General features: G+C 44.6%; 1 protein-coding gene across 3 annotated transcripts; it reads left to right on the forward strand.

Moving 5' to 3' along the window:
* The first annotated feature begins 14,969 nt into the window (after positions 1 to 14,969).
* On the forward strand, positions 14,970 to 116,774 carry ANKRD10 (ankyrin repeat domain 10). Of its 3 annotated transcripts, XR_015299318.1 has the most exons (7): positions 15,010 to 15,358; positions 21,656 to 21,808; positions 23,379 to 23,470; positions 110,783 to 111,018; positions 112,426 to 112,521; positions 115,160 to 115,753; positions 115,791 to 116,774. XR_015299318.1 is itself a non-coding variant. In XM_086934742.1 (6 exons), exons 1-6 carry the CDS (start codon positions 15,146 to 15,148, stop codon positions 115,654 to 115,656), a joined length of 1,287 nt encoding a protein of 428 aa, XP_086790868.1. In that variant the 5' UTR covers positions 14,970 to 15,145; the 3' UTR covers positions 115,657 to 116,774. The 3 variants fall into 3 exon arrangements, 2 of the variants coding, with proteins under 2 accessions (XP_086790868.1, XP_086790869.1); XM_086934742.1 differs by having other exon boundaries at positions 14,970 to 15,358; positions 115,160 to 116,774; XM_086934743.1 differs by having other exon boundaries at positions 115,178 to 116,774.
* The last annotated feature ends 27,405 nt before the right edge of the window (positions 116,775 to 144,179 follow it).

Genomic DNA, 144,179 nt, shown 5'->3' on the forward strand with positions numbered 1-144,179 from the left:
ACCTGGATTCGATATTTTTTTTTTTTTTTTTTTAAACTTTATTGTTAGGAAGGAATAGTGGTCAACCAATTGCATACATTCAATTTGTAATATTGCATTTCGTACATCTTTTCTGTGCAATAAATCGCGGGCTACATTTTCGTAATTAAGACATAGTTCCTGCCGTGTCAAGGGTCTCGTCTAAGCATTCAACATGTGACATCTGTTCACAACGTGCATTTCCTCGATAACCCCTCCTCCCAATTTCAGTGATGACTATGTCTCCTTCCATTTAACTACTAAGAACAAACTCCCCAACATATCCCCCCAACCCTGTGTCATCATATCCCCCGAACTCACCCCACAGCTCGTAGTCACCTGCGCCGCTGATCGTGTCGCAAGAAATGTCCAGGCCAGTGCCACCTATGTACCCGTGTTATATGCCTGAGGCCACCCCCTCGCAGTTGTTCATTCACTCCTCCTCCCCCTCGGAGTCTGATTCCTCTCCCTCTGGTAAGGGCTCACAAAGCTCCCCTCTGTACAAGTTCCATGCCGCCCAGACTTTATTCCATTTCCGGGGCGCCGCTCGAATCACATAAACCGCTCTCTCTGTCACCATTAGGATGTCCATGTTTTTAGCCCACCTATTGGCGGTGGGTACTTCCGGCGCCCCCCATTTCTGTGCTATATCCCGCTTAGCTACGGTCAATGCCAGTGTCGCCCAAATCAGTTCATATCTACCCAGGTCGTTCGGGTCCCAGATGTTTAGAAGGCATTTACGCGGTTCAGGCAAGACTGAAAGTTTGAGGGCCTGGGAGATGGATCGGAGCACCTGTCTCCAGAATTTGCGTATCTGCGGGCAGTCCCATAGTGTGTGGAACAATGTCCCTTCCTCCCCGCAGCCTCGCAAACAGTAGGGGTGTGTTGCTCTTTGTATTTTGTGCAGCAGTGTTCTGGTGTAATAGATGCGATGTAAGATTTTAAGCTGTACCAGTCTGAGCCTACTAGAGATTCCCACCTCTTTCGGGGAGGCCAGGGCCTCATTCCATTCAAATTCGTCTGTCTCGCCTAGTTCCCCCTCCCATTTCTCCTTAAGTTTTAGCGTCGGGTCTTTGAGATTGTTGATCAGCTTCTTGTATGTAAGGGAGGTGGCGCTCTGGAGCATGAAGTCTGTTAGTAATCTATCTTCCAAAGGAGAGGAGTCTGGTAGTGTGGTGCCGGCAGGGATGGCCTGTAGTAATGCATGCCTAATCTGGACATACCTAAACGTTTCTGTGGGTCCGAGGTTGTATTGCTGTTGCAACTGTGGAAATGGTAATACTGAGTCACTTTCCCAGAGGTCTCCTATCGTAGAAATACCTATTGAGTCCCACCGGTCAAACCCCTTACAGCCTCTCAGGTTCCCCAGCGCTTTCGTGTCCCACAAGGGTGTCATTTTAGTGAGTCGGCCTGCCCACCCCAGACGGGCCTGTGTCACGTGCCATAGTGCCGCCGTGTGTTTGGTCGGACCGATCAGGGCCTTCAGTTGCGACTTGTTGTAAAGTACGGACAGCATACAGTCCGTCCCCAGTTGCGACCAGTCTGCCCGATAGGCCGGGTCGTTCTTCGGGGCGTGGATCCAGTAATTTATAATCTTGAGTTGGGCCGCCCAGTAATAGAGCTGAATGTTGGGGAGCGCTATGCCACCTTCGTACCAGCTCTTTACCAGTTTGTCATATGCTATGCGCGCCGGGCCCGTGTTCCAGAGCAGGACCGTGACCAGTGCCACTATCTGTTGAAAATAACGCTGTGGTACCAGGTGCGGAGTATTTTCCAGTACGTAAAGGAGTCTTGGGAGGGCCATCATCTTGTACAATGCCGCCCTGCCCAGTAGGGTCAGGGGGAGGGCCGCCCAGTGCTTAACATCCGCTCGCAGGCGGTCTATAGGTGGTTTTAGATTGTTTATGAAAAAGTCTGTTTCCCCGCTCGCGATGATGATACCCAGGTACTTGAAAGAGGCCGACGTCTTAAGCATAGGACAGTTCCTCTGTAGTCTCGGCTCTGGGCCTTTTAATGTGTATATGGTGGATTTCGACCAATTGAGAGTGTAACCCGATGTGCGCCCATGTGTGTCGCAAAGATCCAGTAGGGCTGGGATGCCGGCCTCGGGTGTGGTCATGTATATGAGCATATCGTCTGCGTATAGCGAGACTTTGTCCTCCCATCCCTCCTCCCATTTGATGCCCGCGAATAGTGGCGTTGATCTGATTTGGATGGCCAAGGGTTCAAGTACCAGCGCAAAGAGCAGGGGGGACAGGGGGCAGCCCTGTCTGGTCCCCCTGCCCAGTGGGAATCTAGGCGACGTGTGGCCGTTGGCCACCACTTGTGCCACGGGTTTTGTGTAGAGCAGCCGTATCCACCTAATGTATTTTGGGCCAAAACCCATGCGTTCCAGCACCACAAAGAGGTATTCCCATTCTACTAGGTCGAACGCCATTTTGGCGTCGAGGGAGAGGATTACCGCTTGTTCCGTGAGGAGGTGCGCACGGGCCAACACTCCGTGGACTCTCCGGAGATTCAGCGCCGTACTCCGGTGGGGCATGAAGCCCGACTGGTCAGGGTGGATTAGGGTACTAAGATGGGGCATCAACCGGGTAGCCAGAAGTTTAGCTAGTATTTTGGCCTCGATGTTCAGTAATGATATCGGGCGGTATGAGGTGCATTCTGTCGGCGGTTTTCCGGGCTTGGGTATTGCTACAATCGTCGCTGTGCGTTGGTCCAGCGGTAGCTCTAGTTTGTCTCTACTCTCTAAATACATAGCTAGTAATGGGGCACTGAGGTCTACAGCCATGGACTTGTACCATTCTACCGGTATTCCATTAGGGCCCAGTGCTTTACCCGACTGTAACGCTTGGATCGCCAGCTGGATTTCTTCCCCCGTCGGGTCTAGTTCTAGGGCGTCGCTATCCTCCTGTGTAATGCTGGGGATGGTAGTGTCTGCAAGTGTTGCTATCGCCATTTGTCGTGTGACCCTCCGTCCCGGTGTATAGATGCCCTGATAATGACGAGCTAGTTCGCCCACTATTGCTTCCGGGTGTACCAGTGTCCGCCCATCCTCCGTATTGAGTCTATGGATACCTCTTACTCCATTCCCTCTCTTGTCCAGCCACGCCAGCATACGCCCCGCTTTGTCGCCCACATCATAGATTCTATGTCTAGTGTTCGCGATGTATCCCTTCTCTGTCGTTTTGAGGTGGGCTAGGTATTGTTGCTGCCGGAGCATGAGTGTGTGTGTCGTGGTCGGGGAGGGGTCTGTCCTATGAGCGTTATTGGCCGTATCTAGTGCAAGTTCTAGGTCCGTAAGTTCCTTCCGTGAGTCCCGTTTGTGTCCCGTAATCGCCGCAATGGCCGCCCCCCTGAGGACAGTTTTGTACGCCTCCCATAGGATGGAGGGTGACTCCACTGTGCCCGTGTTTTCAGTAAAATACAGTGACGTTGCCAGTTTGAGTTTCTTTCGGATCTTGGGGATTTTCAGGAAGTTGGGGTAAATTGGGTATGGTCGTGCATTTCGTTTCCCTCCGTTGGTCAGTGATAGGACGATCGGAGAGTGATCTGAAACCCCCCCTGGGTAGTGTGTCTAATTTTTCTACCATATCCAGTCCCAAACCCAATGTCATGAAGTAGTCTATGCGAGATAAGCTGTTATGTACCGCTGAGTAGTAAGTGTAGTAAGTGGTCTCTGTGTATATTTGCCGCCCGAGGTCTACAAGGCCCAGGGCTTCCACAAAGTCCGACAGTGGTGCAGTACCTCGCGGTCGGGTTCTGGAGGGAAAAGTGCCCTTGAGTGGATCCATGACTGCGTTAAAGTCTCCCCCAACAATCATGTCGCCATCAGGGAGATCAAGAAGGAATTTGCCCAGTGCTGGTAAGGCCACCGAGTGTAGGGCTGGGGGAATGTATACTGAAATCACATTTAGGGCCCTGCCCTCCCATTGTCCGTGGATTGCTGCAAAGCGACCCTGGTCGTCTGCCACACGGTTGGATACCATAAGGGGAGAAGATCTTCTCACCAGTATGCCCGTTCCCCTGGAGCCAGTAGTGAAGTCGGCGTGGATCGCCATTGTGTACCCACGTCTGTCTAAGGCTTTGCAGGTGGATCCCGTGAGATGGGTTTCCTGTAGGAGGACCACATCTGGGTTCTGCCGTTTTATGGCCTGGAGGACCAAGCCTCTCTTGATTTTGTCACCCAGGCCCCGGACATTCCACGTCAGTATGCGCAGTGGGGGAATCGTTCCGGTTGTGGAGGGGCCCTCCGCGGGCGTGTGATTAAGTGGCCTGGCCATTGGGTTGATGAGGGAGTCTGGCACACAACGTGTGCTGCGGCTTAGCCCAGGCGACGACTAGTGTCGTGTCGTGTAGGAGGCATGCTGATGCCAGGGTGATACTACTGTGTAGGTGGTGAATGATGACTACAAACAAAAGTAAACATTTCAACAAATAAACTTCAAACCCATCCCCCCTCCCTGCTACCCTGCTCCACGGACAAACTCCCGCCCGCATCCCCAACTTCGCAGAGTGCTTCAGCCCTCCCCTAAACATCTTACTTGCTCGTAGGGTTGGTGAGTCCCCTCTGGGCACTGCCTGTGCCCACCCTACTCAGCTACGTCCGAGCCACGGTTCCGCGGCCCACACAGTCTCAAGAAACAATACAGGTAAATGTTACACCGGAGCCGATTGTCCAGAGTCCAATGGATCCCTCTCGAGGTCGGAGTCAAGTTCTGTCTCGCCTCCCTGGTGTGGTCGGTGGGAGGACTGACTGGGCGATGTCCGTTCAGTTTGGTGTCGCGGCTGGTCTCGCTGTGGGCGGTGTCGTCGCCCTGCTGGCCGCCAGCCCTCCAGCCATTCTTGAGCCACCTCCGGCGTGTCAAAAAACCAGGTCTTCCCCTCGGCCACTATCCGAAGTTTAGCCGGGAACATCATGGAGTACGGCAGTTCTCTGTCGCGCAGTGCTTTCTTAACCTCCGTGAAGGACTTACGTCGCCTGGCCACCTCTGCCGTGTAGTCCGGGAAGAACGCTAAGGTTGCATTTTGAATCCGTACTGGTGGTGAGTTCCTCGCCGCCTGTAATATTGCGTCTCTGTCCCTGAAGTTGAAGAGCCGGGCTAGCACCGGTCTTGGAGTCGCCCCCGTCTTAGGTGGGCCCCCCGGGACCCTGTGCGCTCTCTCTACCGAAAAGAAGTGCGACAGGCCCTTGGGCTGGAGCTTGTTCTTGATGAGGTCTTCTACATAGAGGTCCATGGCCCCCTTCCCCTCTGTCTCTGGAAGTCCAAGGATACGCACGTTGTTACGGCGTGAACGCCCTTCCTGGTCGTCCAGCTTGTCGTGCAGGAGTTTGGTGACTTTTTGCATCCTTTCCATGGCCAATTGGAGCTCTGAGGTGTCTTCTACGAGTGATTTCGTGACCACTTCCACCTGCGACACCCTCTCCGCCATTTTGTGAAAGTCCGCTCGCAGCAGAGATACTTCTGAGGAGATAGCACCCACCGTGGTTTTTACTTCTGTGAGCGTTTTCATGATGTCTTCCAGCGTTATTGTCGTCGTCTTTTCCGCTACCTGGGCATGGCCCGTGGAGGATCGCCCTGCAGTTTGCTGCTGCCCTTGGTGTCCATAGGCGAATTTATCCAATTTGGCTTGTGTGGATCCGCTCCTGAGGCCTTTTCCCGCCATGGTGCTGGGGCCTGTGGGTGCCAGAGATATGTCCCAGGTGACCGCGGCTTGTGGGCCGATGGAGGTCACCGATAAGCGTTATCAGCCAGCCAGGAGTAGGTCTCACTGGACGGTAGCGCGGGAGTCTAGGAGCCGCCGATGCGTACCGCGTCGTTGTCCTCGATAGTCTCTCTCCGGGACGGAGCTGTCACTGCGATCCCCCCCCCTGCTGTTCTGCACTGCACCTTAATCCGTGCACTGGACTGGCCGCCGTGCGATGGGTCACTGCTGTTGTGTCGACGCTGCTGATGGCGGGCCCGGGGGTTCCCCTTGCGTTCCTCGTTGCTGCCCGGTGTTGCGTCGTCCCCCCGGGGCACCTTCCAACTGTCTTCTGTTCTGGCTCGTTGTGCGGGCCCTCCGTCTCCCCGTTTGCATGCGGTGTCTGAGATTGCCCCCCGTAGCGTCGCGGCGCCAGGTATGTCTGTTTTCGGGGGGGGGTTGCTGCAAGGTAATGTCCCCGTTCCGCGTGGCCCAGGCTGGGGTTACACTGACCTCTGCACCGGTCTGGTCCTGCTTGGCGTTAGCGGCAGCCTGCTTGTCACCGGAGGATTCCGCCAGTAGTTGTAGGCTGGGTCTGAAGGTAGCGCTATGCACCGGGGTGCGATCACTGTTTCCGGCCGGCTCCGCCGCACTTCCGCCGGGGTCCAGACTCTACGCAAGGCCGGTGCTTCGCCTCCCGCTGCAGGCCCCAACCCGCCTCTCGATGCTGCTCGGGCTCCGGTGCTCCGATTTCTTCGAGACTTGGACCGGTGACACCGCTTGGGTCCCGGACTCGAACGCCGCCGCTTCAGGCGTGCTTGATGGCGGATAAATGTGACGGATTTATGAAAAGGCTGCAGTGCCCTCGGGAGCTCTCACGCTATGCGGCCGCCATGCTTGGCTGCTAGCCACGCCCCCCCTGGATTCGATATTTTAACACCCAATTGGATTGGGTGTTAAAATACCGAATCAAAAGGGCCAGTGGGACAGAAAGTAGTCCCACCTACATCCCAAATTTAAAAATTGGTAAAATTACCGATTCGATATTTTTGCGATTCGGTAATTTTACCGAATCGGTAAAATACCGAATCGGACAAAAAAAGGTCCCCTACATCTCAGTAGGCCAAGTACCGGTCGGAAACGGCCGAAATCGGCCGTTTCCGACCGGTATTTGGTACCTACATCGGGCCCTTTATGTAAAACACCTAGGGCCAGATGTAGGTAAATCACATTTACCGATTTTGAAATACCGAATATTACCGGTATTTCAAAATCGGTAAATGGGATGTAGGTACCAACATCTGATTTATTACCGATTCCTTAAAAATTCGGTATTTACCGATTCGGTAAATACCGAATCGATATTTGCTATTGAATCCTATGGGCCTTGAAGCCCATAGGATTCAATTCAAATACCGATTCAGTATTTACCGAATCGGTAAATACCGAATTTGTCATGGGTGCAGGGGGTATCACTTTGACAACATCTAGCATCCTCAAAACGGGCATGTCTGCAATGTGGCCACCTATATCTGGCCCCTACATTCATGGGGAACTGACTTAAAATGCCCTAATACACATGAAAACGTTTTTTTAAGGAACTTGCACCTTTTTTTCAATAACTTTTAACATGGCTATGTAACTCAAACAATCAAAATGAAAATTTGCCAGGCACACATGGGGGCGTATTTACAAGGGCCTTACACTACAAGGAAAATGACTTCAAATGACCAGACACACATGGGGACGTATTTACAAGGCCCTTGAACCCGGGGGAAGTGACTTGAAATTGCTAAGCACACATAAGAGAGTATCTACAATGCCCGTGCAACACTTATGCATCATTTTTTACATGTACACCGTAACATTAACAACACAATTACATCATATATCTGTTCCGCAAAAGCGACGCATTGCAGGAGTCACATCATTTTACCATCAAAAACAATTTCTCCGATTCTGTAAATGTAAATTTACCTACATGTGACCCTGGATTTAGGCGCATACATACCTTTTCGCCATTTACAGGTCGGAAACAACCGAAATCGGCCGTAACCGGTCGGTAAATGGCCTAAACGACCACCTACATCGGGCCCTAAGTGTGCATGCATTTGATTTCAAACAAAGTTTTAATACCTTTTATGTAAAACAATTATACACCTACAATCATGTAAGGGCAGGTCTGCCTTTCACATGACATACGTGTGCATGCCCACGGGCCATTGTATGCGCTTTACAAATATCAAAAATAAATAAATAAATAAATGTGCATGCACACCGGAATCGGTATTTTACCATGAAGTTTGATTTCATTCTAAAATACCGATTCGTTAAGTCATTTGAGACTCAGAAGACTCCCCCCTACATAGCAAATTTACAGAATCGGTAAAATTACCGATTCGGTATTTTTCTGAACCAAAAATTTTTCCGATTCTATAAATGAAGAATGCAAAACCGCCTTTGAAAGCAGAATGCAGACACTTAACGCAAAACATCATTTTAAATACACAGCTGACTTTCTTATTTACGCAAAAAAGCATACTACTCTTTAACTAAAATATATAAACGATAACTCACCTTTACAAATTCTTTTTGAAATTGAAAACAGTCTCAGAAACACACCAATTATTCTGTACCAGAATTAAAGGTATGCACTCCAGAGGCTGGAACCAACAAAGGTACCGAAACGCTGATATTCAACACACATATCTCTCATGTCAGCCAATAAAAACTCTTCCCTCACTTTTTTCAAATCAACACCCTTCCCCCCTCTGCCCTTTCTACCTCTTTTCCATAGCAACTACCGCCTGCCTGACCAGTCATGGCCACAAGTTCACACAACAATGTTTCAAATGAACTCTGAACTCTCAGTACACCTGCTAATCCACTGCAATCTTTCATAACAACATTTTTAAATAACCATTCAAAATACATCTTTCAAAGAACACATCCATGCACCCTAACTTTCGGTTTACAGCAATGAAAATACACCAATCACTAATGAATCATTTACACTTAAACTCCACAGTTTTTTACATTACAAACATCACTATTTCAACTGCCATTTCATTCCCACACTTCATCTGACTGTAGCAAAAACTCCTCTAGCCATTTTTCAGTCTGGATTCTTGGACATAGCTATATCCACTGGGCTCACAGGTATGCTGAAAACAGAAATTTACACAACCTCGATTTACAAAATGTGGAAATCAAATGGATTGGTCGAAGAGGATTGAAATGTCACCAATTGATACCATTGGTGAAAACCTTTTTAAATTTGCCAACCCCTGACCTCATAATAGTGCACTGTGGAGGAAACGATTTGGGCACTTTGACTGGGGTAGGACTGGAAATGCTTTTAAAGGACACCTTTGAACAACTGATGACACTTTTTCCTCAAACTGCCTTGGTATATTCCAATATATGCCAAAGACAAAAATGGAGGTGGTCCAATCAATTTTGTCCACAAATTGAGAAATCGAGGAAGCATGTAAATAAGTCTGTTTCAGCTTACATGAGGGACCATGGAATGGGCTGCATCTACAACAATAACTTACGTTACTACATACAAGATATCTACAGAGGAGATGGCGTGCATTTCTCAGATGAGGGGAACAGAATTTTCATACTAAATTTAAGAATGTGTATTGGTTCCTACTTATAACTTTCTAGAACATACACAAAACCCAAAAGCTCTTTTCAGAGCTACCTTAAATTAGTGTACTCTTTTAAAATTTCGAATAAACCTTTTTTTTCACTTAATTTCACCTACATTCGCTTCCCGGTACGGTACCCAATTCGCGTACCTGCAGCTAACCACACGAAAAAAACTTTTTTTTTTTAATCGACATATATGAGCCTCCTCAGCCACCCTCAGAAAACTTAGGGAAACAGCATACGTCTAAAGTACCCCAATCTACCCATTCTGAACATTATTTACCCTCCATCTTGTATCTCAATTCTACCGAAACACAAAATGGAGGACTCCCGTAACACTGCAAGTTCGCGTACCGGGAAACGCACTGACAAGCACTCGCACAAAAAAGGTGGGAAAGTAATTTACAGAAAAAACACTGGAGACACTTTCACCAATTAAACAGTAGCTCATACTACATACCAATCCCTACCATTTTCACAAATTTAGTTGGAATACCATTTAGCAATTTAGCATGTAGAACTCTCTAAAATCACTGAGGTAAATTACTTCACAAAAAATATCGAAAGTGTTGGAAATGACAACCAATTAAAATATTACTTTCAATTTCTACTACTATATCATGACATTTGATTGGTTATGTACCTGAATATATATAAACAAAGAGAAACACAGCCATTTTGACTACTACTTCGTGAAGTGCAGAACAACAAAAAATCAACTGATAACTTCAAATTATATTTAAAAGGTAAGATATTATTTTTAAAACTGAGGGTGCGCCAAAATGCTGGACAATGGGCCCCCCACAGTGTCTGTGAATGGTCTCCTTGCAATTGAGGGAACGTCTCCTTCTCCCGCCCCTATACCTCCCGACACCATCCATGAGAGGCCCAAGGAGGGGCCCCCGCCAATGGACCTTAATTGCAGGCGACACCTTTCTTTGTGATAGATCTCCAGGAAAACAAAAGGACACATCACCAGTGCGTGGCCCCATGCTGATGGGCTGAGTGCGAAGCCCTGACCGGCAGCCCACGCTGCCCATGCCTAGCACCGGCTCTAAGTAAAGGATAGAGTTACACTTCTCTAGCATAACTCAGAATTGACTAAGAGTTTATTTGATAATTTTCTTCATATTTCTACTTCCAATTTGATACCATACACTGCCCAAAGAAAAAAACACTGTATAAATAACCAAACTGCCTGTCTGTACTGAAACCCAACAGTGCCCTATCTGTACTGATATATTTTTAAAAAATTCATATTTCAGAATTCAAAATGGAAGGAGAAGTAAACAAAAAACAGGAAAAAAAAATGAGACAGAAGTTGACATGGATTTCTACGACGACACAATAAACAATGAACTTGTACAATGTGTAGATGCAGTAGATTTTCTACTGAAAAATGAAGAAAAAAATGATCACGATTTTTTAGATTTTCTTTTAAATTTTGAAAAACAATCTGAAAAATAAATTTTAATTTCTTAATTCAAAAATTGTTTGACACATTATTTATTTTTATATATATATATTGAAAACTAGTAGCAAATTGAATATAACGTGAAGTCAGACTTTAAATATACTGTGCAACTTTTTGGTGTTACATACTAACTTTGTGCATAGTTACTTCCTTTCTCCCACTATATTATCTCCAATGTGTATTTGCAAAAACAATAAGTGACAACATCAACAACATCTCTTTATCATCTCCTACCTCCATGTTGTTTCGGCTTTCCAGACAGACTATGGTATGAATTCCATATACCACAATAACTTCTTTAACAACATATCTACAAAGGAGACGGCGTTTATTAAATTATACACTCTACATTGATACCTACATGTAGCTACCTAAATAAAAAAAACAACAAAAAACAACAAAACGAACAATCATTCAAGTTTCAATATAATATAAGTTTTAAGTCAATCATTCTTGTTTCCTTATACTACGCTCCCCAGACCGCTTTCCGGTACGCGAACCGGGCGCACCCCACGAAAAAAACATTTTTTTTTTTTGGCCCCGCGGGGCACTTTAATATCCCCCTCATCAATCCTAGGGGTCAGAAGGGGTCTACCTTGCCCCTTTCCTTCATTTCCCTCTTCATTTTGGCCTCCTCTTGTCTCTCGATCCTACCGAGAGACAAGATGGCGGCTGCTACAGACTGTTTAGAATGTTGACAGACACCGGGGAGCCAATCAGCTTCGCTTCGAAAAGCTCCGAAACGCGAAAAGTACGCGAACTAGTACGCTATCTAGGACGCTGTCACAGATATATCTGTTTTTTTAAACGTTAATTTCTCAAAATCCACTGGAGCACATATATTGAGACCCAGCAAAGGCACATCGGGCTAACAGTCCCTACAATTTTGCCAAGTTTCGTGTAAATCCATTCAGCCGTTCGAGCTAAAAGTGAGGCCAAACGCCCTATGGAAATTAACATGGGAAAAACGCGTTTTGGGACCCCCCTTTTATCTCCGCCCCCCCTTGACGAAACCCCCCCAAATTTTCAGGGGCTGATCAGAAACAAAATGTGCCATTTTCCTGAAAATTTCAGCCGATTCCGTCCACAAACGCCAAAGTTATTAGACATAGAATTTTCAAAAGTTCCATAGAGAAAAAATCCTAACTATATATACCTACTGGCGACCGCCAGTAGGTAATATATATATACACATACACACAAATATTAAATTTGCAGGACTGAACACAACATAATTGCAAAAAAGACAGAAAACAGGTCATAATGTTACAATGTAGGAACTGGAGCAGTGGAGAAGGGTAATTGAGATTTAGGTTCTGTATAAGAAGTGCAGAGTCTAGAAACTGACAGGAAAGTGCACTCTGGTGCTGATCATGTGTTGTGTAGCTTTCTTTATGTAAAGGAAGGGCAGAATGGTGCCACTGAGTCCATTCTGGTGTTCAGATACTAGACGTAATCACACACATGCAGGTTGTGAGTCAATCTGCCTAACGAAACAAGGGTGTATAGGAGGTGAAGCACCTATAATACAAGAAGGTTTCTCATGTAAACTAAAAAGGCAAAAAGACTACTATTTTTCAGAAGAAAATATTACCATTCCGTAAAAAAAGGGGCACACCGAAGTGCTCATAAAAAGATTTGGCTTTGCCATTTCAGTCTCCTCATACAGATTTGTTGAAGCTACTTAGTACATCTTGGTAGTCCTATAAACCAGCTATAATGCAATTTTAATCAACTAAAAACATGTAAACCAGGTGGGAGTACAGTTCCGACGGCGGACGGGCGCCACATCGATATTTGACGATCTTCACGCATCCACCAACATATAAATCTGGCCCATGGTACTTAACTTCAAATTAAACAACATGCTTATGTTGTTTATAATACAAACAGAAAGAGCTTACATGACATTGTAAGTAGTGAGGCCAGGTGTGCAGTGGTTCCTGCGGGTGTCCTAACTTTACTCATGTGCTTTTCTGCTTCCTCCAGATGTTGCTTATCTTGAAATACATCCCCCTGCTTTCACACACGCATGCGCACACACAGAGACACACACACAAGCGCACATATACAGAGACACCCCCTGCCGCCGCCGCATACATACACACATGCGCGCACGAGCGCACCGAGCCCCCCCCGCCACCCCCCTACAACGCCAGAGTCTTGAAGTAGGCTGTACCACGGCCTGCCACTATTAATGCATACTTTGTAATTATCTGGTGCCATTTCTTACCGCAACGAGCACCTGTCACAAAGAGGTGGAGGGTGAGCAGAGTTACTACCTATCGCGCAGCAGGTGGTAAAGCAAGGATGAGAAGCACGGGGTTCCCTGGACCACGATAGGTCTCGTTTTGCTGCTCTGCGAGGTAAAGCAGTGCTCAGCGCTCACTCACCTGGGTGTGTGATCCTGGCTCTCCCGTCCCAGGAGACCGCTCACCTCCTCCCGGTGCTGCGGCAGTTCAGATGCTCTCAGACCCTTCCTCCCTTGGAACCAGTGCCTCGCACACAGAAGTACCGGGAGCCACCCTGATCCCTGCGGTAGTAAGTCCGGAGGAGCCCCGGGCCGTGTGTCAGGGGCACAGCTCGGTACACCATCGGCACACCACTCTTGGTGGGTCCACGGCGCCTACACCACTTGCGGCTGGCACTCGGCTCACCTCGCTCTGTTCGCTACACACACAGACAGCGTGTGTGTGTTTCTGAGAGGAGCCGCCTCCCACCTGCCCTCTCCCTCCCCAGCACCTCCCCCACAGCCGCCCCTCTGCAGTGACCGCACCTGCTTCCCGACCTTGCCCCTCCGCGCAGCGCTGCACCTAAATATGGCCATTTGTTATGAGTTCCCGAAAGACTCTCCCTGTCCACTTCATTCCCATAAGAAAGTTATAACCAGCCTCCGAAAGAAATGTGGCCAGCCCAAACCTTCCGGTGTACGCATGGACGATTGCATTTCAGGGTTGTCACTTGTAGCAGTTCTAGAGGGTAGCTTTAACACAAGGCTGGCCTAGCTTAAACTTTACACTGACATCAGAGCTGTGTGAATAATGACAGCTGTGAGCCCCGTGCCTGAGGTGCATCATCAGAGCTGTGTAAATAATAACTGTGTCAGCCCTGTGCGTGAGGTGCATCATCAGAGCTGTGTGAATAATAACAGCTGTGAGCCCGTGCCTGAGGTGCATCATCAGAGCTGTGTGAATAATAACTGCGTCAGCCCCGTGCGTGAGGTGCATCATCAGAGCTGTGTGAATAATAACAGCTGTGAGCCCGTGCCTACGGTGCATCATCAGAGATGTGTGAATAATAACTGCGTCAGCCCCGTGCATGAGGTGCATCATCAGAGCTGTGTGAATAATAACAGCTGTGAGCCCGTGCGTGAGGTGCATTATCAGAGCTGTGTGAATAATAACAGCTGTGAGCCCCGTGCCTGAGGTGCATCATCAGAGCTGTGTGAATAATAACAGCTGTGAGCCCCCGTGCTGAGGTGCATCATCAGAGCTGTGTGAATAATAACTGCGTCAGCCCCGTGCCTGAGGTGCATCATAAGAGCTGTGTGAATAATAACAGTTGTGAGCCCCGTGCCTGAGGTGCATAATCAGAGCTGTGTGAATAATAACTGCGTCAGCCCCGTGCTGAGGTACATCAGCCTGAGGTGCATAATCAGAGCTGTGTGAATAATAACTGCGTCAGCCCCGTGCTGAGGTGCATCATCAGAGCTGTGTGAATAATAACAGCTGTGAGCCCATGCCTGAGGTGCATCATCAGAGCTGTGTGAATAATAACTGCGTCAGCCCCGTGCGTGAGGTGCATCATCAGAGCTGTGTGAATAATAACAGCTGTGAGCAACAGCATACTCTTGCACACACTCTCACTGCTCACCAATTCAAAGTTTGCTAAAAATGTTATGCAACGCATTGTCATACACAATGCCAATAACTCAAACTTTAATGCTGACAGACCTATTGCATTGTAAATGTTTGTTCTACTTAGCTGGTCGGACCCACCCGAATTCGACCGCGGTAGTGGGGTTGAGGTAAAAGGTTGAGCGCGAGTTGCATGACAGAAGGGCAGAGGTACGTCTTTTTCTTGGTTCCAGGCCGTGCTTTGCGACCTTCCTCTGGGCTTAGTTTAACTGACTGCCAGGAGGAGGCGGAGCTGCTCCGTCTTGCGTATCGGGCAAGGAGGTCTGGCCTATCATTTTCTTTGTCCCGGCTGTCGGAGAAGACTGTGCTAGTTTCAGCTGGAGGGTAGAGAGGAAAATAACGCCTCACTGCATCCTTCACCACCTGCTACGAGAACCTACGGGCCTTGGTAGCTATGTCAGGCCAGCTCTGCTTCGACGCCGGCTTTTCCAGCGAGGAGGTGCTGAGCAGCCGATTCCCGCTCCACCGAGCCTGCAGGGACGGCGACCTCCGCGAGTTGTGCTCCCTATTGCAGCCGCCACGCGCCCCCAATGGCGCCGCCGACCTGGCTGCGGAGGACTCCTTCTACGGCTGGACCCCGATTCACTGGGCCGCGCATTTCGGCAAGGTACCGGGCAAAGGCGGGGGCGCGTTTCTTCTTTATTGTGGCGCGCTTCTTCTTTATTGTGGCGCGCAGCGAGTGAAAGTACTGCTGTGTCCCCTGGGCCATTGAATTTGGTGGGGTGTAACCCCTTCCCGGGAAAGGGCACATCACGCAAATATAATAGTTTGTTAGTGTATTTGGTTTAATGGCTCAGTCTCCTCATTTTGAATTCCTCCCCTCTTCTCTCTCCAATGGAACGTTCCTTATGTATTTTTCTGAGCATGGCTGGGATGGGCCGCACCATTTTCGAACGAGTGCAGGGGGCGGAGTTTTCCCACAGATAAAACATTCATTTTTCGCGGGCAGATGTTGACGGCTAGATTTTGCCAGTGGTTTTCTTCCGCCTTGAATGTTTTTTTTTATTCTTTCGGGTGAGATACGGCACCTTTTATACGCCAAAGCAAGGCGTATCCTACGAACTGCCGTTCTTCCACAGTAACTTCTAGTTTGTTTTACACGGTGTAACTGCCGATTGCGAGTTATCTCCGTTCGTGCAGTCACTGAAACGAATTATTTTATGAACTGTAACAGATTTCTAACCCTGTCGCGACTTCTCTTCGTGAGTTATATGAATGAAAACCCACTACACTGTATACACAGTTATGCCTTAAAGAATAGTTCATAAACACTTTTGCATGCCACTTATTTTTGGATCAGGCATGCAGAATAACTCCTTTAGGGAAAAATATATATTTTGTGCTACTTCGCATTTATAGCTGCTGCTGCTGTCGGCACGTTCCAGAATCTCGTGAATTGCTGTATTGAGCTTGTTTTTGTTGAGGATGTTTTTTGTTTATTTTTTCACGTGGCCCAACGCATCAATCACTTTGGCTTGAAAACTTCAGTCAAATCCTTTTGATACAGTGTTCATTCAGAGCCGAGCACGAAATATGCCTAGACGTTGTAAGGGCTACAATGCCACACACGTGGTACCAGTCACTACACACATATTGTTACCATATATAACATGCTTCAATTTAATAATCTGTGTAAGCAAATCCCAGAAATCTTTGTTCACTTTTGTAAGCTGTAGCGTTACTCTGGTCTAGTCGAAATGAACAGGGGAAAAATCATCTTGTAGCGCAAGTAACAATTTTGTGTCACTTTTAACTGGGCCGAAACAAAGTTAGTGTAGTTTTCCCGAGGCTCTGTCTTTCCAGGCGGTCCGCTGGTTTTGTTTTTGAGTACATTCGTTTTTGCATTGTCCCTACTTGTCACCAGTCCTAGTCGGTATTTTTCCCAGTGCTCAGCCGACTTGGTTCCCAGCTGCTTACTGCACAGATGGTTTTTCTTTATGCATACTTGGTACATTATTTATTGGCGTATAAATAGTGCCACTGTGATGTTTTCCAGAAGCCAAGCCTTCCTCTTAGTCACGTAACTTCTACTGGACTGCTTAGCTGCATCAGTTCCTGATTTAAAGCAAAGTATCATCTTCCCCAGTTATTGGACTCAGGCCAACGTGTAACTAGAGCAAAGAAAAGGAGCTGTAGTAGTGTAAAGCAAACTATTATTTACAGCCCACTGTGTATATATATATTTTTATTTGTTTGGACTAAGCATTAAGACAGCCTAAATGTAGTCTGAGGGAGACTAAGTATCTCATAGCTTTTGAATCAAGGGGCTATTTAGGAAGCTGGCACTTTGTGATCTACCCTCGTCTAGAGGGTCCAGCGATTTCCCACAGAAGTGCACAGGACTCAATGTAAATCCAAAGTGTTTATTTGTGGTAGTGTGATCTAGCAGCCATAGGCCTAGCACAGAGGAGTGTAATATATTTGTTGTGCACACAGTGACCAATAAATGACACACAACTCAAAAATGAGATCACCATTTTTTTTACTCAATTAGCTGCTTTCATGGTTTATTTTAAGACCAAGATGCCTAACAAAACAATGTGTGCTCGCCCGTAACACATCTGGTGCTTATGTAAAGTGTTATGACACCTTCGGGTCTAGTTCACGCAATATAAAACTCACTCATCCCCCCCAACATTTTTTACGTGTTCAGGAAGAATACTTTTCACTTTAAAACAGTAAACACTTGCGCAAATTTTTCAGTTCAGCCATGTTTTTTATTTTCACATAGTTTTATTTATCGCAAACTTGACCCAAAGGTATCTGGTATCAGATTGCTTTACATGATCGCCAGTTGCTTACGCAAAAACACATTCGTTTTTGTTAGACACAGGGAGATTAAGTGATTTGCCAAGAATCGCTGGATTTTGAGCGTCACTGCAGAGACTTGAACCCGAATCCCCAGATTTGAGATTGACCGCCCTAGTTGTTAGGCAAATCCTCGCTGCTAATGTTAACCTATGGGAAGAAAACAAGAATGGCATTTTTGAAGATAAGCACACAACTTACAGATCCAGTCTTGGGGGGTGTCAGATCAACACTAGTGAGGGTTCAAATTAGTACCAGGACTGCGCTACCTACGGCACAGTGGAGGCCAATGTTAATGAATGGAAGAATGGGCGTGTTTTGAGTATGCACTGCTCACGAGCTAGTAAAGTGATGTGAGGGGTCGATATCATAGAGTTAAGGTAAAGCGCAGGGGGCAAGGCACCATCAAACTTGCACCCCCAGCAGCATAAGGGCAGCAGAGTGCTAACACAGAGTCTGGTGCCCAGTGTAAATCAATAGAGGATATCTGTTTTGGAGAGAGGCTGCAGGCTCAAATCAGGAAGATGGTCAAAGGAAACTCACAGCTGCCCTGGAAAATTTTGATGCTATGGGACGTAGAGGCACCGTTGGTCAAGCCCCCCAAAGCCCATGGGCTTCGGGTGCAGGGTTTGTCCTTTGGCATCGGGAGCAGCATACCGGGCAGGTCGGGTTCAGAGGGTCTTCGTATTGAGGGTGTAGGCATCTAGGTGGAGTCCGGAAGGGCTCAGCCCATGGTGGACTCTGGCTTTGAATCGCTGAAGAACCTGCGCATGACCGATGGGCTGCTTGGGCACAGGTATTGGGTGTTTGGTACAGAGGTGGATGCGGAGGCGGTTTCGCCATTCCTCAGGGCACAGTTAAATTTTATCTAGAGTTTGTTTCTTCTGGACAGGTCCGCTGTCCACATGAGATTGAGTCTTTGTTGAAGGCAGGCAGTCCTCCCAGAATTTTGGAGGTCGCTGGGCCTGTAGGACAAGTCGACTTTTACAATAAGGGCAAATAGCAGCAGACAGGCCAGCCACTGGTCCTTTTCATTCTTTTTTTGTGCAGCTCTTCTGTGTCTGGGCTTTGCAGGTCATCAGGAATCTAATTTCAGTGTCGGGGGGGGGGGGCACCTAAACACTAGATTTCGGGGCGTAACAGGTAGAGGGACAAATGGGTTCCTTACCTGGGATGTGTGCACCAACTATTTTGCCTCCTTCCTTTGGGAGGGAGGCATAGCCCTAGCACCAATGGTGGGCACTGAAAAATGTTCTTCACTTCTCCTCCAGCACCTGAGGGGTGGAGTTGGCGAAGGGAGAAGCCCACCTCTTTTTCTCATGAAGTTTTTCCTCCGTCTGTTCTCCCTCCAAGAGTGGAGGTTTGAACTGGGGGCTGACATCTGCTGCTAGGCTGGGGTTGCATTACAAAGGTCTTTGAAACTTCCCTCTTGAGCACTGTGCTCCTCCTGAGGGATAAGGTGTGCTCCCCCCTCCTAGGATGGGTTTTGGTTCTGTCCTCCGAGAGCAGGGGTTCTCTACCCAAAGGTCCAGAAACATGTCTGGTGGTTGCAGGCTTACTAAAGCCAGTGAAATACTGCACTAGGGTTGGTAGGTTTTCATGGAGCACCTCTGAGGTGCCCTTTGGGTACATGTTTTAATAAATCAAACACTGGCATCAGTGTGGGTTTAATTAAGAGGAATCTTTGGTACCAAACACTTCTGAGTTTAGTTAAGCCATCAAGGTGCTGGGGAACTAGAGTTGAGTTCCCAGCCCATGTACACTCTATGGCTTCCCTGGCACTGACAATATTTAAGTCTGTTCTTAATATTGTAATGGCATATCTGCTCATGCAGATATGCCCACACCTGGGAAATAGTGCATCCTGCCTTGGGGCTTGTAAGGCCTGCTAGAGAGGTGACTTATTAATACTTTAGGCAGTGCTGCCTTGACATGGCACTCAGGCAGTGTGCAATGTCGACTTTGTTGTTTTTGTCTGCACCAAGGCATGCAGGCTGCAGTGGCAGTGTTGCTCTGGGGAGGGACGCCTAGGGGACCCTCTACAGTCCCCATGCCCTAGGTACCAGGGTACCATTTACTAGGGACTTACATGGGGTCTGAAGTTGTGCCAATCATGGTGTGGTTTTAGAGGGAGGAGCACTGACGCAGGGAACTTGGTTGGCAGGGACCCTGTGTACTTTCATTCGAAAACGCATCATTTTCCAGGCAAAAAAGTGGGACTAGCCATGTCAAGAGGCACTTTATCACAGGCTGTCTTTTGTTATGAATCATCCCAATATTGCAAATGTTGTTCAAGTAACAGCCCCCTTTCGGCTTTATTTTAATTGAAATGTATGTGTTACAAAAACACTATTTCTGAACAAACTTTATCTGATTCCAGTAGAATAGTGTAAACGTGTTGCGTAATCTGGCGGCACTTAAAATTCAGTCCTCCGTTGGAGTCTATATTTTTAGGTCGCGACCTACCGGACTGCACAACTGTTTGTTTTGCTAAATACATTTTGTAGACATTCAGAAAGCTGACCTAGGAATGCGTTTGGCCTGTTTCTTGCCATTGGCTTTGTGGTTTGTAACTAACATTATTTAGCTTTCCAGTTGGTGGCTTTATTTGTTTTACGCTGTCCAGCTTGAGTTTGTAACTGCCTGTTATCTTATTTACAGTATCCTTCCAAGTTCTCCCTTTCTGTAAACAGGCCTATAAATCTCGTCACATTTGTTGTGCATTCAAAGACCGAGGCCATATGTAAGGCGTTGTCTTCCTACGGCTTTTGTTTACTTTTCTTTCTCTGAGTTCAAAGTGAGATGATTTATGTGATAATCGTGCTGGATACTGGGGGTAGGAAAGAGTCGTTTTCTGGCACATGACTGCTTTTAAATGAACTGTAAGTATCTCAGAATAGATCAAAATTAGGAACACAAATTAAGCATATTTTTTTATTTCTAAAGCACATTGGAAATACTTTAATATGATTAAAAACACTTTACTCTAGGTGATGCAATTGTCACATGTTTTCATCTGTGCACTGCATAGTTTTATTACTAAAACTGTGTGCGCAAATGTAATGGTCATTTTAGTTGAAAATGTGTAGTCTGTGATGGCAATGTGTTACATACCATGAATACTCCACTCTACTGTTATCCGCAACACTCAACACAATTGCATTATTTTCTGCACAACTTCACTCTACACCATGCCACAGCGCTTTGCATCACTCCACGCCCCTGTAATCTACTATGCACCACTCATCTACGACCCTGCATTCCACGACGTTGCCCTGTACATTGCTTAATTCAGCGCCACTGCACTCTAGGCCACTCAACTCTGGCCTCAATGCCACTCTACGCCACTGCCTCACTCAACTCTACACCACTACATTGCACCACTCTATGCCTTTTCACTTTGCGCCCTTCTACTCTGCGGCTCTTCACTCTACCATGCAGTACACTAATCTACGCCACTACATTCTACAACCCTGCATTGTACACTGCGGCATTCACTGCCACTGCGGGATTCACTCTGCGCAACTCCACACTATGCCACTCTGCGCAACTCCACACTATGCCACTCCAATACAAAACACTCTGCCGCTCCACTCTACAACCTTCTACTCCCATCTTCGCCATTCCACTCTGACGCTCTACGCGGCTCTCCTCTGCGCCACTAGGTTTTAGCCATGCTGAACAGCAGCCGCACTGGTGTACTGTATTGGCTAAAACACATTGACAAAGCGAATGGCTCATGCATAAGTGATGCCAGTCCTTGTTTCTTTTTAAGGTCAAAAGCAATCTGATTGGTTGCTTGCGAGTCTTGTATGCCTCATACATTAATAATTCCTGTGCCTATATCTGTCTGCCCTACCCCTGCATTGTCCAGGGGGGCTCACTTTACATGGTACAAAGGAGGTGGCTGGCTTCCGGCCATTCTCAGTAGTTTCATGCACTGAGGAGCATTTGGTGGCACAAGTCTAATACGATATCTTTATCATGTTCTTCTCATGAAAGGGTGCAGAGAATGGGGTTTGCGACCATACTGTAAAACGTTTTAAATGGTGTTTTTTCCATTCTCTAATTTGTTTCTCTGTTTTGTATTTTGAAGTTGGAGTGTTTAATGCAGGTGGTAAGAGCTGGATCCAGTGTCAACACCAGTACAACACGATTTGCTCAGACTCCTGTCCACATTGCAGCTTTTGGAGGACACCCCCAATGCCTGATCTGGTTGATTCAATCAGGCGCTAATGTTAATACACAGGTAAAATGCATGCCTATTTCTGCGGCCGAGTTACATGTGCTGGACGTGATTGGATTTCGTACGCATTAAGTCTTCTTCCTGAAGCACTGCTAGTAATAAGTGGGATACCTGTTATAATGTACAATCTGTAGTGTATTTTAAGGCCAGCTCATAAAAGAAGGTTACAAGGAATTTTTAAAGTCTGGCTTAAAGTTAAACCCATATCACCTGGAAATTTATGGCACTTCAGTACTACATACAGGCCATGGGTACGGCTGTTTTAGAAGGACAGAATGCTAAGTGAAGATCTTGTCCAGTTACGTCTGTTTTGGTATAAGAGGTAACGATTTGGCTTTATGGTGGGCATTAATAGACCCCTATGCTTGGTGGATGACAATTATTCACTAGTTGAACACTGTACTCAAAGGCCCCTTGCACTAGAGCCACGCCAGAGATGAAGTTGTGAGATAAAAATAAAAACCTTGAATTATGGCCAGGTCTGCTGCACGTGATTATTGCAGTGGTCAGAGATTAGTCCAATTTAATGTAGTCTTTAGTTGATCTGCTTTAGTATACTCCATTTTAAGGGAATTCTTGAGATTTTAAAACATTTAGGTGTAGATATCAGGCACAGTAAAATGTTGCCTGGCATTGTGCTCGAACGGTACCAGACATTAATATGTAATTCTGTTCTTTTACCAGAATTTCTCTGAAGATTGCAGTTAGGTTTACTTTTGCCGTTAATGGTGCATATTGTTAGATTTATTGCATGATGTGACCAAATAATTAAAGTATTTTCTGTCGGAATGGGAATTTCCAGTTTTCCTTTGGTGCAAGAAGTGGTTGGTTATTACATGATTGATTTTAAATAATTGCAATACTTGTTAAATGGTTGCAGTGGTAGGTTGATTACCTGGGTCTTGTGTATAGCGGTGGGATTAATTTGTGTGTGTTATAGTAAACATCCAGGTCTCTTCCCAGTCTATGTAACTTTAACTTACTGTGGAGTCTGTCGAGGAACGAGTAGCAGACTGGGTGCTTTGAAACGTCCTGATTAGAGATGAGTTATGGACTTTTCACGCATTTCCATCGGTTTCTATACTTGTTGAGGCTAAATCAACGAGGTGAAAAGCACTGTTGTCATAATGCATTATTTAAATTACCGGTGTCTCCTGGCCAGAACAGTTTTTAAAGCCAAATGAAACCATTAACAGAGGTGCTTTGATGATTAAAAGCCATGTTTGCTGCAGTGTGAATGGGGCATGTTCCTTGTCGTGCGTGTGAGGTTGTTCTGCTGAAAGGGGTTAGTCCGAGTTGAGGGCTGTCTCCTGGATGAAGAAAGACGTGCATTCAAATGTAGAACTAAAACTTGGAGGATAATAGTTAAATTAAGCTCTGGCTAACTCCTTCCATTTCTGTTTTTCACAGTCAAACTAGTGATTTCAGGAACACTTTTAGTGTGTGTGGTGTAAGGAATTCTTTTTTTTATTTTTTATTGGGCATTGGTTTTTTTTCTTCTAAAATTACAGTCTATTTTGGGGAGGGAGGGGTGGGATTTGTGCTTGACAAAAACTGTTGTTTGTCATTTCAGGACTATGTAGGTGAATCGCCTATACATAAAGCAGCCCGGTCTGGTAGTATGGAATGCATAAGTGCTCTTGTGACGCATGGAGCGCAAATCGAGTAAGTTGCCCTTATGATTGACCAAAACCGAAGATAAAATGAACAGTAATAGCATTACACAGAATCTGCCCGATAAATGTAACTGGGACATTTCTGGGGACGTTCTATAATTTTAGTCCTTTTCAATTTCCTCTCCCACCCCCTCCTACATGGAAATTTATTAGAGTGTAGCAGACTCCATTTGATAGCTGCAACGTTTCAGAAGCAGAAAACATTTCTTTGTACACTGTAGTAGAAACAAATAAGGTGTTTAGCTAAAAAATTAAAAACTGTAGTGTAACTGTAAGACTTCAGAAGTTTGGTTCTGCTTATCAAATTGCCCATTGTTCTGCCAGGTAGTAGTCAAAGAAAGACTAGGCAGAGCTAAGTGGTACTTAAGTGGGGGCAGGGTGGTGGTCTTTTTATTGGTCAAATTGCTGCTAAATGTCCACATTTTGGCAAACCAACTTCTTCAAAATAGCAATTTAAATTTTCAATTCTCGTTTGGTCTTCAATCTTCCTCTGCAACTCACTGCCTCACATGCCACCAACCTCCCCTTGACCCTCTCACAATAACTGTTGTGGGGAAAAGCTTTCATTTTCCATCTGCTTCCATGCAACTTGTTCTCAGTTGTATTGTCTTTACAGTCTCCATGACCAGCATCTTGTTACCGACTACCTTCTCTGTTCTACCAAATGTATTAATTCTTGCTTATATGGTGGTTTATTTTTTACTTCCAGTAGGCATATGCATTTTGTTTCTGCATAAAGTTTCCCAGTCAAAACCGCGTTGATACTGCCGCACTTTGTAGAATGAAGTATAGTGTTGAGTACATGTGCTCTTTTTAATAAAAAATTTTTTTTTACTGAGATTTATATAGCACAAACTTGACCCGAATCGGGTATCGGAGTGCTTTACATAGCACTAGTTGCTTTTGAATGCTAGCCTACACCCATAGATGCAGGCCAGTCCTGCTGTTACTCTGGTGTGATGCATGTGAACCTATGAGCATCAGTTTTTTTTCCTCATGTGTATAAGCACAGTTCTGTTTTTTTTCTTTGTATAACTGACTCCACAAAAGGCTTTTTATGTTTTATCTACCCATTATCCACTGATTACAGGATATATGGTGAGGTTGGTGCTGCGTATGCATTGTCCCTCATGGTTTCACTCGTGTCAAAAGGCATAATGTGCATGTTGTACATGTAGTGTACAATGTTAGCACTATTCTCAGCATTTCTCTCTTTTTTGTTGTAAATGTCATCCACTTGACTTCCTCATATCAGTTTTGACTATTGTTTCTGATTGTAATTAACAGTAAATGGCTTTTTGGACAGATATGTGCCAGATAGCCAGGAAGTGGTATATAGATGTGAAGATGCATGCAGCTTGAATTGATGGTTGTGCTGCGTGTTTTAATGTTCATCTTTTGTTGGTGTTTTACTTTTTTGTGGTCTGTGATACATGACGACTCTGGCTTACTACCTCTGCAAACCTTTGAGCGACTGCAGAGGTAGTTAATGGTGGCTTTGTTGGCATAAAGGGACTAGTTAATTCATGGACTTGTAGAGGATTGGTCTACTAATAGATGTCTAGGCAGTTGATACTGGTTTGCTTAAAAAACTTCCTGCATTTGAAAGATGTTTCTAGTGGCTAAGTTTTCTGTTCCTTCGCACCAGTTAATAGTTGTCTTCTGACTTCCTTAAAAGAGCAGAATAATTTGAATTTGTGTGTGGGTTGCTTTCTTTTTACTATGTTTTCGTGATGTTTGCAAGCCAATGATAATCATTTTGGAGTTTCTTTTGAAAATGTGCTGCTTTATTGGATTGATTGCGACACCTGTCTTTAAGTGTTTGGCTTAACAGCCATGTTGAGTTTTTCTTTCTTTCTTTAGAGATTGAAACCAGTTTCAACTATTCACTGTTAATGAAGTCTTTTCGGTCGTCACTTTTTTTGCTAGGGGGTTAACAAATGTATTTCCACCCGCAGCGGGCCCACGGTTTATTCTTGTACTGCATTAGGTTTTTATCTTTGTTTTTTTCTTCTAACCAGTTTTGAAATATCATAGAAATCAAGTACCCAGTTATCTGGATGACTTCTCCTAGACGTTCACATTCGACCTTATGGTTGGTGCTTTTGTCAGCTTGTTCGAGCTTTTGTTCGACTTAGTTAATTGTTTTTGAAATGCTTCATGTTAACGTGTGAAGTTCCTCAGATGGTTATTTATGTTTATTGCAGTTTTACCTTTGTGTCATACTTTTTGGATCTGAAGTCATTTTTCTTCTGGCTAAAACGAGTGGCAATGAGATTTCATCCTGTGGCAGATGTTTAGTGCAGAGTTAAATTCAATTAGCTAGGATTTAGTAGTGCATGTTGGCAAGTCCTGAGTAGTACCTTGTGGCACTGGTTGGGAGAGAGGGGAGGTTTCAGGTTCAGATTTATTGGCCAAATCTGGTAAACCTGTATTTCACCCATATTATTTTGTCAATGGACTGGAATGTATGGGATTGTGCGTATTCTTTTCAGTAAATCAGTGATATCTAGATATCTATTAAGAGGGCTACCCACTTTGTCTAGAAACCTAATGCTAAGTGTTGTGGTTTATTTTCCTCCAGCCTTCCCCATCTTGTAGACACGTACTACTCGGTCCTCCCACCTAAGACATTTAAAACCCACTGTCTTATCGACCTCGCTTTGAAGTCTGAATGTGTTAATTGCTTTTATCTTTAGCTTTGCCATTCTGAAGTCTTCCCCGCTCTTAAGTCCTGCTATGACATTTGCACATTACAATGATCACCTTTTCCCATTAATCAGTTACAGAAGTGAAATAATTTGATCTACAGAAAATTGGTCTAACCTTGTGGCAGAAAATCTTTAAAAAAAAATTACGTTTAGAAGTGTGGATGCATTTCTTTTGGTCATCTAGCAGCAATTCTCCAAATTGGGATCCTGCTTTGTTTATTTTTTAGTACCCTAAACAGTATAAACTATTAATTCTCCTCTATTGGTAGTTACCATGCATGGTGTCATTAAACGGCAAGACTATTTAGAAGAAAAGTGCATTTGCAAACAAGCGTTTCACATCCCATGTAAAAGGGGTAACGTAGTTCAGGGTTACCAAAATGTTGCATATCCTGCTGTGTTGGACAGTTCAGCTGTTGGTGTCAAGATAATTCCATTTGTATAAATGACTGCTTTCAATGGCTGTATGCACGCATGGAAAAAGTCGTCCTACTTGATTTTTCAGGCGATCATTTTGGATTAAAGACTAGTAGGATCCTATATCCTTGATGTTCTGCTCTTAACTAGGGAGAGTGGAGCGGGGACAATCTTTAGTGTTCTTGTTATCGGTATGAAGTATGAACTCCAAACTTCATTTGGTGAATATCTTTCACAGATTATTAATAAATGGGTCTTATCCCAATTTAATCGCTATATGCATGAGCTGTCAGTAGTCGGTCATACACTATGGATTTGAGGATTCATCCTTATTCTGCAGAGGTCTGTACTGACCGTTTCGAAATATTTAGAAATTTTGTAAGCCCTTTGAATGAACATGGCAAATAAACCTATGAACCATATTATGTTGTAAGGTTTGGATTTGCACTAAGACTGCCCTGCCTCCAAGTAATTGAGGTCATCATAGTGCTGCATTCAGAAGCAACTCATAATAGCAAAATATACATGTAAAATGCACATCTGCATGACCTCTGCTCTACATTTTTCCTTGGTGTCAGCTCTGACAACAGGCGCCATAACTCTGTGGTTTCAAGACTCAATTTAGTGATATAAGCAGCAGCAAGAGGATGTACGTTTGCTCTGGAACATCGCAGTATTGATCCCCTCTTCAGGTAGTAAGGTAATGTATAAAAAGGCTTAACTAATCCCACCCACTAACATGGAGGGGACCCACACTTACCAGGTGACTAACGCCTGAAAAGAAGAGTCAAAAAGCTTGTTCCCCTTTATTAGATTGTCACAGGCCCCCTCCTCTACTCTTCAGACTCCATTGCACCATAGTGTGTAGTTTATCTTCCTATTTGGGCTTGTGGTCACTGGTCATTTGTGGGAGAGAGCATGCCTCTCTTGGACTCAGTAGTGTTAGAATGTTGCCACAGAAATTAGACTTCTCCTCCCTCCCTAGTACTAAGGAATTACTTTTGTGTCTTGTAGCTGGCGGGGTGCACTGGTTAGTAGAACTAGTCTCCTCCTGTAGATAGTGTAGGTCGGTTACTTGGTCTTAATCCTCAGGTATTCTTATTCCTGTTGGATGTGGTTGGTGGGGGGGGGGGGTGAGGGGGGAGAATGGTGCCAAGTCAGAGCAAAGACCTACACCTCAAAAACATTCTTCTGCTTTGCCAACATTCATAACTGTGCAACTAATACAGGTAGGAGCACGTGCTTAGAACATTTTGGTACCGACCAAGGTCGCTCTTCCAGCTCTCCTTTTATCTCTGTAGTTCACTATCCAAGCTTCAGCCCAAGACTCTAGAATTTGTAAGCCGTGCTTTTCTCTCAGCAAATCATGTATGGTGTACATTTGCTTAGTTCTTCTCCTGGCTCCTCATTCCAGCATTTCTGTAGTACCCCTTTAGTATTGTGGTTTGTCAGCAATCGGCCTAAACAGTTCATGTGGTCTAATTGCTCCAAATAAGGTTAACTTCATGGAATAGCTCAGTTGCTTTTGCCCCAGGCCTCGGGGTAGTTTACTTTTTAATGAGGTTTCCACCACTCCGTCTAAGGAAAGTTATTTCAGAGGGAAATCAAACTGGTCATCTAGTCAAAGTCCATCTCAATGTACCTATCTCGTATTCAAAAACTGAGATTGTGTCCCCATCACCACTGCCTTTTAGTGGAATGTCTTTCTACTGTTACAGTCCCTAAACTCCTCTGAGTTCAGTTGATGGCACAATAGAGAACCATTACCACAGCCCTCTTGGAATGTATCGGAGTCCTACTCCCCGAGAAACCTATTGCAACAGAAGGTGCTTTTCTATCGTTCCTGCACCTCATTGTAGGAATTGGGAACATATTTGAAAGGAAGGTGGATCCCATTGACCTCAAACTCTACCAACTAGCTGTAGACTTAAGTGGGGTGTATCCACAGAGCTGACAACCTAGGTAAATAACATGCAGGAATTTCCCACACTTTATTCCAGGGCTGTGAACATCGGAGTAGGACCTCTTTGCTACTTAGCAGAACAAAAAATGGTAGAACTTAACCTGTTGGATTCTCAGAAGTCTTAAGATGTGTAAAAGAGGGGCTTTGCTTGATTCTATGAAAATGTTTATTTGATTACCCCTCCTGTCAGTCTTAGGAAAGATCAAGGAGAGCCCTAGTTGCTCCATTGTCTTTTTAGCCTCAGAATGAGCTCAGCTAGTTCTGGTTCTTGAACGTTTTGCAGCTCTTTTCTGCTGATGTACTTGACAGTGGGAGGGTTCCGCTCCCATACTGGTATTGAGAGCTTGATTCCTGAGGAGTATGCCTTTGCCATTTGAAACGTCACCTCTAACAACCTGGAGATTATTGGCTATCTTCAAAAAGTCCATAACTAGTTCCCAATAAAACAGCAGAAATGCAGGGCTCTGCAAATGGACCTTGCTGAAGAGCTTTAATCCACTCAGCTGTTGTACTTGCCAAATATATGCCCCTTTCCAAATACTTGGTTGCCATGGGAGACCAGAATATATCTCACTGAGGACCCATTTGGCAGCTAGAGCCAAGAGAAGTGGGTTGGAGAAGTACATTTCAAACGATACTGAAGTCAGCAAACCTCTTTCCTCCTCTGAGGCCTACAGTAAAATGGGACATGCCCATTGCCATCTAGTCTCATGCACGAGCATTATGAGCCAGTGGCGTCTTTTTATTGTCATTACTTGCACAAGGCGCATTAGCAAGCTCAAGGTCCAGTTTTGTTTTAACAAGGAGTCTAGGTCGTACTACAGACTTTTTCATTCCTTTTGTTCCAAACTTTTTCTTTGACTTCTGGATAATATGATTTATCTCACACTCTTGTTTAAGCACCTCATGTCCTCCTTGACCGAACAGATGTCTGGCGTGCCTAAGATTTATATCTGCATACAATAAATAACCTTATCTGCTGTTGTTCTCACTATTACATGTTGGATCTTCACCTGAATGCACTGTGCAAAAAAAATATGTATTGTAGGTCACTTTCCCTTCCACATAATGAAAAAGCAAGAACTGCGGAAGTGACTTTCTCCAGAGCATTTAATAACCTCCCCATATATTTTGCAAGCATTAAAATATTGACAGTAAAGCAATTATAATTATTGTGGACCAAAACGTTTGAGTTCCGGTCTATCTCCCAAATGCTGCCTTTCCTCTGGGATGGAATCTAACGCACAGTTTAGATGTAAGAAAAAGCCAGGATTTTGTAGAAATTGAGTCACCATAAAGGTAACTGTCCTGCTCCTAAGCCTGTTGGAGTTTGACGAAATCCTTCTGCATCCCTTCTTACACCTGCAGAAGAAATACAGAAGAAATACATCAAGAGTGAGCTGGTGAAGAATTGTAACTGTCCTGGGCTAGTAGGATGTGCATTGCCATGTATTCAACAATTCATTATTGGTTACTCATTGCACATGCTTCGTAATAAACTGCTTTGAGAAGCAGTTTCCAGGCCTGTAACCAAGTGGAAGGTTGCCCACAATATGAGACCCTATAGATGAAGAGTGATGGAGCCATGTTTAAATATGAATGGATCATTTTAGATGCAGACAATAGTGAAATTAGAGCTTTTTGCATAACAAAGAACTGGCATGAACCATTCTACGAGCTTACTGGAAACCTAGGAGCCTGTTTAATTGCCACCAATTCCTGATAACCAGTAACCTGCTGCCTCCTATCCCCACTCCATCACCTGTTTGTCTTGGACATCACCTCTCATCCCGCACTGTTCCTCTGGATTTATGAAATATTACACTGCCACTTGCGTGTCAGTTTTTTTCTTTTGTCTGAAATTAAGCAATTATTACCTGACCATATATCTGCAGCATAATTTGTTTAAATGCTTTACATGGTTTATCTTGTGAAAGACGTCACATCAGGTCCTGAAACCCAAACGGTTGTTATTGAATGTAACTTCTGAGATCTTTCTTGTTGGTGATGCAGGATGGGATAAAGAGAATTCAATTCAGATTATTGCTTTTCAAACATAGATTTAGAATTGCCCATGTGAATCCATTCCCAGAAAAAAGAAGCATACCCTACTGTACTCCCTATTTATGAGTCCATCTCTTTTCTTATGGCTGCTGCTAAACAGCCCGAGGACACCGTAAACATTTTTTTGCTGCTTTTTAGAGTCCACTTGATCAACCAGTCTGTGCTCCTTTTGGCATCCAAATACTTCTAGATTGAAGCTGAGGCAGTTTGGACTGTGCACCTGGTTGTTTACCTGCCAGGATGGAGTATTGGAAGGTCGGTAAAAGAGGGTAGGTCCCGGGCAAATAAGTTGCAAGGTCCACTCTTTCCATGTCCGCAGCTAGGCGCAGTCCTCTGCCTTTACTAAGGGGCATTTCACTCTTGATTGCAGAGTGGACTCCCACCTTTCTGTATTACAGCAGGTGCAGTATTTATCTTTTCGACTGGATATCCAACACCTATCTTTTGGGCTTCCCTCTCTTGTCTAATAGAGTAGGTATCAGCCAGGTCCTGATAAAATGCCATTGACCCTTCTGGCATCCTGGGCATGAAACCTCACTCTACACACATTTTAGTTATCAGGGTACATTACTACCTTAGATAGCCTTCCTGTTTAGTGTGTCATGCAACTGCCATTCTATTAAAGTTCTTTTGGATCCCTTAGACTCTTAAATCACTGTTTGCACCTTCCTGTACCCTCTGTTCACTTGCATTCATGATATGGTTTTAAGATCAAAAGATCTCTGCTAAAGAACCCGCTCTGAGGAGCCCATCGGGCATTGCTGCACTGCCCCAGTCCTGCTTCATCATCTGGGGCTCCGCCAGATGATGAAGCAGGACTCCCTACAACATGTGTTAGGGTACTTTGATATCATCACTCGGATCTTCCAGGATCCAGTTGATAGGGCATCTTGATCCACCTATTACGGTCCACCTTTTCCTTTGTTTGAGGAACTGCCCCCTCTGTGTTTATGTATTTAGGAGTCTGGGGACTGCTAGCGTCACTGTCTATTCATACATAACAGTTCCACTCTGGTCTCATTAACTAACTTCAATGTGAAATGCTTCCTCCTTTTTTGTCTTATTCAACTGGAGAGTCCCTTGGGATTTTGCCTTGTCACCCTAACTTTTCAATGATCTTGTTGAGGCTGTGGCAAAACAAATCTGCTCCCAGGGTTTCGCTTTCTACGTGAATGTTGACAGCCCCTGGTTTATTATTTGGTTAGGAGTAGACAGGTCATCTGCAGCTTCTGTGTTTCCTTGCATGATACAATTGTGTTTAGTAGGGTACACCTCTTCCGGGACACCTATTGGAGATGGGTTCTTGTCCCTTCCCATTGTCTTTAGTATACAATTTAGGAGTCTTTCCAGCAGCTTTACCTCCTGTTTTAGACACGGTCTCCAGGTGTACCTTCCATTTTAAACATTTATTGAAAATCTTTCAGTTTCTTAACAGCAGTAGCAAGCATCCAGCTGCTGCAGTCATCATTGGCTTCTAGTAGGAGGTTTAGACATTACCCAAACCCTTCTTTCTTTCTTCTTTGCATTGGGTTAACATTGCGATTCTCCATTATTTATTCAATATCACATTCACCCCTGTATCTCTCCCAGAGGTCAGATCTTCCACTGCCTACTTCTTGGATTTTCGTAAATTCAAGAGTGTTGTGTGGTGGCTCTATCTTGTCTCTCTTGGCCCAACTCCATTGAGTTCTTTGTTCACTCATACACCTTCTCTTTCCTTCTTTGCATGATGGCTTGTTTAAAATAAGACCCTCTAAAACAATAGAGGCCCCCTTAATTACTAAGCAAAAAAAAGCAGAAACCTGTTTGACCATAAACAATTTTGCTGTTCAGATTCTATCCCAGTAGTTCAGATCGATTTCTGTGGACCAGTATCTATTTGACCAGAACTGAACTAGCTTCATTTGTCCCCAGTCCACTCTCCTTTCCCTTTGAAGCATTTGTTTTTGATGGGGTTTCTTATGATTTCTTTCATTGTGAAAATAAACCAGGGAAGACTCTGGGGTGTCTGAGCTTGTAATAATAATAAAATCAAGCTAGCCACACTGAATAAACGTACCTTCAAGCATGTTGAAATATGCTATTGTCTTCCTGAACAAATGTACCCCTACCTCGCATTAAGATTGTGTTTTAAATCAATGTGCACTGACTCTTATTTTTTTTTTCTTGTTGACCTAGGTTATATCTCTTTTATTGCTATACTGTGTATTGACTTCTGCCTTTGTACGCAATTCTGTTAATTTCCCTAGCTTTGGTCAGACTTGCTACATTGTAACTTTTAAACCTTTTTAGGTCTCGGCCTGACGTAAGCAGCGCATGCGCTGCTCTCGTCATACGAGGGCTTCATGGAATCAATACCATTCCCGAAGCTGTGTCCCAGCTCTGTCTTCAGTTTTTATTTGTGCGCGTCATTTGGCATCAGAAATTATTCCAAAGGCAGTGCAATGATTGCACCAAAGGCATGTCAATCCCTCCTTGTTGCCACCCTGTCTCCTTTTAGCCACGCCCAGCAGGATTGGATCTCTCACTTGCGGCGTGATACTGTCTCTTGCATTAGCTAGAACGCACTATGTTCTTCATACGTTTTCTCACACCACGTCGACAGCTTGTTAAATTGAAGCAGGTCACCCCAAAAATTAGCATGAGCACAGATCAATATTTCAAAAACTGAAAACTCTTCAATAAAATACACTGCCATTGGAAACTCTTGGTTTTGAAACATCTGGCACTAAACGTACTTTGGCGAGGACGGGGTCGCTCAAAATTATGAGACTGGTATTGTTAATCTGATTAAGAGACTGCTTTGTGCAGTTTGTTTCATAAAGGGTTTAATACGTTCCATCCGTTTTCCAGGATCCGTGACGCCAAGCAATCCCCCTAGGGCGCTAAAACACAATAAATGTAAATTCCAAAATCACATTAGATTAACCATGGCTACGCCAAACCTCAAAAATTCAGAGGGAAATTACTGCTTAATAATGGTTTCAGAAATACTCTTAAAGGTGCACTGCGTACTCTTGGACACATTTTTGTTTGCAGTTTTATATAGGCTGAATTCTACCTAAAGGTACTGGAACTCTGTACCTGAGCGCCAGTTACAATACAGACATTCATTTTGTGTACGCACAGGTAGATTAAGTGTTTTTCCCCGAATCACAGGATGATGCAGACGCCGAGACTCGAACCCGGTATTTCCAAAGTAGACAGCTCTGACCGTCACGCCACACCGCTTGTGCTTTTCCTTTTGGTGGCTAGGCTCTGATCAAATACACACCAATGGGGCTTTCAGGTCTCCAAACACGAGAGCCCATCTGCTGCTCCAACCTAATGGCCTGCAAACAGTATACCCACACCTCCGGCACACCCATTGGAAATCCTTTCCATGCACCGAATTAGGGACGTTTTTTTCTGGGAGATGAGGGGAATAAAAAACACTATCTTAGCAGCGTACTGGCAAGTGTGTGCTTGTCACCCAGTCCCCAAGTATCCTATAAGAATACCTATATTCTGTCTGGATTCTTTTTGGGGGGGGGGGGGGCAGATTACTTTCTAATAAACAAAATGCCCTACTTCTAGCATGCTCCGCCCCTTTCCGGCCATCTCTCCAGGTTGCAACATACTCTTATGAGTTCTCTTGTCACTTGCTTTGTTTACGCTCTGCATCTATCTCCCTCTATTGTACGTCGCTATTACCCTGCGGGCAGGCTTCAAGATCAATAAACAGGGAAGAGGTACCCCTATTAATCCACATATTGCCTTAGTTTGCCCACCTCCCCCGCATTTATAGGCACCTCCCAGATTGCCATGGCGCATTAAAGCGACCGGAGGTTGCCTGAAGGGCAATTGGTATAGCTGTCACAAATAGACTAAATGTAGATTACAACTTGAGTCAATTACGGGCTGTCCGCTAAAAACATCTGCAGTGTATATGGATTGCTCCATTTAATCAAACAGCCTTTTTTTTGGAGGATCCTATCCTTTCACCCCCCCCCCCCCCCCCCCCCCCCCCCCAAAAGCATAATTGCAGTTACCTTCCAGTAGAATATATCATGTACGAAGACCTGTGATAAAGATTAAACGACCTCAAAAAGAGACTGATGCAGTATTTGGAAAATGCACTTTAAATTGTATTGGCAACAAGCAATCAAACTTCCAGTTAAGGAAATAAAGAACGATAAATAGATTGAGTTCACAAATAATAATCGATCTAATGCATCAGGGAAGTTCACTAGTGTCTATAACAAGCATTGAAAATGCAATAGGTCTCGCCTTTGATTAAGTTAAAGCCATTTGCTTTGCTAATGGTATTGTATAGCAAAGCAAAGGGCTTTAACTTAATGAAAGGCGAGACCTATTGCATTTTTAATGCTTGTTCAGCTAGCTTTCATCATCATGGTCTTCCTGCTTAAACTTTGGAGTAATTTGTGGACCATTTGATGTCTTCCACACAGCTTGCGTTATTACAGTCAGGTGGTAGAACATTCTCATATTTTATGTTTAGGATCGTTGTTGCAAATGATGTTGATCCTGCAATATGTGAATGTTGCACAGTTAAACATTACTGTAAACTTATCAAGCTGAAGGCTGTTTAGTTAACTTTTGGTTTGCGTACGTTTTTCTTAATTGTTAATATTATGGCCATAAAATGGCGCATTCCCAGGTTTTATTTTCCCTGCTGTAAACAGCATTGTAATAACTATCTGATAGTCAAATTTAAATCAGTTTGCTTGGATGGGTGAAAACTATCCGATCCCTTTTCTTTAGCATAATTTGGAGTAAAGTTCAGCAATTGGTAGCAGTGAGAATAATGCAAGAAAGGTAGTTGTGAAAATCTAATTTGTTCGTTTTGGCAGAAACTGGAGACCATGAAGAACCCAATTTAATCTTGTTTTTTCGTGGCTTACTTAGCTGGTATGTATCTTTAGAGGAAAATGTCCTCTTTGTTCAGTTGAAATGCCGATCAATTTCCATCCCTCACTATAATCTTCTGTTTTCATGTGCCCTTTTTTTTGTCTGAGTTCTCTACTGTGGTTTAGATGTTTATTGTAATAATAGGGTTTGCACTTGCAGGCTTAGTGGGCAAACTGCTGCTCTGACAGTAATAAGATGTGCCGCCTGCACCAAAAACACAAATCAAAATAATTATTGATTATTTTGATGCACTGTTGCACAAGCTAGGCAATTTTCACCAGCACCAGTGCTGTTCTTTTGTAGGTTTGGTAACACTTTAAGAAGCCTGTCAAGTTCTTTGATCAAGTGATCATATTGAGTAATTGGGGATCTTGTACAACAAATGGCTGAGTCTTCCAACACAGTGGATATGCTAACAGAATCAAAAGTATGCAGTTCTTCTCTTACATGCTTATGGTATTTGTGGTTGTATTTTTATTCTGTTTGTAAAACTGATTAGTGCCCAATTCCTTTGTGTTGTACGAAAAGAACTGCTAAGGTAGCCCTGATGGTCTTATAGAGGACAATATGTAGCACCACCTAGTTCCTTGAGAGCAGTGTGATGTATGTTTGCTTTTTCCATCTGGCAAGAACTTGAAACATAGTTTCTGTTAGAAGGTGCAAACATACATTGCTTTAATACCGTTTGAGGCCTTACTCTTAACGCATGGGCTTTATACTGCGCTAGATTCATTCCGCTTATTTAACTCTTGATGATGCCCTTACTTGAAGAATACGTGGTAGATGCGCAGATAAGGATAGGAAAGATGGATAATTTCAAGTCACTTAATAATTAATGCAATTTCCCTTAAATTGTCAGGTAATATTTGGTAGTGTATAATGGGCAAACTGAACGGGCTCGAGGCAGTCAGACCGGTTTATAGAAAATTATGGTCCATGTGGTTCCTGGTTGAAAAGTTTTAGATTGTAAAAATGTATTAAATTGAACACCTTTTTAAAAATGAAATGTGTGTTACTTTTCTCTGTATTCACATTATTAACTTTTTTCTTTTAAGGTTTTTGTAAAAATGCAAGGATATTACAAAATCCACAAAAATGGATGCAGTTTTCACCTAGGAATGTTGAGTACGAGCTCCTTAGCTTATAATGATAAATAATTTGTTTTTTTGTTCATCAAATATATGTACTTGTTTTGATATTTTTGATGTAAGTATGAGATTTTTTTCGCAATCTGAAATGTCAAGTTGTGAGCCCCAGTAAAATGAAAACTTAAACATGATGGTTATTGCTTAACCCTTTGGTGTCCATGTTTGTTTCATTTGCAAAATAAATGTGCCTTTTAAGCAAAGCTACTGAACTCTGTTGTATTGAAGATGTTTATTATTGCCAATATGTTCTGCGGTATGTAGATTTTAGGTTTACTTTAAATTTACTGCAAAATCTGTCTTTCGTGGTAAGCCAAGCACTGATGGGAGATGTAACTACCATTAAGGATTCGCTTTGGGTTTTAAACAATTTCTAGTCTAAGTTCATAGCTAAATTGCTTAGTAACTGATGCCGAAAAAAATTGTACTTTAACATTCAAATCTTTTCAATGGTATTGAGCTCCACTCTTCTAATCAACACAAGTGTGTCTTATTGCTAATAAATTTGACTTTGTAGTAATGTAGATGTAAGAGTCCAAGACAACTAACAGTTTGCGATATAGATCCAAAGTATCACCAGGCTTCACTTCCCAGAAATATCCACAATTTAATGCAGGCTGTCTGAAAATAGGAGACCTGCATTATCTTAACTCTGATTTGAGGAGCAGTTTGTTTTTCATTGGTGTCCATTTTACATTAATTTTTTGAAACTACATGCAGCTTTGAAGAAAAATGGGAGCTGAGTCCACATCTCTATCGTATGGCATTGACTCTACTGATTTCCCCTCAACCTGTCTGTGTACTGCTTATAGTTTTCCCAACCTGTTATTGAATTATAAACATTCCTAATTATTCTATTCATTTCTTAGATGGTTATCCTGTTTTGTGATCATGACTACTTCTCTAGGTCTTCAGAAAGCTTGTGTATACTTTAGTAAGCTAAATCTTCTTGCACACCATTTGAAGACCCTTAAATATCTGATTCAGCTAATATCCAACCTGCGTGTCTTCCAACAATGTGATGGGTTAAATGGTGGTTCCTTTTATAAGCCACTCCATGCAGTGTTAAACTGGTATATAGACCATAACTTTGGAAAGGTTGAGCCGGACGTACGAGTTGGACATTTTCATTGCCCACCATTCTCCTCTACACCGTCTAATTCTCTGTCATTAGTCTCCCCTGCTGGCCAGTCATGCTTGCCTAAGGTTTTTGCATAATGACACTCTCCCAGTTGGATCTGAAGGATCATACTAGAGTTCTGTTCATTCAGAATTTTGGTCTGTAATCTTTCACCTTGGGTGGTTTTGCAGTATCCAGCAAACCTGAGGATGATGCTTTAGCTGAGCCCCTTCAGATTATCTTTGATAGTGGAACTTCTGTAGGGTAATGGCAGTGGTTTTCAAATTCCAAAAAAGAATGATCTCTAAAATACGTAGTGATTAGTGAGTGGTTGAGTAGGCACTGGCAATATTCGTTTACAGTGCTTTTCTTGCTGTGTCCCTAAAAAGTCTACAGAAAGAGCAAAGGGGGGGAAAAAGATGTATCCCGGGCATCATTGTTTTACCAAATGGGTTGTGCGGTTGTAAAGATGGGCACAATCTACATCTTTGGTGATAGTGTAGTCTTTTCAGGTATCAGGCGTTTGTACCATCATTCAGATATCATACAGATCTTTAGAGCAAAGTCTGAAGAGATGGGTCAAGGAATTAAGCTGTATCTAGCTGCCTTTTCTCCTCTCAATCGGACTATGAAGACTCTATGCAGAAAAAACAGCCTCTTGGGCCCTAGTCACCAGCAAGTTGGAATATGGGAGCACCCTCTACGCCTGGATCACATACCACCTCATCAGAAGCCTACAAACAACCCAGACTCAACCTTCCACACAGACTTTACATTTCACCACATGTCCGGAATCACCATTGGCTCCTGACACACAAACACGCTCATTTCAAACTCTTCTCCCACACATTAGGCACTACACAGCTTAGGTCCCACCTCCCTGAACACTCTGCTCTCCTTCCACCAACCACCCAGACATCTCTGCTATTCAGGACTCCTACATGCGCTCATCCCATGCATGCACATACCCAGAATAAGTGGATGGGTGTTCTTACAACTCTCCTAAAGCATGGAATGACCACCCACTCCACATCGGAGCCTCCTCTTCTCCTTTAATTCTACAAAAAGAGGAAGACTAGGCTTTTCAACTAACTAACTTCCCCTTGACAGCACTAGAGAAATACACCTGTTCAGAGCTAGGATACTTTCACGTGTGATAGTGCACTTTACAAATACACATAGCATAACAGAAGGAATCTATTCTGATGGGTCAGTCTCACATTTACTGTTGGCACATTTATTGTGTGTTAGCTCATTACTGGCCCTTCTGTTTTACCACATGAACCTCCTGCTCATCTGTCAAGGCTCCTGAGCCGTAAGCACCACTTGGGTGAGTTAGACAGTCCTTCCAATGCATTTTCCTTCTTAGATCGGCAAAAAACAAATTAATTGGTAATGGCATTGATAGCAAAGTTTATGCAATGAGGGTACCTCTTGTTAAGGTTTTCAGGTTTCCTCTCCAAAATAGTTGAGGGTTTTAACCTTTGTACCGAAGCCAGAGCTGTTGATTAAGTACTGCGTGCTTTTAGTGTAAGGGTTGATATTAGTATAAAAAATCTTTGAGCAGCACTTACGCCTATCTATGTCCAACTACTTGGTCCAGTTATGTGGGTTTTTGTGTCGACTCATTACCTCCAAATTGGTTTATTATCTCCTCACCAAGCAGGTTTTGTAGTTGCTTCAGAAGCTGTTGAATGGGGAATTTTTTTGTTCTGCTTGTGCTCCACCTGGCAAGGTACTGTAATCCACCTAGCAAAAAGGTCTTGCCATAACCATGATAAGGCTTCCTCTGTCCCAATCCAGAGCCTAGGGTTGATTTCCAGATGCCAATAGGCTTATTTACGAAGACATTATGGCATATATACAGTGGTACTCCCAACTGTATTCTTAGGTACTCATGCATGCCTTTGCCTATTGATCCCAAAACCTCTATAATGGTAATGTTCATAAATAAGTAGTATTAAGAGAAAATGATGTGCCCTCTTTGCACTTTTACTAATATGGAGGTTAATAAACATCTGTCTAACTTCCTGGAACAATCTGGAAGCCTGGATCCCTCTCAGTCCGGTTTTAGGCCGAAATATAGTACAGAATCGGCCTTGCTGTCGGTCACAGATGACCTAGGTATATACCAGGACAAAGGTATTTCAGCTGTCCTGGTATTAATAGATTTATCGGCAGCGTTCGATACTATATCACACAAAAATCTTGAACGACTGGCTGAGAGTGGACTGGAGGACATGGCATTGGCTTGGCTAAAGAGCTTTCTCTCCGACCGTACTCAATGTGTCACCATGGGCGAGTTTCGGTCGGATGAGGTTAAGATAACCAAGGGGCTGCCACAGGGCTTATGTTTGAGCCCGACCCTTTTTAACATCTGTGGCCCCCCCTGGCAAATATTATGAGAGCCTTTGGTTTTTGTCCAGTGTCCTATGCTGACGATACCCAGCTGCTTTTCCCATTTAAATCTCTAACTCCGGAGGTCAAGTGATCTTTCTCCGAAGGGATGAAAGCAGTATCCCAGTGGATGTCTTCCAACTTTCTTCAGTGTAACGTTGGTAAGACTGAGGTGATGCTTTTCGGTGAGGCCAAGATACTATGGTCCCCGGACTGGTGGCCACTAGATCTGGGCCCAGTTCCTGAACCAAAGCAAGTTATCAAGAACCTGGGGATCCGCCTTGAACAGGAGTTGACATTTAAACAACATGGAAATTACACAGTGGGGTCATGTTTTCATGTGATAGGACTCCTCCGTAAGGTATCCCCACTCCTCCCTGACTAAACTAGAAAGACTCTGGTCCAGGCTTTAGTGCTCAGTCGGCTCGACTACTGCAATGGGCTTCTGGCATCTGCAAACAAAGAAGTATTAGACCGACTCCAGGTGATACAGAACACTGCGGCTAGGTTGGTCCTTAATGCTCCCCCCAGATCTCCGTCTAAACCACTGCTAGCAAAACTCCATTGGCTATCGGTTCGCCAAAGAGTGAATTTTAAGATATGCTGCATAGTGCATAAGGGACTACATGACTTAGGACCCTCTTATTTGGCAGAGAAATGTGTCCCATATGTTCCCACACGTACCCTAAGGTCAAGTAATCAGTTCCTTTTGAGGGTGCCCACGATCAAAAAGGCCAGCCAGGGAGGTAAAGCTCTGTCTGGTGGGCCCAACATTATGGAATAATCTTCCTCTTCTGCTGAGACAATGTGTGGATCATTCTGTTTTTAGAAAAAAACTGAAAACTTTTTTGTTTCAGACCTAATTGGCTAGCCTGACTTTATCCTACATGAATCTCTGCTTAAGACTCATGCCCTCACTTTATATCACTGTTGTTTCTGGAGTGCGGAGATACTCCTTCGGGAGTTTATTCAAGCGCGTTATAAACCCGCAAATAAATAAATAAATAAATAAGATGTTTCAGAACAATTGGCAAAGGCATGCAAACGTATGTTAAACAGTTTGTCTGCAGTACTGCTTCTCATACTGATAGAAGTGCTGAATCACAGAAGCATTTGTTTGTGGGAGAGAATGGATAGGAACACAACTAGAACTGAAAAAAGGGTTTTGTTGCAGTTCTTGAGAACAGTCTGTTTGTTAGCTTGTAGTAGTTATTATTAAACCACTGTTTGACTCGCACACAGTCCTTAAACTAGACCTTGTGGAACCCCTTTCTTTCCTACAGGCCTTCTGACATCAAGGTCTCCATCACAATTTGTCTGAATGTGATCCAGATTGAGAAACCAAGAAAATTAGCATCGTTGCTGGGATTTAAGTGTTTGAAATGTTAAGAACACCCACAATAGTATTGTAACGGACCGTGACAAAAGCTTTGTGACAAAAGATCCACTCTGTTGTACCATAGCCCGTAGGTTGCAAAAACCTGGAATGACTCAATTTGGAGAGGTGCGCTACATGATAGACTGGAAAAAATGCTATGAATAATGTTTTCCTCCTAACTTATGCCTCCACGTGAGAGACTTCCTTAAACCAGTGTCTGCGCAAAGAATGCCAGTGTTTTTACTTTTTTGAGAACACTGACATTGTGTACATTGAATGCTTTATTATTGGTTTTTAGAAACACCTGTGAAGAGGTATTGCCAATCCAACGAAGAGCCGTGGGATAGGTACTTTTGAAATTAATCTAGAGTGATCTGAGTTATTCACTAGAGTTCACATTGTGGCTGTTAACAATAGGTTCCACTGAACAATCTGGTTCTCTTGTCCGCATTAAACCTACTGCTGTTTCAATGATTTAAGTATACAGGCGTAGGCACTACGTTTTTTTTGTCATTTCCTCTTCAGCTGGGGAAGTGGAACCCTTATGAAAAGTTCAGTTTGCTTAGTGGAGCCATAGGAGCTTTAAGCGGATGGCCTTCTATGCATTTTCTTTTTCCTGCAGACATGTAGGTGCAGCCCTCTTCTTGGGACGAACTAGTTCCAGAGCTGTGTTGATTATTATTATTTTTTTTTTTGATGGGCCTTGTACTTCTACTTCCTGATTGGATGCCTTTATAACTTTCACCTGTTTAGACCTCTCTTAAAAGTCAGTTTCGAATCTTAGATTATGAAATGCATCCGATTTAAGTGAGGAAAACCACCCCACGATCCCGTCACCATGCCAAGGAAAATCTTAGACGAGTTCTTAAGTTATATCCGACTATTTGCTGGTCACTGATTATCCTGGTTGACTACATACGCCTACATGCACTAGGCTATCTTAACCACATGGTGCATAGAAAACGCTCTAATCTCAGTGGATCTTTAACTAAAGCAGACCTTTATTAATTCTTTCACACCAAATATGCACAGTGTTGCAGCTTTCTGGATGAGTCTCCCAGCTAATTCCCACCTTTTTATTTTAACACTGTTAGCTGTGTAGTTCCTTGATGCTCCTAACTTTAGGTTGGCTGATCACTGGTGGCCTCAGCAGTTTGCTAGTTGCAGAATCCTCTTTCTTCAAGTGCCTCTTCAACTAAACCCAAATGAGGCGCCAATGTGCTTCATACTCTTTAATAGAAATTTCCCATTGTGGCGTATGAGGCTGCCTTTTGACCTTTAAACCACTTTATATTACCTCGGTGGAGATCTCAGTTCAAAATAGCTTGGTATTGTTACTTGTTTTTGGAAATAGATCTTTATCTTGCCCTGTTGTGCATGAAGGTGTAGGTCATTTCTTAAAAACTGATTACTATTGAACAAATGACCCTACAATCTGAATTTTTCGATACTCATGTTAACTGTTCTATTGAGCATGATGTTTAAGTGAAGGATTTGGGTGTTTTCTCTTGGGCCTGTGTATGCTTTAGCTGAGGAAACGTTGCACAGTGTGGACATGCTGATGCATGTTCAACAGTGTGGCCCTGAAGAGAGGTTGTACTCTTGTTCAAATAGGTTAACATAATACAATTTAATTGAATATTAGACTGTTACATCTCTCACTATTATTAAAGGTATCGCCTTTACTCAGCCGGTCTGTGCTCATGATACCAGAGGTAAGGAAACGCCCCGACTATGCAAAGTCATGAATGCTTGAGAGACAGCCACACCCAATGCATTCTTTAGGCATGACTGAACCGCCTGGAAACTTGGAAACTTCAGTGTCCTGGCTTAAGTAACTAAAACCTGAAACGTTATCCAAGTTGTGGCTGTTTTATGTTAATACTTGCAGTTTTGCAATAGCACCCTTTCCTCTTGTTGACTTTGACAATTGTGGTGATTGTGACCAGTTACCACTTAATCTTGTTTTGGCCCATGCTGTTTACCCCCCCCCCCCCCCCCCTCCCCCCCCCCCCCCCCCCCCCCCCCAAGTCCTAGTGTTTGCTCTTGCTAGGTGGCGAGAGACAGGTATGTGGCGATAGGTATAGCAAGTAATGTTGGGCTTTCCTTATTTTGGCAATGTCCACCTTTCATCTTGGCCTGCCTGCTCCAAATTTTAAAGTGGTTTATGGTTGGTTTGTACCCATGCTTCTCTTTAAACTAGAGAACTTCTGTTCCCCTATTAAGATTTTGCAGCTATAGAACAAAAAATGATAAATAAAAAAAAGGGATAATTTTTGTCTGAAAAGAAGTGACACCCCCATCCTTCAGAGAAGCACTGAACTGAGCAGCAACCAGAGTTGGTTAATTGCCTTAAACCAAAGATCACATCGATTTTTAAGATTTTTGTCTGCATTTGCATGTGCCACAGGGACTTGGTTAAAATGTGAAGAAACCTTGTGAAATCCCTGGACAGGAATAATTATTTTATTTAATTGTTTTTGTTGAAAAGGTCCATGATAGAACTTGTTATTTAAACAACCAATTAATACACAATACTTAAATGGGCCGGTGAGCATTTTGTAAATGTATTTAAATAGTGATAGGCAGTACCCTGGGCTGCTACTTCAAATGTCATGTACATCGTGTTCTAAGTGCATAATGATATGATTGATCAGCCTGTTTTTTAAGCCTGTTTCAGAAGTATTAAAGGGCCCCTTTAGTTTTATAACACCTAAAACCGAATCTTAAATAGGTAAGTCTGTGTTTCAGAGAAGCAGAGGGTATAGAATCTGAACACACTGCTGTGGTTGCTTCACTTTTTGGTCAATTCTGTCTAAGACATCACTGTCTGTTGCGGGATGGTTACAGAAATCTCCCTGGGGCTTTGTCTGTTTTTGTGAAAGATCAATCATCTGACTTAGTTTCAAAGTCCTATTTGTGCCATCTGTATGAACTCCAGCATTGTCAGTAATGCAAATATTATTTTTAAGCTTCCCTCTCACCCTTGAAGATGAAAAATGGTCTAATGAAAAAACTCCAGCATTGTCAGTAATGCAAATATTATTTTTAAGCTTCCCTCACCCTTTTATTTATTTTTTTATCTTCAAAAGATGTAATTATTTTAATTTTGATGGTGGATCCAAAAAACAAAACTGCCAACACGTGTTTCGTCTTCCCTTAGACTTTGTCAAGGCTGTAATACAAGATGTACACCACTATTGTAGTCACAGAGTAAGAGAAGTAAATTCAAACAAAGTTTCGGTTTTTTTTATATAAAAACTATTTTACCGTCTGTCTTAAGTTATCCAAGATGACTTTCGTGCACGTGATACAATTCTCAATTGATCTGCAGAAAATGTCCCAAGAAGAATCCTCATATAGATAAAAAGAAGAATAGTCAAAAATAATTATTCATGCTGGTGTGTGCATTCAGCAAAAGCCCGAAAAGTTCACCGAAAAGAAGATACTTCAAAAGTTCATGAAAACACCCGAAATTGTAGAAAAGAAACCCTGTGAAAAACAGCCTGATGCTTCTAGCTGTCAGTGTTAAAACCACTCAATCCCAAGGATTATGGTAATAAAGATATTGCTTAAATATAGTCCACCTACCAAACTGCAAACTGATTGTGGACCAGATAGTACATCCAATTTCCTAGTTGACCAGGTTCCTGATAATATTGCCTTAAAAACGACCGCAACTCTGTATATAAAAAGCAAACATTCGTAGCAAATTTAAAATACTCCTGTTTAGTGGTTTGTTAGATTATAAAACTAAACTGTTACAGCACTACCAATTTAGAAGGTGATCCACTTTGAGTTCCATTATTGTTGTGGCCATGTAACCATCACAAGAAATCGCTTGTGCGGCCTATTTCAGTCATATTTTTGGTTCTGGACCTGTAAGACCATTCCATACCACAAGCCTGATTCAAATCTTTACCAACAAAATAGTTATTTCCAAAGGGGAAGATAATACATCCATAGAGCGTTTAATGTTATGCGCTGATCGAGGTTACTTGCATGCAGAGATTAGATCGCCAAATATATTTTGGCTTGAGAGCACTAATATCTTCATACCGGAGTTCTATTGAAAACGATCTAAGAAAACGAGCAACCAAAACATGCCTGTTACTATATCTGGCTTCAAGCGAGTAAAAACATATTAAATATTACGAGAGGAAAACCCAAATAATTGTTATTCCAGGGGTTTAGTGCATCCATCATAGGTGCCTAAAAATAAGACCCTGTAAATGGCCCGACTCAACTTATATTATTATCGAGTAAACTTACTTGCCCTTAGCCTCACCACCTTTTTGTTTGAAATCCGTTTTATTTTCTAAATCAAAAAGCATAGCCCCCAAACCCCTATTGGGGCCGGCCGCGTTATTTTCAGGTGTTTTCCAATGGAAAGAAGAGCAATTGCAGACTGATCATAACACAGCGTTTCGCCTACAACCCTTATTGGGCCGGCCGCGTAAGCTAATACCTATACCATTAGTAGTGCGCTGTGGGATAGTTCAGGACTCGTGTAGAACCAATAACATAAGAAGCATGTGCTAGAGGCCCCTACAAAGAGCATAGTGGTAGATGGACCGAAAAAGTATTGGAAAGGAAAGTAGATAGAGGAGAGTCAGAGCTATGTGGGTAAGCGGGTGTACTGACAGGGAGTAGCTTACAGTGGCGATGGTATCCGGAGTGGGTAGCGAAAGTGGTCTTACTGATCATTGGAGGAGCAGGCGGGCATGGCCAATCGAGCTACACAAGCTGCCTATCCGGGTCTGGCGGGAGTGAGGCATCCTGAAAAAGTCGCAGTGCTCCAAGTTTGGGGGGGCAAGTATCGCGCATGTTCTATTTTACAGAGATATTGAACAAGGGGGCGCCATATAGCGTTAAAGCGGGTGTACCGCGACTGCAATCACGCTGTGAAACGTTCCATAGTGATTACATGCCACAAGCGCACAAACCAAGCAGCAATCAGGGGTGTCTGCCTTTTTCCAATAAAGCGCCGCCCCGCCTGTGAAACGCTACAGCCCAGTCGCTGCGGGTGAGTGCCTTTAAATGATCAAGTTTAATGCCCAGAAGAATCGTGGCCGTAGATTCAAGCAAGGGGAAGCCCAGCACCTCCTTGATATGACTAAGGACCTTCTTCCAGAGCAAGGTCAGAAGCGGGCAAGCCCACCAAATGTGAATGAAGTCGCCAGATGCATTCGAACACCTTGAACACAAGGAGGACGTGGCAGGAAACATTTTGTGCAGCTGGACGGGTGTGTAGTACCACTGTGTCATAATTTTGTAAGCATTTTCCCTCTGCAGGATGCTACAATATACCCTAGGAATGTATCGCCATAGTCTGCTCCACTGTGTGGGCGTGATTTCCATGTTGGACGTCAGTTGCCATTGACGCTGATAGGAGTGCGTGGCCAGCACCGGTGGGTGTTGTAGAATCTGATATGTCCAGGAAATGAGGCCTTTCGAGTCATCAAAGGAGCGTACCAGCCGCACAAAAGGGGTGTATGGCTGTGTAGCAGCCTGCTGCATCTCGGGTGAGGATACCCAGTGGCGTAGCTGCGCGTACTGGAAGCCTGCGTCCAGTGAGAGATGGATTCTTCTCTGCACTGGTTGAACGTTTTTATGAGTCCCCCCCCCCCCTCAAATAAATCCCCGATCACTCTGCAACCTCCCTGTGACCATTTGGCAAATGCTGGCGAATGGAGGGCCGGAGGGAATAGTGGATTGCCCATTATAAGAGTATGAGGGGAAGGGAAGGTCGTCAGGCCCCCTTACGTGTTGCTACTTTGTCCGATAAATCTAGAACCGTTTTAGTAGGCACTGCAAGATAAGCGCTGCGGGAGCGCGCCGTACGGTGGAGCCACGTAAGGTCCCAGATAGTACGCCCCGTGACCATCCAATCCATATGGAGCCATACTTTTTTGCTTTCAGTGGTGGTCCATTCCGAGACAATACGGAGATGTGCGGCCCAACAGTATTCCACAAGGTTGGGGCATGCTAGTCCCCCCCCCCCCCCTCCCCCTATCCCATGGCAACTTGAGGATCCTGTGGGAGTACCACAGTCTGCGTCTACCCCATATAAAGTTAGTGATATCCTTTTGAAGGCCCTGTATCTGTTGTTGCGGTATAGGGGTGGGATGACATTGAAAAAGGTATAAGATTTTAGGGAGTATCCAACATTTTGACAGCATTAAGCCTGCCGAGCCAAGAGACAGTGAGGGCTTTCCACCTTCGCAGATCCTCCAGTACAGTTTTCTTGCATTCTCGCCAATTTACTTGGGACCAAGTGTCCAAAGGAGGCGTCAGTTGAAGTCCTAAATATCTAATATGGTCTATAGTCCATTGATAGGGAACAAGTGCTTTCAAAACTAGCACCTCCTCCGGAATCGTGAGGTTCAAGGCCCAAGATTTGTTATGATTGATTTTGAGGCCCGGTGCCCTTTCAAAGTTCTGCAATAGGGCGTGGAGCGCCGGGAGAGAAGTCTGTGGACGCGTCAGCGTGAGTATAAGGTAATCTGAGAATAGTGCCGATCCCCAAGAGTGATGCCGTGGATGTTAGCATTCAGTCTTATCAGCTCTGCCAAGGGCTCTATTACCAGGGCGAATAGCAGAGGCGACAGAGGACAGCCCTGCCGTGTACCCCTATGTATCAAAAAAGGCTCAGTGAGCTGCCCATTAACTCCGACCCTCGCCTGCGGGGAGAGATAGGGGGCCATGATCATAGAGATCATGTTGCGTCCCAAGCCGATCTTGTGTAACACCGCGCGGAGAAAGCCCCAGTCCACCTGGTCAAACGCCTTTTCCTCATCAAGCGACAGAAGGCAAGCCAGTATGTCCCAATCATGTGCCTTCCCTACCAAATGCGCAATTCTACGCACGTCGTCCGCCCCCTGTGTGTTGCGAATGAAGCCAACTTGGTCCTGCTCCACAAGGCCAGGCATGTGGGGGTCTAAGCGTTAGCTAACATTTCAGTGTAGATTTTGAAGTCTGGTTCAGCAATGCTATTGGGCAATAGAATGCACGTAGCTTGGGATCTTTACCCAGCTTGGGTATAAGGGCTATTTCTGCCATACCCATGAAGGGAGATGGCCCCTCTGTGTCCGAGAAGGAGTTATATAGGTGAAGCAGGTAGGGCTGGAGCTGTGATATGAACATACGGTAAAAGGCCACCGGCAAGCCGTCCAGGCATGGCGTCTTTCCAAGGGGGAGGTCCTTTAATGTCGCCGTCAGCTCCTCCACCACAAGGGGACTATCCAGTTGCTTAGCCTAGTGTGAGTAAATTGGGGTCCAGGGGCACTGATTTAGTACCTCATCAATATAGGCTTGCGGGGGTGCGTCCGCCTCGTACAGCGTGGTGTAATATGCCCTAAAGGCCTCGCCTTTAGCCCGCTCCGTAGTGACCCGTCCCCATCAGATAGTTGGATATTCGCAATGTGGGCCTTGGCTGCAAATGCTCGCTAGCGTCTGGCCAACAATCTACCCACTTTGTCCCCCCTTCAAAGTACTGGTGTTTTAAAGCGAGCAGGGACCACTCTGCCTTATTAGTTCGGAGGGAGCGAAGTTGACCCCTAAGGTTGGCAAGCTTCCGCCTGTTTGCAAGTGAAGAGCGCTCCTGATCTTATTTCTCCAGCGCCTTAATGTCTTTGGAGAGGCTATCCTCTAGGCGGCGGGCTTCCCGCGCCCGCGATCGCTATGTACGTGATGTGACCACGGATCGTCGCCTTGAAGGCGTCCCACACTACCGGGAATATGGGGTCTCTGGTAGATCATTGCTCTCAAAGTAAGAGTCCATGGCAGTCCGTATCGTCTCCACATTGGCTGGATCCCGCAGGATGTGCGGCGGCAGGCGCCACTGCGGCGAATGAGTGGGGCATGCGGCCAAATCCTGCAGGAGAAGCTCTGTGGGAGCGTGATCGGATAACGAGATGTCGGATAGGGATGCCGCCAACATATCCCGTTTTAGGGCATACTACACAAAAAATCAATGTGCGAGTACGAGCGGTGAACGTGCGAGTAGAAGGAATAGTCCCAGACGCCGGGAAAGTGATATCGCCAGGAATCAATCAAGCCAAGGTCTGTTATCTGCTTCCGGTGTGCCGAGGACATGGCACCCGACCCATTCAGGAAGGCTTCGCTACGGTCCATCGCAGGGTCCCCCACCAGGTTAAAATCCCCCCCTCATCCCCCCCCCCCAAAATCAAGAAGGGGTCGCCCTGCGGCAGATATTCCTGTATTAGCGTGCGGAGGTAGGAGTCCTGCATCTGATTTGGTGTATAAACATTACACAATGTGAGTAGGCGTTTTCCAATCTCCACCCTGGTCCTGACAAAACGCCTGTCTAAACTACGGAAGACTTTGGGGGGTCCCTCGCCTGATACCTTTTTAGCATAAAATAGCCACTCCAGCCGTTTTGGTGTCTGCCTAGGCCCAGAATTGGAGGAGATATTTAGGGTGCGCCATGCGAGGGATGTCTACCTTTAACAGGTGGGTTTCTTGAAGAAAAATGTCAGGGCTATTGTGTAGTATGTAACGCCACACTTGCTGTCGTTTATTAGGTGAGTTAAGCCCCTTAACATTAAGGGAGAGTACCTTCAAGGGATCGGGAGGAGTCCTAAGCACATCAGTTCTCAGACTAAGCCAGCACGCTCCCCCACAAGACATAACAGACCAAAGGATGTAGGGGTAAGCCCTTCCCACGACCTGGGGCCTACAGTAGCCGTGGAGGTCCCCACCCGCCATACCAGAGGAAGAGTGAGAAGGAGAGAGGGAAAGTCAAGTAAATAGTAGGAAGGAAGAGAAAAAGCAAGATTAACAAGCAACATCGGCCAACCGGGCCACATCGTTCTGTTCCAGTCGTGGATCACCCTACACCCTAGGGTTTGGGTGGACCCAGAGACGTCACTCTCTCAGGAACAGAAGGGGGTAGGTCTTCAGCTGTATCCAAAGGCATCCACGTAGGGGGGCTCAGACTCAAGCTGCTCTGGGGAGAGGGAGTTGGGGAGGCGCCTTTAACACTGCTACAAACACTGGAGTAACCAGATGAGGCATGATCCTCAATACACTGGTCAGAGAATAGGGCGGAGTCACGTGTCTGCCATCAAGGGACTGGGATCTAAGCCTGACTCCGAGTTGTCTCCCTCCAGGGACCTAATGTGCTCTGTAAAATATCCTGCTTAGCCTGGGACGACAAACGTTCTTCTAGGGGGGATGAGCCTCTGCGTCGGCGCACAGTGGACCAAGACTGCTTGGCAGGCACCCGCACAGAGTGCGAAGGACGAGTGGGGCTGGCAGATTGCGAGGTGGGGAGGCGGAGCAGTTGAGCTGCTTCTCGATAGGAACGTATTACTCTGTTCTTAGATTCCCATGGAAAGATAAGGCCGAATGGATGGCCCCACTAGTATGCGATGCCCAGGCTCTGCAGCTTGTCAGTGACCGGTTTGAACTCGGCGGCGGCGCAAGGTATTGGGCGCTGGGTCCTGGTAGATTTAAATTTTGTGGCCACCATATGTGAGGTCCTGCTTCGCTCTCGCCGCCCGAAGAATAGCTTATTTCTCTGTGAAAAAATGGGCACTGGTTAAAATGTCTGGGAGGAGACCTGTTCGGCCCGCGGGCCCTGAGATCCGGTGGGCCCGGTCCAAAGCCAGCGGGGAGGCGTTGTCATCCGCCCAACCCCGGACCTAGTGGAGAAGCTGTGCCACATAGGTCATTATGTCCTTGCCTTCCGCCCCAAGAGGAACCCCCCCGGATGCAGAGGTTGTTCCGGCAACTACGGTTGTCCAAATCCTCCTGCTTCAGTTACAGTTCTATATTCTGGTCGTCCAAGCATTGTGAACAATGAGGCGCGAAACCGCTTATTAGAGCCCCCCCACTGCCAAGCAAGCCTCTCCACAACCCCACCGGTCCCAGCCCTAAGAGAGCCCTAATGGGAGGGCGTATGCTTCCTGACCCCTCCTAACACGATTAAGTCACAGCCTTTTCTGTATCTGCACCCCCAGGCAAAACACTCCAGTCGCTGAGAAGGCCCCCCACCCCGAGCCAGGGAGTGCAAGTAGAGTCTCTAGCAATTCAGCAATGCCCTCAGAAACCCCCCCCACCCCCATCCTTTGATATCAGAGGCTCACACCCCCCCTCCACTATGGACCTTGCCGCGCAGCACCTGATCCGTCGTCTCTCCACACCTCGTCTCTTGCTCCTCCTCAGTCAGCCCAGGGCAAATCGCTGGTCCATCCGGGGCAAGGGCAGTCCCCCAGTGTTAGCAGACTTTTACTTACCAATGTCACAGGATAACAGGGTTAGCACAGTACACTAGGTCTCCCTGCCGTGCCTCTCGCCTATTGTAACACAAATGGCACAACAAGTGTTCTGAGCCTCCAGGCTGCCTCGTGTGAAGGTCAAAGAATGGCGGGGTGCCCACCCTGAACCAGGTGTCACCCCCGCCTCTGCCTTGTTGCCAGTGTTCAGCTGTCTTCCTCTATACCCCTCTGTGCCCCTCCAACTGATGTTGCAGGCCTCCCAAGTATAGCAGCACGCCGCCTAATGTTCCCAGAGCTGTCCGGTGGAGGAGTCGCCAAATGGCAGGGGTGCCTATTCCCCGCCGTGCCACTCGCTTGCCGCCCCCAGTCTCAGCGTACCTGTTGTGAGCTCCAGAGAACCAGTGCCCACACTCTGTCTCGCCAGGTCCCACACCGCCGAGGAGTCTCTAGGTGTGCGCCGCGGTGCAGAACCTGTTAGGCCAGCCAGACGTCTCCCGCCTCCGCTAGCCCCGTTGTGAATTCCGGCGACGCTGCCTCTATTATACCACCGGCCCGTCCACTCCAGATACCACCAGTCGCCCAGAAGCAGAAACGCCGCCTCTGCAGGCCACAGGTAGGACTTCGATCGGATCCACACAAAATGGCGGTCATCACCGCCAGGCCACCGGGTCTCAGTCCTCCTACCTCTCTCCACGAACTGTCGTCGAGCAGCGCGCAGGCCCGCACCGGTTCCTCCGGGCACAATGATCTACGTCCACCCTGAGGGCGACCGTCACCACCTCCAGGTGCAAGTTGTTGGGCAGCCTTCACTGGGCCTCGCAAGCGCCACCTGTCTCAGACTGTTGCAAGGGGGGCTCAGTCAGCGTGGTCATCAGAATATCGCCAGCTCGACCCCTGTAGCTGGCGCCGGTTTGTCGGGGGGTCCAGCACCGCTAGTCTTCCCTGTCTTCTCGCTCCTCAACATTCAGGTGCCCTGGTGGGTCGCCAGGACCCAAGAAGGGCTCTGACCGGGACCTCACAAAATGGCGGTCCGCTCCGCCGGGGCCTCCACACCGCTGTCTTCCTTCGCGCCGCAGACCACAGCCGGACAGACTGCAGCCCCTCAGCAGATGGCCCTGGTTGCCACCATCAATGTCCACCCCGTAGGTGGCTTTTGTGACTCCCCAACTCCGCTTTAATTGCTTATACCAGTGGTGGCCAGCCGGAGCTACCCAGAGACACGTCTCACTCCATCGCTGGTTAAGCCACCCCTCCGCCCTTTTAATGCTGTTAGGCACAGGTCAAATGACATGTTGAAATTGCATGGAACTTTACCTTCTATGTATTGTAGGTAGGCTGCTGTTACCACTTTCCTCTAAGCAGTTTGAATGTCTCTGTAAAGTTTTTAGCTTTATCGAATACATTTGCCTTTTGCAGACGTTCGATTCTGGGCATTTAGGCTTTTTGCTTTACATTTTTTCTCTTTCAAAAAAATTAAGCTCAGATGGAAAGTTCTCAACCCTGGTGTACGTGAGTTTCCACAGGTTGACCCACAGGGGTTCTGACCCACAAAAGGTTAAGAGAAGGGAATTGACTGCAGAAGAAAGCGCTTTGCCCCCTGTTCCCACCTAAATACTTTTGCAGACTTCAATAGAGTCCTAAGTGTAGAGACATTGAGTTTTATTGTAATCCATGGCAAACAATACTAAGAGTTTGAACTCTTTTGTTTATTCATTAAAGGTACATTCAACATATAAGAGTACACCATACCGGAGGAATCATAAAAACAGCCCAACATGCACAGAATTTGAAGGAGACCTTTTGCTGGTTATACAGAATGTTTAGCAACTAAATCAAGGTTTAGAACCAGTTAACACATATACATGATCTGTAAAGTGATATGTTGTCCAGAAGATGGCTGACTAAGGCGCACGCATCGGACCAGTTTGAAGTTGTACATCTAAAAGTGACATTATTCAGGCTGTGTTGTGGTGGGCCCTTCCTCATACGTTGCTTTCAATTCAAGCTGGGATGCACGGGTGGATTAACTGTTGGGGAAGGTCTGTGTTGCAGAGAAGTTCATTGCAACATCTGGAAAGTTGTTCAATATATCCAGGATCCCAAAAAGACGGCCATAGTCTCAAAATAGTGAAGAAACTTGGAAGTTAAAATGTTCGTAAAAGTCAACGATGTGCAGCACAACTAAATAAAAAAATCACTCTGCTACAGCACACAGATGAATTGGAGAGCCAAGAATAACTTGATAACTACATGCCAGAGTCTATATCACCAGTTGCCTTTGTGAGTTGGAAATCTCCGAAAGTATTGATGACAGAGACATTTAAAGCATTATAGTGTGTAACTCTCCTGTTCGTTAGCTAAATAGCTGCTCTGCATGAGAAAGGAAACAATAGATTTCGCTTCCTTTTTGTTTTTCAATTGAGTTGTTGCAGTCTCTTACTAGGGAAATTACCAGATTTGTCACAACCTAATGAATATAGGTGTTTGGATATCGCTGGCTGCCGTTGTCTTTTTAAATTTACTTGAACTATCACTATGTTCCAAGATGGCCTTTGGTGTATGGAGTGAGTAAGAGAGCTCATGTCTCCCAGACTGTATTCTGAATTCTCAAGGATCATAAACTTGACATTCCGCCTGCAGATTGTATCAAACATTGACCATCATGGACCCTAGTGAAGCGCAGATGGCAAACTACAAATGGATCAATTGCATTTTTAACGTTTCTGCAATCATGAATGTTCAACATTTAAGCAGATGTATCCAATATTCAGGTTTTTCATTTAAATGTTTGCATTCTGCAAAAAGTTAAACCACCGGTGTCCAGGTCAGTAAGGCTGACTGATCGCGTGAGGCAAAGTGAAGACATTTGATTTCCGTATTATGGCTCTATCTTGAAGAGGGGAAGATTGCATGGGATCGCATGCTACATAATACCATCAAAGACACGTGACAGTGAAGGCCTGCAGACAATTCATGTAAGATGATCACAAGCTGTGTTCACTAGTCCTTAATAAGTTATCCACTTGTATTTAAGTTTGTTTAGTGGTTAACGAGTTACTGCACCTCACTTTTGTAGTTGTGAGAATTGATGATCCAAGTATGGTATTGCAGAAACGAGCTGAAGAGACCAATGCAGAATTAAGAGCAACACCTTGGAGTGAGACATTGTATTCCATCAGTGAACAAATGAGTCTGTCTTGGGATTCAAGATGCATTTGTGAATAAGTGGTATGGACCAAAAACCCTACCTAGAAGTGAATGCTTGACTGTGTTAGTTTTCTATTTAGCTGCAAATTTAACGATCATTCAAGCTTTATATGATGTCTGTAAATAGTTTGCTTCTGTCGGCAAGGGCGAGTAACCTGCTGTCTGAATCATTTGATCAGGAATACCTGGCAGGCACCATTTATTCAAACTAGCAGCACAGAATTATTTCAGTACTACCATTTTGAGCTGGTTTAATGCCTTCAGCCTTTGTTTATTGTAACCTTTTGTCAAATTAAATTAATAGCAGAAATCTTACAGCACTTTTATTTTTTCTATCCACCATGTATTTATCACAAAAAATAGATTCTCAAGGTCTTATCTTCAGTCCCTCTCCTTTTATATAGACATGTTGTAGGTCCTGTAGCTGTTTTTTTTACCAGAAGTCTGTAATCTAAATGTTCTAAATCTCTTGGATGTATTGTGGAAAACTGGTTTTATTTTCCCTCTGAGCCAGAAACATTTCATTTGTTTTAGACTGCTAGGATGTTTCAAAATAGTATAGAGCCGTTTAAAGTTGCAACTTAAGACGAAAGGTCTTCCAGGTGGACAGGTAAACTGCTGTAATCGATCAAAATAACGCCATGTGATCTTGCAGTCCTTGTGTCAATTCAGGGAAATATGCTTTCTGAGTTAAATACTCTACAAGTGCATGTGTAGGGACTATCCCTGTTTTTTGTATTTTGTTGAAAAAAGGGTGGAGTGGAGTCTGTGAGCACGCACATCTGTTTTGCAAATGATTTCTAAGGACACCAAAGGGTTAATCTTACAAATTGATCCCATTTGTCTTTTTATTTTTAGGAACATTTCCTCCAGAGCTACTCCCCAGTCCTTCTTTATCCTTGTATGTGGACAAATTGAAATTGCTTTGATAACATTGGCTTCTTTTAGCTGTGCTATTTAAGTACTGCATACCAAATTGGAGATCCAAGTTTTTAAAATGATCTGATTAAAAAAACTTAATAGTTTTATGTGCAAGAATAAAACCACTTGTAAGATGAATATTACAAGGAATCTAAATTCGTATTTGCATATCTTATTTTATGTAGGGGTAACATGATTCCTTAAGCTTCCCCTCTCCCTTAATGAGAGATGGTGCACAAGCACTGCTTTTGAATGTAGATGTATTTTAACTTAATTGTTGCCTGCAAATGTGATCCCTTAATTTAAGCTTTACCTGTTTTTCTTAATGCACCATTGCCCGTTCTAAAATCAAATAGATTCTGAAACTGTGAAAACTACACATGTCAATGTCTTACAGCTACATAATTCGAATTGACTTGATTTTTTCAAGTAATCCTAGAAAGGGGAGCATCCCATATAGAAACTGCTGAATCTGCCACAGGTGCTTCTTCGAAAACCTTTCAGTTGTGGCATTGAATGTTCAGTATCGCTACCTTTCTGCACACCAGGCATACTGTTGAGGTATTTGTTGCGGTGATTGGTTTTAATGCTAATCTAGGTATACAGTTATAGCCTCTTTTAGATGTGCATGCTTTGCTTATGATAATTTACAGCATTGCCTCTATTTATTAAACTAACAGTAGATCAGATGAGATCAGGATATTTGTATGACCATAAATGAATAACTGAAAAGTGTGGTTTATTGCTTTTTTTTTTATACCTTGTCTTATGCCGTTGGGGTTTAACATACACTATAATTAATATGTGATACTGTAATGTGGATCATAGTTAAGAAACTTCACACAGAATTTATATTGTTCATTTCTACATACAGTGTATTGTGATAACAGTAACAACCTAACCTTATTGGCATTTCAAAAGGACTACCATCCCACTTCAGATGTTCTTATGATGTTAAGGAACAAATTATCCCCACACTTGACTTAATGTATGTATTGTTAGCAAACTACTTTTTCCAAAGTTACTGTTCTTTTTGTCAATATAATGAATGTTCACCTGCCTTTTTGTTATTGTCAACACATTCATACTTAACGTTTATATTTATCACTTGTTACTATTCTTTTTAAGTGTATGCCTTGTGCAGCACTTCACATGCCACTTTAAAAGTGATATGTGCATTTAAACATTAGATATCCTAGAAATATTAGGTGATCGAGAGTAATGCTTGGGCTTCTTTACACTTTTTGCTACTGAGCAAGAAAAAGTACATGTTCCAATTGAAATATGAGCGAAGGGAGTGCTGTTTGCCCTATTTTCTCTTTCCTTGCTACACTGCTGTGGACCTAAATTGTTCCTCTTAGGTGGTCAGTTCAAAAGAAACCCCTTCTTAGTTGTGCAGTTTGACTTCATCTCAAATGGGTGCTTGAAAGTGATTGCTTCGCTTTCATGGTCCTCTGGTGTTCCACAGGGTCTGCTCTCAGCCCTATCCTTTTTAGTCTTTATAGCACCCAGGGCATATTTAATTGCATCTTTAAGATTCATACCTACGGTAGTGATACTCTGCTAATCCTTCATTTTGGAAGATGGCCTTTACTCCCTTCAAGGTAGCTTCAAATGCTGTATCGTGGTGGTGGCTGACTTGATGAACATAAACTTACTTTGGCTTAACTCGGATAAAACGGAGGTCTTGGTGTTTGCAAACGTATCTTTCTGTTCCTCATCTTTGCGGCCTCATTCTCTGGGGGCTAGCCCTCCTGCTAAAAAAGTTCTGAATCTAGGAGCCCCTTTTGATGATAAATTCTATTTTGATGTCTGTATCCAGAAACTTATTTCCATTGTGGTCCATCTAATATTTCTGCCCATCTTAAATATCTGCACTGCCCCCACCCCCATACAAAAGAGATTTTTGTTTTTAAGGCACTGTTTTTGCAAAAGGCGGCCCACTCAAGGAATCTTAATTTTGGTTAACTAGGAATTTTCCCTCTAGGCCCCTGGCCTCTTCTGTTTGCTATTTGGTCTCAGTTTCAAAGTTTCTTAGCGCTCGCCGTGGAGGACGTGCTTTCTCAGTGATTACTGTGCAAGCCTGGAACGATCTCCTGCTAACCATGTACTTAAAACCACATCTTCGGTTCTGCAAAGGCCTGAAAACCCATCTGTTTTAATAACTTCTTACCATCTACTTCAATATTTCCAATAAGTCTGCAGTGCCAGAGCACCAATGGGTATTAGTGCGGTTTACAAAACATCAGATCCCTTGTATAACATGCTTTACCTTTCAGTTTATTAAACTTTGTTTGGTTGACAAACAACCATAAAAGCATACCTGCAATAAATGCAAAATAAAAAAATAAAACGGACGCATTTGCAGTACAACTGAAAAACACAACAGGGTAGTTAAGCTATAATAAAACTGGAAAAGTACTGAAGTCCAAAATCAAATAACCCACCAATTACAAAGACCAGAAAGCCCATAGAGTATACACCTTGGATGAAACATGAATTAAACTGATTTGTTTTAAAAGGCATTGATGTGTGAATGGACAGGTGCATTGAGAAATGTGCTTATGGAGAAACGTGTTTCGTTATCCGGCAGTTGAAAGTAATAAGCTGGGACACAGTGCCTGAAATTTCTTGATTTCATAAAAGGGACTGTCTTTGTGGACAGTTTATTAAAATTACAAAAGAATAAAAAAATGCAACAGATTGTTTGGAGGACACGTTACAGGGGCATACTTTCTCTTCAAGGTTGTGTAGATACCCACGAAGAAAGAGAATTTAGTTGTATCAGTCCTAAAACAAAATAACAAGGAGCGCTCCCAATTCCCTTTAGTCTGCCCCAGACAACCAGTGGTAGGGGCCGCAGTGCCAATACTCCAAACAGGCTTCAACAGTGGGTTTCAGGGATTCTACCTTTAGCCTTTCTTCCTGCAGCTTTTTTTTTATCAGCATCCTCGCATAGGATGTTATCTGAGAATACTAGACCCATCCAATGATGTTTTAACGTTTGCCAGCAATGGCACTGATGAAACCTTATCGCAGCCTAAACAGTCCATAATTAGGTCTCTTCCTCTGTCTGCCAGATTGATAGCCATAGCAATGGGTGTCTCGTACATATAAAATCACTCGGATAAGTAAGTTCCAGCTCTTTATGATTGAGGTAATGGGAAGTAAATCTGGGAGCGCCCAATTTTTTTCTAAAAAAAACCTAATTTCCTTCCCTTTGTAAGGCCAGGCATCTGCTATGCAAAAAAATTCCCGCCCCATAAGAAGATTTTGGGGATCATTGTGCAGCTAATATTTCTAACATTGGGGCCAATACTCTACCACAGCGGGGTGGAAGGCTTAACAGAGAACCAGTTGCTCTTGCTAACTTAGCCCTACTTTGGGCAATATGTGAGGCCCAAGAACCTGCTCAGCTAAAAGTCACACCCTGGTAAGAAAATGTATCGGTACTAAGTAGGGAATTTGAACCAACTATAATTCTAGACATTTTAGAACACTATGGCCACAGTGTCATAATTAATGATCTGGAAAAATTGGTCAAATTCAAATTGGCCAGAAACTTCACTAAAGTTTAATCAGCTGGCGTAGGGCGTTCGGTGTCTGAGCCATTAAAATGGCATCGTCAGCATAGAGTAATGCGAAAAGATTTAACATCTTTAAATCTAGGGACTAAGGTTATTAATGTATAAGATGAGCAATGGGGCAAGCATGCAGCCGTGTCGTACTATGTGCCCAACGCTAATTTCATCAGTCACTTCACCATTATGCCCAAACCTAACCGTAGCTTTCGTGTTTGTATGTAAAGAAATCAATAGATTAACAAGGGCCTCGCCTAACCTCGAATCAGTTAGGATTTGCCACAGTTTTGACCTGTTGACACAGTCAAATGCCATGGACAAATCCATGAATGCTAGGTAAAGTGGGGTCTGTTTTGCACTGTGTGTTTTCCTATAACAAGACTTAAATTCAGACCTTGTTCTTTGGTACAAATGCCCCTGCAGAAACCGTAATGGCAGGCATGGTGAATGTTATTGTCAGTGGCCCATTCTTGTATCCTATGGTAAAGGACCCTTTTGTGATTTTTGCGGGAATATAAATCGGGGAGATTGGCCTTAACAGTGAGGTTTCGAATGGTCCCCTTTTTAAAAAAAGTCCACTATTACAGAGCTTGCCCAAGAGCCAGGGAAGGTAGAATGAACGCATTGAGAACTCCTGAGGTGGAAGCCGGGAGCACCACTCGCTCGTAATTTAAAAAAATGTGTGTATTATTTTAAGCTTAATTTCTTGTGCACTTACCACTTCCCTCTCCTCCTCACTGTATTTTGCCCCACCTGTGCAGCCGATTAGGGCGCTGTTGCGGGGAAGTGAAAGGGTAGCCGCATCTTGGGGGAAGCCACGGGTTGTCTGTGCAGTCGCCCGGCCACTCCCATTCTAGCCAGCATATGATGATTATCCCTCCCCGGCCGCTCAGCGGACGCGCGCAGCGGGCGTGCCGATGGCGCGCCAAAGGCAAGCTCGTCTGCGCCTGTCCGCGCCGGGCCCAGGGGCCAGACCCCCTGCTCCTTTATTAATATATTCCGCGGCGACCTTGAGGAATCTTAGCAGCGTAGCCCACCTGCCCTTCCCAGCCTTAATCGATCGCCTGAAACACCTGTGAATCTTTCAACCCCCCCCCCCCCTCCCCCCAGCCCTTTGGGACCCCTGCCTCAGGCCCCCCGCTTGTACCAGCAATCTAAGTCTGTACCGGCCGAAATCCAACATCTTCTACCTCAATACCAGGTCCCTAGTAAAACATCAACTTTTTTCTCCTTCTCGCATATCATAAACATGATATTCTTTTCCTCATGGAAACTTGGCTTAACATTGACTCATCCCCGGATATCTTAGCAGCTCTCCCAGGTAATTATCACATCTTACAGGTTGATCGAGACTCAGGGAAAGCAGGGGGTGGAGTAGCAGCCATTATCAACAAATATTATGCATTCTCCAAAATGACGTCTCTCGACCTTCCCGCAGCTGATAACCTGGTCATTAAACTAGACTCCCAAGTCGGGACCACTCCTATGCGTATTGATATATAGACCCCCCCCCCCCCCCCCAGAGCATGCCCCTTTTTTCTTTTTCTCTATGTGACCAATTGGCCACCATGGTCACCGATTATACTAAAATCTTATTAATCGGCGACTTTAATTATTGGTTCAACAGCGACCTTGGTGGGCTCTGGCCAGTGAACTTACGGAGCTCCTTACAGGTCTTAACTTTAGCCATCACCTCCCTACCGCTACGCATACTAAAGGACACATACTCGACCAGATTTGGAGCACTAACCTTAACATTCCCCCGCCCCCCCCTCCCCCACCCGGTCGTCTCCCCTTGTATATGGTCTGACCACTCCCTGATCAAATTCAGCATCTCTATCCCGGAGTCTAAAAAAAACGCAAACACCAAGGAGGGCCTCATTAGAAAATGGGGCGCCCTGGACACCCCAGCCTTCTTGGGGAAATGTAGAGAATTCTATCCCAACCTACAATACTGACCTCTATCAGGCCGAGGCCGACATCACTAACTGGCTCTCAGCTGCAAGTGACATATCTGCCCCGTTAAAGAAACTTAAAACCATTCGCCAATCTGATACTGACAAATGGTTCTCCCCCGACCTTAGGGCAAAAAAACTAATCGTCTGTCAAAAGGAACGGGTATGGAGGAGAGCCTATGACCCTCTCCTAAAAGACCCTTTACTTGGCCGCCCGTGCAGACTACATGAAGGCTCTCATCCTAGCCAAAGCTGCCTTCTTTTCCAGTATAATTGAACAATCAAATGACAATCCTAAGGACATCTTTGCCATCGTCAATAAACTCTCTAACCCTGGAAGAATCCTGCCTAAACCTGCGGTCACTCAGGATTTTAGTAATACTCTCAACAAATACTTTTTGGATAAAATCGTGACCATTAAATCTAGTATTCTTGTCACCACTCCCCCTTCCCCTGGCCCGGTACATGTTACCAGCACCCATTGTTTAGATCACTTTCCTATCCTGGATGCCCCTTCCCTACTTGCCCTTCTGAATAGGGTAAAGTCTGGATCTCCTCAAGACTGTTGCCCCCCCTATATCTTAAAAAACATATTTGCCGCTTTTCCCCCTCCTATCTTAAGACTCCTTAATACATCCTTAACTCAAGGCGTGGTTCCGAATTCTTTTTAAGGAGGCAGTTGTGGTGCCCCTCCTAAAAAAAAACGGGAGCGGAGCTCGCCACCTTATCCAACTACAGGCCAATCTCCCTCCTTCCTTATTTAGCCAAGCTATTGGAGGCCCACGTGACGTCACATCTTTCCAGCTTTATTGAGCAATCTGATTTTTTGGACCCCTTTCAAACCGGGTTTCGACCGGCCCACTCCACTGAGTCAGTCATCACGGCGGTCCTGGACTCCCTGCATCATAAAGCAGATATGGGAATCCCCAGGCCCTGGGCTTACTTGATCTGTTGGCAGCGTTTGACACGGTCGACCATGACATCCTCCTCGACCGTTTCAAACCAGCTGGCATCTGCGTCGCAGCCCATGACTGGATCAGGTCCTTCCTCAGTGACCGCACGCAAGCAGTCGGTCTGGCCCCCTTTTCGTCCCCCAAACTCCACACCACTTGCGGGGTCCCCCAAGGTTCCTCGCTGTCCCCCATTCTATTTAATATTTACATGCTCCCTCTGCTTCGGTCTCTCAAAACCTTCATAGTCGCCACCTTTAATTATGCAGACGACCTCCAACTTACCTTCACAATTGACAATTCCCCCGATTCTATCCATGAATTACAGAACACCATGCTCCACATACGTCATTGGATGGACTGTAACCAAATAAAGTTAAACCCTTACAAGACCGAATTGGTCCTTTTCGGCAAACGCCAGCTATTCTGGGGCCCGCATTATTGGCCACCTGAACTTGGGCCCCCCCCCTACCCCTTCCAGCTCGGTCAAAAGCCTGAGGGTGCTTATTGACAAAGATTTGTCACTAAAGACTCAAGTTAATTCGGTTGTGTCCACATGTTTCTTCCAGCTCCGCAAGAGAAAAAAGATAAGTCTGATGCTCACCCAGCCAGCCTTGACCCAGGTGGTGATGGCCTTGGTACTGTCACATTTAGACAAAGCCAATGTCATCTATCTGGGTCTCTCTGTTGCCCTTAGCAAACGCCTGCAGATGGCCCAAAATCAGGCAGCCAGACTAATATACCGATTGCCGTGATGGCAGTCAGCCAGACCCCTATTGAGACAACTCCACTGGCTCCCCATTACCCAACGTATCCCATTCAAAACTGCTTGCATTACCTTTAAATCTCTATATGCTCGCAGTCCTAAGTTGATTCATGACCTCCTGCCCAGATGCACTCCTTCCCGTAGCCTATGCTCTGCTTTTCAAAACCTCCTTATTGTCCCTTACTACAAGTTCCAACGCAAGGGAGGGCGAAGGTTTGCCACCCTTGCCTCCAAATTATGGAACTCCCTCCATTTGGAAATTTGCTCTTGCCCCAACCTCCTGCCATTCAGGAAACATGTCAAAACTTGGTTGTTGTCCAGACTCTTGCCTAACTTCCTTTAAGCCTTCCAAGCTGCAGCCTCATAGCCTCCGTCGGTCAGCGCCATGAAACCTCTGGGTGTACGAGCACTATATAAAACTTTGTTAAGATCAGAATGAGACAGATTTATTAAAAACATTGGTCAGCAAGGGGACCAAAAGATTCATATTACATTTGATTAAGTCTGATGGGACACCGACAGTTCCCGGGGCTTTACCCCCTGCACTTTGCTTAATGGCCAAAGTAACTTCCTGTAAAGTAACCTTAGTAAATGACCGATCCTCAATGCCAGATATTATGGAATTATGGTTAGGAGCATGATACATTTGAGAAAAATTAGTCCCCCAGGCCTTGCTATTTCTGTGACTAGTAAGTTATTTTCTGATCAATAGAGCCCTTACTAGAAATGGCCAACCAAAAGGATTTACTTTTATTGGTATCTACTGTATGCGCAAGAACTTCCCATTGCTGGGCATTTCATTTTGGCTGTGTCCTGTTGCTGTTTCATATTGCTTCAGCATGGTAGCTGCCACAACTTGTGATTTTACTCTAAAGATAGAGGGATCAGTAGTTTTCCAACACAATCTAAGATTGTCAGTAGATGTGGACATATTTGTGAGGGTTGGTACGATTTTGTAACCGTTACGGGATAACACACTAAGTGCTAACTCGACTGGGTCTTGATTGCCATAATTTTTATCAATAACTGTACAATGGGACAGAAGAGAGATGAGTTTGCAGAAACAAAAATATAATCAATCACTGAGTGACTGTTCCTTCCTCTAAAGGTTTATTAATCAAGTTGGAAGTAACAATATTCCCATCTAACTCTTTGCCTTGTGTCCCCACCCAGCCCACCATCCGAGATACAACAACTAAACTTTTGGCAAATTTAAAATCTCCTCCCAAACACAAATACAATTGCTGACCTTTATTGGGTACTCAATCCACAAGGGCAGAGGTGTAACCAAAGAGGACGATAAATCTTTGGTTAGGTATATTAACCGAGTCATAGTTGTAGAAATATACTAAGTGTAAAGGCAATTCCCCCTTAAATAAGACCACTTGAAAGGCTTTCCCATGTATGTTTATATCCTCTGCATTGCCTCCCAACTGCAGGTTAATGATAATCCTCCTAAAGCACAACCTGCATATGATGGAATGGCTAGTGAACTGAAACAAAGAAAAACTTAAAAGGCTCTAGTGTTCAATTCCCAGGTCTCTTGTATTAGCAGGATTATTTTATAAACCACTGCCAATCAGGTAGTAGTAGCTTACTTTGCAGATCTGCAATGTTCCAGCTCGCTATGTGTAATCTGCGTTGGGTAACTAACATAGGCCCCATTAGGCAGGGACAGTGCAAGGTCTCGTCCTTATTCATGCTATATGTGCTCTCTGGCTCTCCCTCCTTAACTGTAGTTGAGTAAGTGACACATAGCTGATGCTGGGTTAGATGATTTATGATTGGGAGGGGGGAGGGGAATTATGCAGTGACCCAGGGCATGTCAAAGAAAATTCACTTAAGGTGTTAAGGTACCCCTGTGGACAGTCGACCTCATTACAGTCAACTAACGGAGCAAATTAAGCCTTGAAAGGGATGAGGCTGAGGAGCAGACAGAACAAATTATTTTAGTAAGTTAGGGTGCTTATAAAAATAACACGAAGGTAATGTAACATTATTGTAACGCCGGACCATTAAAATACTGTTACTCTGCAATATTAAAATTTCTATTAGCCCCTATCAAATGAACAACCTTATTATGGGCCTGGACCATGTCTCGGACTGGCCGCTATTCAAGGGAGGCGCCCTAGCCATTGGATTCTGGTGGTAGATTTAAAACCGTTTCACTAAACTTTCTATCTCCAGCCCTGTCCTACCCCCTCAATGGATACTGCAATGCCCTTCTTTGCTGGTGCAGAAAGAGTATAAGTTGAGGAAAAATCTTCACCCTCTTTACCTAGGACACAGATGGGAAGGCCACAGCTCGGCCCCCAAATTTGGGTTGTAGAATGATCTTGGTTGGGAGGTTGCCCAAATTAGATTGGCCTATTACCCCCCTACATTACATGGGGGGGCTCTTATTTTGTTCCCAGTAAATACAGGTAGGCAATTAAAAGTGCAAAGTTTAAGAATGTTGCTTAATTTGGCATCATTCGCTGCCAGTCACACTTTTATGGGGCTTAAGTGACGCTCTAAAATTTCCAATAGATGATTTCGCATATAGTCGTCACAGTTAACACCTGGGTACGGTATATCTGGCCCCACCCTAGCAGACACTTGAGTAGCCTGTGGGTTTGTGCGAGGTACTCAGTTACTAAACTTTTATAGTTTAACTACAGGCTCTGGGGATCATTTGGGCTATTGGTGAGGGGACGAGTGGGGCGAATGGAGCTGCCATGTGTCTTTGTTATCCACACATATGGACCAGCAAGGATAATAATTTCTCTATAACAACTGAACCACCAACAACTATGCTAGCTGCATCTGAAATTAGCCTGTGTGGGTCAGAGCTGCAGCGTTCAGAATGCACAAACAAATGTTCTCAAGTCCCAAAGACGTTCTTCGTCGGTCAGTGCAATTGTGGTGCTTACAGCACCAACCTCGCACTCGAGCACGGTGTCAGTACATGTGGGGCTGTATGAGACCATTATCCACTTCACGCTTTCCCATAATAATGTAGAAAAATGGGAATGCTCACTTACGTTTAGCAGATGGGATTGACACAGTAAATGTTTGGAGACCTGGCCCAGCCCAGCCTTGGGCAGCTGCAGACGCGCCTCCCCTTGGCCCACGGTTTAAATAGGTGTACCGTTGAAGTCAGTTGGTAATCCTGCAGGGGGTTGTGGTGCATATAGTCCCCAGCGGTCACAGTGCAGGGTTCAGTCTCGTCCCCACTCCAAAAGTTCAGAATTTGCAAGAACAGCAAGTTGCTCACTGTCAGCTAGGTGGAGATTAGTAATATATTATTGCTATCCTTTCTAAGGATTTCCAGTGTGTGTTGATTTCCAGAACAAGTCCTACAACTCTTGGCCAATGGCTAATTCTTGGAGTACTATCTAGAAAAGGAAGGAACGGTTTAAGGTAATTTTTTCAGTGAAGCACTTCGTGCTAGATATGGCCTCGGATTTCAATTAGACACACCATTTTAGCTGTGCCTGGAGGGAAGACTTGGAATGGCATTGTGATTTATCTTCACAGACTTGATGTTGGCACTCCTAGAGTGTCCAGTTTGTTGGTAGAACTGATTTAAAAAAAAAAAAAAAACACAAATTGCACCCTTTCGCCCTTGGCTGCCTTCAAAGGTGAGACATTCTGGCATCTAGTGCATTGCTCAATTATGAAATTCAAATCGATCATACGGTTGAAAGACTGAAAACTTAACACAACTGTCCTGAAGAAACGGTTAGGTTGGGGAATTGAGAAGTGAAGAGCATTGTGATCCAGTCTTGTAAATGTTCAGTAACCTTTTTCTGACAAAGGTAAAGCACTTCAAACACATCCATAGGAGGGTGCAATTTGCATTTTTGCACAAGCTACTGACACTGAGTTGCCTGGATTCTAACCTTGCAGACTGATAAAGAGATATATAATTTATCTGGACCCAGAGCTTGGAGCATAGTTTGAGTGCCTTCCTCATTGAGCCATTCCTCATCCAGGCAAATATTTTAACGAGAGAATGTGCTTGTATTTAATATGCAAGTGTTTATTCAGCAGCTAGGTTTACAATTTTCTTTGCTCTGTTGGTGGTATGATCCTGTTTTGGTCTGAAATGCAAGATTAAGCATTCTTTTTCTTGGGAGTTTGCAGAACATAATTCCTAGGATTAAAGCCATTTTTACACTCGTTGGTTGCCATGGGTTAGGCTTGAATCTTACAAAACCCTACACCACTGGTGTATATCAGTGGCGGAGGAAGACAAGCTTTAATGCAAGAGACTTAGAAAGAAATATGAGAAACATAGAAAGGCCTATGTCAAAATGCCTCAAAAGTAATTAGGAAGATTTTCAGTACCTCCTAGGACATACACAATGAACTGTCGTTATAAAGTCCCCTGTATGTGACCAAACCGCATTTCATTTAAATCCGAATTCCCCACCCCAAAAACAAGCTGGTGTGATGCCCCTATCTACTAGAACCTTACATCTAACCTAATTTCCATTCCAATGTGAACACCTTCGCCTAGTAACCAAAGAGAATGTCTGCGCCCCCCCCCCCCCCCCCCCCCATGTAATTAATCGAAAATGGACACAGTAACAAGAATGCAAGCTTCCGAAAATAATGACGCAGATAACTGTAGCAGGAATGGGAGACAACCACTGGAGCGTAATAAATCAAGAAATAAATGGTATACATTGATAATGGAGAAGAGTCTCAACAACAAAGTAACAAAATAAAAGATAACTCCATATACACATGCCCACTAGAAGGTTCTGATTTGGTCTCCCAAAGATATAAACGAATGAAAATGGTATAGGCAATACTTACTGACTTCAGCCTTAAAAATTAAAATAGAAAAAAGTGAACGAAACAATTTTTATAAAAAACAATAAAATGGATAAATGTGTCAACTGGTTTCAGCTTGATGGATAAACAGTTTATCTGGCTACTATGACTTGAATGAAACTGTCCCCCAGCATGCACCAACTGGTGAAGTGAATATGGTGGATGCCATTAATGATGGAGAAAAGAAAGGGCAGTCCTTTTGGTTGTGAGCATGCCCACGATGGTGAAACACATCAATGTATGTAACCCTTGCAGCGATTGAACTAAATATATTGAATATCTACTATTGAGTTCCGCAGTAACTTATCTTAACAAGTGGACAGATTGAAAGTTTTACAGGAAAAGGTAGTACGAAGATATTCCCAAAAGCAAACGCAACTGAACCACAATTTGCATCACAATCCACCTTCGTTCAGGGCAGCCAGTGCCAGTGAAACTGTCCTGGTTAACATCTGAGAGGAAATTCTACCTTCAATGAATGATTGAAGGAAGTCTACTCTCATAGTCTTAGATCTGTGTGCAGACTAAGACATTGTGAACCATAACATGCTGCTAATTAGATTCAACCAACTAGTTTGCATCAAACATTATGTGTGGTGACTTGTGGAATACCACAGTGGTCCTTCTATTCTGCCTGCTCTCTGATATGCGTATCCACCCTATGGGCACAGCTCCTTAAGAATTACTTGGTAAGCCTCCAGATGTACACATAATATTCAAATTAATTCCCAGCTGGAAAATGAACCACAGAACCAAACATCAGTACGCGTATGGGGCTCACGCTTTCTTCTGACAGGTGAAGGAATTTCAGGTCCTTGAATAGAGTAAAAATAGATGCTAAATGAAACTCTGCAACCACCAACTTGCTTATCAACCAAGGCAAGCAACCATTCATCCCACTGAAAGCATGGAAAACCTGGGAATGCTCTTCAGTGTCAGAATGGCCCTTTTCCCCATTTTGTTGTAGAGGAAAAAGGCATTGGTAGTCAGCTCTCCCTTCTCTGAAAGATCCTTACACTCCTCACCAACAACCAGGTAACGTTAATAAGAGATTTGCGAATGGCACACCATAGCTGCTGCGGCATTTGACTTAAAAAAAGAGAAAAAAACATCTCTTAGGCTTGCAAAGGTTTCAATATCAGGTTGCCCGAGTATGTTTGAATTTGAAAAACCACAAACCTATCAAAACAACTCTAAAAACCTAATGATGTCCAGATCTAGTTAAGTCATCTGTAATTTCCAGAATGCCTAATTTAGTCGTTAAAATTAAGCACTTGACTGGTGTTCAATAGCAGAAAATCTCTGACCTCAGTAGGAGTCCGGTGCCTCAGCTTCTGGCACCCACTACACGCACAGCTGAGATATTGAGAACATTAAATGTTTCATCCTATTTGTCTTGTGCCTAAACCTCTGGCACCCACTAAATGAATAGCTGAAGGATTGAGGAAATTAAATGTTTCATCATGTTCCTGAAAATCCTGTCGCCTAAACCCCATACAAATGGGATTAGTGATTCAAGATAGCTGCTCTGGTCCATTTAGAGGAGTCCAGTTTAACCAAACTTGCAACATCGGACTCTTGCTCATTTGCAGCTCCGAATTAACCAAAAGGATATGCTCTGCACCATGTGAAAGAAATGTGTAAACCATGTTCCCCTTATTTTGCTGGTGTTCTCCAGGTCAAGGACCATCATTACCTCTCATCCGAATTGTAAAAGAATCATTTTTTCTTTCTCCCCCATAAACGAGCCTGTAGCACCGATTTTCAAAAACTTGGTACCCGTGAACTCATTTTCTTACTTGCACCAGGCATCCAAAATGCTCCTTTATACTTCTCGTGAACGTTAGAGAAGAAAACTTACTGGTGCTACAAGTGAAAACAGAGGGCTTCCTTTGTGAGGTTCTGGAACATTACCTGCATCTACGCAAAGTTAATCAGTGTGGCTGAATTTTTTTTCTCTCTTAGAATGATCTCCTGTTTCTGGAGTTGATGTTGAAATTTGTTAGCTTCTACAACCTCTTGCCAGAAACCTGACGTGCGCCCCAATTTTCACCACCTCCTGTAGACTATTATAATAGAATCCTGGTGGGAATCTAGAAGTTTTCTTTTTTTTGTTTGCAACTTGATGAATATGGAAGCTGTCTGACTTAGTTTCAAAGCCAATCTTACTGGCTTGGCCACTTTTATATCTTTCCCCACTACAAAAATTGGTTTCATCTCACCTACTTCCTAAATTAAATGTGAATCACGTGGCATTGCATCTCCTCTTGAAAAAATGTATACTAATGTATTCTCATTCTCAAATGTATTAATATTTCCGAGTTATTTAAATCTGCATCTTATTTCGCACCTTCCTCATAAGACTTGTGGTGCAGAACATGCACTTTCTTTTTAGCTCTGTTTTGAGTCGTTTTAAACCTCTTGTCTTTAGAGCTGTGACCTAGCCAGAGGTAGCACATTTCTTTGCAGATTAAACCTTTCCTGACACAGCCAACATTCCCCTGATTGTGCTGAATTGTTGCCCTCTACAGATTGAGTTGCAGGATGTAATATATTTTCAAAGTTTTTTTTTCTTCTAAAGTCCACTTAAATAGTTAATATTTTATGCGCGACTAGGATTTGTAGGTAGTTTGGTTACACCTAGCAGCTACAAAAGTGGTCTTTAAGCTGATATACAGTTCGTGTTTTCGGTTTCTCCTTGCATGCTTTGGACCCTTTTCAAAAACTGCATCGTTGTTCTCTTTTGGGCCCGAAGAATCTTTGAACTATATAAAGGTAGAAAAGTGCTACATTTTTCTGGGGCCATCGAGGCAAACTATATCTGGCGACATCTACAAGCCCTTTGGAAAGAGTACATTTTCTCCATACCTCCATCAATTTCCATAGCTATATCGGGTAACAAGGTAAAGTTTCTAATTTGATATGTTCTATTATAAAATAGGTTGCTTCTGAATCACAACTTTTGCACTGTATGTAGAAATGTATTTATCTCAATGAAGCGATGCGCTTTGAATATTTTTTTTTGCAGTTAGAAAGTAAAATGAAATGTTTAATTTTCATGTTTCCAGGATATGCTCTGTGTTCTCGAACATGTGACATTGTAAGTGGAAGACTTCCCTGAGTAACTTTCCAGAGGGCATGTTTGAACCAATAACGCACATTCCTTCTAACAGTGATGATTTCATTGTCGTGCTCGCCTTTTGTTCATATTGTTTCCGTTGAAATGCATTACCTAGTAAAAAATAATATTCCTATACTTAATTTAGATATTTCTGTGTACTTTTAAATAACAAGTACCAGTCAAACATATCTGTGTGAATAGATATATTCTCAACATTTACATATATTTATTTATTGTTTCTAATGTTCGCACTTGTTCGAAGTAAAGGGGTCTATAATACAGGATTTGTGAGAATAGAAAAACAGTAAATATGCACCATTTGCTCTTTGCAAAATGAAAGTGTATATTTTAACGAATTTTCTTAGAACAAGTGCTGAATTGGAAAACAATAGTTACTGAAATGTAAGCGGATGTACCTATTGGTGGTGGTATTGCACCAGTCTCCTTGGGTTGTACAGAAGTGTTCAAATCACGTCATGAATATTGATATATATATTTATGAACATTTAGCCACTTAAAAAACCAACGATTAAAGTGACATTTTTGGCGGGTCAAAATGTCAGTTAAAACGTAACATTTTGACCTAAATAAAAACCCTGAAATTTGTTATTGTTAATGAGGTAAATATACCCTGTGCAGGTAACTAGCATTTAGGAGTTTAAAATGTTACGCTTTAGCATACAATTTCACCTTATGAAAATGTTGCTTTAACCTTTTCTCCCTCTTCTCCTCTCCCCCCCCGTGATTTTTTTTCTAATGTAAATGAAGATCTTTTTACCATACCTTACTATAACATTACTTTGACCTTTTGTTTTTTTCCCCCTTAAATTTCTAGTTTAAAGCAATATGTAATTACCATTCCAACGCATGGGGTTGGCCTCCTCCGTGGGTTGCCAAGCCTGCACTATGCACAGCATGAGTTTTGGCACAGGGCCTGGTGTGCCCCAGGAGACATTCACCCTTTTTATTTTTTCCATCTTGCAGGAGTAAGGGGGAGGGGGGGCATTGTACCTCCTGCAAGTGTCCCTCTGGATTGCATCATCTGAGTCACTGTGTCCTGTAATGATGGTCTCAACATTTCTCTTTATGTTGCAGCCAGCCCATCTGAGCAAGAGCTCCTGTTTAACTTTCATGACCGAAACTTCTGGGGGGTTGGTCTAAACCCCTTGGCCAATCAGATCGCATAATTATTTGAATTTGCTTTCTTGCAAACACAACCGTCCTGATATCTATAATTTTGAATCATAATTTTTCAAAAACTACTGAATGGATTTACACTAAATCACAAAAAGCACACTTTCTGGGTAAAGAATAAGCTTTCCTCCAAATCTGGTGTAATTCCATTTAGCTGTAGCACTGTTCAAAAATCCCTATAGCAGTGGCATGGGGAAGTTATGTTTTGGGATTCCCCCTCGCCAAAGTTATTAGCAAAATGAAAAATCTATTTGCCTGGTTTGACGGTCTGTTTTCTGATGCCAGTTGACCACTTTTTCAGTGATTGCCATTTTGGTTTATCATGTTTCTGTGCATGTACCCGGAATGCAGAACTCTGCATGTTTTTGCTGAATTCGTTTTTAATATACTGTTCTGTTATTCCTTTCTATCAAGTGTTAAAACAAAAGTTGCTGTGTTCACCTGGAATTAGTCCCTAATGAACGAGTTCACAAAGTAGAACATTTTGCTAGTTTAAAAAATGTCATGTTAGCAGGGGTCATGTCACAGATTCCTTTTTTGAACTTCTAGACTTTTTGGCTGTTTTTTCCTCCCTCTCTTCTCTTCTTCAAGCTTGAGTCATTTAGGCAGCAATGCTTAAGTCCTGAGTATTGATAGCAACCATTTGAAGTTGTGGATGGTCTTAACTTGAGCATATGTTTTCAGGGGAGAGTCTAGTGCACATTTGTGCTACCATTTTTAGTGTCCTCCAGAACTTGAAGCTAGTGGTCCACTGTGTCTTGTAGCGGTCGATGGCTTTTCTCATTGGCAAGAAACATCGAAGGGTTAGTGGTGTCTTTGCCGCTGACCATAATTCCAGAGGTTTCTTCTGCATATGAGGTAGCCAGCACTGCATCAAACACTCAAATTTTGCCTTGGCACCTTCCCATCTTCTGATGAAGGTACTCTCACTGTCCCTACGCTGATGATACGAGTAAAACAGAAAAAGGGATGAACCCAGGTGGAAAGACTGCCTTTTACTTTCAAACTTAAGAGTTTTAACCCACTTCCTGCCAATTTGAGCAACCATGCCATTGTCTGCTTCTCAATCAACACTCCCCACCATAATAGAACCACAAAAACAAGCACTAAAATAAATTATCTGAGGTAGATTTGGCCTCCACCCGCCAGAAAAAACAACCAGAGCACACAGGCCCCTTATCGGGAGACAGCAACAATATTAACAACTGGATCACATCCCTGACCACCCCTCCCCCACCCCCCACGAAAAGAAGTCAAACCGAATGCAAATGCATGCCATCTGGTATACATATAGAAGAACTCGGATCAACCAAACGGCATTGCAACAACTGGAACAGCAATGGAGAGCAAGGCAGGTAGAATCTGACAAAGAGATTTCAAACCCACCCAGAGATACTACCACAAGCAAATCCGTGAAACCAAAAGGAAGACCATCAACTGTTACAACAGCAAGGGAATCTTTACTATCTCCAAGGACACCAGCAGCAACCACCAGCAACATCACTCCGACCAAAGAACTTTGCAGTGACCTCTCAGACTTCTGCAACAAAATCGCAGCCATCTACACCAATTTCGACCCACAACAGAACCCCATCAACCTCTCAATAAGACTTCCGGCTTTAGACAAAAATGACACCCTGACAACATGGAGCCCTATCGCTACTGAGGAAACCACAGCAATCACGAAGACCATCCACTCCAAAGCCTCGGCGACCGTAGCTCCCACCACCCCTTCAACAAAGGTTAAAAACCCATCAGTTAAGCTCTCCTCCCCATTCGTAACATCTCCATAGATATAGTCACTTTTACAGAGCCTGGAAAGCGTAGGTGTCAATGCCCTCCAGAAGAAGCCGTCCACAGACCAATCCACACTGCGAACAGATCTCCCTCCTTTCATACTCATCCAAGTTCCTAAGGAAAGGTATCGGCATTCGTCTCATCAATCACCAACTCCTCGACGCCATGCAGTCAGGATTCGGACCTAACCACAGCACTGACAGCCCTCATAGCAGCAACAAGTGACATCCAGATTATCTTCGAAAGAGGAGCGACTGCAGCCCTTTTCCTGGTTGTCTTCTCTGTGGCCTTTCCATCCTGATCAGATGAATACCTGAGGTGGACATCCTAGGACCCGCATTTCTATGGATATGCACTTTTCTTACTCGCCTTCCTATGGATATATCCCTTTTCTTACTGGAAAAACGCAGTCAACATGCCACCCTGCTTCTCAGAAGCCTGGAAGCTCATTTATGGAGCCCCTCAACTTTCCTCTGGTATCCCAACCCTTTTCAGTGTCTACATCAGGGGTCCCCAAACCGGTCCTGGAGGGCCGGATCCATGCCAGATTTTTAAAATAACTACATGTATCTCAATGGGGATATTCACAAAATCTGGCATGGATCCGGCCCTCCAGGACCAGTTTGGAGACCCCTGGTCTACATGATGCTACTGCAGACTCCATCTCCACAAACAACATCCACAGCCTCTCCTACGCTAGCGAGGCACAACTGATTTTGACTCTATCGGATAAAACAACCAACACCAGAAACCACTTCAACTCTTGCAGGACCAAGTGGCCACCTGGATGAAACCCACTTGTCTCAAACTTTCCTCGGACAAGATCGAAGTGGAAAAGATACCTCGCTGTGGGACTCCACTTTGTGGCCTATGGGCCAAGGACTCACCCCAGAACCCAAGCAAGAATCCTCTGGATAATCGTCTACAGCAAACTGGGCATGTCCGGCCAGGTTAATTCCACCTTAGCCTGCCTCCACATCCTGAGGATTCTGAGAAACACATTCAGGTGGCTACCTAAAAACACCAGAAAAACAGTCACCATCACACTAGACTATAGAAACGCCAATTACGCAGGAATCGCCAGCCAACACAAAAGAGTTCAGACCATCCAAACCAAAGTAGCCAGACTGTCTTTGACCATCTATGATGGTCTCAAATCACACCTCACCAAATATAACTACACTGGCTCCCTATACATTAACTTGCTCAAGCCCCACACATTCAAAGCCCTACACAATACAGGCCCAGTCTACCTAATCAACCACGAGACAATTCTACCAACCCTCCAGGCACTTAAGCCCAGCCGGACATTTAGTGGCTCACGTACCATGCATACACAAAAGCAGGTCAGGAGGTTGTGCCTTCTCACACTGCCACTAAAGCATGGAAGGCACATTAGGGCCTCCTCATTACTTCCTGATTTCCGCAAGAAGATGACCTGGCTCTTCAAGAAGCCCCTTTACGGAAGCCCCACACACCTCGAAGCACCAGGATACCATCCGTGGTGATATGTAAGGAATAATGGTGGAGTTTACCCGAATAGTTTTTACCTCCTGCAAAAGTTGAAAATGCTACATTTGGCTTAGATCCTGCCAACAGTCAAGTAGCAGTATTAGTCTGTGTTGGACCTTCAGTATTTTGCATACTTCGAGATGTCCTGTAGGACCACACAAAGTACATTTGATTCATGCTAGTAAACCAAAACTACCAGCAAAGGACTGCTTTTTGGTTTTGATGTTCCTGACCTTTTCTGAGATCCTGGCACCGTGGCTAACTTTTTCTGCTGCTGCAGAAAGTCTACTGCTGCTCTTTCATCATCGTCAGTATAGCTCCAAAGGTTCTAGCCGAATCCTTTCTAGCCTGAACAGTCAGGACACAGTTCAGAATTTGTATCCCTGTGATCATTTTTTGGTGCCTTCAAAGATTGTTGATCCTGATGATTCTGTCCTTGATTCTGCAAAAGACTTCATTCCTGTGAAGAGCATAGTAACAATCAGCCTTCAAGCATACCCCTTTTAAATAGGTAGCCTGTAGACCTGGTGAGTACCAAAGCATCGTGGACTACAGGAGTCCTGCAAAGCAGTTGTGTCTGTGACAAGCTCCACATGTTTCTAAATCTCATTCTGGTGGAGTGTTGTAATCATTTGCGTGGCAATCAGGTCATACCTGTCCCACTTCTACCTTCCTTTGTACCAATCTTGCATGGTGCTCCTTTCTTCTACCCTTCTGCAATCCGTGGTCAATATTGACTTTTGGCAATATAAATGTGGATATTCGGTTTCTCCTGCCCCAAAAATGTGTGTGGGGTGAAAGTGTTCTTCATAGTTTTAGAAGAAACCCAGCGAAATAGTGACCAACACAGAAATCACCAAAGCCCTCTTGTATTTCTAAAAACAAAGAGGTGCTGCCTCCCTAAAACTCTGCAGGCTGGCAGTGGAGCATAGTATGTGGTTGATTGCACATTCTATATTTGTACTGGTATTCAACGTTCGTGGGATATACATTACTAGGTTAAATAACCTAAGCTGGTGTTCTCATTATTAGTAAGAGTTATGCTGTGATCTATTCCATTTTCCACTGATAAAGGACATCCATTTTCCCCGAAATGTGGGCTCTCCTGTCTATAGAGGGTGGAAAAGTAATTCAATGTTCTGTGCTGTTCATAAGTGTCTGATTCCTAGGAACTAGGCCTCTGCAAAGAACCTGAACATTCATGGCTGTTAATATGAGGTCTTCCTCCATGGCGCAATAAGGTTCTATTAGTGAAGACCTTCTCTGTATGTGTGCCCAATGCAGATGGGTGACTGCACGATTTACCAAACAAACACTTGAGTTTGCTACAATAGCCCTGGAGAACGTCTGCATGGCCAGTGATATACTAAAATGTTGCCCAACAATTTAATGGGCATGTTTCTTCCATTGGACTGCACCACTGTTTTTGGGACATAACCTTTTCTTGCTCAGATTGATGAATAAGCCTTGTAGTCTTGTGGGCTCCAGAGATGTCAAGACCCCACTATCCTGGAAAATGGAATAGTGGCTTAATGTCATCCAGACCAATCAGTGAGCTAAATCTCTTTACCCATGGCTCATTACACTGTTTTTTCAGGGGAAAGTGTTTTGAATGGGAAATTCCACAACTGTTCCCAGGTGCTGTGGAATCTATATCTGAATGAAGATACATTTGTTTGACACACCTAGACTGAGGAAACACTTTATTTTGGACAGCAACTACTATTAAATATTTACCTTGCTGGAGTCATCTCTGCATATGGAATACTTATTGTAAACTTTGGTAGTAGTGATGCCAGATGAGCAGCTACTAATGCCACCATTAGTAGATGGATACTTTATGCATCTCCAAATGCTGTACTGTAGATGGGGCTGAACTGTTAACTGGTATCCAAGCACCCTACTCGACTAAGGCATCTTTGATGGCTGTCTCCAGGAATATTTGTGACCGATATATTGCTAAACTACTTGGAGCACCCAACATAAACATTTCAGGCAAGGAGTTCTCGGGGCAATGCTCAGTTTGAACAGGAGGATCATTATGACCTTTTTGCATGGCCCATTGCTCCTTTTTTTTATCAGCAGTGATATGGAATGTCCCTTCAGGTTGGAGAGGAATAACCAGATGCTGTAGTAGGGTAAATGTATCTGTGTTTTTTTTGTTGTCCTCATATATGCCACCAGATGTTATATGCTCTAGATGGGTCCCTCTGATGCCTTTTATACTGACATTCATGATGCCGCTCCGGGGTCAATATACAGCGACCAGAGATCTCCCAGAGGTGGGTTGTTTCCGTATCCAACTCCCCTGCCTCTTGATGGAATACCTCAGACTAGGGGAGGACAGGACCGACACAAACCTCTGGCATAATCATCGGACCGTTACTTTTTTGACCAGGCCTCTCGTTTCGACCATATGTTCTCTGAGCTTTCTGCTCGACCAACCATGTCCATCTTACAAACTTCCATAATGTTTTTTAAACAGTCTGCGAATCTGGGAGGAGCCACTGACTTCCACTCTTTACATATCTCCTTCCTAGCTATGACTACCACATAAAATATGAATTGTGAGGAGAAATTGTTAATATTATACCCACATGGTAGACCAAAAAATACTAGCCTAGGAGAGCAGGAGATAGTAATTGATAAAACCTCGCCCAGAAAGCCAACAATCGCCTTCCAATACTCCTGGATCTCAGGGCACTCTGGGAATATATGCATGTCGTTTGCTGCTAGGAGTTTGCAGCGGGGACAACAATAGTTCTCCTGTGTTATCTTATACAATTTGGCCGGGGTCCAATACACCCGATAGGCCGTAAACAAATGATTCCTCCTTAAGTTGGCCGGTTTTATTAATCTCTAGGACAAGGAGAAAGAATCTGTCCATATCTTACTGATTTCTTCGGGATAGTCAGCTATAGTGTTACCCCAGAGGCTTGCCAACTCATGATCCAGCATTCCTTTTGCCTCTGTGAGTAGCTTGTACCAAAGTGATACTTCTCGGTTCCAACCCCCCCCCCCCCCCCCCTGCAATTTGAATCAAGGATACCAGTGTCTTTTTCCCGCTGTAATGCCTGGCTTGACCACCATGTGGATAGTTGATAGAATTTAAATCTTGTCAATGACCCATTTGTGAGTGACACTAGAGAATTCCAATCCATAAGACCGGAATCCACCCATAGATCTCCCCATTTCTGGACTCCTGCTGTTTTCAGAGGCAGGGATAAGTGGTCCCGAAGAGACACTGGTGTGCCCGGAGAATCCCAGATTGGAGTATAAGTATGGTAATATGGATTTCCCAGGGCCTTCCGAATAAACCCCCAATTCCTGAGTGCGGTCTGCAGAATCTTAAGACTGACTTTCTTAAAAAAATTCTGGTCGCCAAACTTAAAAAAAATTAGCCGTGTGGTAAATCCTATAATAAAGCCTGAAATAAACGGCCCTGTGAAGATGAGTCTAATACGTTAGCAAGTAGCCTGAAGTTTTTAAAATGGAAGGCATGGCAGTACAAGAATAGGTCTGGTTGGGCCAGACCCTCTATCTTTAAACCCTGTCTTAATTTTTTCCAGGCTATCCTGGGAGATCTACAGGCCCAAATAAAAGAACCAATCTTGCCCTGAATGTTCGCAATGTCTTTCAACGGAAAGGATAAAGGGATGGAATTATATAGAAAAGTCAACTTAGGGAGTATGGACATTTTAATAAGGTTAACTCGTCCATATATGGTTAATGGCAGACTGCCCCATCTTGTTAGTGTTTTAATGATATCTTTCACTACAGTCTGCCAACTAATTTTCAGGATATTCTTTAATTCTTGAGTTAAATAGATTCCCAAGTATCTCATTTTTTGTTTTGCACCCGAATAGGAATATTATTATTCCACCCCATTATCTCTGTCTTCTCCCTATTGATCTGATAGCCAGATAACCTTTCGAATTCCTCAGCTAAAAAGAATAGCCTAGGTATAGCCTCTACGTGATTGGAGGTGTATAAAAGAAGGTCGCCTGCGTATAAGGCAGTTTTGAGCTCCATGTTTGCTATTCTAAAGGGTTGAATTACATTGTCCTCTCTAATACCACAAACAAAAGGTTCATATAAATGTCAAACAAAAGGGGGGACAGGGGGCAACCCTGCCGAGTTCCACGGGATATGTTGAACCAATCAGATAGAGCCCCGTTGACCAAGACTTTTGCTCGTTGGTTTTGATATATTGATTTAATACCCTCTATAAAAACTGGAGGGAACCCAAACCCAACCATAGTGGCCCATAGATATTTCCAGTTTACCTGATCGAAAGCCTTGGCCGCGTCTATCGCGACCAAGGCTAACAGAAGGCTTTTATCCACAGCGTAGTCTATGGCTCCAATCACCTGAAAGGTTAACTCGTTCAATTGCCTTCCCGGGATAAAACCCCTTTGATCTGAATGAAATATGGATTTTATTATTTTGGCGAGTGTAGTGGCTAAAATCCCAGAATAAAGTTTCATATCTGAGTTCAGAAGGGAAATTGGCCTGTATGATTCAATTTTCTTAAGGTCTTTGTTGGTCTTTGCAATAAGAGTTATTGTGGCTTCAGCCCATGTAGGGGGATACTATAACCATGGATTAATAGACAGTTAAAAAGTGTGGCGAGGACCGGCACCAGTTGCTCTGTGTAATCTAAGTAAACCTCGATCGGTAGCCCGTCCGAACCGGCAGCTTTACCCCGCTTCATTTTCTTCAATTGATTTATTACTTCCCCCTCCATAATCTCACTTTCTAAATACCTCCTGTCTGTCAGAAATTTGGGGCAGATTTCTCTGGGTCAACCAAGTCTAGACCTCCTCTAACTCCGGATTCTTATTCTCCGTGTAAAGGCTTTGCATGACCCTCCTGGCTTCCTCTCTAATCCCTCCATCTTCCACTATTAAGACCCCGGTCTCTCTCTGAATTGGGACTTTAATGTTGTTCCTATTTCTTTCTTCTCTGGATTTCCAAGCTAGAAGAGCCCGCATTTTTCTCCGCATTCAAAATTCTTTAATTTGCTGGTCTCCCATTTTCCTTTAATGATTTTTTCATCACTGATTTTAAGTTGAAGCTGTAGATCCGATAGCTCCTTCTCTAACACTGGTATCCTCTCTTTATTTGAAACAATAGCTCTTTGTAACTCAGTCTTTTCTGATTATTGCCTCTAATTCTTCCAGCCTTTTGTTTTTTATAGTCTTCCTTTTATGAGCCATTAGAGAACTCAGCACTCCATTAAAAACGCCTTGTAGGTTTCCCAGACACCCTGAGGGGTAGAGGAGCCGATATCAATTATAAAAAATTCATTGGTCTTTTCTCTCACTTCTCTTTTAACCTGGTCGTCAAGTAACAATGTCCTCTCCAATGTCCATCTGGTGTTTAAGGGACTCGAACTTAATAGGAAGACCAATTCCACGACAGCGTTGTCTGATATCCCAACAGGTGTAAATGAGACGGAGCTGATGTCTGAAAGCAGGTGTTGATCCACTAAAAAATGGTCTATCCTCGAATAATATTTGTACTTTTTACTGAAGAATGTAAATCCCCTAGTAGAACCATATTTAGTCCTCCATACATCTAACAAGTTAAAGTCTTTCATCATACAACCTAAAGCAGAGAGTGACTTGGTGGTAGCATGATACTTAGCTTTTGAGGTTCTATCTAAAATATGATCGAAAACCAGGTTAAAATCACCCCCAATATCACTGGGCCCATGGTCCCAAGTAGAGCTGCAGCGAACTTAAATAGAGGACCAGGATTATCATCATTGGGACCATAGTAGACTGCATAAGTATAAGGGATGTTATAAATGGATAAAGCTGCCACCAACAATCTTCCTGTCTGATCGGTTTCCCATTTTTTCAAGCTTATCCCTCTATTCGCCCAATAATTATTGTGACCCCCCTAGTTGTTCCCATCTGTCTGGAGCATACAATTTCCTGCACCCACCTCAATTTTCCAAAAAGTGCACAACAGGCGTTTGCCTCAAGATGCGTTTCCTGGAGTAGCATAAGGTGTGCTTCTGAATTTCTTAAGAACTCAGACCCGGGACTGCTTCCTTCTTTCCCCCATTCCATGAGGGGGTTTTAATGTTATTTAACCTACTCATGACCCGGCTCTTATTCCCCGCCCATCCAGAACCTTGTGTAAAACAACTTTGTCCATATATGAGGATTTTTTCTTTTTTCCCCCCCTACACCCTCCACCCAGTGCCCCAACCCCCCCACCCCCAGTGGAACCCTCCCAACATACCCGACGATGAAACCGCCTTTGGAACCCCAGGAGAAATACCTCTGGCTGAATGCAAATTTCAACTGACCTTATCAGCGGGTTCTTTATCATAACTCGCGTAAGGGTAACTTATTACTGCATATAACTCAAGTTCTGATTTATTTTTTTTCTCATTTTTTTTTTCCCCTTTTAGCTTCTACTTTCTATTTCTGCTTGCGCCCTTTGTGTCTCTAAATAACGCTGAATAACACTCTGTGCTTCAAATAACTTCTATATTAGGTTCTCTCCTTATTCCCTTTTTTTTATGTAAGCCCAACCTCAGCAGGTCTAACTTCTCTTAATTCTCTCTCATCAAAGATAAAAGGTTATCCACATCTTCGGGCTGAGTAAAACTGTACATTTTATTTCCCCACATGATCTTTAACAGGGCGGGGAATCTCATCTGTACTTGGGCTCCAAACGATCTCAATTCTGGCATTCTGGTGCCTAGCTCCCACTGTCGCTGTGCTGTTCTTGCTCCTAGGTCCGATCTAATAAGGTAAGGATTTGCCCGATAGTGGAGGTCTGACTTAGATAGACATCTCCCCAGGATCAGCTCTTTGACACTGAAGGTCTGAAAGTTGACCAATATCTTTCTTGGCGCTTTCCTATCTGCATGTAACTTAAAAGGGTCTCCGTGTACCCTTTGTATCTCTGCCTCCAGGTCTATATCTGGACGGTCTTTTAGGACCCCCTCCCTTAGAAGCCTGCAGACAAGGTGTTTTTCGAGCCTGGGTTTCCAGTCTCTCCATGTCCGTAACCAGGGATCTATTCTGTGCTCTCAGAATTTCAATGTCCTTTGAGTTTCCTCGTATGGATTTATTTAAAGCTACAACTTCCGTTTCCAGCTTCCCAGTGCGGCAGATGACATCATCTAACTTAGACTCCAATAGGTCAAACCTATCATGTATCGCCTTTTGATTGCCTTCTGAGATCTCAAATTTGGTCATTAAGTCTCCCCTTAAGGACTGAAAAAGATACCCCAACCTGTCTCCATCCAACTCGCCCAACTCTTCTGATTCTAGTCCTGATCTTGAAACCACAGTAAGACTCTGGTCTTGGCCCTGGCCCTGATCCTGGCGCTGGCCCTGGATCGCGTTCTCTTCTTGAGTAGCCATCAAGCTATTTGAGGGAGGCTCAACTAGCGCTAAGGGCATTTTGGGTCTGGTATCTTGTGGGCCTGGTGCACTTTCATGGGCCTGGGTACTGTGAGAAGGGAGGGGAGAGGGGGGGGGGGGGAAGAGGAGGAGGAGGAGGGTGTGCTGGAGTTTATTTGCTTTATATGCTTTGACTGGACCTGCTGTGGCTCCAAATCCTGTCTCAAATTCAGGGCCACTGTTACCCCATCCTCTTCACCTCCTGTCATCGAGTCTGGCTGTTCTGACGGTTTACCACCCTCAGCATTAGACAGACTCTCCAGGGGACCAAATCGATTTTTTAAGGGGAACACAGTACCGCTATTGTCTGACCGTATAGCTGGGCTTGCTGACTGCTCCATAATTTTAAAATAAGTTTTAAGGGAAGGAGTATTCTTTACTGGCAGCTGGACAGTATTAGGTCCCTTAGGCTTTTTTATGCTGGTCGCCTTTTTCTTCCCCTTACAGGGGGTTAATGGCATGGGTCGCTCCCTTTCTTCAAAGTCTAGAGCTCCTCCTGCTCTCAACTCCTGCCGAGAACTCGGCTGATATCTAATCTTTCGTCTCCCTAGTGGGGGAGAAAGTCTGGCTTTAGGGAATCCTGTTTTCAAGCTTGAACCATCTGGGGCAAGTTCCGCCGATAGCTGAGAGAGCTCAGTCTGCCTTTGTTTTGTGGTGCACTTTATGAGATTCTCCTCAGCTTTTGAAGCTCACCCCTCACTAACAACTTTAACCGGGGCACCTACCAGTGCTAGCTCCATAAACCCCCGCTTTGATATTAGCTTTAGAATTGGCCTTGGTGTTAGCCCCTCTGCACCACACCTTACCGCTTGTATTTGCTCATCCTGCTCTTTAGATAGAGTGCAGCAGGTTCCCTCGCAGACTGGCCCTCTAAACCGCTGCTGTGCAAGAGCGAAGCGTGTCCTGACCCAGAGGCTCTGCCGGCGTTCTCCCGGGTTGCCCTGTGCATACGCCTCCTCGCGTGTCATGCGGGCCGCTTGAAGCGCAGATCCTAGCGCTGCCCCCGCCGTCAACACTAACTAGGATGCTGGTTGTCTCGAGCAAAGCGAAATAAGAAAAAAAAAGGGAGGCGTTTTAATATTCTTGAAAGCGCTTCAACAACGCCGCAATCATCTGTATCTTACCCCCACTATGCAGCGCGTTCAGCCTCTCGCAAGCCCGCTGGAATGTTCGGTAATAACAGCGATCGGGTGTCTCCTGGGGTTGCCGAGACGGCTCTCAACCCGCCGCCATGTTCCTCTCAGACTCCGCCCCTATGATGCTAATGCAATGTATCTGTATGGTGACCCATTTCTCCTACTCTACAGGCCTCTTCTCCATTAACAACATTCCCCTGGCCCTTCCCTCCGCAGTAAGCCAAAAACCTTTTAAAGAACAGTATTGGCAACAGTGTATATGCAGGTAAGGTAGGAAGTCATGCTTCTTGAAACGTGTGTGGTACCAGTCCATACTGTTTTGAATTAAGAATTTTGGAAGCAGTTTTCACTACCACCACTAGGTAGAATAGTAACCATTGATAACATGAAAGTCTACAAACTAAAAGCAACCGTAACCATGAAGGAAGCTTTCCAAGAGGTGGATGGTGTACCGAGTCATATATGGATGCATTTGCTCCTTTTGGTCTTAACGTTTTTGTCATGATTTTAAGTAATCCAACAATAAACTTGAATTCGAATTCCTTTTGTTCCGATTATTTTAGAAGCTAATTTGGCTTATATTTAGGCTATTGGGGACCTGATAAATGTGCTGTAAATTTTTGGCATGTTCACTACTGTTTGTCTTAAGTTTCTTCCCATTTGGAAATTTCTAGTGATGCAAACATTATATTGGAATTGGCGTGGCAGCACTAAACTACATGGCGTGTAGCAAGTTAACCCTTGTTCCTAACTCTTTCAAGGCACCCAAGAGAACATTTACAAATTGCTCCTATTAGAGACCTCCTTTAGTATAGCGCTAAAAAGGTTGCTAGTTCACAAATATTTGACAGGCTTTATTGCCACTTGGATGGTCCTACAAGCCAGATGTGTTTTAAATATAATCGGAATAGTCTATCTACAACTTGTTACATTAAACTTTATCTACAGGTATTTTTTGGGGTGGGTGCACGGGGGTTGAATATGGATTTGCGCATCTGGTAATTAGGACGAGCACAAACATTGTACAGGGAATTAACTTTTTCATCTACTGTGTGGGATTTCTCATCTTGACAGTTTAATTCTCCATCATCTTGGTTTAATGTTAACATTTTCTTTGTGGGTCTTACCCTTGCTTCTAGAGAAAACCACACTAATAATTTGATAACTGATTTGAATCGGCAAGCAGACTGTGAATGTGCCTCACTACAGAGTACTTTTTTTTAAAACCATTAGCCGACCGGAATACAAAAACTCATTTGTGATGGCTCTGTGAAGTATGAACTCTTGGGTGCATCGTGAGCTGTTATTTTTTAAAGCCATTTCTCTCTAATTCTGTGGTTTACTACTGGATGCTACAGATGAGTTTCGTGTATACAAATGCCTTGGCTCATCCTAATGGTGGGCACTTTGGGATGCTTGAGAAACCTTTGTACTAGGATAGTGCACCTCTTTTAAAAAAACAAATGTAAAAGGAGGGGAACCCAAGCATCTACACAGAGCCAGCGCCATCTCTTAATTTTCAGGGAAAGTCTTATTCTATTAGAACAAAACTCCGAGGAACACTCGGTGGCATACGACCACTTTAAGGACCCACATTCATCCCACTCAATTCCTCCACTGTCTTGGTACTACTCTGTTCACCATACTCTCCCCTTGTCTTCCCCACTGCAGTTTACCAGTCCTCTGGTTGAAGGAGGCCCATTAAAGTGTGTTGGCTAGGTATGATTATGTGGCCTGGCTTTACTGGTCACCCTCTCTGAACTCTCCATAAGCAGAGGAGTGCTACTAGCTCAGATGCCAGTGATTACCAGAAGTATTGGTGATTTGTTTTGTGGCTTACTTTGGCCACCTGAGAGGATTGAGGTTGACTTGATCCTTGAATTTCATATCCAGCACTGGCTGTGAAATTATTTGGGCAATTGTTTTTGAGGGCTGCCATCCCCTCATTCAAGTCAATAGGCTGTACACTGCAAAGCATAAACTCCTAGCTGGAGCATGCCCTTCCTCTACCTGCCATGGAGTTCAAGACTTCCCAGTACGCTGTGCCATAGAAGGCTTTGTCCATTGGCAGTTTTTCAATCTTGCTAGAAAATATTTGCCGTTCTGCTCTCTGGGACGTTGGCCAGTGGAGTTGTTTATACACTTCTTCTCGAAGTACTTCTTCTCGAAGTACTTGTAGCAGTAATCACTATCTCCAGAATATACAGCACTGTGGATGCCAATGTTTGAGGGTTTCTCCCCTCACTACCACATTGTTGAGATGCTCGATTTCTCCTTCAGGCAAATTCATGTTTGGCCACTATAAGTGGTTCGGTCCCAGCACCTCAAGCATGTGTTTTGAGAAAGAATTATTCTGTTCACTAATGTGACTCTGGGGTGGCCTGCACTATGCTTCAGCACTAAAGCTGAATTCATACCCTGAAACTGGCCAGGGGTTTTAAGCATGCTGATGAATATTTTTTTAAACCCTTAGATCACCTTGGAATTAGTGAAAGTATATGCTGCCTGGGATCTTCATGTCTGGTCAATGACATCTTGAGGATCAAACATCAACTCCAACATGGCAGTCAGCAGATATGTTTCTGGAGTGAATAGTCTGCCACTCAAAGGTTTAGGTGAAACTGATGAGTTTGAGCCAGATCTTTTATTTCATGGTCCTTAAGGTTTGCCAGAGCCTCTAGAGAGTGTAGTCACCGAAGAATTTACTGAATTTGAATGCCCATATTTGCTTTGGCTGAATCTGGGTATTGATGGCAGTGCTGTTAGCTGGAGCAATAGACTGCTAAATGAGGCCAAATTTCAGAAATATCATCTGTTTTTCACTTTTTCAAGCGGCCCTTGTCTCGTGGTACGAGTGTAATGTATGCTTTTGTGTCTGCTCATTCCTTGCTCTGGCCAATACACCACCTCTTACTGTTTATGCCTTTATCATTAATGTTGATTGTTGAGTCTTGTCTTGTGCTGCAACCAGTCCACACTATCTGTACATTGTCATGATCTTGTACCACTGAACAGTTGCTGTCTTGCTTCACAGAGGGTGATTCTGGCATTCAGTTCATTCCATTGTGGGTTAATTGGCCAATCAATTTAGCAGTTTCAACTTACTGATACTGATAATTGGACAGCATGGCAGACCACACATAATTACTGATCAAAGTACTGCCACGCCTAACCCTCTTTCATCCATTGGTTCCCGGGTTTTCACGCTTTCAAATGGTGCAACCTCTTCTTAGTTTAGTGGACAAATTATGGGCAGTGGCCAATTTCGGGTGGGTTATTTGGTTTTAATGTTTAACCACAACTAACATTTTTTCAGGTTTTTTTTTTTTAATGTTAAATTATTAGCATCAAAAAATCATAACTTGCCCTTTATTTTTTCACTCCACTCCATGTTGTCCACAGTGAAAAATGACGGTGTAGTCTGTACAGCCTGCCCAGCACACATCTCTACACACTTAACATCCTCTACGTATGCAATTAGCTTAAGGGTCTAGTGCAGGCAAGTGGGCAACTTCCTGCAGATTCATCTCTAGCTGGGCACAGTCTTAAGTTATGTGTAATTGGGTTTGGCTACATGGTTGGCCCAATGTTATCCTTGCAGTCAAACTCCCCTGTGTCAAAATTTGGTGCACAGTCTTTTTTCATTTAGTGTTTTAACTGCAGGCCTTACACCCTCTCCTGGATCATCCTTCCCTCCCTCCACAAAAAAACTGTTCACAGCCTTTAACAGTGTGCTGGCCTGGCTCCCCCCCCCCCCCCCAACAAAACCAGCTGTTTGTGATATTGGAGTGTATGCAGTGGGCTCTGGGTGTAAGGCAGGTCCTGCTGCAAGGTCCTCTACCACTGCACCATTTCTGCATGGTCAAATGGCATGCAACCTGGACGCTAGGCAAACACACGAGCTCCCACGGCCACAGTAATCATTCTACACTTTAAAATAAAACCCTGGACTTTCATACAAAATTCATTTTTTTCTTGCAGACCTGTCTTTAGATCTGCATTTTTCAAGAGAAAAATGTGTTCATTTTTGTAGGCCAAGTCTCCCATGCCGGACATAGTTTTGTAATGCAGATTTCCTTAAAGAAATAATTCTTTTTAAAAACTACTGAATAGATTTACTTCAAGTAAAGAAAAGCACCAACTTGACTAAAGTTCTGTTTTCATGCCGTATTTGATATTTGTAGCACGCTAATCCAGAACCCAAATGTGGATTTGTGGTAGATTAGTAGAGGGTAATATAAATTGTTATTGGGAGTGGTAGACGTGTGAGCCTGTTAATTGGTTGAATAGGATACATGGTTGGATGGAGGGGGGGGGGGGGTAGAATTTGGAAAGGATTATTTTGAAGTTTATAGAGGTAAAGAGGTTTGGGATGAGTCGTGGTGGTGGAAATTTTGAAAGAGGAATAGTATAAGCCATAGTGTGGTGGTTTGGGGGAAATTAGTTATCTTTCTTTTTTCTTTTCCATGGGAGTAAAACATATAAATATGTAGACATAACCACACTTAAGAGGTATATATACATGCATAGAGGTTTTAACATGATTCACATATGGAAAATAATCAGGGGATATCCATTTTAGCTGTAAATTAAGGTTTTTGAATGAAATATATATATTTTTGCATATTTGTCACCAATATTTCAGTGGTGAAGCACTTGTAGATACAATTGCTTTGGTCCTATTTACACAGTGACAAATACGTTATTCTAGGAAAATAACTCCGCCAGCATACCCTCCTCACCTTACATTATCTATGTAAATCTACTGGATACAGCTGCAAGTGCTATATATGGACCACTTTAAGTTAAGATAGAACTAAAGCTTCTACGAGGGCATCGTAATACCAGAAATATGCTGGTAAAAAAGCCTAGGATGAAGAGGTGCAAGTGAGAAAAGACTGATTGTCTGAGAGCCTTCTAGGAAGAGCTGCACATAGCAGATGTGTGAAATGGGGAAGTGTTGAGACTAATGCTGAGGAAGTTAATCTCAATCTACTATCAAACTAACTGGAGGTACAGGAGTATATGATCATGGTGGAGGAAGTCTTGCAAGCAATGTTAGAAGCTGAACACAGGAATAGTGCCTGGCATGGACATCTTCCTTACAGCAACATTATAAAAGACATTTCGTTTTATCTAGGCCTGGAGCTCACAGTGCAGCAACTCAAATCATCTCTGAACTCTCCCCCTACAGCCCCCCCAACACCCACAACACCTCTGCCTAGGTTGGGTTTATTTTCAACTTCATGCAGGATGGCTACTCGGTGGTACTGAGAGCAGAAAAAGAATCAGGAATTCTCACTGTGTGACAGGGGAGTGCCAGTAACTTATACGATTTTACACTCAATTGACTGTGTCCACTGCAAGGGCCACAAGATTATAGTAATCTCGGATGCCAAAAAGGTATTTGAGGGGTTAGAATACGACATGCACCTGCATAAATGCAGACTACTTTCTGGTGTTGCCCACAGAACCGCAGAGTTTGTGCATGCCACTTTCATGGTTGTCCCGCGATGTCCCCCTTTCCATCTTTTTCTTTGCAGAAAGTTGTTCATATGCTTTTTTGTTAATTGCACATGTGACCTGTAATTGCCTTTGTCCGGGAAACATGTCTGCCAAACCGCTCTAGGTTGCGGTGGCTTTCCAAAGTACCTGAACTGACTGGTTTGCCCTGCCACTCCATCCACTGGAAACATGTTTGTTTTTGTGTGGTAGTAGTAAACCCTTGTTCTTCTAGCCACGATCCACTACATTTTGTGTCTTATATCTACTTTTTTCCATTCTGTGTAGTTTGTGGATTGGCTTATCGTAAGGGATTGAAGCATATCTTGGGTGTGCAATGCATTATTCAGACTTCTGTTTTCTTTAATTTCGCGTGACAACTCTGTTAATTTAGTCTGCTGTAGAGTTCAGTTTTATAGTGGTTTTTCTTGCAACTCCGGTATTTGGGCTGGTTATTTCACTAATCCATATTAACATATTTTGCAGTTATTCTCTGTGTACAATTTTCAAGAGCACTTATTTAGTAAGGGGTTTGCGTCTGAGTAGTACAGCAATAAGGTCCTCTTATTCACCAATTTCTTCAGCCTTGCTGGTTATGGCATACCTCGCTGTCGGCAACAGATCAGACCATTTGCAGAATTCAGAGGATCGGCTTACATACAGTAAAAAAATTGCAAAAAAGGTTTATCTAGCCAAACGCATAGAGGGCTTGAACCAAAGGAAGAAACTTCATCTTCCCAGAAATTTCCAACCATACGTTTGGACGAACACTTTCAGTACCACTGCGAAGACTAGTCGGACTTCTTCAAGGCTAAAATGTTATGTTATACTGATTTATACAGTGCATGGCTGCCCCGTAAGGGCTTCCTAGTGCTACCTTCTTCGCATCGAGGGACATAGATTAGCAGAGAGAAAGGCAAGACTCATGCTGCAATTTGTCTCGGGTTATATTGAGCTGTAAAGTTGCTGAGAAACTGAATAGATTTTAGGCAGGTGTTATAGACTCGCAGCTGTGTTCTGGACAATTTGCAGTCTGTTTTTTACCTACCTGATGGTACCAAAATAAAGACTGGATGATCATCTCAAATACTCATTATTCCACCTCTACTTATACTGAAGTCATATTTTCAATCCATTACTGCCCCACCACTCCTGTCTTCCACACCCACTTTTCCTTGAGGGGCTCCCGCATTTTTGCAAACTATCAACAAATCTCAAACTATAATTGTTCAAGAAAATGTTTAAAAAGAAGTTAAACAATTGCAAGTGTATTTGGGGGCTGGACCTCATTCTGAATGATCATGCTCGGGCTTCAGACAGTTTTTGGTTGCAGAATCACCTTCTTCAAACGCCAAGGACCCAATCACTCTTGGATGAATGTTAGCATGCATTACTAAAGTGCTTTGATACTTTTGGATCTAGCTAGTGCTATATAAAGCTCAAAATAATAATGAATACTAATTCTCCTTGATCTTTCTGCGGACTCTGTCGCAGACAATTACGTCCTGTTCATTTGGCTTATTGATTGAATAGGAATATCTGGGTTGGACCGGTCTTGTATTCAATCATTCCTTCAAACCCAGAGCCAGTAAATGTGAATAGTATTGACTATATCCTCTGTGTGCAAAATGCAATGTGAAGTACCCATGGCACTTCTGTGACCTCTTCAGTATCTGTATCCTAGATCAACACCTGGTCCAATTCCCAATCTCTGCGGACAATATCTGGCCACAGGTCTGGAAAACAATGCAGGGAAACAGACAGGCATTGAAGCAAGTCTGGAACAAATTCATTATTTTGATCATGGAACGCTTTCTGTTCCGAATAGATCAAAACCGAGGATTTCATTGTAAGGGGTTGGACTGTTCGACTTGTGTAGCATTCTGGAGACTCCGCCCTTACAACATCTAAAACCAACAACTAACAGAACTAGGGATAATTTTTGAGTGAGACCATAATGTGGTACTGTAAATCGATGCAGTTTGGAACAAATTTCTATATGTAACACTTCCAGAAAGTCCTTCTGCTCCTCCGAACCATCCATACAATAGAGCAGACTCATTGTTAGGTGATCACCTCGCCATCTCACAGATTGAAGAATGACAGATGTTGGCCCATCATTGACCTGGATGATTTCTAAATCCCTCAGATTAACCTTCTATCATTAATGCAGCACCTATTTTTTTTCTTGCATGTTGTGAAGGGCATATACTTCATATAGTGATTTCGAACCCATAATTAAATGAAATTATCTGTTCTCTTGATCTCTGGAAAACTTTGAAGATCCTTTAGTGAAACTTCATTTTCAGCATTACTGCTGTCACCAAGTGTCTTATTTTCCCTTCTGTTTGAAACCTACAAATTACATTGTTCCCGTGATGTGCTGTCCAGAATTGCTCCATATGCAGGAAAAGTATTCTCCTTCTTAACGATGTTCATTGGTTACTTCCATAATTCTTTGGTAACGTTTTCTTTCTTGGCGATCTGACTGATATTTTAAATCAGAATGTTAATGGGTTCCCAGTTCACTTAATCACCTGGTTTCAAGATCGGGTCCTTCTTAGGTGAATTAAGCAGCTCTTCATTATCAAATGCAGTTAGCACACTCTTGGAGCTCTCCACTGCAGTTTGTGAAATTTGCTGTCTTTTTCTTGGTTTTACGGTACCTGTACAGTTCCTTAATCCATGGAACTCCATTTTGGAAACTTTGTGCCAATATTCTAGTGTTTGTGGCCCCTTGAAGAGGTTGAGGGGGTCCCATTATCTATGTCCCAGACTTTCTTTGCTTTTAACATCTTTTGTTGGGCTTCCCTTCCCTCGTTTTCAAAAGTTGTGTATACAGAGAACTAATAGATCTTTTGCCCTCCAACAGGAGACGTAAACTTTTACACAAAGATCTTCATGGTCTTAACTGTTCCACCTTTTCCACAAGTGCTACAGTTAAGTGTCCAAACGCAACAATTAAAAAAACCCTACTGAAGACTTTCAGATCGTTTGGTGAAGGATGTTACAGTTTCAATCATTTGTTTGATTTTACTCTGGCATGGTTTTTAGTTCGGTTTCCTGAAATATGAGCAGTGGCAGAATGAGTAGAGCTGCCCACACCTCTGTGCACTATTAAGAATTTTTTGGGGAAATTATCCCATGCCTTCATTATTGGGAATCCACTTGCAAACCGTCAAACTTCTTGGAATAGAGGAGCAAAATGGATGTACTGTTGTATTTTAGTGGTAGATAAGTTGTCTTCATGCTTTGCCTTGTTTCCCCAACTTCGTATTTATTGGAGTACAATTTTTCTTTTTTAAGAAAACGTTATACTTCTTCAACAAAGAAAGTAGCACAGCCCTTTTTCATGTTACATCAAACCAGTATCGTACATGAAGCATCTTAAATACAGCAATTAACGACTATTACATTCTTACCGAAACATCGCCTTCCGCCCCTTCCAATGGCATCGGGGCCCGTGGGCCCATTGATTTCAAGGCACCTCCAGGTTGACGCCCAAGGTTGCCATATCTTTTCACAATTGTTTTCAGAACAATGTACTTGTTTACTTTTTTTAATTGAACAAAAGTTGCTCTTGTTTCAGTAATTCTATGATCCACTGGTCCCTTGCCCTGCATTCCTTGTGGTCTTAAGCACTGGGGCTGGAACCACTTGTGGTTTGAATCTAGGTAGCTGAGAATTTGCCAAAAATGTCACAATACCTGAAGATGTTCTAAATATTGCAAAACCACCACTGAGAAGTGAATATGGATTCCTTGCCACAGAAAAATATGGTTTTCAGGTGCTAAAAAGTTGGTCTAAAGCCAAAGCTCATAATCTCTTAACAAGATTGCAAAGTCCTAGCGGTGAGTGGCACAGACTAGGTGCAAATTTGACCACAACTGATCTGCTGTTCAAACCGGTCTTCAAAATCACTCTATTATTGGTGCCAGAAATGAGCTACAACCCAGATTAATTCCCCCAAGGTGCACCATACTTTATGATCCTTATCTCATGAATTTCTGGTCCAAGTTAAAATCTTCATGTGGGGCAGACACCCAATGACAACAGTGGAACTACGATTTAGGATCTTTCCAGTCATGTCTTTAAACCGAATTATCTGGACTACAAAGACAGTCCACACTGTTCTGGAATCAGGAAGATTAGCGATAGCCTTAATAAAATGCATCTCTGACTTGGATGACGTGGGAGCCCTACGAATTCAGGGAAGGTTAAAAGGGTGGGCCATGGCAATGCAGACTCTCCACTTTTGCATTCCTGGTATGTTTCTTGCATGTCCTCTACACTCTTGGATTGTTGGCTTGGAGTTTTCACCAATAGCTGCAATTATTATAATTTTCTTCCTTCACTTATATAGTTGTTTTTTCTCATTTAATTTTATTGTGGCCAGTTGGTGTGCAGGGTCCTCAAAATGACTCACTTCTGAAAGTGTCTTTCCACACAAGCATAGATTAATGTGTTCTTGCTCTTTGTCTTTCTTACCAAGAGTCTCATTTCCATGTAAGGGGCAGTTCTGCTTTCTTATTTCAGGCCATTTACAGTGATAGACTACCTTCGAGGTCCTGGCCTTGTCACCATCTCTTGTCAGAGCATGAGGACCGGGAGCATAATGAGGCAGATGATCAACAACGTATACATTTCAGTTCCTAGCCAGATGTCTCTCTGTACTGGGGCAGCCAAACTTCTCTAGAAGCTAATATGAAAAACACCCACCTCTAGCCTATAGGTTGTAACCTGTACAAGTTATTGTGGAAAGCTAGGGTTTATCAAATCTTGAAGGCAAATACGTTTTTGGATTTTCACAAGGGAAATGAAGGGCACCAAATGATCAAGCAAAATGTGGCATCCCACGAAGGCAGTACAGATTCCCTGAGTGGGGTCACTGCAATTTCTAGATAAGCACAAAGATGAGGCAACTGATCGCAAAAGGATGTAAAATAAGCATCACATTAATCAGAAAACCATGGGCGGGAGAGGAGTGGAAGCAGGGGCTTATATAACGGCTGATCTGCTAAATAGCCCTACCGCTGTATATGATTTTTTTTTTCCAGGTAGTAAATATATATTGCAGTTAAAAACGAGTCTGAGGTGAAACTGCTGTGCCTCACCGGGGTGGCACTTGAGAAAGGGCGGGCATAGTGCAGTTACGAAAATGGAACTATATAGTAATAGTACATAAAACTGTCGACTCGGTCCTCGGAATTTCATTGTTTTAAAACGTACATACGTTCATTTTTTCCTTCTTGGCAAGTTAGGCAAACTGTAAGCTCATTTAAACCCAAGATTTCCTTTTTTTATCATATGGTTCACATGATGATGTGAGCAGTGCTAGTTTAAGTTTTTTGTTTGAATTCCTGTTCTGTGAGAGAGCCTGGTTATCTTTGGGCAAAAAGTCCTAATTAAAACGTGGATTTGGCCCCGTGACCTATCAGTGCAGTCTTTTTATAGCTTATTTTCAACGTACCCAGATGGGACTATACTGAGTGGTTTGCAGGCCAGCTTCCCTTATAGGTTATTCATGTATTTGCCTTTCCAACGATACATAGGTTGTTCTTGAATCAACATAAGCTATTAAAAAAAAAAGACCCTGAACCTTCTATTTAAGGAAAACCCCTCCCTAAATAGTAAATCTGGAGCATATATTGCCCATCTCTAATTGTCATTTCTGGGCCCTCTGACATCTCACAGGCTTCTAAATTTTGCAAGTGTAAGCAGCTCTGTCACACTGCAAGCAAGAGCAATAAGACTACATAAGGCAGATTAGTTTCCAGGTGACGAGGAGTCGTCTTATAAGTTGACTTGAGTTCTTGGTTGTAGATTCAAAGATGACTGACTTAGTGCAGTAGAGCTGTGTTTGAAAAGGCTGGAGGGGTCGGGAATACTTTTCTTGTTGCTTCATGGTCTCCAGAAGTCAGGAGTCGCTCATTTTTACTATTTCTACTTGATATTTCTTATTCCCTGGATTATTAACTCCCTGCTGATGAGGGTTTGGGTGAAGTTTTTGGCACGACTAGTACTTTGACAATGAAGGAATGATGCAAGAAGCATATGGGATTTGCCAATGCCAACTCACCTTTTATATGCAAGGAGTCTTCATTTATTCCTACCTGATTTGGCCTTTTTCCTTATCTTTAGCCCCCACAAACTGGAACAAAAAAACCATCGACCAGATCTCATCGCTTCTTCTAAACCCCCCTGCCCACTCTTCAAACCCCGACCAAGCAGCCATTAACCTCACCCAATGGCTATCCAACAGCGCCGACATCCTAGCACCGCTGAAAAAACGTCAAATCAAACTAGGCAGCAAAAACGCCTCCTGGTTCAACGATGATCTTAAGAAATCGAAGAAACTCGGTCGCTCCCTCGAGAAGGCCTGGAAAAAAGACCCAAACACCAGCACCAGGGACGCCTTCAAAAACGCCACCCGCATACACCACCAACTAATCAGAGCTGCCAAGAAAGCCGCATTCAAAGACCGACTAGACCACAACGCCCACAACAGCAAGGAATTATTCAACATCGTCAAAGAATTTACCAACCCCTCAGCCAACTCCAATGATGTCACCCCCTCTCAAGCCCTCTGCGACTCCTAGCTTCGTTCTTCCACAACAAAATCGCAGACATCCACAACAGCTTCGACAACCGACCCGGAGACCAACCCACCCAACCTTCTGCAGGACCTTCACCCCCCCTTGAACATCCTTAATGACTGGAACCCAATCTCCACTGAGGACACCATCCACCTGATGAACTCCATCCACTCAGGATCCCCCACAGACCCCTGCCCTCACCACATCTTCAACAAAGCAGACTCCATCATAGCACCACACCTCCGAGACGTCATCAACTGCTCACTCAGCTCCGCCACCTTCTCAGAAAGCTGGAAACACGCAGAACTTAGCGCCCTTCTGAAAAAACCCACAGCGGACCCCACCGAACTCAAGAACTACCGCCCCATCTCGCTCCTTCCATTCCCGGCCAAAGTCATCGAGAAAGCCGTCAACAACCAGCTCGCCGCCTTCCACGAAAGCAACAAATCCCTCGACTCCTCACAGTCCGGCTTCCGAGCCAAACACAGCACGGAGACCGCCCTCATCGCAGCAACAGACGACATTCGAACTCTACTGGACAATGGAGACACAGTCGCCCTCATCCTCCTCGACCTCTCCGCAGCCTTCGACACAGTCTGCCATAGCACCCTTCTACAGCGCCTCAAAAACATCGGAATCCAAGGAAAAGCACTGGAATGGATCACCTCGTTCCTCACCGGAAGAACCCAGAGAGTCCGCCTCCCACCATTCAACTCAGAGGCCTCTGAAGTCATCTGCGGCGTACCCCAAGGGTCCTCACTCAGTCCCACCCTCTTCAACGTTTACATGAGCCCCCTCGCGGCCATCGCATGCCAACACAACCTCAACATCATCTCCTACGCGGATGACACTCAACTGATCCTATCACTCACCAAAGACCCTAACGGCGCCAAAACCAACCTACATGAAGGAATGAAAGAAGTAGCCGAGTGGATGAAGCACAGCCGTCTGAAATTGAACTCAGACAAAACAGAAGTCCTTATCTTAGGTACCTCCCCCTCCACTTGGGATGACTCTTGGTGGCCAGAGGCCCTTGGAAAAGCACCCATCCCAACGGACCTCGCACGGAACCTGGGCGTCATCCTGGACTCCTCACTCTCTATGAACAGACAAGTCAACGCCGTTTCATCATCATGCTTCAACATTCTTCGCATGCTCAAAAAAACATTTCGCTGGATCCCCACCGAAACCAGAAAAACAGTCACCCATGCACTGGTTACAAGCTGCCTGGACTACGGAAATAACCTATACGCCGGTATCACCGCAAAACTCCAGAAAAAACTCCAACGCATCCAGAACTCATCAGCCAGACTCATACTAGACATCCCGCGTAAAGACCACATCTCTAGTCACCTGAAAAACCTCCACTGGCTCCCCGTCAATAAGAGGATTACTTTCCGCCTCCTAACCCACGCACACAAAGCACTTTACGATCTTGGACCCGAATGCCTCAACACACGACTTTCCTTCTACACCCCCTCTCGCCAGTTACGATCTTCCAACCAAGCCCTTGCTACCGTACCTCGCATCAATAAAACCACCATGGGAGGTAGATCCTTCTCCTACCTCGCAGCTAAAACCTGGAACTCACTCCCCACTCACCTTCGTCTCACTCAGAACCACCTTGCATTCAGAAAGCAACTTAAAACTTGGATATTTGACAAGTAATCCCCCCCCCCTTCTTCATGCGCCTTGAGACCCTCCGGGTATGTAGCGCGCTATACAAATCCTTTGACTTGACTTGACTTGAAGTAATTCTTTAGGTTCATCAGCGTAGGCTTTATGCACTTAACACACAAGCTCTTAGGTTTTACTTGAAGACAATAAAACCATGATGTCTTTCAGCTATCTTTTTGTCCCATACGATTAGCTCTATATTTGTAACATCATGTCAATTCAGTAAAAAAGGAAAAGCAATTTTTGCTACATGGTTTCTTTTCTCTTCACTCGGATCCGCAGTTAGTGGAATCGTCCTCATTCCACAAGTGCATTGTCCTTATCTGTCTCTTTCAAAAGGCGTGTGCTCACCTCGGATATATTTGCAAGCATTACTCTTTAAATGAATCTTGCAACCCAATTTCCTTGAAGCTAGGGGTGTTCCCTCAAAGTTATTTTGGCTGTGGAATCCAATTATAATTTGAAATGAAGAAGAATAGGATGATAGAATATGGACAAATTACGTTCCTGATTATACTTTTAGTTTTAATCCTAGTTCTTCCTCCTTCACAATATGCATTATAACCCCATCAAACTGTACATACATGGAAAAGGCTTGTTGGAACGATTGGTGATGAATGTAGCATGCAGAGGGTCAAACGTGCATGGTCTCCCTGTCTTTATCTTTTAACAATGGTGTCTCTAACAGAACTTTAGTCATTTGCCTTTGTAACTACGAGGAAGACAACCAGTTGTGGAGAAGTACGCCGAGCATGGCAAAAGGCAGGGTTTCCCCCTGAAACTCTGTCCATTGTGCTTGTCCATCCTCTGGTATATGTAGATGTACTCGCCTGTCTACATCTTTTAACAATAGTGTGTCTAATAGAACTTTATTCATCTGTCTTCGCAACTACAGGCAGGCAACTAGTTGTGGAAAAGTATGCCGAGCACAAACATTGCAAAGTTTGCTCTTCTACTCTTGACCGTTTAGTTGGTTCATCTTCAGGTATGTGTAAATATATTTCTAATAAGTTTTCCTTCTACAATTTCTCAGACCTTCGTTATTCTTGGATTTATATATTTAGTGCTATTCCCTTTGTTAGTAACAAGCTGTTTAGAGCACTGCACAGTGGTAAAACAGATTAGCAAGAACACTAAATATGAATTATTTAAATTCATATATCCTTGTCAATGACATTGTTTAAGGATTCCTACAGAAACAGTTACATTCTAGTAACTAATTCAATCTCTTGGTACAAAATAATAAATGCCCTAATACTTCACAAAGGAGATGGGAATTCTGCTAACTAGCACTAAGGTGGCCGGTTTCTACCATTTTCTTAATGCGCTTAAATGTTTTGCTTGGTTCCTTGTGATTATTCTTTTAATCCTTAATATTGCCCTCCCAAACACCTCCTGTATAGAAGCCTTTTTTAGGCACGAACGGTTACTAGTTGTTTTTAAGACATTCTTTGGGTTTTTGGTAGCCTACTGTATCACTGCACTCAAGAGATCTCATTGGAAATATTTAATTTGATCTTTACTTGAAAAGCATGCATATTTTATTACAGGCATATCTTCATAGACTGTTTTAAACTACAGTAGACTGCATAGTAGCAATTGCTGCTAAGCATACCTTTCCCATGGGTCAGTCTTTTGTGTAGGTTCAGTTCTGTTCGTTTGCTTTTCTTAGCCAAATTGCATTTCTAAAAGGGGATCAGTTTTCACCACCGTTGCGATGGAGTGAGTGTATGTGGTGATAAATATTTAGACCAGCATGCTCAAATTTGCTCTCCTGTTATTCTGTGCAGCAGCCATTCCTCTTGCCGTTTTATTGTCAAGTTTACAAATTCAGCATTCAGTTCGCCACCCCTTTCCCAGGAATTACCTATGTGTGCATTACTGTGTAAAGCTCATGACAATTTACTCTTTTGCCTACAATTAAACTAGTCCATTTCCCCAGTATTTTTTACGCCATGAGTGCAAAGAGGTGGCTGTGTTTTTTTTAACAAGGCCTGTTGGGTGGTAATCTTGTCTAAGATGAATAGAAGATTGGACAACAAATCTCCACATTTTTTTGAGGTTTGGAAGCTGTGTTGGGGACCTAATATTGAATTCTCCTTTTTAATTGGCTTGTAAAGCAGTTACTATCTCCAGTTAATGTTGAGGGATAAAACACAGTGGGCCCTCTATTTGTGACACTTTAACCAGGCGTTTTCTGTAGTATGGACTTAATAAAGGTGCCTTACTCTCAAGTGCATGATCATACATAATCTTTCTCTATGCCATAAACGGGTTGGAAATAATAAGTTACTGGAATAATAGTGTTGCACACACGGTAATGAAAGTTTATTTTTAATTTAGTAGAATGTTGCTCCTTAGTATTGATTGCTAGCTATAAACGTATTTTTGTTTAAATGCTTAAATCCAGCCTCCTCCATGTTTGAGCACAGACAATCTGCCATCCCGATCTAGAACCAACATTTTTTTTAGATCACCTGGTTTATGTGATTCTTTGAGAGTGCGAAGATCAGATTACAGCTTCGATGTTGGATCCGACCACTCCCGTAATATTAACTACATCATCCTCGAGTTTAAATTCCACCTTTTTTTAATCAAACTGGAGCGTCTCTTGAAGTTCTCGCTGTAGCTTCTACTGTTGTATCCTGTTTTGTCTTGTGCTCTTTGAAAACTTTCTCGGAAGAAACTTTTTTCTGACTGTTAAAGCATAAGTCTACATAACTACATTGCGTCCTTTCTGTAAGGATATTGAATTTTATACCTCTTACCTAAGGGAGGCAGCCCAATATATCTTATACATATCACTGTGTATCCCGGTATGAACAGCACTGTCCTTTATGTGGGCTGTTCCAAAAAATTATCATTATTTGCCCCCAGACCACCAAGATTCTCTGATCATATTTAAAATACTGCTCTTCTAATTCTGGAAATATCTTGTGGTCGTCTCCACTTATGCCACATATTGCACATGTTGATCATGCCAGCATTGTCATTTAATATGGAGGCTTTTTGAATATTACAGATGGGTTGTGAAATGGACTTATGCTTACTGGCATTACCATTATTCACCAAGGTTTCTGCAACCTGATATTGTGGTTAAAACCACCTAGACCTATCAATTGAAAAGGCTTTCATTTTCTCGGTCTTTGTACTTCTAAGTTAATTAGGATGAAACGGTGACGGGGCTGTTTTCTTCTCGGGCTTCAGGACCCTTTTTAGAAAATAGGTTGGACAGGATCCAAATCCTGCATTGGCTTTACCAGACATTAAAACTGATTCTTTGTAAGGGGTGTGGACAAATTATTGCACTGTGTCCCAAAAAAACTTTAAGAGTGAAAAAGTGTTTCATTTGATATATATGTATGCTTGCAGGAGAAAAGCAAAAGAGGAAAATACAGTTTAAAGTACATATCTGCGACTAAGGTAATCCAATTAATTTACTTTTAACAAAGTGTTGTGATCTGCAATCACTATCCAGGTATTTTGTCTTTCTGCTCAGTTTCATTGCTCCAGTCTAGTTGGGCTTTCCCCCCAGATTGTGCATCGTTTTGATGATCTGTCTCTGTGTGGAGATTTTAATGTAGAAAGCAAACACAAGGAGATGATGGACGGAGCGCTGAAACTTTTCAGGCAGTCGCCCCCAGTCACAGATCTGGGGTGAATTCATCATCGTTCTTTAGCTCACTTCTCCACCCTATTTCAGGCAAAGCTATATGCAAATCAGTTTTGACCCTGTGCCTCATGGGAACAGTCAGCCCGAACTGCCCTGCCAAGCCATGTCTTCCCTGGACTGGAAACCTGCATCCTGTGACCGGTTTCGAGCTAACATCCCTCATCAGCAAGGCTAGCTTGATTCCAGTGGTAAAGTGAGCAAGGGACCCTTGTCTGGGCATACCCTGCCAAGTGTACAACCTGTTTCAAAAATAATCATTTGTCGTAGTAGTCCCAAGCACTGAAGGAAACTCATTTGTGTAGATGTCTTTTTTTATGAAAGAGAAGAGTGCCATTACTTACAGTGAAGTTAGCCAGTCCCTGAAGTGGACAGACACATTGCCCCCAGATGTAAGCTTTAGTGGGAGCAAGAAAAAAATGTGAATAACACAACAAACCTGTGGATGAGGAGGCCTGGCCTAATCCCCTTAAAAGTAAAATGTCTGTTTTTTTTCCCTTGAGGCAGTCTTCTCGCGAAAGAATTGTTTTCGACGTGCACCACTCAATTCTACTGCAGAAACACAGCAGGTAGTGTCTTTCAACGCACTGTCTTTGAGGAAAACCTATTCTGGACTGACTTAAAAAAAAATCCTTTTCTTTTAAGAATATGGCCCTGAACGCTTTGGAGTCTTTATTTCTGACCTCAAATTTCTTCTAGTGGTGGTTTTCACGTTTTACAAAAAAAAATATTCTTTTTTATTAAACAGTTGCTCATCCATTTCAAAACACAATGATTACAATCAGAAGTTGCACTTTGTTCAGTTTTGCATCAAATACACTGTATGGATAACCGGTTAGAGACCGAGATTACGTAGGGCGCTTTTACGGCCATCTGATGTAGGGTAGATTCAACTTCCTTTTAGACAACTGTGTTGCATACTAGGCCGTCAATCACACGTTCACAATATCAATGCCCTGGAATTCTCGCCAGGCTCCCCACACCTTTTCCCACTTTCTAGGGCACTCTCTGCTTTTGTATATGACGTCTTCCACCCTCTGACACCAATCAAGGTCCGCCTCCCATTCATCAACCTTTGGGGGGGAGACTCGTCCATTTCGTTGTGCCACTACCGCTAACAACTTTAACCAAACCCTGCATAGTGAGACCAACTCTCTTTCCCCTGTATTTCAAGTAGGATCCATTTGGCATCGAATGGCACCTGCTGAGACATTATCCGGGACATCACTCCCTTCCAGAAAATTTGGATCACCAGGCATTCCCACAGGTTATGGAAAAAGCTACCTTCTGGGGTACAGCTCCTAACGCACTGTGACAGGCTGGCCTTCTCGATTTGATGTAGATTGGTGCACAAGTAATACAGGGAATATTTTTAAGCAGGATTCATCTAAATGGGGCACAAATAGCTACTTCCCTCAACCCAGTTGTCCAGTCCATTCAGGTTCTCCATCCAGGTATTAAGCTGGTTTCCTAACAGGTCAAGGGCATTATTTATCAATTAGCGATAATTTGTGGAAAACAATTGTCAGATAAGAGCTTTGTGAGCAGGCGATCCTCTGTGGAAGAGGCTTCTGGAAGGCCCACCCCGTTCCGAATGTGGACCACGACACATGTCCCAGCTGTAGATAGTGAAAATGTTTGGCTTCCGCCAATTCATACTCCTAGCGGAGGATCTCCAAGTGTACAAAAGATTTCCCCCTCCAAATGTCACCCAGGTGTTCTATACCTATCATCGCACAGCCTGGAAAAACGTGTGAGGCAGGCCACTTCACAGTGAGTTGCTATGCCAAAGTGTGGTCAATGTTGTGAGTCTGCCCCTCCAGTCCAAATAGTTACTCTCCTCCTTCCAGGCTTTGTTTATCAGCCCCGGTGTGTGGTCGGCAATGTCTTTTCCAGCTTTTTAAGGGTAGAGGACCGGTCCATAATTGCTGTACCTCATGGCGTTTCAATCGACCCAGTAGGCCGGTTCCCCTCTATCTGAAAATATCCATTCATTAACATTGTTGTGAGGCCCAGTAGTACTTCCTGACATCTGGGAGTGCAAGCCCCTCCCCCATAGACCTCTTGCAGTTTGCCAAGGGCAATACGTGGTGCTCCCCTGTTCCAGAGGTATAAACAGAGTTCCTGGTGTATTTAGCTAAAGTACTCCACCGGAACTGGGTACGTTGTATTTTGGCACACGTAGAAGAGATGAGGAAGGGTCATCATTTTATAAAGCTCTGCTCTGCCTGGTAAGATCAGTTGTAGGGTATGCCAATGTCCCACATAGGCTCGGAGGCTATCTCAAATGGGGCATTAGGTTCCTCTGTCTAAACAGTTGTTGATAATGGGACACATAGATGCCCAAGTATTGAAAACCCTCTGTCACCACCAGTGCTGTGCACCAAGGTGGCAGGCCCCCCACAAGTTACAAATTACTGATTTGGCCCTTCTGGTTCGGTATCCGGAGTGGCTTCCGAAGAGATCGAAAATATCTAAAATTCTACCAATGGAAAAATACGGTCTTGTGACGTATAGAAAGGTGTTGTCAGCATTAAGATAGATATGTTCCTACCAACCTCCAGCTGCTTTGATCCCGCAGATTGAAGGGTCCCGCTGGATCTAAGACACCAGGGGTTCGAGTGCCAAAGCAAAAATCAAGGACAAGAGAGGGCAGCCCTGGCGAGTGCCCTTCCGCAGTTTGAAGCTACAGGACATGGCTCAGTTTAAGCGCACCCTGGCCATGGGGGTCTGGTAGAGCAGTGTTAACAATGCACAAAACTTGGGCCAAAACCTATTCTGGATAGGGCAGCAGAAATGTACAGCATTCTATATTACTGAATGCCATTTTGGCATCTAAAGCCATCAATTCTGAATGTTATGCACTAGCGAGGCCAGTCATATGTAACACACCATAAAGATGTCTCAAGTTGAGGCGGGTACTCCTATGGGGCATGAAACCGGACTGGTCCACATGTATTAGGGTTTTAATGAACCTGCTGAGTCTCGTCGCAAGCGCCTTCGCCAAAACCTTTGCCTCTACATTGAGTAATGATATAGGTCTTTAGGAGCTGCAGTGTTCTGGAGGCTTACCTTGTTTGTGTATAACCACTATGGTGACTGTAGGCTGGTCCTCCTGGAGGCAACCAGTCATCCGCGTCGGCTGGAACATCTCCAGCATAGATTTGACAATTTTCTCTGTCGGACCCTTAAATAGTTCAATGGACAGGCTGTTATGTTCTGCAACCTTACCCGGTTCTAAGTATCACATGGCTTTACCTCGTTCGCCCTTAGACTAGTCCTTGGAGATGTTGGATGCCAAACTTTCTATGAGACTGCAGGGGGAGGTCCCGTAGGAGCTCCCCCACACTCTGCACCTGTCCTGACGCCTGGGGGCGTGTGTGCAGGCCCTCATAATAGTATACAAAGGCATCTACGATCGTAGTGCTAGTGATCTGAAGAATTCCCTCTCTATTGAGGATGCTTATCACAAAGGAGCCAACGCTATTCTTCTGTACGAGCCAGGACAAGAGTTTGTTTGCCTTATCACCTACATCATAAAGGCAATGTTGCGTTGCATCAGTGTGTGCCGCATTTTCAGCAGGTCTTGTTGACGCAGGAGTAACTGATGATGTAGATCCCCCTCCTACCTCCACACCTGTCCTGGTCTCCAAAGCAGTAATGCCCTTCTCTATGGCCTTGTATTAGACTCTGGCTTCCTCCTTCTTTCCCTCTATTAAGGCATGTGCCTGGCCCCGTATAACCACCTTGAAGGCCTCCCAAAAGGTGTAGGTGGAATTCAGACCCCCGATTTTCTTGAAAATACAATTCTGTTGCTATACTCCACTTCTCTTTGATCTCACAAGAACCACAGGTCAAGTCTAGAGACTGTGGAAGTGTTGTATGTCTGTCCCCTAACCCAAATCCCTACCGGGGAATGATCCGACATCCCACATGCATAGTGACTCATCGCTCTAAAGACCCCAACTCTAGCATGGTGTGAGATAATGTAGTCTAAGCATGAACATTAACCATGTGCAGCTGAGCAGTAGGTATATTATCTAAGATGAGGATTATGGGTCCTCCACAGGTCCACCAAGCCCATGGCGGACACAAAGGTAGGCAGAACATTTTCATCCAATCTTGTTTGTGTTGTGCTCAGCCCTATCGATCTCTGGGCTCATAACAGCATTCATATTTCCTCCCAGCAACTAGCTGCCTGTAGGAGTTTCTAAAAGCACAGCACTGATTTGTAGGCGGGGCTTCAGCATGCAGTCTTGGTGGGACACATAGAGAGCAAAGGTTTAAGGTGCTACCCTCCCAGGTGCCCAAGAGGGCCATGTAGCAACCTTGATCATTCCACCACATGTGGGTTGGGGGAAACGCCAGCATAGTCTTCGCTAGTATACCACCCCCCCCCCCCCCCCTTGATTCTGAGGTATAACCAACGTGTGCCAGTAACCTGCAGCCAAAACGGTCCAGGGCCTTATAATAATTTCCTTGAAGATGCTTTTCCTGCAGAAGAATGAGGTCCAGGGAATATTGCTTCAAATATTGCAATGCTACGGTGCGTTTAATTTAGTTCCTCAGCCCATTAACTTTCGATCTCCATGCGTGAAGTTATCTGCATTTAGATCCCGCCCATCGCCTGCGTGTGTAGTGTATTCGTGTTCAGGTGTAGGATACACCATCTTCCTTGCTCCCCCCGCCCCCATTCGCCTACTGCATTAATGAGCAAAACATTTCAACAGAACTATACAAACCAGTTTCCCCCAACTCCCCCCCCCCCCCCCCCCCAACCCTTCATAGTGAGTTGTAAACCCCCCACTTCCTCAACTTGCAGAGTGCCTGTCGCCCCAACATTTGCATATAGCTGTGATGGAGCCAACATCACACAATCCCTCCCCCCTCATTCTGAGGAGCGGTAGGTGCTCATATTTCCCTATGAACTTTCGACGTAAATTATACTTTAGATCCAATATCTCCATCGTCAGCCAGGCGACAGGACCGTTCAGAAATCAGCACCCCCACCGAACTCCAGAAACCTGGATGGTATTGCCGGTGTCACAGGTCTGTGTCTGGCGTAAGTCCTATTCCTCAGGGCAAATTGCAGGATCCCAGGCTGTCTGGATCACCTGACAGCCCAGCCCTTAATCTTTTGTCACTGGTGGGGTCCGTGGTCGCGACCCCTTCTCCATCGCACTGTGTTCCCGCCCTTAAACCAGTCGCAGGCTTCCTTGGGAGTCCTAAAATACAATGTCTTTTCATCTGTGACAACTCTGTGTTTGGCTAGATAGAGCATCATGTATTATGTTTCATTCCCTGAATGCTTCCTTGGCTCGCTCAAATCTTCGGCGTGATAATTGCACCTGAAGGGGGAAGTCTGGAAAAAAGCGAATGATAGAGTTCTCAAAATGTAGATCCTCAAGGGTCCGCTTAGCCTGGAGGATCGCATCACAATCTTTATAATTAAATACTTTAGCTATGATTCTGCGTGGGGTAGGGGAGGGGCGGCGTCACCCAGCCGAGGAGGGAGAGGTCCACCACCCTATTGACTCGCTCTGTCATAAAGTAGTTTGATAGTCTTTTTTTGGGCAGAAAGTCTTGAGAAAGAGATCTGTACATTGTCCCACTGCACCCCCGGGAACCCCTACCACGAGGACATTATTGTGCCTGGCACGGCCCTCTTGGTCTTCAAGGTGGACTGTAATAGTGAAATTTTTCTTAGTGAGCGCGGCCACTTTTTCTTCTAAGTGTTTGATTTTGGAGGTTAAGCCCCCTATTTGTGACTCGGCAATGGAGATCTTCTCAGCAGTGTTGTGGACATCTGCACGCAGCGAGGGCTCCTGGGCAGGGACCGCCCGCTGACTGCATTCAGCTTTGTCACCCCCGTGCCCCCGAACGTGGCCAAGTTGGCAGTGTATTTGTCGATCTGGTTGGTTTGTGATTTCGGGGGGGGGGGGGGGGCGCTTGGCCCTCATCATGTCTGCAGGGTCCAGGCCTGCTGCTGTACCAATCCGGGTGGAGCCAATGGTCTCACTGACACAAGTCGCATGCCCCTCGGCCAGGTAGTCCACACAAAGTTCATTGGGGTGGAGAATGGGGGGGGCCTCGGGGCAAGGCCAACAATCCTCACTCTGTAGCAGGTGTTGCAGCAAAGGATGGGTATAGTTGCAGGATATGGGGGGGGGGGGGAATCCCCTCATTTCCTCAACATCTCCATCATGCAGGGCTCCTCAGGCCACACAGTCACTCTGCCTCTTCAGGCTCTTTCTGGGCCCCTCTGGTAGGTCAGGGTCGCCATCCCGATTTGGCTCCCTTCCAGGCCACAGACACGAGTCAACACAATTTTCGCGAGCCTCCTATTGAGGAGTGCCGTAGCGCACTGTGGGTCAGGAGTGACTGGAGAAGCACCACTCCCATCTCTCCACCTGGCATGCCAAACGTATCCCACAACCTCGCTGGGCACGGGCGCTCCAATCCACCTTCAACCGGGGACCAGAGCGATGCCACCAAGGCGCCGGTAGAATCTGCTTTGGGGCTCACTCCTCAGCAGCTCCCGTCTCTGCCCCCCCCCCACCCCTCCACTGCCTTGCTGGCTCGCACTCTGCGGTCACCATGCCAGGAGAGAGGATCGGCAGTGCCGCTCCCTCTGGCCAGTCCACCTCAGAGGGTTGCCATGATACGCAGGCCTCGCACCTTCTCATCTCTTAGGCCGTTCACGCACCTCACTGTCTCTTCTGCACACGGGGCGCTTCTGGCCGCTGCGTGGGCAGCTCTGACCTCAATTAGGCATTATTTAGCCAAGTACCAGTCGGATGGTGACAGATATAGAGTGATTATTCATTGACTGCTAACCGAGCCCGTTCAGTGTGCGGCCATCTTGGTCAGCAGGCAGCCACGCCCCACAGGTTTTCACATTTTAATCCTCATTGTAAATCCATGATTTTCCAAGTTAGAGTCCTATTTCAGTTTCATCCAGGAGGTGATCCTGTTCAAGCGCTTTATCAAAATCTTACAATTTGTCTGAAAATCCTTTGCAGTGTTGCTTGCAACAGAAGGTTTGAAAAACATCGAATGAAAATGCTCCAAAACAATATCCTGCTGAATTTGATCCTGAATTCCTACTTTTACACCCTCTAAAACAAATGCAATTTATTTGTTAGTCCCTTTTGTAGAAAGGCTTTTGGTGGTATTTTGCAGTAAGTCTGAAATGATTCTGCTAACTTACTAACCTAAATAGGTGACTCCCTGCACAGAGAGAATAGGGTGGTATGGAAAGTACCAAAGGCTGCACTTATGCAGAGGCCACATCTCTGAGATATGTGAGCGAGAGTACGGAGCATATGTGGTTGGGAACCAACAGCCTTCCTGGAAGGGTAGAGCAGTCTGCTGTCCAGTTACAACTGCTATAACAACCAAAAGTTACATTGCACCTCATTCCTTTTTATTCATCAGGTGAACGTTTAGCCGCCATCGGAAAAGACAGTACTGCAAAAAAGTAAAGAATATTATCGTTGCACTATAGACCTGTCCCCTCTGGTAGTTTTGTTAACCCATGCTTTGGGTTCTTGGGTTGTATGTGCCATAGAGCTATTGTTTCTCAGTTGTTGCTGTTGACTGGCTTCAGCTGTAAAGCAGAGTTTAAATCCTAATGCATGCACCAGTTTCCTTGATGCATTTACAACTTGGTTAGGGAAACGTATATTGTAACCTCCTCGAAAGCCCAATATTTGTGTTTCTTCTTTGCCACACTCTTTAGAATGCATCTTTGCTAAGCCATGGTTCATTAAAGGGTAAATATGCCCTTCCAACTTTCCACTCGGTGCCAAACTTTATTAATGACTTTGCCTTCTTACTTTAAAGTAGCGTTATGCTTTATTTGACCACGTCCGTATCCCAGACTCTTTCTTGTTATGTTTATGCTCTCTGCCTGCAAACGACTAGTTTACGCTTTAGGTCTTTGGTCTATTACTAGTAGCCGTTCCATCCCCTTTTCTTTTCAGGACCTCATCAGAATTAGCACTTGATCTTGCGTGTTTTTAATGTTTAAGGGTTTTTCTGCCCTTTAGTATTGACTTCCTTTGACCTTCAGTTTCTTCAGAGTTTACCTGGAAATGGTGATCTCATTATCACTGCAAGTTACAGCTATTCACAAACATCCTAATATGTTTTACATTTGCTAAATATTATCAATTTTTAATTATTCTCTGTTTTTACATTTTAAGTCCTGGTTTTGTAGTTCTTGATGTTTGATTTTGTTACACAAAGGTTTGGCCTCTAGTTTCTCATTTCACTTTTCAGACGTTCGTGATACTGTATTTTCATCCTTTAGGAAGATTGCCTATTTTTAACGTTGTGCTTGGTGCATTTAAAATAGTTGCAAAAAGGATTGGGCAAAACGGTAATTGGGTGTGGCGGACGGGGCGGAATGTTGTGAGACGTTTATTTTATTTCTGGTGAGCCTGTTCGGAAGCAATCTAATTATAAAATAATAATTAAAATACTAGATCTTTGACATTAACGCTTGTACTTTAAGGTAACATAAGGAAACTTCCGTAATCAGAAACTTCAATACAGGAAGTTATATCAATACTTATCACGTTTCTTCACACATTTCAAACAGCTTCTACTTTTGGATGGACTCAGTAAGTTTAAGTCTACTACTTATGATGTCACAGCTTTGGAATATGAGAGCAATTTGTAACCATTTATTAAAACTGCAGAATCTTGATTTCGATAAAATCTTTATTGTTGTACAATATTTGTTACATTTTTAGAATGTCATGGACCATTTCCTAAATGTTTGTAAATTAAAGTACTCTTGTAAATCATTTAGTAATCTAAGCCTGGGGTGACTTTAATTGATGTGATACCTGGAGCATGCTTAAGTACAGGTGCTTCAGACTGTCATCCGTAAGATGCCATTGATTTTTAAGACTTAGAAGGGGGGGATGTTAAAGTAAAGTAAAGTCCTTCGTAGTATATGACAGCATTTTGTCTAGAAGTTAGAAAGTTCAGTTCAGGGTAAACCGTAAATTGTTGTATAGCTGTGATGCTTTTTCAGTTAGTTAATGTGAGAAGCCAACGTGGCCAATGATTGTATGTAATTTAGTGTTTTTCTGTTGTACAGCTTGAGGAATGCCAGTGGCCTGACTGCAGCAGATCTAGCACATACCCAGGGCTTCCAAGACTGTGCACAGTTTCTCTTAAACCTCCAGAACTGTAAGCTGAACGGATTCTATTCCAATGGCGTTTCCAATGGTGTTCACCAGAGTATCTCCCAAAACTCTTTTGGTGGTGGGATTAGCCGAAAGAGGTCCTTTGAACAGATTGAGTCTTCTGGAGTTAAGAGAGCCCGTACAGAAGGTGAGACTGTTGTCATCTTAAAGCAGTGTGTTGCAGGGTAGGCTTAGGAGCATGGCAAAGGTATAGAATGCCAATCTTAAAATCAGTCCAAACTTTTTTAGTGGTAGCTGTCCAATAGTGTCTTCACTTTGAGCTGATTGTAGATGGTATTCACTTCCTGAGACCTCCTAACTGCGGCTCAAAGGGAGGAAGCATAGGTGTTTAGAGCGAAGGGATCCCTCTTACCGGATTGGCAATCATTTATATTCGAACGTTAATAAAAAGTAGATGTAACCTGATCAATCAATCTATTGTACATACATCATGCCTTCCCCCTTTTTTTGTATACATTTTCAGTAATTGAGTCCAATGTATTTTTTTTTTGTTAAGGAATGTGATGGTTTCCCTTCCACACTTCACATTTAATCCATAGAATTAAATCCATTTCAAAATAATAGTGTTTGTTCTAGGCAGTATTGTGGCTGTTCATTATATACCAAATGTTACCTTTGTAGTGTGCTTGCCATGATGAATCTGTCAAGCTACTGCCATTGCTTCAATAAAACTCTCCTAAAAAGTGAAGAATTTAGTTTTGTAAAGGAAGAGGCCATCTTTTGTCTTCGGTCTTTTTATACTTACTAGCGATATTTTGAGTCTGAAAGAGTTATGAGAATATGCTTGTTGATACAGGGACAAGTGGGCTCCTATGTATGAATAGTAGAGTGGTGTCACAGTCTGGAACTGGGTCACATAACTGAATAAATCAACTTTTGCACCCTATTTTTTTCTGTAAGAAAAGAAATGACTTGGTGAGAGTGCTCAATGAACCAACGTTTAACCAAACTAGAAATGTGCTCCAGTAGGTTTACTCATAGGTTTATGCAAATACCTGACTTTTTTTTGAGTTGACAAAGAATTTTAGGAGCTGTCCTAGAAATTGGCTTCCATCACAGAGTACTGAAATGCACCAGTATTTTCTGCATATGGACTTTTGGTGGAGGTACAGTGCTGCCTCCTTTCGCTATAAAAATCTGTGTGTTTCCTATGTAGGTAATCTTAGAGTACACCCTTACTTGCAAGTTTGTTTTCTGCAACTTTTTCTAGTGGACCCACCACGAAACGTCTTTAAACTCTTACTGAATTGTGGATTTGCAAATCAGAAATATGTGGAATATCGAAACTGTCCAATCCCATTCGAGATGCGATTAGTTAGCCTTTCCCCATGTAGCTTTTTTCTTAGTAAGAAAGTAGAATTTAGTGCACAAATACTTTAAATCGGGCCCAGTGTTTTTATTGTACTCTACTTAACATCTAAGGGGGACAAATACATCAGTTTGCAACTCCATTGTAAATTGTAGTCCACTAGTTTACTGGTTTAATTTGTGTTCATTATTCTGAAAGATTTTAATAAATTTGTTTTTTGTGCAGCTGAGCTCGGGAACGGTTTTTCATCAGTGGCGAACCAAGGACTGGTGGATGACGAAGAGGACATGCACATAGAAACAGAAAATGCAGCTGTATCAGGTGGGGGAGAAGCGAATCTCAATGGCAGCAGCAATGTTCTCATGGTGGAAGATGTCGGGCTCCAAAAAAGCGTTTCTTCTGTTGGACCAAATGAAACCGAAATATATACCGTTTCTGCCATGCAAACACCATGCCGTTGCATCAATCAATATGCCTATTATTTCTAACTGAACAAATGCCCTTGGGGCTTTTTTTGGTACTTTTGATGACCTGTTTCGACCTGCTTTACTACCACAAAAGCAATGATTTATTTTCAAGTTTAGAATAGAGGTTATTCCAACAGGGTAAAATGGAAAGTAATTGATTCTTAGTCCATGTCTGTATGTGTGTATATATACATACTGTGCTCTGATATAGGGTGTAGATTTTGTTGTATGTTGCCTTTGGGAGTTCATATCTTAGCTTAAAGATGAAGTAATGGAAGTACTGCAGTTGTATGGTTTTAAAAATATATATATATTTTTTTATTTTATCAAGGTAAATTATTCTTGTCAGTGTATTGAGATGCCCTTTTACAGAATATCAAAAAATTTAATATTTGAGCCTTTTCGAGAAATTTTCAGGTAGTCGTAGCTAGAAGTGGGCTTGAGGCAACTGAAAGGAAACTTTGGTACTTCAAAATTGTACTGTGGTTCTAAAGAGTTTATTAAGAAGGAGAAAGCTGGTGTGATGGTTGGGTAGAGCCCTTATAACACAACAACGAATTTGAGTAATTGGCATATACTACATGAAAAATTATTGGTGCTGCTCAGACATTGTTTTGCCATTTTGTTGCTCTCAACCAATTCCCTAATAAGGATTAATTCTCCAGTTATTTTGTCTATGTAGAAATGAGAAAATTGAATTAAGATAAAAGATTTTAGTGAGTTCCTAGCCCTACAAGAAGAGCATACTACTTTCTGTTTAGCCCGACCTCGGTGAGACCAGGGACTTGACTTACACCACATATAGGAACATTGGAATAGCTTTAACTCTTTGGGGGTGTTCTTGAATGTACTTCTTAATTAGACATGAGTTATACACAGTTTGTGATTCAGTACATTGTCTGGTTACCCGTGGGAAAGATTAACAGAGGGAGACATTGCAGTCCTGTGTGACTCTGTGAACCTCAGCAGTTGAGTGTGAGCCTGTCTTGGAAGTGCCTGCTCAAAGCAAATTAAACCCTCTCTTGGCCACCACAACAATCAAGGTTATGCTAGACCCAGGGTGGAGAGTGGGGAACCCAAGAGGAGTCAGCGAGGCACCTAACCAAGCCCCCATTGGAAAAGTGTATGCGGTTTGTAACCATTGCAACTCAGTTGAAGGGAAACTTGTATTTTTTTGTTTTCTCACTTGAGTGAGAAGTTACGTGATTAGAGATAAGTATACTTTTTTTGTTAGTCTCGTTTAAAATTTGCCAGAAAAGAGCAGCAGCCTTGTTAAAGGATAAAAAGATGTCAATTCAATTAAGTAGATGCTGGGGGTAGTTTAGCATTGGAAAGACTGCCCTAATGCAACAAGCGCTCCTGTTTGGTAAGGTTTAGGATCGAATATACAATGCCTCAAGTCTGCACACATGTTTGAGGTAAGGATTCTGAAAATGCCTGTGATCTTAACCCTCTTCTGTTTTTATTGAACCAATTTTTTTGTCTGCATAAACTTAAGTTTGAGCAAGTTAAACCTTTCTCGAACATCCGTTACTGTTCCATTACAGTTTGCTTCAATTTTGAATGAATGCTTGCTTGATTGTGTTACATTCCTTCACAACTGATGCGTTTTTCGAACTTGGGGCAGCATTTGACTAGGTCACCTTTTTGTTTCTGAGGAAGATTTTTTACTCGTAACCTTTTAGAAACCGAAGTAGCTTTGTTAGGATTTGTAACCTTTTTTGAGGCACGTCTCGCGTTTTCGAATTTCGAGGAAACTAAACTGCATTTTATGTAGAGGATTTAGGATTTTATTGTAAGCTACAAATGTCCCAGTTTATATTTTAAAATACTGCCGCTTGCTCATTCAGTTATACAGTTCAGATTTTCATCTCACTTGCAAATCTGATGGGTCTTGATGAATTCATTGATCCATTATAAACAAAAAGGCAAAGTTAATCCCTAATGGTTTTTTTGGGTGGGGCGGAGACAGATTATGTTGAACTTGTTTAGTTTCTTAAAACTTAAGGTGGATTCCCCGAAGCAAATAACGCCACCCTTTTTCTCTTGTCCTGCCTATTTATTTTTTCTGAGCTGTCTTATACGTGCTCTCTTCCACTATCCTTTTTTCATGTGCAGTATGGTTACCCTTCCCTATCTGATCCTTCAAACCAGGTCAGCCTCCAAGAAGATTTTTGAGTTTTCTCTTGCCACTCGAATTCTTGGCAGGATATGAAATCTCGTTCAAGTATGTATTTCAGTCTGGTATTGCTAATTGATCTCTGTAAAAGGGTGGGCAAGGAATCTCAATGTCAGTGACTAACTTTCAGCCTCATGCACTCACTGATGCACCTTAGGAGCAATAATTTACTGCTTTAGAGCTTGCTAGAAATTTTGTAACTCACTGCCATGCACTGTTATGTAGACCTGTGAATAGTCTTAAGTTGACTGAGTTTCACTTGCTGACCTTCACATGTTTTTGCCATTCTCTTGCTTTGCATGTTTGGTGACAGGTGTATTTCTTAATGCAGATTCAAGTTATGGTAGCACCCAATCGAATGAATTGACAAATGGATCTGCCAGCAATGGACATTTGGACTTCACCTTCACAACACAGTTCTCCAAAATGGAACCTAGTCACAACAAGTGGATTACGACAACAGAACAAGATGGTGAAGGTCTAAAACCACAGTTTTCTTTCTTAAATGGACATGGAAATGCCAACAGTACATGCAGTACTGCCCAAGAGCCTGAAAAAGACCATGCTAGTTCACTTATGTGTGGGTCTTTGCATCTTAATGGAAGCCCAGGCAGCTGCGTCTCCCAGAGACCTTCCTGGGCTGAGAATGGTGGAGACAGCTTGCACTATGGACATTATCATGGATTTGGTGACACAGCTGAATGCATTCCAGAAGTCAGCAGTGTTGTGGAACACTCCTCTCTAATAAAGGTTGAACACAAATATGATGCCACTATACTGAGTACACTCCATCTTTACCATGGTTCCTAAATACAGATGTGTTGCAACTTACTGTATTACATAAATTGAAGGAGTTAAACTTGTGTAGCACTGCTTATTCTTTCCGTTAAACATTTCATTTGTGAATGTTTGAAATCGACCGATTTCTAGGCCCCATTCGGAAGATGCTTAATTGCCTTATCCTAGCCTTTGTTTAATTTTCATACTCGTTTTTTTTTTACTTATTTGAAAAACTAAAAAAAGAATGAAGTATGTCGATAAAGCCTATATCAGTCGTCATAATTATGTTTATTTGAAAGGGGTTGCCCAGCTTTGCACTTTTTTCTGTTGGGTTAAACCTGTTATCGTGGGTTGGAAACTGCCATTCTCGGTTCAGGTAACTAACCAAATTTCTAATTTTCTACATTTGTGTTACACATGGCAATATGTCTGCGGTTCGATGCAAGAGATTTCTTTGGTCGTAATGCAAGTTTAGAACTTTGTAGTGTCGTACTGGACGAGGGGGGTGTTTAAACATGTTGAGTTCACTTTTTTTGCTGATGTTTGTTTTATCTGATGATATTTTTGGCATTCATTCCACTAACAAGAAAGGTGGAATAGGTTTTATTTAGCTGTAGTCTTTGAGCTATAAAAGGTATATTTTACTAAACGTTTATAGGTTGGAAAAAAACCTCATTGGTGCGCCTTGCCAAGTAAAGGGATAGCCAGATTTTGTGTTGCAAGCTATTTTGATGCATGTTTTCTAATTTTTTATATGGAAATATGATGTTGGACATCGTTTTCCCAATATATTGTGCTTTTTCTGTTCCATGTTACGACTGCAAACTGTGCATAAAAAATACTGTAACTTTGTATTTTATATTCCCACTTTTGTGAGTACCAGCTGCAATGCATTTCAGTAATTAAATGTGTAAATGTTTTCTTACGGAATCTAATTACAAACAGTACATTTATCTGTTTTCGTTAATGCTTTCAGGTGAAACTTTAATCTTGAATGCTAAATATATTGTATTTGTCACCCTTGGTACCACTGCTCTTGGTATGTTCTGTTGCATTGCCATGTTCGTGTAAATTGTTGCTTACACTAGATACACTACATAAAAGTATCTGATCATATGCTACACATTAAAGGTTTTTTGAAAAAGAAAGCTTATTCTGTCCTCTGTTTGGGGTCTGGCAAATGATTAGTAGCAAGCGTTTGTTCTAGGGTTTCTTGCAGTCCTAGAGTGGGACATGCACGTTTTATTGTGAATATGAAAAAAGGCATTTAAAAAAAATATATTTTTATTAACATACATCGGTATGAAATATACAGTAGAGGATTCAACATCACCGTACACAGTGAAGACAATAAGGAGAGCTATTTACAACATTACATCTTAGGGGTAAGTTACGGGGTAGGGGCATCATCGTGCTCAATACTACATGGAGGATTGGCATATATCCCCTCGATATGAGTTCGAAGGGCTCCATATGCGTGACCATTTTTTTGGGGAACCCCGGGCTGTGTAGACCGTCTTTTCCCTGTGCATGCACCATTCAAGGTCTTTTTTCCAGGCCTCTACCGTGGGTGATTGCGCCACTCCCCATAATTGTGCAATGTTCCTCTTTGCCAGCATTAATCCCAGCGTAGCCCATTGTTTTAGATGAGTATTTAGATCTGTAGGTTCCCATATGTTCAGGAGGCACCTCGGTGCCTCTGGGTAAAGGTGGACTGTGAGTACTTCATTGATTGTGGTGTGTATTTTCCATCAATAAGATTGTATGTGTTTGCACTCCCATATGATATGCATGAACGTACCTAGTTTGCCGCAATGTCTCCTGAACTCTCCCCCGGCCCTCCCCATCTGTATCAATCGGGCCCTGTGACATATACTCTGTGGAGGATTTTGAGCTGCACACGCTTGTCGTGCTGGAATTGCAACCACTCTTGGGGAAGACATTGCTTCCTGCCATTATTCCTCGTCCATTTCAATACCATCCCTTACCCATCTCTCCTGCAGTGGTTGGAGAGGATATGCCATGTTATTTATCAATTTCTTATATATTATGGATATAGTTTTCTCAGGCAAGTGTCCATCCAGTACTCCTATCTTCCAATGGTTGAAGACCCGGGGTGGGAGGGGGGGGCAAGGGTGAGGGGGGGCACCCCTCGGGAGAAGGGACTGTAGAGCCAACAAAAGTGCTCTGTATCGGCTAACTTATGTTGATTTCGTGGAGTGGTAAAGGACTTCACCTCGCCCTTCTCCCATATGTCTTTGATACGTGAAATCCCAATGAGTTCCCACTTATCGAATCCTTTCAACCTCCATTGGCTACCCAGCTTCTCAGAGTCCCATAGCTGAGTAGCTAAAGTCCGTTTATGTCCCCATCTGAAGAATTTAGTGGCAACATGCCAAATGTGGACTGAGTGTTTGGTAGGGCCCGTCGGTAAATATCGGTTAGGTTTTGAGTAGAGCGCACTATTAGTTTCCCCCCGGAAGGAGCCACCTGTCCATGTTATATCCAGGGTCATCTCAGCGACCATAGGTACCATGATCAATGCTGCTAAGTGCGCTGCCCAATAGTATTTTTTGATGTCTGGGAGACTAATAACCCCATCTTACCAGTTTAATGTGAGCTTGTTCAGGGCGGTGTATGGCTTTCTGTCCCACAGCAAGACCCTCTGGAGGCCCTCGATTTCTCTAAAATATGTCATAGGGACAGGGTAAGGACATAATATAAAAAGGGCCGCCTTGCCGAAAGGTGATGGGGAAGTTACTTCCAATTAGCTAGGTCTCTTTTTAGCCTCTGTAGTGGTGGTAGAAGATTGTGGGCGTAGCGGAGTTTTGGGTCTAGGGAAATGAATATTCCCAAATACTTTTTTCCCAAATACTTGAAGCCCACTGTACTAATTTGTATTGGGCAGCTTCGCGGTGGGGCGGGCGAGTCCCCCTTGAGGACGTACAGAAGGAACTTGATCCAGTTAACAGAGAACCCAGAGTATCTACCGAAAATTGCCAGGATATCCAGAACAACCAACAGAAACCTTCTGGGTGAGGCCAGGTACAGTAGTATGTCGTCTGTGTAGAGTGAAATGCGGTCCTTCCAATCCAGAGACCAACGCAGTCCTCTTATTACTGGGTCCTTCTGGATCCATGCTGCCAGTGGTACTAAGGCTAGGGTAAACCGGAGAGGCGAAAATGGACATCTCGGTTGGGTCCCACGACTGAGTGTGAATATGGCAGATTTTTTGTTATTAACCATCACTTGCGCCATGAGCTCATGATACAAGAGGCGTACCCATGAATAAAGCTCAGACCAAACCCTATCTTTGGAAGCACTGCCCAGAGATCAGGCCATTCGATAGTATTGAATGCCATGGTCGCATCCAGGGATACAATTATAGTAGTTTCTTGGATCGTGTTTACTCTACCCAGAACTCCATGGACCCTCCGCAGGTTCAGAGCTGTGATTTGGTGCATCATAAAGCCGGACTGATCTGGGTGTACTAGGCCCCCAATTATTTAAACTAGACGATTGGCCAGGAGCTTGGCTAGTATTTTTGGTTCAGCATTTAGGAAAGAAATCGGTCTATACGAGGCACAATCAGTTTGGATTTTACCCTCTTTGTGTATGGTGACTATGGTGGCATCCTTTTGATCCATCGGTAATATCCCCCGGTCCCTGCTTTCATCAAACATGGATTTTAAATATGGTGCCAGTTTATCAGGTCTGATATAGCTCGATGGGGATTCCATTGGGACCAAGAGCTTTTCCTGGGTTTAAGGATTTAATTGCACACGCTATTTCGTCTGTCGTTACGGCATTCCCAAGGAAATGATGGTCTTCTACAGAGAGCGTGGGGAGCTTTATGTCGTAATAACTCGTGAAAGTCTTCTTCAGTATAGGGCGATACAGCGGTGTACAGCACTGCGATGTCCTGTGGATCTGTAATAGAAACGTCACCGTCATCCCTGAGCTCCGGAACCAGTTTGCTCACCCACTCTTTTTTATCAAGCCAAGCTATTAGTTTCCCTGCCTTATCTTCCAGGTTGTATTTTCTGCCCATTTTTTCCCTCCCCAGACCTGTCAGTTACTAGTGCCTTATAATCATCTTTGTTGGAGACTCAGTGAGTGGAGTTTCTCTGTTGTGATCTCAGTTTCCAGTTCCTTTTCCAACCAGTAGATCTCTGTCTCAGCGTCTGAGATCTTTCTGTATATCTTTTTTCCTTCCAGATATTAGAGATAGGGCTTGGCCCCGGATCTCTGACTTAAATTCTTCCCACAGAGTCTGGGTAGAGGCCACTGTCCCTTCATTTAGAAAAAGGCATTGTAAAGTACAGAATGTTTGACCGATTCTTTAACAGAACGGTATGTTTTGTTTAAAACGACCAAGTCCATAATATTGCAGTGGCAAAAATATCAAATGCCTCAAACTAAATTACTGCATCCTCCCAGTTAGGTTTTTGTCGAAGCATATATAAAAACGCAGTCTTGGTATCTGTTGGGGGGCGAGGCGCTCTTGGCTCATTATGCTTAATCTACCCCCGGAAGCTACTGGCATTTATTTAAAGATCGGACTAAATGGAAGCACACAAGAAGTAGACCTAAGCCAAAATGATAGTTCTCTAGTTTATATATGTATTGTCTGCACAAGCTGTTGATGCAGTCTACACGTGGTACAGTGAACATTATAGATAATGGGGTGTAGATTTCGAAGCCTAAAGTAAAAAAAAATAATTAAAAAAGTGTTAACACTGCTTGTGAGAAGCAGAGTTTCTACCACGTGACTGGTAGAGGAAAATTGAACTGGTAAATATGCATTTTTATGCAGGACAATGAGGTATGGTGTACTTTGTGCACATACGTAGGGCTAGCTAGGTGCAGATTATTGTTCTAACACCTTTGAGGAATAGCTCCTGCAATGCCACTCTTTGGCAAGGAACCTACACATGGGAAATGGAAATGTTGTGATGCAACTACAAGAACGCTTGCTATCCTTTACAAAACTCATTGACAAAGCCTGATAAGTCTGCCCTTGCATATGTCTGCAATTTTTTTAATATGTATTTTACAACCACATGCAAGAGGTAGTCACGTTTTAAAAAGTAATAAAGTAAACATGCTACGTCAAAAAGAGGTTTGCGAAAACAGGTCCTATCACAAAATTTTAATGAAATTGGAGATTGGCCCATCTGCCTTCACACCGTAGCGGGCTACTTTCTAGGCGGATGTGTAGAGGTAAAATGCTATCACTCCTAGTAAAGAGAATCGATGTCTGAAATAGGCTAATTGCCCCCATGCTGGATGCTCAATTGCAAGTCACCAGGCCAATGTATGAAAGAGCGTGATTGAACGCTCCTGTATGATTGTGTGTGTATTGTATAAAGCACTTGTAGAGCGCGAACTGTCACCCAAAGGGTATCCTGGTGCTATGCGACGTGTGCTCAGGTATAACCGTAGATGGACAACCGGTAGTTGCTTAAGGTAGGTTAAGTACGATAAGTCAGACCTGGGGAAAGGGCCATGTTTTTACTCTTTTCCTGAACTGCCTCAGCTCTTCAGACTGTCTGGTGTAGGTAGGGCGACTGTTCCAGAGCTTTGCAGCCGCAATGCTGAAAGCTCTCCCACTTGATTTGGTCTTTCTAAATTTGGGCACCTGGACCAAATTAGCTGATGAGGAGCCTTGTTATGCAAGGGTCTAAATCCGGCGCCGTGCAGTGCTCTGAACACTATACAGAGGTATTTGAACTTTATCCTCTCTGATACTGGGAGCCAATGAAGTTTTGTTTGAGCCTGCGTGGCAGATGAGTATCATGGTCTTGATAGGGCTAGCTTGGTTGCCATTGACTGGACCCTCTGCAGTCTCTCAATCAAATTCTTTGGAGACTCCAACAGTAACGCATTACAGTAGTCCAGTCTACTTAAAATGACAGTTCTGACGACTAATGATCTGGCCTGAGAGGGTAGCATCGGAAGTATCTTCCGAAGCTAACTAAAATAAGTGTGTTTAGAGTCATTTTTCTGCCAGAAATTGGTCGAAATAGAAGCTTCTGAGTAGGAGGAAAAGTCTATAAAAATGGCAATTTTGGTCACTCTGAGGCTTTAAAAAGTGGTTATTCAACATGAGGCACAATCAATTTGACATGTTGAATCATTTTTTCAACATTTGAAAAATCAATTTTTTGATGAAAAACAATGACCCCCGGACCTGTCGAACTTTCTCCAGATGGTCAGAAATGGTCATTTTTTTATGTTTTCTCTTTTGACTGTAAATTACTATTAAATGTGAATTATCACTTTTGGAGCTAAAATAAGTGTGTTTAGAGTCATTTTTCTGCCAGAAATTGGTCGAAATAGAAGCTTCTGCCTAGGAGGAGAAGTCTGTAAAAATGGCAATTTGGGTCATTGTGAGGCTTTAAAAAGTGGTTATTCAACATATGGCACAATCCATTTGACATTTTGAATAATTTTTTCAAAAGTTGAAAAAATCTATTTTTTCATGAAAAACGATGACCCCGGACCCTCTAGGGACAAGATGAGCTGCGGGTCATCCGCATAGTTAATCAGGCTGACCTATGTGCTTTTATGTTAGCCAGCAAGGGCCTCAAGTAGACATTAAATAGTATTGGGTTAATAGCAGACCCCTGGGGAACACCGTGCGGATTATTAGTGATCTCAGATAAATAGGGCGAGAGGGCCACTGCCTGTCGTTTGTTGGAGAGGTATGATTGGAACCATTTCCATGTCCTTGAGCCTGGTCAGAAGAATCTCATGGTTAACCGTGTCGAAAGCAGCAGACAGGTCCAGCAAAATCAGTATTGCTGACTGCGCCCTGTCCGTCCGCAATCTAAGATCGTCCAGCACGGTTACCAGAGCGGTCTTTGATCCATGTCCTGGACGGAAACCAAATTGCACGTCTTCCAGTTTGTCGTTGGTTTCAAGGAACTGGGAGAGCGCCTTACTGACCACCCGTTCCACGATCTTAATTGGGTAAGGCAGCAGGGAGATGGGTGTCTAATTCTTAGGGCAAGCTGGGTCCAATGTTACTTTTTCCAACAGAGGGGTCACCACCGCTTATTTCCCGCAATCTGTTACTGACCCATTGATCAATGATTGATTGCAAATTTGTCTAATAGTTGGAAATAAGTCTGAACTCCGCTCTTTCCAAATTCTATGTGGGAGTGGATCCAGAGGCGAGCCTGATGATACCCCTAGTGCCATTCTGTTAAGTCCTCAGGCGGGGGCTCAAAGTGATTTAAGAGATGGGAGTTTTCCCCCTTATTTTCTCGCACCTTCTTGCCCTTTATCTCAACATCTCCCTCTGAGAATAGACAGCTTGTCCTAAAACCCTCCGCGATTAAATTAATATTTTCCTCAAAGAACAGCGCAAGGTTGTTGCAAAGATCCTTTGTAGGCTGTATTTTACTTTTTGCACACTCTGGGTTGGCAATATCTTCAGCTATTTTGAAGATACTTCAGGCACTATTTGGGGCTTTTAGAATTAAATCTGCATAATACTCTGCTTTTGTAGTCCCAATGTCCTTCTTATAGTGAGCTACTGCCTCCCTCCAGGCAGCTTTGTTCTCATCTACTTATTTCTTTCTCCACTTTCACTCTGCTAGTTTACAGCTCATTTTTAAAGTTCGAAGTTTTTCATTATACCATGGGGCAGATGGTCTACCAATTTTCTTATGGTTTTTATGGGGAGCAACCAGATCCAACCTAGTATTTATATATTTGCAAAAAATCGCATAGTTCTCTTTCACCTTTCTGTCTTCATCAAAGATCCCTTTCATAGGAAACACTGGGGAGAGCTTTGTTTTTCACAGACGTCCCTTCCCGTGTCTGACTAGACCATTCCTTGACCCAGAGATGTTGGGGGTCTCTCTTATTCGGATTGTGTATTTGAAATGTTAACAGGTGGTGGTCAGACCACTTCACCAGCAGAATGTCTACCCCTCCATCAATTTGTTCTTCCGCACAAATTAAGTCCAGTGTGTGTTCTCCCTTGGGAGTAGGATCTGTGACCCATTGCGATAAGTTCAGGTTTTTGCAGGAGTGGATAAGATTGTTATAATTTGAGTCCATACTCCCGTTACACCACATGTTAAAATCCCTGAAGATTAAAAGCCTGGAGTGGGTAAGTGCCATACCAGTGAAGACGTCAATAAGCGCCTGGAACTGGTCATGACTAATTACCCGAGGAGGTATATAGCACATTGTGTCTGTCAGCATATGCCCCCTGTGGTCCTTTATTGCGAAACCTAGCATTTCTATACCTTCGACCTCGTCAACATCCATAGGAATGAAGTCCCAGGTCTCTTTAAATATGACCCCAACTCCGCCTCCCCTTCCTTTGGAACGTGGCTTGTGAAACACTTTATATCCCAATGGGCAGGCTAATCCTAACTCCAGGTCTGAGCCAGTTCTCTATTCCTAAGTAGTACTTGCCTGCAACTATCATCTGCGCGTCTACGCCATCTCTGGTTAAAATACCAGAAGGGAGGTGTTCCGGGAGGAGACTAGACCATCTCCTTGCCAAGATGGCTACCACTAATGGCCCACCGGAAGTGAGGAGACCGAAGTTCACAATGCTTCCCTCCACTCAAACAGCACCTGAAGCTGCGGTGGACCGGGGAGAATTGTGAGCGTAACCTATTTTGCAGCGAGTTAAAAGGTCCGCACAATATTTTCTATAATTATCTCCTACTACGAGGATCACACTTCAAACACAACAATCAATATGTACATATTGCTTGGAAAAAAAGATGCTTACCAAATAGACAAAACTGTTTGTAGGCCAGGTCTAAAAAAAAATTCACTAAGGTGGGTGCATTTTAAGTTCATCTCTACAAATATTTTGTAGATGAGTGTGAGAGAAAATGCCCTTTCTGATGAATAAATCTGCCAGTGGATTCCTCACCTTGTGAATATCCCCCTGTGTCAGCAACGTTCGGAAAATTCTTTTGTAGCACACCGGCGTGGACGGCGTCACAGGAGCACGGCATCGCTCGTGACTCCGACTGACGTCACCGACTCCTTATAAGGCCTACATCGGCTTGATGACATCAGTTCCCTTTTTTCCGTGTCGTCGTCACTAGCGGTTTCTTGGGTTCTTCTGTGTTACGGATAGTTACTTTGTTACTATTGTGAACTTTTGTTCTGTATCTGCTTGGTTTTGCTGTCTTCCGTCGATGTCAACGAAGAAGACCGGATTTAAGCCATGCGATTCATGTGGGAGGATGATGTCCATCACCGATCCTCATCAAGAATGTCTATGGTGTCTGGGTTCGGATCCCGACGTCAAGGGTTGTCGATCTTGTTCAAAAATGAACGCAGGGGGCATGGCCAAGATGGCGGGGTGAGCGGACGCTTCTTCCCGCAGCTCCTCCGGCCCGACTAGGCCCGAGCCCTTTTTTGTCAGCTTCTCTCCCCCCGCTGAAGCTCAGCGGCTGAGGGACGGGCGGCGGAGACCCTGGGGCACACATTGATGCTACTTTGGCCCCGATCGCTCCGGCGGAAGCACGCTAAGTGACCGACAGCCGGACGGTGGAGCGCCTTGGAGGCGGAGCGGAGCGGGGCGCTGTCCGGGAGCCTCGGCTGGGGCCTGGTGCTGATGTCTAGTGATCTGGAGTGGAGCTCGCCCCGGTACTCGACGGAGATCGTTGGAGGGACAACTACCGTGTAACACCGCTGAGCGTGGACCCTGCTGTGTGATCGTGGTGGTGCTTGGACTTGCGGTGGTGGCCTCTCACGTTGTGCGGGCCCCGGCCCCGTCGCCAGTTAGCGACAGTGCTTAGGATTGGAGCCAGGTCTACTGTTTCTCCTCTCAGGCTGATCGGCCCTGGATAAAACTTTCCTCCGTATACCTGACTCTCAGAGGGGCCCTGGCGGCATCGCCAGGCCTGGAAGATCAGCCCGGCCCCGCCCAACCGCCATCTTGTCTTCACGGCGACGGTGACGCAGCTTTCCTCCAGTGTCGCCTGGGGTCGTCTCCTGCACCTCTACCCTCGCACAGCTCTTCTTTCCGGCGGGACGCGGCAGCCTGGGTTCCCCCTGCGGAGGCCTATGTTGGAACATTGGCTGGACACTGAACGGCCCTCTGCGACTGGACTGGCTCGCCATCTTGTCATCTGTGGCGCAGGGCCCCTGATGTCCCTATCTTAGCGGGCGTTCCCCCAGGAGGTGCTCTGCCGAACGTTGGAGACTCATCGAGGGCCGAGCCTACTGCGTGTGGCCGGAGCCAGTGTTCTTGACTCAGTTGAGTGCGGCAGCTTACGGGGCACGAATGTCCGGAAACCGAGGTTCGAGGAAAGGGGACCGCACCCTGCCGGACATGCTTAGCAGGGCCCAGCAACAGAGGGACAGGGCGCAACCGTCTCCGAGCTCCTCCCGGGCTGCTGCGGACCCGACCGGGGGTGAGCCCCCGTCACGAGGTCCTTCATGGAGGAACTGTTCAGCTCGCTTAAGGCTGACTTCCAGACGCTGAAGCAGGAGGTGGCCAGTGAAGTACGCGAGGTCCGCAGGGAGGTGGAGGGCCTCGGCGAACGGATGGAGACGGTGGAGGTGGCGGCCCAACGTCGGGACGACGAGATTGTCCATTTGCAACAGGATGTTCTCCGTCTCAGGGAGCAACATGTTGAACTCCAAGGCCATAACGAGGACCTTGAGAACAGGTCGAGGAGGAATAACATACGAGTACGGGGTGTGCCGTTTGCAGATGAGGGGACAGACCTGGTGGGCTATCTGCAGGACTTGTTCCGGGAGATTCTGGGAGAGCCCGCGGACTTCCCGATCCGCATCGACAGAGCCCACAGAGTCGGCCGACAGCGACAGTCGGCGGCACCTCAGCCGGACATCTTGGCCTACCTCCCTGACTTCCCCGTGAAGGAGCGCATCATGTCTGAGGCCCGCAGAAACAGCCATTGACATTCCGAGAGCGACCTGTGGCGCTGTATCAGGACCTGTCTGCCATCACACTACAGAAGCGTAGGTCCTTCAAGATTGCGACCGATTTCCTGCGAGAGCACGAGACACCGTACTCCTGGGGGCATCCCTTTCGCTTGATATTCCGTTGGAACGGGATACTGCACCAGCTGCGTTCCTTGCAGGATGTCTGCGGTGTCTTGGGTCTCACGGCTGCAGAAGAGGATGGAGCAACACCAACCTGGAGGCGCTCGGACAGAGGAGGACGACGGCGGTCGGCGAGGAGAAGATCGGCAGCGAGCGCTGGGCGACCTGATTCGCCCACCATTAGAGCGGACATGGCTAGCGCTCTGAGAGAAGCAGCCAGGGACTCGGCCGCCACGAACGGTGTGGCCTTGATGGCGTGAACTCACTCCGGGGGGAGATGGACATAGCTTCTTCGGCGCCAGGTTTGGGGGTCGGAGGGAGGGCCCGGGGAGGGCGAGTGGCCGGACGTCCACTTTTGGTACTTTCTGCAGACTTGTCCTTTTTGGGACTGGACTGGGACAATGGTTTGTTTGTGTGTGAGTAGGAATTTGGCTAGTTGCCACTGGTTGGTTTGGGGTGGGGTTGGGAGTTGTTCTGGGGTTGGGAAAGAACCGTCCAGTATTTCATGTGCTAACGCTTGGTCTTATTTTGCTTGTCCTGCGCTGCTGCCCTGCGCCCCTCCCCCGCCTATTGCTTGCCCGTGGCATAGTGTCTCCGGACCCCGAGAGGTATGTCGTCCCTGAAGGTGGTGACCCTTAATGTTAAGGGTCTGAATAACCCTGTGAAGCGCAGGGCGATTTTATCTCTGCTGGAGGGGACACAAGCTGACATATGCCTCCTGCAAGAAACCCACTTATTGTCCCGTGATTGTCACAGAATGCGCTCTGCCAAGTTTCCGACTCAGTTTTTCTCCTCTGCTACGTCCAAGACTGCTGGGGTGGCTATTCTGCTATCGAGCTCCTTCAGGGGGGAGGTGTTGTACAAATTTGCCGAACAGAAGGGGAGGCTTTTGGCATACCGCCTCCGCCTGGGGGACATGTTGTTTACCATTGGTTCCTTATATAGCCCAAATGACCATCGGGAACGCTTTCTAGATTCGGCGCTGGTGGATGTGACTGCCTCCCCTGATCGTCATGTCATAATAGGGGGTGACTTAAATATAGTCTTTGATTCTGCGTTAGATAGATCAGCACAACGATTCCCGCAGACCGGGGAACTTTCCCAGGCCGGGAAGGCCCGAATCACTGACCTGGATTTGCATGATCTCTGGCGCACCCTCCACCCCACAGATAGGGACTATTCCTATTACTCGCATGCGCACCGGACCTACGCACGGTTGGACTACTTTTTGGTTAGTGGACCGATGCGCGCCGCTGCTACGGCAACGGACATTGGGGTCTTGACACTGTCTGATCATGCGCCGGTCGTGGGCACGTTTGCGTGGCAACGACCTCCCCCTCTCGGGGGGTGTGGCGCCTTAGGGACACCCTTCTGCACAAAAAAACGGTTGTAAAACATATTGAGGAGGCGATCCGGGAATACCAGGCGCACAACGACAACTCGGACACTTCACTGGAGCCCCCTTCGTCGCGGGATGCCGCGGAATATCTGGAGTCCGTGACCCTTCCGGTGCTGGACCCCGCTCAGGCGGAATACCTTGAGCGTGACATCCACGTAGAGGAGGTGATTTCTGCGATAGCCAAACTTAAGCACGGGAAGGCTCCGGGCCCGGACGGTTATACGTCCCTGTTTTATAAAACATTCTGCCCGGTTGTGGCCCCTATCCTCACTCGACTGTTTAATTCCTTCTCCAAATCAGGGGCCATCCCACCAGACCTCCTGAGAGCAACGGTCTCAGTGATCCCGAAGCCTGGGAAGGACCGGGCCTTATGCGGCTCATATAGGCCCATCTCTCTCCTGAATGTCGACCTCAAATTGTACACGGGAATTCTGGCATCCAGGCTGGCCCTGCACCTCCCGAGTCTGGTTGAGGCCGACCAAGCTGGCTTTGTGCCTGGCAGACAAACTGTCGACAATACTAAACGAGTGGCGCACATTCTGGAGAAGGCTTCGCGGATCCCGGGTGAGTGGATGCTGCTGGCGGTGGATGCTGAGAAAGCTTTCGACAGGGTTCACTGGCCTTACCTCGAGCAGGTGCTCAGGAAACTGGGCATCGGTGACAAATTCTGCTCGATGGTCTTTAATTGCTACAAGTACCCTTGCGTGCAGCTCCCGTAGCTTTGCAATCGAACGGGGCACTAGGCAGGGGTGCCCGCTTTCCCCACTCCTCTTTGCTCTTTACATGGAGCCGTTTGCCCAGAGGATCTGCCAAAACCCGGATGCGATCGGGATCACGATGGGGAAGTATGTCCACACGGTCAGTCTTTATGCGGATGATGTCCTGTTGACACTGGACGATCCCAGGAGGTCCCTTCCCGCCTGTATTCATGTGCTGGACGTTTTTTCGCGAGTGGCCGGTTTTAAAATGAACATGGGCAAGTCGGTGGCTCTAGATGTGTCTCTGGCCGCGGATACTAGACGGGACCTCCAGCGGCTCTTTCCCATGCAGTGGTCATCATCCCTGGTGCCATACCTGGGGATTCTACTGGCGCCGACGTTGCCAGAGATGGTAACGGCCAATTACGCCTCACTTAGCAAGAAAATCAAGGAGGAGCTTGGCCGCTGGAGCAAAAGCTTGTTGTCCTGGGTCGGCAGGATTGCTGCGGTCAGGATGGCGGTTCTGCCCCAGATTCTATACCTTTTCCGAGCTTTGCCGCTCCAGCCTCCAGTGGGTTGGATCAGGCAGACGCAAGCTGATATCGCGCGCTTCGTCTGGCAAGGCCGTAAGCCGCGGATGAAGCGGGTTCTCTCCACGCTCGCCCCGGAGGCGGGGGGCCGTGGTATCCCGGACCTCCGGAAATATTTTCAGGCGGCGCAGCTGCGCTATCTTGTGGAGTGGAGCAGGTGGGAATCCGATAAGTACTGGCTCTTTCAAGACGTGGCGGGGCGTACCCTCCAGGAGGTTCCATTCTTGCGCCGGGTTCACCGCCCCCCCAACCTCTGTTTCCTTTTTCACGCGGGTTCCCCTGAGGGTGTGGGACACAGTTTGTGAGGTTCGGGAACTCACCACGTTCCCTTCGCCTTTTACGCCGATAGCGGATAACCCTGATTTCTCCCCTGGGACGGAGCTAGGCGCTTTTTCCCACTGGAGAGCGTCGGGCTGCCGGGCGCTTTTTCAGATTTATGGGTCGGAGGGTGTGGTCCCCTTTCAGCAACTTCAACAGGAGTTCCAACTGCCGGAGTCAGATAGACTGCGATATATGCAGGTCCGGCACTGGGCGCTTCAACCCCAGGTGCGGGACACCGCTGATCGTCAGATAATACCATATGAGCGGTGGTTGGTGACCCGCGCCTCCGATGCTAAACTGATCACTGATCTATATAAATTCTTGCAGCCCCCTCTGTTTCACTACTATAACCCAGGCAGGGAACGATGGAACAGGGAATTGGGTAGTGAAGGACTGGGTTCTTTTGGACCCAGCGGTGCCAGGGCACAACACCTGAAACCTTCGTGGTTAACCTGCTCCGGCGTACAAGTCACAGAGACACGGGACACTTCCTTCGGCGTCAAAGAGTCAAGGTTTATTTACTGCAGGGAACACAGAAGTCACAGGAAGTACATCGAGTGTAGTTCGGGGAGACTGCTTCAAATTGTATTTGTGGATCGCTCCTTTTATACAGTTTTTACCCATTAGATAACATGATACACAATAGTTTACAACCTGGTTCCCACATGTCGCTCTCAGAGGGGTCGCTTTGGTCACTTTGAAACACATAAAGTCCGGAACATAAGTGCGGAAACATTTGGCGGTTCCCAACTGTAAAAACCCATCTTCCCACCATTAGCAAATTCCAATCAACAATAAAGTAGATCGAAATAGGAACGAAGACAGGTGCAGAGGAAGACGGAGACAGTGGGGAGATCGGAAAGGGGTGTAAAAGGGGAGGTATCGAGAAGCACGAGATACAGGCATCAAAGGGACGTGCCTAATGAGATGCACGGCTGAGACAATAAGTCCGTGCGGCAAGATGAGCCTCGAGCGGCGCCATCTGCCTTACAGTAGCAACCCCCTCGTCATAAAGACACTTTCAAAGAACATGTGTCTTCCGCAAATATCTTGGGAGTCCCAGGGTCGCGAAGCGGACAACGTCCGTTCGCTGGCTACTTGAGGGCAAGAGACAAAATGGATGCCGTATCTAAGATGGAACCCGTGGGTACAGATGACAAACCCACGTAACAAACGAACGGTTTACGTTAGCACAGCGAAACTGCGCACACTTACTAAACTCGTCATTTGCGGTTCATAGATACTAGACTCGACCATATTCGTGCGAGTCGAAAACACCACTTATAATTGTCACGGAACCTCAGACGCTCCTTTTGCCCTCATGTAGGCAAGCACTAGTCGGAATCATATTCGATATTCATCAGACCACCAAGATGTCGTTGTAGCATAGCTCTGTCCGATCGAGTCCCCTTGGTAACAGATGGTTGTCTCATACACGTTGTAGCACAGAGGCCACATAAGGCAGGACCACACTGCACACAAAGGCAACACGTGAACAGGAACACTACCACAACCCCGATGATCGTCAGAATCTTCCAACCCCAAGTCGACAGCAGGCCCCAAAACCAACCGAGTAGCGTCCAATCCCCTACATCCACGTGTATGGATTCGGAGATCTTGTGCAACTTCGAGATGGCTTGATAGACAGTAGGAGCATTATCTGGAATGAAAATGCAACAGCTCGAATGGATCACCTTACATACCCCACCGCGATCTGCTAAGACAACATCTAAAACCATTCGGTTTTGCAATGTCATAAGTCTCTCCGCCTGAAGTTCTGTGGTGATATTACCAAGGGCACTGGCAGTAATATTAGCTGTCGATTCTACCACTCGAGTCAAATGTCTCAGGTTCCTACTATTAACCATAGGTCCCCAAAACGGGAGGAAACCCTTGGAAAAAGTCTCCTGCCTCTTGACCGGCAGTATCCTCTTCGCTAATTACGCCTCGTACAACTCTAGTCTTATGATAATCGGCATCTACAGTGAACGTCGGAGGCAACAGATTTGCAACGAAACATGAGCCCATGAAGTCTGCGGGCAACCATGTGTATGCACGATCATGACAGATAAAGTAGGTACCCTTGGCAGCCAGAAACACAGGAGACGGGGACATTGGCAGGACGTAACTTTCAATGCAAGCACTTGCTCCAAGTGAGGCTTGCGAGCCACGACCCACAAGACAAAGATCACCAGTGTGGGGTACGACCCATATTGGAGACGAGCTTTTAAGCTGCTTTTCATTAGTGAACATACTATATTCCCCTCTATTTAGGACCCTATAGGCTTGCACCTCTTCTTTAGGGATAAGAAAAGGATCATGGATCTCATCTTCCATATCCTCTATCGCCATCGATAACAGCCTCTGATACGAGGTAGGACCAGGGTTGGGGGAACGTTGTTCTTGAGTGGGGTGGAAACCCAGTGCGCTTCGAAACATTGTTTGGAATGCTCGAGCTGACCCTTGGGAACTATACGGTAACACCAGATATGGAATTCCCTTACCCGTAGTATGTGGCATCAGCCCACACACCCAACAATTAGTAGTGTTAACCACTAACTGATGCTGATGGAGGAGCTGGATAAAGGAATTGTTGCGGAATTCTACACGTCTAGCCTGTTCGTGTTCTGGTAACATATGAAAGGAATGGGGGGAAGCAGTAGTAGTAGAAGAAGTAAGGTTATGGTAAGGAGTAGGAGTAGGGGTAGCAAGGAAAAAGTAAGACATAGTGTAATACACCCCACCCGCCAAAAATGCAGAAGCAGTCAAAAACAATACAAACAATTGGGATACAAAACATTTCGTACGACTGAGTTTCTGCAGCTTGACTCTATACGCCTGAGCTCCTTCCAAATCATTCAGCTTCGAAAATGCCATTTCCCTACGACCGTCCGCAACGTTTCTTGACGCACTTCGTTCTGTGCAGCAATAGTCAATCCCCAGGAATTCCCAGGAACCGACGGCCTTTAACCTAGCGTCAAGACCTACTGTCCAGAAGGAAGTACGCGCGCGGCCCTACGGCCCTCAATACACAATATGTATTTATTTAGCACAATATTTCTCAGCTGTGGAAGGAAAAAGATACAAGGAAGAAGCTTGATATATATACAAAACAATTCAATGATACGATTGTTCAAAATTGATCATGGGAAACGAGGATATTGCAGTTATCAATTTCAGCAAAGCAAGAAAATTTTATTTGTCCTTAGTATGAGATCGCAAAGAATATCGATGTTTCCCTGGACGTGTCTGCTCGTCGAACAAAGGATCCGTTGAAGAGACAGCGTCCTGCTGATCAGTTCGTTGGTCTGGTCTTGAGTCTTTTGCTGACAAATGTTCAACAGTGGCTTTCTGCTGCGCTGAGCGTTCTCCAACAAGCTGTGCGTCGCTAAAAGGTACAAACGCCGGCAATGTTTCTGTTTCTGTTGACGCAATGCCTTTCCTTACCCACGGGTCTGCCGACAAAGGAATAGGGACTCTCTTACAATGGGTAGCATGTACCCAATTCTTCCGCCCCTCAAGACGAACGGCAGTCCTCGTGGCCAGGAGCACCTGGTAAGGTCCGGTGAATCGGGGGTCCAGATTGCTTTTCCGTGAGAAGTTACGAGTAACCACCCAGTTCCCGGGCTGGAGCTGGTGGCCTGGACCCTCCGTCTGCGTCGGCAAGGCGTCGTAAACCTGTTGGTGAATTAACCTCAGTTTAGCAGTCAAGTCATGTAAGTAATCAATCAACATCGGATACTCAAGATCAGAGAATACACCTGGCCTAGGAACCCCCCACACATTCGCAGGACGGCCGAACACTATTTCATAGGGACTAAGCCCTATTCGGGAGTGTACAGTCGCCCTAGTTGACAGTAATGCTAGAGGCAAAGCATCAGGCCACGAAAGTCCAGTCGTAGCTTGAATCTTCGCTAGTTTTAGTTTAAGGGTGCCATTGTACCCTTCAACCAATCCAGCTGACTGGGGATGATTGGCGCTATGGAATTTCTGATTAATTCCAAGGCCCTTACACACACTCTTCATCACACTTCCAACAAACTCACTTCCGTTATCTGACCACACGACTCTAGGCATTCCATACCGAGGAAAGTATTCCTTCAGTAGGATTTTCGCAGTAGACAAAGCAGTATTGTCTTTGAGGGGATAGGCCTCGATCCATCGGGAGAATGCGCAAACCACAACCAAAACGTATTTCAGGTTATTGCATCGCTCCATATGGATGAAGTCCAATTGGATCACCTCAAAAGGATACGAAGGAGGAGCAAAACTGCCAGGGGGAGTTGGGGTTCCTTTGCCAGGATTGTACATTATACACACCATACAATTCTTCACCAAACGTTCAGCACACTTTGTAATTCCATCATTCTTCCACACATCAGCCAGTAACTTGCAAATTCCTTTCGCGCTAATATGTGCTAACCCATGTGCCATTGTCACAACGGCTAGTACATACGCATCAGGCAACATCCATCTTTTCTGATCCGACAAATCAATCCAGCAACCATTTACATCCAACTTTCCCGTACTTTCTTTCCACTTCATCTTTTCAGCATCGGTGGCCTCATTCTGAATTGCTTTCACACTCTCTATGGTATTTTCACACGTACTCGATTCTGCAGGCCACCTAACCGAACTCGTCACATACATTCGAGTGCTAAGGTTCCGGGCAGTCTCCTTAGCAATCTCATCTGCAAACGCATTACCACGACCAACATCATCCGTCACTTTACGATGCGCACTACACTTAACTATTGCAACTTGAGCAGGCAAAGTCAATGCATCCAAAAGATCGTTCACAAGCTGGCCATGCTGTATTTTCGTGCCATGCGACGTCAAGAAACCACGTTCTCGCCACAACCGTCCAAAACTATGCGCTACACCGAAAGCGTACTGGCTATCGGTGTACACATTCACACGTTTACCTTTTGCTAATACACATGCTCTAGTGAGAGCAATCAGCTCTGCAGCTTGGGCAGAATTCTGATTCAATCTCGCAGTCTCAACAACAGTATTCAATGTCACCACAGCATAAGCAGTAGTCACATCACCATTCGGCAATTTAAAACATGACCCATCCACATACAGGATGCCATCCGGGTCTTCCAATGGGGTGTTTTTAAGGTCCACACGACCTTTTGTTTCCTCTTCTGTCCGCAAGTAACAGTCATGTTCTGCTACTTCATCTGACTCTGCACTAATTGGTAACAAAGTTGCCGGATTTAGGACATTACAACGTTTTATCTGAATGTGGCTTGCCAAAAGCGTCAATTCGTACCCAGACAACCTCGCACTCGTCAAGTGCTGAGTTTTCGTACGATTCAAAAGAGTATCGACTGCATGCGGAACCATCACCGTAAGCATATTATCCATGACCAATCCTGCTGATTGTCGGATGGAGACCGCAGCTGCCGCAGTTGCTCTCAAACAACTCGGCAATGCTCTAGCTACTGGGTCTAAGGTCGATGAAAAATATGCACATGGACGTTGCTTACCACCAAAAGGTTGCGTTAAGACGCTTAAAGCACAACCTTCCCTCTCGTGAACATATAATGTGAACGGTTTGCTGTAATCAGGGGTACCTAACACAGGAGCCGAACACAATGAATCACGCAGTTCAGAAAAACTTTTCTGACATTCTTCCGTCCATGGTAAAGGAGTTGAAACATCCTTGCACGTAAGAGCCACCAATGGTTTCGCTAGCAATGAAAAATTTGGAATCCACTGCCTGCAGTACGACGTGATACCTAGAAAGGCACGCACATCTCTTTGGGTTTGTGGCACAGCCATGCGCGCAATCGCTGCAATTCTCTCTGGGGTCAATCTCCTTCCCTCCTTTGACAATAAGTGACCTAGATAGGTTACTTCTTGACAACAATATTGGAGTTTAGAAGGTGACACCTTGTGATTTAACTCACAGAGATGTTGCAGCAACGACACTGTAGCAATTTTGCAAATGTCCTGAGTATCAGCAGCCACCAATAAGTCGTCGACGTATTGGATTAAAGCCGCACCAACCGGCAACCTAAACGCATCTAGTTGACCCTTCAAGGCTTGACTGTAAATAGATGGACTTTCACAGTAGCCCTGAGGAGCGCGTTTGAACCGGAAGCTACGTCCACCAAGAGAGAAACCGAAAAGGTCCCTGCTCTCTTCGGCAATCGGGATGCTGAAAAATGCGTTTTTCAAATCAATCACCGAAAACCATGAAGCAGTAGCTGAAATCAGAGTCAGTAGCGCCGTGATGTCAGGCACAACAGGGAATTGAGGAACCACAATTTTATTTACCTCCCGTAAATCGATAACAAAACGATAAACAGGCGGTTTGGTAGGATCAGTACGTTTAAGAATGGGCAGTACAGGACTATTGCACACGTTTCCCCGAGTTTCCTCAACGACATCTCTCTCGATCAAGTCATAGATGATCGCTAACAAAGCTCGTTCACCATCAAGGGAGATACGATATTGGGGAATACGTGGCAATCGCACATTAGATTTCAACTGAACAACATAAGGGGAGATATCAAGTAGGCCCACATCATTTGGACCCGTCGCCCACAAAGACGCAGGAAGAGAATCCAATTCCGGTGGAAGCTTATCGAGAGACAAATACATGGGAGAGACTACTCTCTCTCCGAACGTAAGCTTTACACCCGCAGGAGAACAATACAAAGTTGCATACAAACGTTTAAGCAAATCCAGACCCAAAAGATTTTCGCCACAACCAGTGGTCAAAATCAAAGGAGCTTCGAGCTCACGAGGCCCAATTTTAAGGGGCAAAGGGCACGAAACTGGATTGCTAACGGGGGCGCCAGAGAATCCAACGGACACATTTGTTAAGCCAGACAAAGGTGCGCCAGGGAGTTTCGAATGCATGATAGAACTTTTCGCTGCACCAGTGTCCAACAGAAAAGGCTCAACGACGCCCGATGTAGTAACTGCGACGTAAGGCCCTCTCTGATCAACCGGAACTGATACCACTCCCTCTCCTTGTCTTTGGCTGTCCTAGTAATTACTATCGTCAGTTCCCTGATCGACGTAATAATCGTCTACATTGTACTGCGCAGATCGTCCTTGCGATGATCCACGTTGATCGAAACAGTTATTAGAATTTGATGATTGGTCAGAGCGATCATTCTGAGCACCACGACCTCTACCACGTGATGCGTGCTGTGCACCACCACGGCCTCCTCTAGACGAATTACCACCACTACGGTCATTTAAAGCAGGACAATTGAATTTAATGTGTCCCTCCTGTCTACAATAAGCACATTGGTTGTACCCTAATGAAGATCTTTGGAAAGAGGAATCATTACGCGACTGCGATCTACTCGATTGCGACTGTGATCTATTCTGCTGAGGCGCATTCTGATTAGAACGCGGCGGATATGCTTGCTGTAACAGCACTTTAGTTTTTAGTTCTTTCGTTTTTTTATCGGCACGGTCATTTTCCTCTTTTTCTCTATTTTCGTAATATTGTGCCGTAGCCAATATCTGAGCTGAGGTAGAAACGGCCCACGCACTTTCTGAATTCCTCAATTTATTGCTCAAATCGGGCAATAAGTTCGACACAAATTTATCCACGAACAACCTCTGTCCACCCTCAGTACCCATATCCTGGCCACTATGATCAACGAATGCTTCCTCAAACCTCGTAAAGAAGTCCGAGACACTCTCATCTTTCTTTTGCTTACAGGCTGACAACTTGTCCCAATTTACCTTCATAGCTGGCATAAGCGTTTTCATTAATGTAATGATTCGCTGGGGAAGAAGTTCAATCAACTGATCGGGTTTAGTAGCAGCCACTTGTCCAGCGTCTGCCGCTGTAATGGCATTCCAATCACCACCTAATTCATTCGCGTGATCTTGGTGACGGATCTTAGCCCACACCGGTTGCGGTACGATATTACCGAACAACATGTCGATATCGGCAAGATTCATTATCGTAGCGTCTACGAGCTGCGATAATTCCTTGTAATACCCTGCAGGATTTTTGCGAGGATCGGGCAAAGTTTGTTTCACCTGAAGCACTTCCGATCGTTTCCACGGGAGGTGTATCCACACTCTCTGGAAATGTGCCGGGACAGGCTGGGCACCAGTATTATCAAGTGGTATCCAAACTGGCGGAACTTCACGCATAGGATATTGGCCAGACTCATCTTGTTTTTCGATGTCCTCAACGAACAATGCATGAGGAATAGGAGCGGGACGAAGAGATAGCAACTGCTCAACAGCACGTCGGACATTAGTGTCGACTATCAGTCCAGTTGCGAACTGAAGCCGAAGTTCAGACAGGGCGGACAGCACCTCGTCAGGCGCATTAACCACTATCTGATCATGTAAGAACTTGCACATTTCATCAAACACATATCTCTGAGTTGGTATGTTGAATTGATCAAACGTTTCGAGGACAACACGAGGTGGATTTCTAACAGGGTTTATCATCCAACCCATCGCCATATTGTATAGCGCAACACGTTCTCTATTACCAGGAAGCTGGCTACGTCTCTGAGGACCACCAGAACCAGCAGAGCCAAAAACAGGTCCGAGCGACTGGAAGAAGTTCGTCGCAGCGGGAGAATTACGATTACGAGTAGAGGGAGAAGAGTAAGACACAGGACTAACAAGAGAAGGAGTAGAGACATTAGCAACAACAGGGGTTAACAACACAGGAGCAGTAGCGGGAACAGGAGTATGCGGAAGCGGAGGAACAGTAGGAATAGAAGCAGGCAAAGGAGCAGGAACAGTCGGAAGAGCGGGTGCAGGTTGAGGAACTGGTGGAGGAATAACAGGTGGAAGAACCGGTACGGCAGGGACCACAGGAGCTGCGGTACCCTGTACGTACGGAGGTGGCGACTTCATAAGATAGGACATTAAAGAATCCTCAACTGCCTCTTCCTTCTGATCCGACTCCGTAGGCAAAGCAGGATAGCATTTATCTATGGACATACGCTGTAGCCTCTCAAACACTTCCTTATCCTTATCCTCCTTATCACGCTGAAACTGCTCAGCTTTCTTCACTATAGTAGCAACAGTATCTCGCTGACTACGTTTATTTTGTCTGATTTCTTTCTGTCGGGCTTCTTTGCGCCAGAACCGAAAGGCATCAAACATGGCCGGCCTAGATTTGCGTTCGAACAACTTAATTTCCAAATTATCCAAGATCGACGCTTCGAAGCTACCGTGAGGTGGCCAACGAAGATCGCCGTCTTTCTTTGTATATTTTATCCAATAATCGTTAAAAGCAATCGGGCCTAGCCCATGTTTGCTATATAAGTCATAAGTAGGAGTTCCAACCGGAGGTATCGGACACGAGTCCTCCAGCAGGGAATCCGCACCACAAGGTCTAAAACAACTGAACAAAGTACTGCGACCAGGCATCTTGCACACTAGCCGAGTTTCACAAACTTCAAGGGTTACGGGATTTCGGGATTTACCAAGTCCCAGCAAAGAACTAAACCCTCGGTTTTTGGCGGCTGCAGTCGTCAAACAAATACAACAACAACAAAGTACGCTAGCAAAGTGTCACCGACAAAAACACTCACACAGCGTGCACAACAAAGACACCCGCTAAAGTGTCTACAACAAAAACACTCGCTAAAGTGTTTACAACAACCAAGAACTCTGGGAGCGACCCACAAATACTTAACTCAAAGATCAATGGCGTCCTCAGGAAGGCCCGTCAATCGTCTCGCTATACCAAGGTCTACGCCGAGCGCCAAAACAGGTCTACAGTCAGGGCAGCAGTCCGTCGCAGCCGTTAGGAGGCGGGAATCTTCGCGGGAAAAGTCTTCGGGCCACTTATTTCGACAACAGGATCGATGAAGCGGGGTGCACCTTCCCTCGGAGATTTCACACGAAGTTCCTCACGATCGTCGGGCTTGGACCGGTACCACTGATGCAGCCCCACGCTGGGCGCCAACTGAAGGACTGGGTTCTTTTGGACCCAGCGGTGCCAGGGCACAACACCTGAAACCTTCGTGGGTAACCTGCTCCGGCGTACAAGTCACAGAGACACGGGACACTTCCTTCGGCGTCAAAGAGTCAAGGTTTATTTACTGCAGGGAACACAGAAGTCACAGGAAGTACATCGAGTGTAGTTCGGGGAGACTGCTTCAAATTGTATTTGTGGATCGCTCCTTTTATACAGTTTTTACCCATTAGATAACATGATACACAATAGTTTACAACCTGGTTCCCACATGTCGCTCTCAGAGGGGTCGCTTTGGTCACTTTGAAACACATAAAGTCCGGAACATAAGTGCGGAAACATTTGGCGGTTCCCAACTGTAAAAACCCATCTTCCCACCATTAGCAAATTCCAATCAACAATTAAGTAGATCGAAATAGGAACGAAGACAGGTGCAGAGGAAGACGGAGACAGTGGGGAGATCGGAAAGGGGTGTAAAAGGGGAGGTATCGAGAAGCACGAGATACAGGCATCAAAGGGACGTGCCTAATGAGATGCACGGCTGAGACAATAAGTCCGTGCGGCAAGATGAGCCTCGAGCGGCGCCATCTGCCTTACAGTAGCAACCCCCTCGTCATAAAGACACTTTCAAAGAACATGTGTCTTCCGCAAATATCTTGGGAGTCCCAGGGTCGCGAAGCGGACAACGTCCGTTCGCTGGCTACTTGAGGGCAAGAGACAAAATGGATGCCGTATCTAAGATGGAACCCGTGGGTACAGATGACAAACCCACGTAACAAACGAACGGTTTACGTTAGCACAGCGAAACTGCGCACACTTACTAAACTCGTCATTTGCGGTTCATAGATACTAGACTCGACCATATTCGTGCGAGTCGAAAACACCACTTATAATTGTCACGGAACCTCAGTAGGAGTGGGACCAAATTGCACACCGTGCGAGACACTCGGCATATCACACTGGCCTCACCGAAACATTCACCAAGGTGTCCACATATTGGTACTACACCCCGGAGAGACTACACGAGATGAACAGGCATATCGAGAGGGAGTGCTGGAGAGGTTGTGGTCAGGTGGGGACCCTTTCACATATTCTTTGGGATTGTCCCTTATTGGTAGCTTATTGGAAGGAAGTTCTTGATGAGATTGATGTGCATTTTGAAATCGAATTACCGCGCATCCCGGCGTATGTACTGCTGGGCCTTCCTAATGGTCTGATGTACCCGCTGAAGTCCTGCAGGGGCAGGCAAATCGCGATAGCGCTGGGCTCAGCGGTTCAGAACATCCTGATCCATTGGCGCACCACCACGGTCCCCTCCATCACAGGCTGGTTGCACAGGCTCTGGCATGTGCTGGGTATGGAAGAATTATCACTCATGGTAGCGGGGGATGTGGACCAATTTGATGAGCTATGGCAACCCTTTCACGCGCTTTTAACTACAGAATTTAGGGAACTCACCTGTCCGAGGTACCTCAGGCTTCTCAGATTGACACCACCGGTGATTTCAGCTGAGTAGGGGGGCAACAGAGCTGAGCTTATGGGGGGGGCGTGGTGGGAGGGCAGGTAGTGGTATTGGCGGAACATTGGACTGGGAGGGTGGGGGGGAGTTGGGGTGTTCGGGGGGGGTTCTAGGGGATGGTGGGTTGGTTTTCTTTGTGTTATTGCCCTTTTTTTCTGCCTAGACTGATGGTGCTGATTATGCTTAGATTGATGGTGTTGCTTACATTTAGCCTTTCTCACTTGCCGTTATCTCCTTTTCCACAGCGGACTGGTCCACCATCGCACTCATAGTATCATGCTTAACTTCTTTCACTTGAATGTATGTAACCCTAACCTCCTGTTCCCTCCCCCTATGTTTTTGTCTTAATAAAATGCTTTAAACCTAAAAATGAACGCAAAGGCTCTTCGGGAACGGGAGGCGAAACTTCTAGTTGCCAAAATGAAGGGTAAGGACGCCAAGAGGACTTCGAGGTCAAGATCGAGACGTTCGAGGTCGAAATCGAAGTCGAGGTCCCGATCGAGGTCGGCGTCTAAGTCTGCTTCGGGTCATGCTTCTGGTTCATCTAAAAAGAAGCACAAGAGAAAGAAGCACAGTTTGAGACACCATTCCGGAAGGAAGACAGACTCGAAAAAGAAGTCATCTTCTCGAAGACCTCATAAGGGCACGATTTCTCCCACTTCAGTTCGTACTCCTGAAGTTGAGGCCGCTCCTTTACAGTCTCGGAAGCCTACACCGGCTCTGGTATCAAATCCGTCTCTGGATCCGTATCAGTCTTCGGTGCATGATGAAGGAGAAGAAGTTCCTCAGGGATCTACAACTCCAATACGACGTCCCGAAGAACAAGAGGAACAGGAGGAGTCTAATCCGGTGCAGCCTCCTCGGGAGCAGCCGGTAGGCTCTTACCCTTAGTTTCCTGGCCCTGGTCAGGACCCATCGTATTTTCTAAACGCTATGTATGGCGTTTATTTTAGAGCAATGTTCCCCTCTGGTGCACCTGCTGGTCCCATGGGTCCATTGGCTTATAATCTGGGTGTGCCTAATGCATATGCTCCGGCTCCTTTCCTGCTGTTTATGCCGACGCAGACTCCACCATGGCATCTCCCGGCACCACCGAAGTCCTCGACTCCATACACGGCTTCACCGGCTCCGGAGTGACCTTGTGATCCAATTCTAAGTTCGACGCCGGTTCCAGCTTCTCATTCGTAGGCGGCTCCAACTCCTCATTCGACGGCGGCTCCGGCTCCATCAACGTCGTTCGAATAGAGTGGTCAAGGCATAGAGCGCAGCGCCTTTTGGAGGAAAGAAATTTTGGAGAAGCTGAGATTGAAGAGGGCGAGCTTCAGGATCAGAAGGATTATTTTAAAGAGTTGCATGATGCAAGTGGCTGGAACTTTCACCAGAATGGAAGTTGCCCACGGTATCTGATGCTCCTTCTAAGGATGTGGTGCCTTACCATGTGGTAATTAAGAAGGCTGCGGAGCTCTTGAATTTGGCTTTACCATCTGTGGAGTACAAGTCTAACATCCTTACTGAAGTTCTCCATTCTCCATCCTCTGTGGTTGAGCCAACTCTTCCATTTACTGAGGCTCTTACTGATCCCATATTGGAGGTATGGAGTAGACCACTTACTGCTCCTGCAGTGTCAAAGACAGTAGCAAGGCGTTATAGAGTGGCGCCTGGAGATCCAGAATTCTTGTCCACTCATACTTTGCCAGAGAGTTTGGTGGTTCAGGTTGCTTGCTCGAAAAGATCTGCAGGTGCTTTTCCCCAGGTTCCTGGAGATAAAGACTCTAAGAAGCAGGATCAGAATGCTAAGAAGGTGTTTTGGTCAGGCAGTATAGCCCTAAAGTCTACTAATGCTACTTGTCTGCTAGGCAGATATGTCCATGCTTTAATGGATACAGTGAAACCGCTATCGCCTAAGCTTCCTGAGGAGGTTAGAAAGAACTTTAATGAAGTAATATCTGACACGCAGGCGGCAGCTTGGCAGGTCATACAAATGGTATGGACACAGCAGATTCAGTGGCTAGGATGGGGACTTCGGTCGCCACTAGAAGAACTGTTTGGCTAAAGACGTCCGAGTTTTCTGCGGATGTTCAGGCTGCTCTGATGGATTTGCCGTTTGATTGCTCTGGCCTTTTTGGAAAGAAAGCTGATGCTGCTTTGGAAAGGTTTAAGGATAGCAGAGCGACGGCAAGATCTTTTGGGTTTGCAGACTAGAGGCTCTGTCTCCAAAAGGTACAAGGGTTTTGGAAGGTCTACTTTTCGTTCCTTTAAGCAAACACAGCAGCAACAGAAGCCTTTGTTACAGGTCCTACAGAGGCAGACAAAGGGGTCTTTCTCGTGGATGTCAAGCCTCCTCCTCCTCCACTTCCTCCCCTAATACCCACCCCCACCTACAACAGCAAAGCAGCCCTAGATCCGCCAATCCGGGTCATGCGGGTCCTGTGGGGGGTCGGTTTACTTATTTTCTATGGGATTGGGAATTGGTTACATCAGATCTTTGGGTTCTCAATCTCGTAGAGAATGGGTATGCTCTTCCCTTTCGGGAATTTCCCCCAAATTACCCTCCTTGCCAAGGTTTTTGCTCGGAGGACCACCTGTTGCTCCTTCAGGAAGAAGTGAAGGCACTGTTCAAAAAGGGTGCGATAGAGGTGGTTCCAGAGCAGGATAGGGGTCAGGGGTGCTACTCCCGGTATTTCTTGATTCCCAAAAAGGATGGCAGACTTCGTCCAATCCTGGATCTCAGGATCTTGAACTTTTACCTAAAGCAGGAAAAGTCCAAGATGCTCACCCATGCGCAGGTTCTTCAAGCGCTGATGGAAGAAGACTGGATGGTGTCGATCGACTCGCAGGATGCTTATTTCCATATACCCATTCTGAAGTCGCACAGGAAGTATCTCCGCTTCAAGGTGGGATCGCAGCACTACCAGTTTGCGGTTCTACCGTTTGGTCTTACTACTGCGCCTCGAGTCTTCACCAAGGTGATGGCTGTGATGGCTGCACATCTCAGAAGGTCAGGGATTCCAGTATTCCCTTCTCTGGATGATTGGCT

Source organism: Lissotriton vulgaris, chromosome 8, assembly GCF_964263255.1.
Source record: "Lissotriton vulgaris chromosome 8, aLisVul1.2, whole genome shotgun sequence".
NCBI lineage: Eukaryota > Metazoa > Chordata > Amphibia > Caudata > Salamandridae > Lissotriton > Lissotriton vulgaris.

Bases quoted from the DNA above. Each gene is read 5' to 3' on its own strand.
- ANKRD10 (XM_086934742.1), top strand. From the start codon at position 15,146: ATGTCAGGCCAGCTCTGCTTCGACGCCGGCTTTTCCAGCGAGGAGGTG. The intron at 21,809-23,378 runs GTAAAATGCATG...TTGTCATTTCAG, and splicing joins GCGCTAATGTTAATACACAG to GACTATGTAGGTGAATCGCC. The intron at 23,471-110,782 runs GTAAGTTGCCCT...TCTGTTGTACAG, and splicing joins ACGCATGGAGCGCAAATCGA to CTTGAGGAATGCCAGTGGCC.